Source organism: Bufo bufo, chromosome 8 (assembly GCF_905171765.1).
Source record: "Bufo bufo chromosome 8, aBufBuf1.1, whole genome shotgun sequence".
Taxonomy (NCBI): domain Eukaryota; kingdom Metazoa; phylum Chordata; class Amphibia; order Anura; family Bufonidae; genus Bufo; species Bufo bufo.
This window is the reverse complement of record NC_053396.1, coordinates 219,938,219-220,082,397: the sequence shown is the minus strand read 5'-3', so window position 1 is coordinate 220,082,397 and position 144,179 is coordinate 219,938,219. Positions and strand designations below refer to the sequence as shown.

The 144,179-nt window shown below is 45.9% G+C and overlaps 1 protein-coding gene across 2 annotated transcripts; it reads right to left on the bottom strand.

The window, feature by feature from the left end:
* Positions 1-78,263: 78,263 nt before the first annotated feature.
* Positions 78,264-103,653, bottom strand: UTP14A (UTP14A small subunit processome component). 2 transcript variants are annotated; one of them, XM_040405141.1, is made up of 15 exons: positions 103,538-103,653; positions 97,764-97,845; positions 97,559-97,629; positions 95,971-96,035; positions 93,955-94,097; positions 91,455-91,610; positions 90,659-90,778; positions 90,491-90,585; positions 83,844-83,967; positions 83,680-83,757; positions 82,682-83,024; positions 81,408-81,859; positions 80,887-81,083; positions 79,709-79,808; positions 78,264-78,907 (listed from the first exon to the last, which is right to left on the bottom strand). In XM_040405141.1, the coding sequence occupies exons 1-15, from the start codon at positions 103,558-103,560 to the stop codon at positions 78,620-78,622; spliced, it is 2,337 nt and encodes a 778-aa protein (XP_040261075.1). In that variant the 5' UTR covers positions 103,561-103,653; the 3' UTR covers positions 78,264-78,619. The 2 variants fall into 2 exon arrangements, with proteins under 2 accessions (XP_040261075.1, XP_040261076.1); XM_040405142.1 differs by lacking the exons at positions 78,264-78,907; positions 79,709-79,808 and having other exon boundaries at positions 80,909-81,085; positions 81,399-81,859.
* Between the last annotated feature and the right edge of the window lie 40,526 nt (positions 103,654-144,179).

Genomic DNA, 144,179 nt, shown 5'->3' with positions numbered 1-144,179 from the left:
CGATCAAGTGGACTAAAGTGAGTTAAATTATTATATATTTTTTTTAACCCCTCCAGCGCTATTTTACTATGCATTCTGTATTCAGAATGCTATTATTTTCCCTTATAACCATGTTATAAGGGAAAATAATAATGATCGGATTTCCATCCCGATCGTCTCCTAGCAACCGTGCGTGAAAATCGGACCGCATCTGCACTTGCTTGCGGATGCTTGCGATTTTCACTCAACCCCATTCACTTCTATGGGGCCTGCGTTGCGTGAAAAACGCAGAATATAGAGCATGCTGCGATTTTCATGCAACGCACAAGTGATGCGTGAAAATCACTGCTCATGTGAACAGCCCCATAGAAATGAATGGGTCGGTATTCAGTGCGGGTGCAATGCGTTCACCTCCCGCATCGCACCTGTGCGGAAAACTCGCCCGTGTGAAAGGGGCCTTAGGCATGCTCTTACAACCAATGTCAAAAATTTCTAGCCGTGTGACATGTCACATTGTCTTGCTGGAACATCCTATCTGCCCCAGGGAGACAATATCAGCCTGTATGGGTGTATGTGATCTGCAAGGAAGGACTCCTACCCAAATCAGCAGAGATCGCCTTCCACATGGATGAGTGGCCCAGAGAATGCCAAGAAAACCTTCCCCCGACCATACCGCTGCCCCCACCAGCTTGTTTTCTTCCAGCAATGGCTGCAGGGCGTTCCCTCTCTGATGTTTCTCTCCGGACACGCCAACGTCCATCAGTTTCATGAATCAGAGAACGTGACTCATCGGAGAAGAAAACCATTTGCCAATCAGCGGAGGTCCAATTCCGATGCAGAGAAAACTGAAGCCTTTTCTGCTGATGCAACTTGGTTACCAGAGGCAAAGGGACCGTCCGTCTGCTCCGGAACCCCATACGCAGTAGGGTTCACCAAACTGGCGTATTAGACGCTCATCTGGTGCCCCCTGGTTCTTTTTGGCGGTAAGCTACTCCACTTACACCGCCCATTTACACCTTTGTAGCTGACTTCAACCTCTCATATCAATGGCATATTCTTTATAATTAGGCACTGTATCCAGTGGCATACCTACCAGACTACTGTGGGGCCCAAACTGTGCTGACCTCTTTCTTTAGTTCCAGACATTCACTACTTTTTCCTCCAGCCACCCCTAGGTGGAGCATAGAACTTCGAGAACAGGGGTGTCAAACTCAAATTCATCGGGGGCCGCATCAGCAGTTTGGTCACCCTCAAAGGGCCGGTTGTATCTGTAGGACTATGTGTCCACTCTTTATTATCATAAATTATTGTCACTGCATTCAATTATTACTGTTTTTTGTAATAATAAAAAAATATATATATTGTGGGGCACAGTGGATGCTATATGTGTATAACAAACATATTTCACATGAAAACTTACAGTTACTTGACTTGGCCCTTGGGGATCTCGGACACTTCCACACTTTGGCCGGGGGCTCGGTGGAGCTGATGTTGTGTTTTATCCTAATGAGAAAGATTTCATAATAAGGATTTGGAGAAGGGGCAGAGGGACAGCAGAGCAGGGAGAGGCTGGTGCTGCTACTAGGGGGTCATACCATGGGGGAGTAATAAAGCCCACCATAATGCCCCCCCAGTAGAAATAATTCTCCTTATAATGTGACAGTGCAAATAATACCCCCTTGTAATGCCCCCAGTTGAGCTAATGTCCTCATAGTGCCCCCATAATGTGCCAGTATAAAATACCCCTATATAGTGCCCCTAGTAAATGACCCCATAGTGCTCCACACCCTCCTTCCTCCTAGTGCCCCCCATAATGTACCAGTATAAAATGCTCCAGTAGATGCCCTCAGTGTCCCCCATATTTTGCAAGTATAAAATACCCCTTCTTAGTGTCCCCCGTAGATGACGCCATAGTACTCCTCTCCCCCCTTCCCCATAGTACCCACCATGTGTCCCAGTATAAAATTGTACTGTACAGAGAGCCCATATAAAATACCCCTTCTTTGTGGCCTCAGTAGATGCCCCTATAGTGCCCCCAATCATATGCCAGTATTAACAGCCCCCCCCCCTGTGCCAGTAATAATAGCCCCCCTGTGCCAGTAATAACAGCCCCTCTGTGCCAGTAATAACAGCCCCCAGTAATAACAGCCCCTCTGTGCCAGTAATAACAGCCCCCAGTAATAACAGCCCCCAGTAATAACAGCCCCTCTGTGCCAGTAATAACAGCCCCCAGTAATAAGAGCCCCTCTGTGCCAGTATTAACAGCCCCCAGTAATAACAGCCCCTCTGTGCCAGTAATAACAGCCCCCAGTAATAAGAGCCCCTCTGTGCCAGTATTAACAGCCCCCAGTAATAACAGCCCCCAGTAATAACAGCCCCTCTGTGCCAGTATTAACAGCCCCCAGTAATAACAGCCCCTCTGTGCCAGTAATAACAGCCCCCAGTAATAAGAGCCCCTCTGTGCCAGTATTAACAGCCCCCAGTAATAACAGCCCCCAGTAATAACAGCCCCTCTGTGCCAGTAATAACAGCCCCCAGTAATAACAGCCCCCCTGTGCCAGTAATAACAGCCCCCAGTAATAAGAGCCCCCAGTAATAAGAGCCCCTCTGTGCCAGTAATAACAGCCCCCAGTAATAAGAGCCCCTCTGTGCCAGTAATAACAGCCCCCGCCAGTAATAACAGCCCCCGCCAGTAATAACAGCCCCCCCCTTGCCAGTAATAACAGCCCCCGCCAGTAATAACAGCCCCCCCCCCCTTTGCCAGTAATAACAGCCCCCCCTTTGCCAGTAATAACAGCCCCCGCCAGTAATAACAGCCCCCGCCAGTAATAACAGCCCCCCCTTTGCCAGTAATAACAGCCCCCGCCAGTAAAAGTATTGTACATAATAAAAAATAATAAAAAAAACACATACTTACCTCCTTGGCAGCGATGCGATGCAGGCCTCTTCTGGCCTGTGTCCCACGCTGTATGGCTCAGGCAGCGCGATGACGTCATCGCGCCGCCTGCGCCGGCCTCTGATAGGCTGCAGGCACTAGGCCGGCAGCCTATCAGAGGAAGGGAAAGGGACACGCCTCTCCCTCCCCTACCGCAGCACAGGCAGGCATCTGTATCGCTGTCCTGAGGACGGCGATACAGATGACTGGAGATGAGCGCTTCCACAATGGAAGCGCTCATCTCCCTGTGCCCAGCCACCGCCGCCAGCTCGCTCACCTGCCGCATAGCACACCCCAAAGGCCGACCCTGGCTGGCGGCCGCCGGCGGCTGCGCGGGCCCCATGACGAGGTCTGGCGGGCCGGATTCGGCCCGCGGGCCTTGTGTTTGACACCCGTGTTCTAGAACATCCATTGACTTCAATGGAAACTGTATTAATTCCTATGAATTGAGCTCCCCCTAGTGTTGGCTGCAGGTAGTTATCAAGGTGGTCTGGTGTGAATGGAGAAGATGAGGAACTAGAACATCTACATCACTGGAATTTAGTGCAGAATATTTCTGCCTGTTTTATTGCATTGTATGCAATGTCTATAGAACTATGTCTTTGGCAATTTTGTTGGGATTAGGGGTTGGTTTAAGAATTTTGCCTCCGGCAGCAGAGAAGCTAGTATCGGCCCCGTCCCAGAGGTCAGACCACCGCCAACCCTAAAGTGATGGCACACCTTAGTGATCTATCATCCCTTTCAATGTAATCATCGTACAGTGAATTGTAATAGACTTTGCGTTTCTATTCATCCTTTTCAGGATCTCTGTTTGCTCTCCTTGAATAGAAGCATGCATTGTAACAAGGTGATGTCACCTAACAACAAACACCTATTTGTTACATTTGTATCCAGTCTAAACAATCCGGCGTGATATAAACAGCCCGGACTGCAGACTGATACATTGTACCTGCACCGATACACTATTGCAAACTGTCAGGACAGTAGACAGATTTAGGAGGATTGTCTAGACTGGATACAATTGTAACAACCCCTCAGTGGTGAACAGGAGAAGGTTTTAACCCTCTAGATACAACTATTAAAGGGGTTGTCTCACTTCAACAAACACAATTTATTATGTAGAGGAAGTTAATACAAGGCACTTACTAATGCATTGTTATCATCCATATTGCTTCCTTTGCTGGCTGGATTCATTTTTCCATCACATTATACGATGCTCGTTTCCAGGGCCGTCTTTAACGCGGGGCAAAAGGGGCAGCTGCCCCAGGCCCAGTTGCTCCTGGGGGGCCCAAGGCAGATGCCTCTTGAGCCCCGCTGGCCACTGGTGACGTGGGGGGGGTGGCGGCGGGGCACAGGGAGATGAGACCTTCCATTGTGGAAGTGCTCATCTCTATAGTCATCTGTATCGCCGTCCTCAGGACAGTGATACAGATAGAAGTGCTGCGGCAGGGGAGGGGCGGGAGAGGCGGCTCCCTTCCCTGTTCCTCTGATAGGCTGCAGGCACTAGGCCTGCATCCTATCAGAGGCCAGTGCAGGCGGCGCAATGACGTCATCGCGCCGCCTGAGCCGTACAGTGCGGGACACAGGCCGGAAGAGGCTGCATCACATCGCTGCCAGCCTGATGGAGGTAAGTATAAGTGTTTATTTTTTTTTATATGGTACTACTACTGGCACATGATTGGGGGGCATCTATGGGGGCACCTGTTACTGGCACATGATTGGGGGCATCTATGGGGGTACTTGTTACTGGCGCATGATTGGGGGCATCTATAGTGGTACTTGTTACTGGCACATGTTTGCGGGGCATCTATGGGGGTACTTGTTACTGGCACATGATTGGGGGCATCTATGGGGGCACCTGTTACTGGCACATGATTGGGGGCATCTATGGGGGTACTTGTTACTGGCGCATGATTGGGGGCATCTATAGTGGTACTTGTTACTGGCACATGTTTGCGGGGCATCTATGGGGGTACTTGTTACTGGCACATGATTGGGGGCATCTATGGGGGCACCTGTTAACTGTACATGATTGTGGGGCATCTATAGGGGTACTTGTTACTGGCCCATGATTGGGGGACATCTATGGGGGCACCTGTTACTTGCACACGATTGTGGGGCATCTATGGGGGCACTTGTTACTGGCACATGATTGGGGGGCATCTAAGGGGCACTTGTTACTGGCATATTATTGGGGGGCATCTATGGGGGCACTTCTTACTAGCACATTATTGGGGGACATCTATGAAGGCATCTACTGAGGCCACAAAGAAGTGGTATTTTATATGGGGGGGGTCTGTATAGGGGTATTTTATACTGGGGCACATTATGTTGGGTACTATGGGGAAGGGGAGAGAGAAGTACTATGGGCTCATCTATGGGGGGCACTAAGAAGGGGTATTTTATACTTGCAAATTATGGGGGAAACTGAGGGCATCTACTGGGGCACTATATATGGGGCACTTTATACTGGAACATTATGGGGGTCACTAGGAAGAAGGGGGAGAGAAGCACTATGGGGCATTTACTGGCGGCACTATATAGGGGTATTTTAGACTGGCACATTATGGGGGCACTATGGGGACATTAGCTCAACTGGGGGCATTAAAAGGGGGTATTTTTTGCACTGGCACATTATAAGAAGAATTATTACTACTGGGGGGCATTATGATGGGCTTTATTACAACTGGGGGTCTATGGGGAACATGATTTCTAGTATGGGCACTATGGGAGCATTATTACTTCTGGGGCACAGTGGGGACATGTTGGGGGCCCTGTAGGAGCACTATTACTACCATGTGTGCTCTAGCAGAGAATTATTCCTATTGGTGGGACTTTTGGGAGCACTATTACTGTGGGGGCACCTTGCCACAGTATCAGCTTATCACAATTATTTTTGGGGGACGTTATGTTTACACTGTTAGTGTCAGGGGCACTATTTGCTGGGCGCAGTTATTTTAGGGCACTGTGTGCCAATAATTATTGATGGGCACTATCTGCATGGTACTACTATTATCAGGGGGTTATCTGTTTCTGCAGTATAGTATTGGGGAGCACAGCGGCACAGTATTGGGGGTGGTAGGATGATTTGTCCAGAAGATGGGAGGATGATGGAAAAGTAGTAAACCAAGATTTTGTTTGTCAAACTGCAGAGACGAGAAATGGCTGAAAAATGGTGTCTGGTCTGAAGGTCAGAAAGGAGAAGATGAGGAAAGAGAACATCTACATCAAAGAGACGTCACTGGATGTAAGAGGTATGAGGCGCTGTATTACCCTGTATGTAAGAGGTATGAGGCGCTGTATTACCCTGTATGTAGGGGTGGATGGAGGGGTTAGTAGTACAGTACTATCTGCACATTGTAAAAATATATATATATATTTTGAAGTTGTGCTTTTTTAATTTTTAGAATAATGATACAGCCATTTTATTTGATACTTTTGTGCTGATTCTTTTTTTTTTTTCTCTATAGTCACCAGAACCACAACAGCTAAACGCGGTAGTTCCGGTGTCTTTAGCGCGTCTCTGCAAGCTTTGTAATGTAAACACTGCCTTTTCAGAAAAAAAAGGAACCTCTAGGGGCCACTCATCATTATTAAAGTTTACTACTCTACGAGGTGTCTGGATTATTATTATTTTTCTTGTGTGTGTGTTGTGGTGGAGGGCGTGATTGCATGCTAGGGTGTGGGAAGGCAAGTAAATTCTTGCCCAGGGTCCAATCAATATTAAAGACGGCTCTGCTCGTTTCCATGGTTACGACCACCCTGCAATCCATTAGTAACCGTGCAATCCAACCAGCAAAGGAAAGAATATGTGCAGTGTCCTGACACACACTGCTTAATATTGTGATTGTGTTTCATGTAAACTGTGCTTGTAAATGTGTTCTCATAAGGTTGAGTAGGGAGGGGGGTTCTAACAGGCCTCCGAGGGTTAACTCCGCCCTACACACAGCACAAAGCAGAAGGAGCAAGAAGGTCAGTGTGTGCAATGTCTGACCTCCGCAGCCATTTTGGAGAGTACTCCATACTTAGTTCCATGTACCAGCCCATAGAAGGGAAAAGATTACAGAAGAGCCAGGCAACTCAGAGAGGGAGTATTGACAAAGGAAGGTAACTGTCGTTTATCAGACTCCAGTCTCGTTGAATTTCAGAGGAAAGATCCGAGGATATCACTGCCACAAAGATGCTTGCCGGTAAGATGGGTTCAGGAGGAGTGTCAGGAGGTTGGATGGCATTAAAACTCTGGGACCAGTCATCTGCTTTAATATTTTTACTTCCTGGCCTGAAAGTAACAGAGAAGTAAAAAATAATTAAAAATAGAGCCCACCTAGCCTGTCTAGGATTAAGGCGTTTAGCCGCCTCAAGAAAAACTAAATTCTTATGATCAGTGAGGACCGTAATACAGTGTTTAGCCCCTTCTAAAAAATGCCTCCATTCTTCAAATGCCCATTTTATGGCCAGTAACTTGCGGTTTCCAATGTCGTAATTTCTCTCCGAAGGAGAGAACTTGCGAGAGAAGAAGACACACGGTCTTAAATTTGTGAAGTTGGAAGACCCCTGGGAAAGAATGGCCCCCACACCATCCTCCGAGGCATCCACCTCCACCACAAAAGGTTCATCAGGATTAGGCTGAACCAAGACTGGGGCCACTTGAAAACAATTTTTTTAAGTCTCAAAGGCCTGACAGGCCTCCAATGACCAGTTGACAAGATCCAGACCCTTTCTTAGTTAAATCAGTAAGGGGCTTAGCGATAACAGACAAATTCTTTATGAATTTACGATAAAAGTTGGCGAATCCTAAAAAGCGTTGAAGTGTCTTTAAGGAGGATGGTCTTAACCAGTCTTGGATAGCCTGAACCAGGGATCCATTTTAAATGAATGTGGAGTAAGAATATACCCAAGATAGGGAATCTCTTGAACTCCAAACACACATTTATCCAATTTAACGGACAGTTGATTCTCCCTGAGGATTCTAAGAACAGATCTGATGTGAGATACATGGGTATTCCAGTCAGGTGAAAAGACAAGAATATCATCAAGATAAACAATCATAACTTTGCCGATAAGTTCTCTGAAAATGTCGTTCATAAAGTTCTGAAACACAGCTGGGGCATTACATAGACCGAATGGCATAACAAGATACTCAAAGTGTCCCTCTGGGGTATTAAAGGCCGTTTTCCATTCATCACCTTCCTTAATACGAATCGAGTTTAGAAAACCAAGAAGCACCCAAAATCTGGTTAAATAAATCCGGAATCAACGGGATGGAATATTGATTTCTAATAGTAATTTTATTCAAGTTTCTATAATCAATACAGGGTCTGAGACCACCATCTTTACAAAAAAGAACCCAGCTCCCAAGAGCGAGGTGGAGGGCCTAATATGTCCCTTCTTAAGACTCTCCTGGATGTAGTCTCTCATGGCAGTGCGTTCAGGACCAGAGAGATTGTAAATGCGTCCCTTAGGAAACTTGGACTCGGGAACTAACTCAATAACACAGTCATAAGGCCGAGAGAGGGAGAGTGTCGGTCTCAGCAGTGGAAAAAACATCAAGAAAATCAGCAATAAAGTGGGGAATGGCATCAAAAGAAACTCCAGCTTGAACTACAGTTAAGCAAGAACTACAGATGGAACCCCATCTCTCTAACTCGCCTGAACTCCAGTTTATGACCGGATTATGTTGCTGAAGCCAGGGCATGCCAAGAACTACTTGTACCGGAAGATTCTCTAAAATGAGAAAATAACATTTCTCAGAGTGGCAGACCCCTACAGACAGGGTAATCTCGGGAGTACGGAGTTTTATCGCGCCCCCCAGGAGGGGAGTAGAGTCGATAGCAACCACCTGGACCGGGGTGAACAATTTTAGTATTGGGATCCCTACCCGTTCAACAAATTTGAGATCAATAAAACTAAATGCTGACCCAGAATCCACAAAAGCACTTCCTGACCCCTTTAAGACCCCCAAGGAAATTGAGACAGGCAACAATAGATTGCTTCTTACCACCTCTGGGAATACATTGTCCTTGGATCCCTCTGACGATCTTCCGGAAGGAGGAGCTTTGGGACATTAACGAACCCAGTGGTCGGAATCGCCACAATAAAAACAAGAGCCGCGACGACGGCGTAGTTATCTTCACGTCATCCCGAGCTGCATGGGCTCATCCAACCGAGCCTCCATCTTGGGTTCGGTAGGAGAAGTCTTAGGTTTGAGAAGGGGATGAGGAGAAAACAAGTGCTCCCGCTCTCTCTCTCTAATCCGTCTGTCTAATCTGATGGCTAAGTTCATGGTCTCCTCTAAAGAGTCAGGACTGGGGTAGCAGACCAGCATATCCTTCAACCTCTTTGTCAACCCTGCTCTAAATTGGCATTTGAGAGCAGGTTCGTTCCAGCCCGAGGGAACGCACCCACTTGCGGAACTGGGTGCAATAATCTTCCACGGGCCACTATCCCTGGGTAAGGGCCTTTAGATTAGATTCAGCCACAGATCCCCAGTCAGGCTCATCGTAAAGGACCCCTATTGCCTGGAAAAAGAGGTCAACAGAATTGAGACAAGGGGAGTCAGACGGCAAAGAAAAAGCCCACTCCTGGGGGTCCCCTTGAAGCAAAGAGATGATTATCCCAACCCTTTGTGGGTCAGGGCCCGAGGAGTGAGGTCGTAGTCGGAAATAAACTCTGCTGCTCTCCCTGAAAGCTAAAAAATTCTGGCGGTCACCCGAGAACCGATCAGGTAATTTAATATGCGGTTCTACCTGAATGGCGGCGGGAGCGAGAATGGGGGATGTCTGGGCGGTCTCCTGTACCTGTAACCTCTCCCCTAATTCTTGCACAATTTGGGCAAGACCCTGCACATGCTCGGTGAGACTCTGTAGAGGGTCCATGTTAATTTGAGGCCTGTGATTCTGTCACGGGTAAGGAAGGTAGAGAGGAAGTGCATCCCCTAAACTGCCACCCTCAACCCTGTCCCTGCCAACTTGCACCACCCGCCCTAGGTGATGGGGCGCAACTGGGCGACGGTCCCTGACCTACGTAAGTGTAGAGCAGAGCGAACAGAGAAAGAGAGGAACAGACAGCCAAGGCAGAAGGCGGTACACAAGACTAAGGCAAACAGATAGACAGGGAGGTAGATAAGACAACAGTACCCAGTGATGGCAATGGCGGATCAACTAGCCGAGGTCGGTCCGGGAGGTCACGTCAATACAAGGGAATAGGCAGGAGACGAAATCCGAGAATGAGCCGAGGTCAAATCCGAGAGATAGCGTAGGTACCTAGGGAGCGGGCAAAGCGAGGTCAGGAAACAAACAAGGTCAATACCAGAGGTCAAGTAGGAAGCAATAATAATAGTACACACAGCCCTAGAGACGAAAATCACAGGCAACCTGTAGCCAGCAGGCCGCCTGAATTTATAGTGGAGAGTGAGGGTCATGTGACGTGGTCAGCGTCACATGACCGGCAGACAGACAAGTCGAGCACCGAGTGATCAACTCGGCGCTCAAGGCAGACCTAGGAGCAGGGGGCCTCCCAGCTAGCAAAGCCGCCCTGGGAACGAGGCCAAACATAGATCCTCGCTCCCGAAGCTAAGCAGCAGGTCTGCGGCTGATGGGAGACCGAGTGCGCCTTCGGCGCCCCGTTACAACAGTAAAACAAAGATAGTTCATCCGTCCAACCTGGAGAAATAAAAGAGAGAATGACGGATTGTCATAGAGGACTATGCCTTATGCAACTTCTGGGAACTAATGTGAATCACTGTAAAAGCTGCCTTGATGTAAATGACTTTTGTATACATTAATAATCTGTGGATATGCTCCAGTAAATTACTGGGAGTTTGTTAAAAGCTCTAGTCTCTTTATTCTATATCATTACTACTACTCTCAACATTTGCACCTAGCGGTGTTGGCGTCACGAACCAGGGGCCCAGCCACCAAAGCACCTTAAACACCAATTACCATCAAGGGCACCTCAACCAACATCTGGCTGGTGTTCCCTGCAACAGAGAGTGCCCCGGAGGATTTCGTGCTGTCTTCCCATCCACAGCACGCCGGCCCCTAGGGACAACTTAACTGTGAGTACTACTATCCTTGGCACCTCATCACTAGTAGGCTCCCGCAGATCACCCCTATGGTGTCCAGTCGTTGCATATGGATAATAAAAATACATCAGTAAGTGCCTCTACATAATAAATGCCACTTGGTGAAGGGACACAACCCCTTTAAGGGTCCCATTCAGTAACAGCAAGCAGAGATCATGAAAGCAGTGAGTAACAGAAACAAAAAGTATATAAGGAAGGCCCAGAACAGAACTTTTCACTATAAAATGCATAAAATCGGAAAAGCCTGTTCGCCCCACCGTTACTCGCCCTCTTTCCGACCCCCCATCCCCCATGTCTATGACCAACTATCCCCCAGATAATCATAATTCTTCATCCACTGGGCACACAGAAGACTGACTCTCCTGTTGTTAACACCTTGGTGATCTCAGCTACAAGAAGTTCATTACCGACTGACATAAAATATATCAGGATGTCCGCGGCCGGCCCTCGGTTATGTAAGTAATGGCCGCAGTGACGGGGCGTCTGCAGATATCTCCTCCATGGTAAGCACTTACCATGACGGATGAAGAGACGTATCTCCTGACCCTTCCTATTCTAAGATTCAGCTGCACAGAGAATAACCTCCTCGCCTTCGCCCTCCCGTCTTCTGCGCAGTTTTCTCTGTATTTAATTAATCTATCAGATCTCTACATGAAGCCATCAATCTCCTAGAAAGTGTGAGGATGAGGCAGATGGAGATGAAGTTGGAAGGAGACGGGGGACGGGGGACATCCATCATGTCAAATATAAGTCATAATGACATTTAATGAACCAGCGACTCACCTACAGTCTCTGCCACCTCCAGACCTCGCCATACCGAGCCCACTCTGCACCCAATCAGATCCTGGGAAAGCTGGGTAACAACCAATATGGCTGCCATTACTGGTCATACACCCAAGTCTCAGACTCTGCTAAGCAGTCATATGGGACATGAATATATATTTCTGCATCATATAGTAGTGATATTGATTACTGTACTGTACTGATATTCAGTGCAGGTCTATAGGCAGAATATGGCACTATTATATGGTAGCGATTAGTGTTGAGCGAGTCGAAGTCCACGAAGTTGATTTCGATCTGAATTTCAAATCAGAGCTGAATTTCCTTGAGCTCCATGGTAACAAATCAATTTTCCCTTAAATGGGTTAAAAAAAATAAATAAATCATACTTGCCTCATCCGTTTCAGCGCGAAGAGCCGGCCATCGTCATCTTGATTGAAGATCCAGCGTGAAATCCCATGCGCAGGGATGTATGACGTCACGAGAATTCGCACTGGATCTTGAATCAAGATGGCTCTTCGCAATCAAATATAATATTTTCATTATACACTTTAATATTAAACTCAGATGCCGCGATCAGCGCTGAACGCGGCATCTGAAAGGTACAATGACGGGGGGGGGGGGGGGGGGGGCAGTGCAATCACCGTTCCCTGACATCGCACCCACTACTTACAAAGTAATGCGATTCGTGATCAAGTAATTCGTCACGAAGCAAATTTTTGGGGTAAAATTCGGCGAAGGAGCCGAGTCGAATTTTACTACACTTCGCTCATCAGTAGTAGGGATATTGGTTACTATATAGCACTATTATTTAGCACTTGTCTATATGCATAATGTGGCACTATTATACGGCAATGATATTGGTTTCTATATGGTACTATTATGTAGCATTAATCTATAGGCAGAGTATGGCACTATTAGTTACTGTACGGTACCATTTTTTTGCATCTGTCAGCCGACTTGTTCCTGACACTGCCTGACCTGTTCCGTGTGTGCTCGTCAGCTGAAGGCTTCTGTGTTGGTCCAATGTTCATATGTGTCCGTATTGCTGAGAAAAAGTATGTTTTAATATTTGCAAATGAGCCTCTAGGAGCAACGGGGGCGTTGCCATTACACCTAGAGGCTCTGCTCTCTCTGCACTGTGATTGACAGGACCAGGCAGGTGTGAGGACGGTCACATTGTCTGGTCCTGTCAATCAAAGAACAGAGGGCGCAGCAGTTGCAGAGAGAGCAGAGCCTCTGGGTGTAATGGTAACACAGACTGGTTACCCCCCTCTGTACCCTTACTGCAGACTGCTATGGGACAACATAGAGACATAAGAATAGAGGCTCCAGAATTGTTAGTACGTGGGGAACGCATAAAGCTATTAAAACAGACATGTCTGGAGCGGTGAAAGGTCCTCTTTAACCCTTTCGCTACCAGCGCCGTACATGAGCAGTATTATATGGTAGTGATAGTGGTTACTGTATGGTACTATTATTTAGTTTATAGGCAGAGTATGGGACTATTATAGGGGCCATTATATGACTGTCGTAGTAGTAAATGTACTGCAGCGTCTGATTGGGTTGTAGAGAAGGAAAACATTGGCGTTGCCATAACCTAATGACTGTCTCCATTCAGACAGATTACTGCAGTGTTCTCAGCGGCGTGCCGCCAGATTAACCTCCCAAATGTCACCAGGGCCTGCGGGTAATTGGCTGAGAATGAGGACGGTGCCTTTGTAGCATTGAAGTGGTTAAGATAAATGCGCCTTGTGATGCATTGTTCCGCACGAAGCCGCGCTCGCTTACACACAATCCAGCCGAAATAATTTCCCCCCTTTGTCCGTGGAAACTTCAGGACTCGTTTCATTTAATACAATAAAAGATTTAATTAAACCCTCAAATTAATTGTACAGGGCACGGCGCATACTAATGGCGACATCATAACAATTTGCTGTGGGAGATGATTGCAGAATTAGTTTTTTTTCCCCTGCAATTGTTTCCATTTCATATTGACAATAGAAAAGATTGCTTCCACTGTGCGGGAAATGCTGGGACTTGTGGTTCCACACAGGTAATGAGTCAAGAGGAGGTGAGCGGAGGATAAGAGTATCCGGATTCCAATGAATGCAAAGAACATGGACGGTGCATCATAAATCCGTCCCTGGAGTAGTCTACAAATCATAGCGTGTAATTAGTGGCTCACTGCTTCCACCTGCTGGCTGTGACTGGCACTGCAAGAGCTCTGAAATTTAACATAGTAACATAGTACATAAGGCTGAAAAAAGACATTTGTCCATCCAGTTCAGCCTGTCATCCTGCAAGTTGATCCAGAGGAAGGCAAAAAAAACTGTGAGGTAGAAGCCAATTTTCCCCACTTTAGGGGCATAAAAAATTCCTTCCCAACTCCAATCAGGCATCAGAATAACTCCCTGGATCAACGACCCCTCTCTAGTAGCTATAGCCTGTAATATTATTACACTCCAGAAATACATCCAGGCCCCTCTTGAACTCCTTTATTGTACTCTCCATCACCACCACCTCAGGCAGAGAGTTCCATAGTCTCACTGCTCTTACCGTAAAGAATCCTCTTCTATGTTTGTGTACAAACCTTCTTTCCTCCAGACGCAGAGGATGTCCCCTCATCACAGTCACAGTCCTGGGGATAAATAGATGATGGGAGAGATCTCAGTACTGACCTCTGATATATGTATACATAGTAATTAGATCTCCCCTCAGTCGTCTTTTTTCTAAAGTGAATAACCCTAATTTTGATAATCTTTCAGGGTCCTGTAGTTGCTCCATTCCAGTTGTTACTTTAGTTGCCCTCCTCTGGACCCTCTCCAGCTCTGCTATGTCTGCCTTGTTCACAGGAGCCCAGAACTGTACAGTAAAGGGGATATAAAATATGATAAATACTCTACTAGGGATCCAACAACAGGACCTTTCCTCAGCTTATGGGCCACAGACAGGGGGTTCATAAGGTGCAGCAGATTGGTTGGGTGCAGATGGGGCACTACCATTCTTACACCTAGCTACTGTCTCTAATGGCTAGAAGAGAATGTCGTCTGTGCATTTAATTCCAGGTCCACTGATACTGTGACCTAATGATATTGTTATCCAACTGTTATTAATGTAATGTGCCTGATTTACCAGCAGGTGGCAAGATACCTGGCAGAGAGAGATCCTTAGATAGAATGGAACTTCCATTCTCCCCCTTTTACACTACATGCACACGAACGTTGTTTGTTTCCGTGTCCATTCCGTTTTTTTTGCGGATAGGATGCAAACCCATTTATTTCAATGGGTTCGCAAAAAATGTTGTCCGCATCAGTATGTCCGTTCCGTAGCCCCGCTAAAAAAATAGAACATGTCCTATTCTTCTCCGTTTTAGGCATTGTTACAATGGATCCGCAAAAAAAAACAATGGCATACGGATGGCATTCGTTTTTCTTTGCGGATCCGCAATTTGCGTACCGCAAAACACATATGGTCGTGTGCATGTAGCCTTAGGCAGAAGTAGGCTAGTCTTGCTCCCTACCAGGGGATCGGGTTGCAGGAAGCTATAGTTAGGTTGAGAGTTGAAAGGAAAGGAGACATAGCGCAGTGAGAGGAGTGCCCCCCTTTCACCCTTCCCTCATACTGCAGCAGGAGTCTTCCGGGGGATGCAGCTCGTAGAGCACTCCAACTCCTTGAAGTTCATAGACAGAGTTTTACGAGGAGGTCCACAGTGAAAGGCACCAGAACTGCTAGAAAGTCCAGTAACCAGACTGAATCCAGAGAATAGCACAACAGAGAGAGAAAGCAAAGTATTAAAGTTCACCTGCCAGTTCACCTGCCAGTTCACCCTTATCCTGCTGGAGCCAAGAGAAAGATCAAGTTTCAAATCGATTTAAGTAAAACCATTGAACTTTACCAAGTCTGAACTCAGCTTATTCCACTAACTATAACTCCTTTGTTGCTACGGAGCCTAACCACAGGGAGCGTCAGTATCAAGGTAGGAGCAGCGCGACACAAAACTGTCAGGACACATCATCACTCAGCATTCCTAACACTGAGACCTGATCGGCCCTGGGGGGCGGCATGGTGCACCTATAGTAAATTCAACAAGGATCAGTGCAGTTTATTCATGGAAGAAGCAATCCAGCATCCATTCCATGTCCATTAAAATCAGATGAAACACACTGTCCGGTACTACAGGAAAGCCACACACGCGTTTCAAGCTCCAAGAGTTCAAGAGGGGTACAATCTGTATGAAAAGTCGCTCGACACAAAAATATGTGCGACTTGTCTTTAATTTACTGTCACATGACTGTTCTAGAAATGTGATTTGGCTGTAAACACAGGTGAGTCCCAGGTGAGTCAGGTGACACGTGACTTACATTACAGTCAATGGCATAAAAGTTGCTCACAACTTTTGACTTCTTCAGGACAGTGATACAGTTAAATACTGTGATGCAGGAGGCAGTATATTGTTCTGCACTGTGGTATTTGGTTCTGCTGGGGCGGTATATTGTGCTGCACTATGGTATTTGGTTCTGCGGGGGAAGTATATTGTGCTGCAAAGTGGTATCTGGTTCTGCTGGGGTGGTATATTGTGCTGCATGGTGGTATCTGGTTGTGGTGGGGTAGTATATTGTGCTGCACTATGGTTTTTGGTTCTGCTGGGGCAGTATATTTTGCTGCACTTTGGTATTGGGTTCTGCTGGGGCGGTATATTCTGCTGAAATATGGTATGTGATTCTGCTGCGGCGGTATATTGTGCTGCACTATGGTTTTTGGTTCTGCTGGGGCAGTATATTTTGCTGCACGGTGGTATCTGGTTCTGCTGGGGCGGTATATTGTGCTGCACTATGGTATTAGGTTCTGATGGGGCGGTATATTGTGCTGCACTGTGGTATTGAGTTCTGATGGGGCGGTATATTGTGCTGCACTGTGGTATTGGGTTCTGATGGGGCGGTATATTGTGCTGTACTTTGGTATTGGGTACTGCTGGGGCGGTATATTGTGCTGCACTGTGGTATTGGGTTCTGATGGGGCGGTATATTGTGCTGTACTTTGGTATTGGGTACTGCTGGGGCGGTATATTGTGCTGCACTGTGGTATTGGGTTCTGATGAGGCAGTATATTGTGCTGCACTGTGGTATCTGGTTCTGCTGGGGCAGTATATTGTGCTGCACTGTGGAATCTGGTTCTGATGGGGCGGTATATTGTGCTGCACTGTGGTATCTGGTTCTGATGGGGCGGTATATTGTGCTGCACTGTGGTATCTGGTTCTGCTGGGGCGGTATATTGTGCAGCACTGTGGTATTTGGTTCTGCTGGGGCGGTATAATGTGCTGCACTGTGGTGTCTGGTTCTGCTGGGGCAGTATATTGTGCTGCACTGTGGTATCTGGTTCTGCTGGGGAAGTATATTGTGCTGCACTGTGGTATCGGGTTCTGATGGGGCGGTATATTGTGCTGCACTGTGGTATCTGGTTCTGCTGGGGCAGTATATTGTGCTGCACTGTGGTATCTGGTTCTGATGGGGCGGTATATTGTGCAGCACTGTGGTATTTGGTTCTGCTGGGGCGGTATAATGTGCAGCACTGTGGTGTCTGGTTCTGCTGGGGCAGTATATTGTGCAGCACTGTGGTATCTGGTTCTGCTGGGGCAGTATATTGTGCTGCACTGTGGAATCTGGTTCTGCTGGGGCAGTATATTGTGCTGCACTGTGGTATTTGGTTCTGATGGGGCGGTATATTAAGCTGCACTGTGGAATCTGGTTCTGATGGGGCAGTATATTGTGCTGCACTGTGGTATCTGGTTCTGCTGGGGCAGTATATTGTGCTGCACTGTGGAATCTGGTTCTGATGGGGCGGTATATTGTGCTGCACTGTGGTATCTGGTTCTGCTGGGGCAGTATATTGTGCTGCACTGTGGAATCTGGTTCTGCTGGGGCGGTATATTGTGCTGCACTGTGGTATCTGGTTCTGCTGGGGCGGTATATTGTGCTGCACTGTGGAATCTGGTTCTGCTGGGGCGGTATATTGTGCTGCACTGTGGTATCTGGTTCTGATGGGGTGGTATATTGTGCTGCACTGTGGTATCTGGTTCTGATGGGGCGGTATATTGTGCTGCACTGTGGAATCTGGTTCTGCTGGGGCGGTATATTGTGCTGCACTGTGGTATCTGGTTCTGCTGGGGCGGTATATTGTGCTGCACTGTGGAATCTGGTTCTGCTGGGGCGGTATATTGTGCTGCACTGTGGAATCTGGTTCTGCTGGGGCAGTATATTGTGCTGCACTGTGGTATCTGGTTCTGCTGGGGCAGTATATTGTGCTGCACTGTGGTATCTGGTTCTGCTGGGGCAGTATATTGTGCTGCACTGTGGTATCTGGTTCTGCTGGGGCAGTATATTGTGCTGCACTGTGGTATCTGGTTCTGCTGGGGCAGTATATTGTTCTGCACTGTGGTATCTGGTTCTGCTGGGGCAGTATATTGTGCTGCACTGTGGAATCTGGTTCTGCTGGGGCAGTATTTTGTGCTGCACTGTGGTATCTGGTTCTGCTGGGGCAGTATATTGTGCTGCACTGTGGTATCTGGTTCTGCTGGGGCAGTATATTGTGCTGCACTGTGGTATCTGGTTCTGCTGGGGCGGTATATTGTGCTGCACTGTGGTATCTGGTTCTGATGGGGCGGTATATTGTGCTGCACTGTGGTATCTGGTTCTGCTGGGGCAGTATATTGTGCTGGTCCACTTAAAATCCTCATCTGACTCACGAAATACCACTTCACTCTTTGGCGCGCAGTATCAGGAACACAAATAGCGGCTCATTTACATCTGTGAACAGTTTTACACTTTCACACTTGCGTTAGAGGTTCTGTTGCCCGAACTGCCTGCCGGATCCAAAAATCCGTATGCAAACAGATGGCATTTGTTTCCGGGTCTGGATGCGGATCCGTCTGACAAATGCATTGAAATACCGGATCCGTCTCTCCGGTGTCATCCGGAAAAGCCGTATCTGTGACTTTTGGGTAATAAAAAAAAACAATCCACCTGCTCGTTCCTCTTCTCACACTGTCGCTGGAGGCGGCTACGTTTTCGCGGACAACCCTGTATAACGGAAGGACGTATCCTTCTCCTTCCTGCTGGATCCACTTCTGGCTTTGGCTAAAAAAAAAAAACTGCAGGAAAATCCTCCTCAATACCCCCTCCGAAAAAACTCTGTGTGAACCTTCCCTGAGAGCAGAATTATCGATGCAGCTCTGGATGTGACTAGAGCGCAATATAAATTGACATAACTCGATATCTGTAGAGCAAAGTATCTGCAGAGTTACTTATCACAGTAGGCAGATGCCACATAATTAAGAGTGCCATTTTCATACATAATTGTGATAAAATAACGGGAGTAAAATCTCCTTGTGAAGTCTCCGCCATTTGAAGTATCGCTCATTAGAAATAATCACGCTCTTTACCTAAATTCCTTCTCTCCCGCTGCTTTTATCCTATTATTGCCTCATCATCCCCTCACTCAGAATTTAAATAATTTGTATTCTTCTACATCAAAATGCTGTGTACCCGACGGTCCGACCATTATACGGGTGACTGGTAGATGTAAGTGCACCTCCGTCTGCAGCCAGCGAGCCCTCCATAATCAGGGACAACCAGGGCAAGCCAACATAAGAGTGCCAACATAAGAGTGCCAACATAAGAGTGCCACACAGTAGCCATGTTAGACTCCCATTCAATATCTTCCTAACAGTACTGCCATCTAATTGTCATATAATAGTATCCATAGACTATTACTATTTCTTAGCATATCGCTGTCACACAATAGTACCGTATAGTGTCAGCATCCAGTAATACTGCAACCAGTGTGCGCCTGCCTAATGGTGTCACTCCGTTTTTACTAAACCAAGGATACCATATAATACCAATATTTTCTTTAGATTAGTGCAATATAGCTGTCCCATAGAGTTCATATGTAATTCTGCCATATAGTGGTCTTATAACGGTAACATAAAGTACCCGTACAATATCGCCATTTATTTTATTTTTTTCATAATACTGCCAAATAGTAGTACCACACAATACCAATGTAATGTTGCCAATTATTTCCTACACAATATTGCCAAATAGATGTCATATGACAGTAACATAAAGTACCGTGTGATACTGCCATTTAGTTATCATATAACAGTACCATGTGGTGTGGATGTAATACTGCCCTTTATCTTCCTAAATACTTCTGCCATAAAGTGGTTATAGAAAAGTACCATACAGTACACGGGTTACACTGCCATTTCATGTTTACATAATAGCGCCATATAGTTGTCCTATAACAGCACCCATATAATACTGCCATATAGTTGCCTTATAACATTACCATACAGTAGCCATATAACACAGACATAATAGTGCCATATAGTGCAGAAATAATAGTGCCATATAGTGTAGAAATAATAGTAGTTTGCAATGCAGGAATAATACTACAGCTGATGTCACGATGCGTCAAGGGGTGTGTTTGGTAAGTGGTGGAGGTAGGTGTCCCTTCTTTCCATGCAATCATCTAGGCTAGGGGGCTTCACTATTCCGCCCTGAGCTCACGTCTCTGCGGGATGCGGGGTATCGGGTAAGGATCACCACAAGGACAAGCCCATTAAATGCAGTAAGCCAGGGATGCTCAACCTGCGGCCCTCCAGCTGTTGCAAAACTACAACTCCCAGCATGCCCAGAGAGCCTACTGCTGTCAGCCTACAGCAGGGCATGGTGGGAGTTGTAGTTTTACAACAGCTGGAGGGTCGCAGGTCACAGTCCAATGGACTAAACACCTGGGAGCACTAGAGCGTGACGGGATGAAAGTCTCTCGTCTTCCTTTTATTTTCGAGGCAATTACGAAGCATCTTCCTCCTTCGCAGAGAAGTTATCCATCTCCGGCCGTCACTAATTAATCCTAAACATTTAAATATTAAGACAATTACATCCACAGATCAATAGAATTCTGTGCCAGTCCTCATAGATCATAGAACATTCCGCCAACGGATGCCGGTCACGGAGTCTGAAAACCGCAGGATGCAGAGAGATGAGGCTGCAAGATCTCTGATTACCAGAAGCGGACTCTGCCTCCTGTCCTTGGGCTGCTGGTGATTTCTGTGTCATAATAAAGACATATTGGACTCCAAGAAATTCTACCTAAAAGACGAGGTTCATCCGTAAGGCAAGAAGAATAAGACCCAAAAGCCTAAAAGGATGTAACCCAGGATCAGTACAGGATAAGTAATGTATGTACACAGTGACTGCACCAGCAGAATAGTGAGTGCAGCTCTGGAGTATAATACAGGATGTACTCAGGATCAGTACAGGATAAGTAATGTACTGTATGTACACAGTGACTGCACCAGCAGAATAGTGAGTGCAGCTCTGGAGTATAATACAGGATGTAACCCAGGATCAGTACAGGATAAGTAATGTATGTACACAGTGACTGCACCAGCAGAATAGTGAGTGCAGCTCTGGAGTATAGTACAGGAGGTAACTGAGGATCAGTACAGGATAAGTAATGTAATGTACACAGTGACTGCACCAGCAGAATAGTGAGTGCAGCTCTGGAGTATAATACAGGATGTAACTCAGGATCAGTACAGGATAAGTAATGTATGTACACAGTGACTGCACCAGCAGAATAGTGAGTACAGCTCTGGAGTATAATACAGGATGTAACTCAGGATCAGTACAGGGTAAGTAATGTATGTACACAGTGACTGCACCAGCAGAATAGTGAGTGCAGCTCTGGAGTATAATACAGGATGTAACTCAGGATCAGTACAGGATATGTAATGTATGTACACAGTGACTGCACCAGCAGAATAGTGAGTGCAGCTCTGGAGTATAATACAGGATGTAACTCAGGATCAGTACAGGATAAGTAATGTATGTACACAGTGACTGCACCAGCAGAATAGTGAGTGCAGCTCTGGAGTATAATACAGGATGTAACTCAGGATCAGTACATGATAAGTAATGTATGTACACAGTGACTGCACCAGCAGAATAGTGAGTGCAGCTCTGGAGTATAATACAGGATGTAACTCAGGATCAGTACAGGATAAGTAATGTATGTACACAGTGACTGCACCAGCAGAATAGTGAGTGCAGCTCTGGAGTATAATACAGGATGTAACTCAGGATCAGTACAGGATAAGTAATGTATGTACACAGTGACTGCACCAGCAGAATAGTGAGTGCAGCTCTGGAGTATAATATAGGATGTAACTCAGGATCAGTACAGGATAAGTAATGTAATTACTCAGTGACTGCACCAGTAGAATAGTGAGTGCAGCTCTGGAGTATAATACAGGATGTAACTCAGGATCAGTACAGGATAAGTAATGTATGTACACAGTGACTGCACCAGCAGAATAGGGAGTGCAGCTCTGGAGTATAATACAGGATGTAACTCAGGATCAGTAGAGGATAAGTAATGTATGTACACAGTGACTGCACCAGCAGAATAGTGAGTGCAGCTCTGGAGTATAATACAGGATGTAACTCAGGATCAGTACAGGATAAGTAATGTGTGTACACAGTGACTATACCAGCAGAATAGTAAGTGCAGCTCTGGAGTATAATACAGGATGTCACTCAGGATCAGTACAGGATAAGTAATGTATGTACACAGTGACTGCACCAGCAGAATAGTGAGTGCAGCTCTGGAGTATAATACAGGGTATAACTCAGGATCAGTACACAATAAGTAATGTAATGTATGTACACAGTGACTGCACCAGCAGAATAGTGAGTGCAGCTCTGGAGTATAATACAGGATGTAACTCAGGATCAGTACAGGGTAAGTAATGTATGTACACAGTGACTGCACCAGCAGAATAGTGAGTGCAGCTCTGGAGTATAGTACAGGAGGTAACTCAGGATCAGTACAGGATAAGTAATGTATGTACACAGTGACTGCACCAGCAGAATAGTGAGTGCAGCTCTGGAGTATAATACAGGATGTAACTCAGGATCAGTACAGGATAAGTAATGTATGTACACAGTGACTGCACCAGCAGAATAGTGAGTGCAGCTCTGAAGTATAACACAGGATGTCACTCAGGATCAGTACAGGATGATCTTGCTAATGAAGGTTTGTCAAAAACATTGTAGAAATTAAACATAAGTAGTAGTGAATAATAAAGAAATTATTAGTGACTTGTGGTTTGCAGTAAATCCATTGTTCTGGAGGTGAAGCCCAATGTAACCGATCCCCTGCATGAGCGGCTCCATAGCGGGATCCTGAGTGTAATATAATCATTTACCATGACCTAGCATCCATGGCTCCATGTAATTACTCCGAAGGTTACGATTTGCTGCGCTGCCCTGTTCCACCCAACAAGACACCTAACAGCATTGCTTAACGTGTAGACGTGACTCCTCCGCTCCGACGATTCCCCAACAAGGAGGAGAGAAATAATGAAATGCTCAAAATGCAGAAAACAACAACTTTTATTGAAACCTCATACGTAGGAGTTTTCTGATAAACCTTTTTTCTGTTGCTCGTGTTTCAGTTGCTTCCTGCTAAGCATAATGCCAAAGTGAGCAAGCAGTGCTGCAGTGTATAGCACAGAGGGGGAGCAATATCCTAAACTTTTCATTAGTGTGCCCTAAATTCCAAATGGGGTGGAATTGGGGGAAAAAAACACAATTGCTCCATAGTTTTATGGAATTCATTTTAGGCGTTACCATTGCGGTAAAACTTACCTGTGCCATTCAGTCTCTGGGTCAGTATGATAACAGCAATACCGTATTTATACAATTTTTCGTGTTTTTTAACAGTTAAAACTCAAAATTTTGGAAAAATGTATTTTTCTTATCGCCATATTCAGACCCACAGTTTTTATACTTACATCGACAGAGCTGTGTGAGGGCTCATTTTTTGCGGGGTGATACAATTTTTGGGTGTGTATGACCTTTTTATCCGTTTTTATTAAATACTTTTGGGGAGGGAAAGCAACAAAAAAGGTGAATCAGTCACTTTGATATTTTTTTTTCTGTTTCAACCTTTATCATGGGCATTGCCGCATCTCAAAATGCCCGAACTATTAAAATATAAATAACAGTGTTTAATTTTTTTTATTATTTATATTTGCTATGTTGAAAGGGGGTGATTAGAAATTTTATATATTTTGTTTTAAGGTGAAAGTGCAATCACTAGATTGCTTTACCCATACACTAATGCGATTTGATACATTAGTGTATGGGAAATTGAGTATATTCCAATGCATACTGCCACCTGGAATGTACCTGTGATAGGCCTGATAGCCTTGTATGGGCTCCTGTTTTGGTCTCTAATGTGACAGGTGTCAGAAGATCTAAGAGACTGGCTGCACGTGATGTGATCTGACAGCCTCTTTGGTATCACTTGTTTTCAGTGTTGTTGCTGGTATGACCACACCTCTTGTCTCAGGTGTAGCTTAGTGGTCATTACAACTCTAATTAGTCTGGCTTCACCCATCATGCTATGCGGTGGATAGCTTCAGTTTGGTATTGGGAGTGCTGGTGTGTGGCCCTCTTCTGAGTTACTGCTCGTCCATTTACTTCAGAAGGCAAGTGTTACTTCCCTTTCATATTTTGTTGTTTCCCCTCTGTCTCTCTCAGGGAGACACTGGTTCTTTCATATTGGAAAGAACAGGCCGTCTCAAGCCCAGACACTACTCCAGGGATATTCAGGGTTTCCAGGGTCCTAGGTTCCAGTGTATGAACATTCCTACCCTCAAGGTCTGTTCATATGGATAGGAGTCAGGGCTAGGATTAGAGTTTCCATAGGTGGTGTCCGTTTCCCTTTCCCTAGCTTTGAGGCCTAGTTCCTTTTCCCTTCCCTCCTGTTGTCGGTGTGGTGCTCCCTCCCACATCACTACGTGACATCTCCGGCCTATCACCACTAATGAACTATTTCCCTTATCTCTGTGCGGGGAAGCCGCTCAGGCCCCAGGGGCACATTGCTCCCAGGGAAAGCTGCCTCAGATGCCGTGGTCACAATTGACCATGATATCTGAGGAATTAAACGTCTGTGCTTGGCGTTATCGCCAATTGCAGACATTTTCTGCAGCCTCATAGAAATGAATGTACCCGGTCTCTAGGAGGGTCTCTAGGACTGGTGGAGGGGGGACTTCCCGGTATTAAATAATGGTGGAAATTTTTATCCATTTATAATATCGAGCGATACATGGGTAGGGGACCGTGGCTCAGAACCCGGGGGTGCCCGGGTATCGGGCGCAGCTCGGGGTACGGCTCTTCCCGTCAGACATGAGGTTCGATTGCGGGCAGGGAGGTGACACACGCGGTGGGCGCGCTACTATGTGCTCCTTTAAAGAGACAGAGCAGGTCTCTGGCTCTGTTTTTTGTTTATATCCTCTTTAACTGCCGAGTGACACTCGTCTCGAGTTCTCTGCCGCACAAAATATCAATGTGAATAAACGCGAAGTACGGCGAACCATGTTACGGATAGTTGACTTAATCATATGGGGATGAGGCAGTAAAATATACGAGTGGGTTTCCACCACTGTGGTAAAAGACTGCTGGACCCCCCTCTCCGGTTTTTGATTTATCAAATGCTTGCGATTAAAGATAGCTGCAAGCTCGCCTTTAGGCAGTATGTGAGCATCAAGCGATCGGCCACATGAGTGCCAATCCTTCTGTTCGTACTTACCCGTGTCTGGGGGAGGGCGTGCGCGAGTGGCGCTCGCTGCTGGGCGGCTGTCTGGATTTCAGGCCTCTTATCCCTGCAGCTTATGGAGAACTTGGGCTAAATGGGTTGCTTTGTCCATCTGCTTTATTAAGCTTTGGATGTCGGGTGAGTCCTGTTACCCTCCCCAGTAGGAGACCTCCTTTTGATTTTTAAATATTGACATTACTATGGATATTTGCATGAAATTATTGTCAATTATGTCCACAGATTAGAATTGGCGGATTTATGGAATTTATAATATCAATATGTAATATGGATTTAAATTTTTGTATTATAACAACAAAATATTTAAATATAAAAAAAAAGAAATGAATGTACCCGGATGATCTGCGAAAAAATGCATCTGAACACAGTCGTGTGAATGCAACCAGAGGGCGTATGACGGTAACATCAGACTACACTGGGGTTTGTAGTCTGTTACCATAAAGAAGCCTAGCTGGACACCGTTTCTGCAAACAAAAGAGTAGGACATTTTTCCATGAAGACTACATGCATTAATGGATTATCCAACCCCTAAAATGCCTTCCCATACGCCCAGGCCCCTCACACGGGTCGTACTTACCTGGCTCCCGGGCAGCCACGTTGCTTGTGACACCTGCACGGCCATCGCTACATCTCCCCGCTGATGAAAACATCTTGTGTCGGGGGGGGGGGGGGGTTAGCCAATAGCAGGCCACAACAGGAACGAGCCTCCTTAGCATCGCAGGTGATGCTAGTGTTGTGGTTTTGCCACTGGTCCCGATTTAGCCAAAGTGCCCTCTGCTAGAGCGCTCCCTGGCCAAATCAGACACAGGGAGACAGATGACAAACTATAAAAACACACACACATCCTAAAGTAAAATGTCCGCATAATAAAATTTCCACAACACTAGTGAGGCTTGTTCCCTCGCAGCCTGCGATTGGCTCAAACGCCAGATATTTTCATATGAGCGAAGGGGAGATGCAGTGGCGGCATCAGAAGCCACGCTGGTGCCGGGGAGACAGGTAAGTACAACCTGTGTGAGGAGCCCAGACGTATGGGGAGGCATTTTAGGGGTTGGATAATCCCTTTAAGCAATAAAAATGGTTGTAAAGGTGGACATGTCAAGATTTAATAGACTTGGTGGTCAGGTCCTGTAATCGATACCGTACACAGGTCAAATTCTGGTTAATCTTTACCTGGGTCACCTAAACACGGCCTCACCCCAGACCAAAGCCCGTTCTCCCTCATGTTGGGTATTCCTGGTGGTCTGGATAGGATATAATAGCATCCACTGAACTCTCCACATGAGACTATTATACCATGTAACATCATTAGCACAATACCTGACATCCGCGGCAATTCCACAATCTGATTCTCGTCTGTTCTCCTTCTGCATTAACTTAATTAAATCATTAATGTTAATAGCGTATTTAACATAATGTATTTAATTCAGGTGAGGTGACTGAGAATGAGTTGGAAGGAGCCACGGAGGATAACATCTCAGTATAAAACAACTAAAAACACCAACAAAACTAAATCACAGAGCACAGATAGATAAAGAGAGAAAGAGATAGATAGATAGATAGATAGATAGATAGATAGATAGATAGATAGATAGATAGATATTAGATAAAGTTATATATATACAGTACAGACCAAAAGTTTGGACACATCTTCTCATTCAAAGAGTTTTCTTTATTTTCATGACTATGAAAATTGTAGATTCACACTGAAGGCATCAAAACTATGAATTAACACATGTGGAATTATATACCTAACAAACAAGTGTGAAACAACTGAAAATATGTCATATTCTAGGTTCTTCAAAGTAGCCACCTTTTGCTTTGATTACTGCTGTGCACACTCTTGGCATTCTCTTGATGAGCTTCAAGAGGTAGTCCCCTGAAATGGTTTTCACTTCACAGGTGTGCCCTGTCAGGTTTAATAAGTGGGATTTCTTGCCTTATAAATGGGGTTGGGACCATCAGTGGCGTTGAGGAGAAGTCAGGTGGATACACAGCTGATAGTCCTACTGAATAGACTGTTAGAATTTGTATTATGGCAAGAAAAAAGCAGCTAAGTAAAGAAAAACGAGTGGCCATCATTACTTTAAGAAATGAAGGTCAGTCAGTCAGCCGAAAAATTGGGAAAACTTTGAAAGTAAGGGCTATTTGACCATGAAGGAGAGTGATGGGGTGCTGCGCCAGATGACCTGGCCTCCACAGTCACCGGACCTGAACCCAATCGAGATGGTTTGGGGTGAGCTGGACCGCAGAGTGAAGGAAAAAGGGCCAACAAGTGCTAAGCATCTCTGGGAACTCCTTCAAGACTGTTGGAAGACCATTTCAGGGGACTACCTCTAGAAGCTCATCAAGAGAATGCCAAGAGTGTGCAAAGCAGTAATCAAAGCAAAAGGTGGCTACTTTGAAGAACCTAGAATATTTCATATTTTCAGTTGTTTCACACTTGTTTGTTATGTATATAATTCCACATGTGTTAATTCATAGTTTTGATGCCTTCATAGTCATGAAAATAAAGAAAACTCTTTGAATGAGAAGGTGTGTCCAAACTTTTGGTCTGTACTGTATATATTTGTGGTCACGGGCCGGCTACCTGTGTGACGAAGGCAACTAGAGACCTGCCTAACTAACTAGATCTAAGCGGCTAAAATTGTGCCATAACCGCTGCCTAGGAGGGACGCCTAAAAGAGGGCAAAACACCACAACTCAATGATTAGCAATACTTTATTACAAACCAACATTACATGACCAAATCCTGAAATGCAAGCAACATCTCTTGATTGGGCTGAGGTATATACCTAATAAAACACGAAGAGCGCCAACGACCTAGTTTGCGGATAATATGGGCCGGCACTCTGTTTCTGGAGGCAGCGGATGCTGCACCTATCCTGAAAGTGTGACTCGACCCGGTTGCCGGGTTCAACCCTAAATTGGACACCAGCATACGGACATGACATACAAACTGAGAGGTGGTGAGGGGTGCTTTGGGAAACGGCAGAAGAGGACTGTCTGGGTCTCGGTCTGCTAAGGTTGTCAGTAACTGCTGAAAGACCATAATTGAGACGTCGGAAAGAAAATGACCTGAGTGGGGGGGGGTCCTGTCTGAGATGTCTTGGTGATGGGCAAGGACAGCGTGTAACCGTCGGGGCTCAGGCTCAACTGGTTGAGGCTGACAAACCTGCTATTGGTGGAAGTGCACGTGAACTCGCATGGCCTCATGAACCCGTAGAATGCTAAGTAGATGGTGGTTTTAAGCACTAAACTAGGGAGTACACCGAAAGGGGCTCTATCCAACATGTCAGACAGGTCCCGAAAGATCTTACCAGTGATGGACTGTCTGCGAGGCTGGCCTCCCGTACTACATTTACCAAAACCTCTCAAGGCAGCCTTGATAACATCGGCAGAAAACAGGGACCCCCGCTCCGGATAACTTATGGCGGAGAAATGTTGTACCCCAGCCAGGTAGGACTGAACAGTGTTGTGGGACAACTTCAATTCCGAGTGGTAGTATCCTATGAACGCCAAAATATAATCTATAAAGTTAGTATTTCCCTGGGAGTATCTCTCCTGAAACCTGCCGAACAGACCCCAACCTGTGTTGTAACTCCTAGCCGTGTCAGATGACAGTGACCTGCCTACCAGGCTGTGGGCAGTAACCAGATGGTTTGCTAGTCCAGAACTAACGCTGAGTAAGGAGGAATCGAGGCCCCCATGACGTCCGCGTCTGGCATGACCTGTGAAAAGAGGGAGAAGTTAGCCCGTGACAGCGCGTCGGCCGCCCCGTTCTGTGCACCTCGGACATGGGAACAACAGTAGTGAAAGTTGTATTGTAACGAGAGCTGCACTAAACGTCTCATGAAAGGCATAACGTGTGGGGATTTAGATCTACCTTTTGTTAAAATGTCCACTGTAGCCGAATTATCTGAAATGAACACAACCGCAGCCGCTATGGGGTACAGTTCAAACAAGGCTGAAGTCTGTAGAAAACCCGGGATCTGTCTAACCTCTCCGGGCCATGTACCAGTGCCAGCGGAAGCATCAGAAAAGACCATGGGATACGAACTAGAAGCAGCAGGGATGAAAAAAGATATCCCGTTCCACTAACTCAGGAACTGGTCCCACGTGAGTAGATCTGCCACTGCCTGGCCATCTAGCTGTACTGGGCTATCCTGTTGTGGTGCCGCGGGAAGAAGAGCCAACAGACGGGAAATGAATGACCTACTAGTGGAATAATATGCATAGCAAAGTTTAACATCCCCAATAACGACTGTAAGTCCGCCTTCGTCGCCATCCTCACTACTGTGAACTTGTGGATGACTTCCTTAGTCCTCACCAGTTTGTCTTCAGGCTAACATGTTCCCTGAATCTAGCACGATGCCCAGGAACGTGATAACAGTGGATAGGCCCTCAACCCTCCTGGGTGACACTGGCACACCTAGCTGGGAGAAAACTGCTCGTAAGTTTTCAAGCCCCTGAGGTGTACGTCACGGACGTTCAATCAGATGGTGGATGACATGTTCGCAGTGGAACTTGGTTTCCAAAATCCAATGCAGGGCCTGAGCAAACTGATCAAACCACCAACGGCTAATCTTGGAGCCAAACGTTAGCTTTGTGGCGAAATAGTACAGACTCCATTTTATACCATGCCATTGCCAAAGCGCAGGCATGATGGGAAGGAGTTTGAAAGCATCGGATATGTCTGCCTTAGACGAGTAGGTCCCAGGCCCTAACTGCATGATGGTTGCTATGGCCTGATCTATCGTAGAATACTTCATGCTGACTTCCTCTGACGGAATGAGGGAATTGAGGCTGGCAATGTGAGAAACATGCGGGGCTGAGAGGTCGTAGATCAGCCTCTCCTTTCTGCTAAATTTACCTGTGACTACCCCTACAGGGCTAACCCTCCAGCGGTCGAAAAAGGCCCTATGAGAAAACCTTTCTCTAACAACTTGTCCACTGAAGTTGGGGCCCTCTCAGCAGACTGTAAATTTTTGCACTCGTACGTAACCTCTGGCAGGGCGACCAGTCCTGTATGGAACCCTACCACGAACCCGGTGATCAAAAAATTTACGAACTTAGGGTCATGGTGATCTTGCAGACATAACTGTAAATAATCAGTGTTTATGACACTCATGTAAGCTTTATCTGACTTTAATGTGCACGCTATCTTAGGGTGAGCTCTGAAACAAATGGTGCAAACATGAAGCAGATGACATTGGCTGTAATTACAAGCTGAGAAATTGAAGTTGTTGAAAATCTGGTATCTCCCTAAATGTTTGATAGGGCGACCTATCTTATCCACCATGCTGGTACCCCTGTGGATCAGGTGCAGGGACTTTGAAACTCGACTCCGAGCCGGCGGTTGCACTATGACACCATTCGGCCTTATGAAATATAGACTGACACAGAGAACACGATGGGGCTTTAAGCCCTGCAAAGTGTCTGCAGAAGATCTCAGTGTCTATGTTGGCCCAATTAGTGGTAAACTGAAACTGACTAAGTGCTGACGCTGCTTTCGCAGAAAAGAAAAACGCACCACTGCCATACTTATGCCCCAAATCAGTGACTCTATAAAGGTAGAGATCCTACTCCTCTCTCCTGTCTGGACGGACAGAGCAGATGACATCCCTGTACAAGCTGAACGCCAGAACGAATTCCGGAATCGATAGCTTCCGATTGAGCCTCTGAGACCACCGAAACGTCGCCACAGGCAATAACTTTGTTATCGGAGAGATCTCCAGTGGCAAACAGTAAAGAAGCTAGATTCACGTCTCTACCTTCAAGTATGTCCTTCTTGATATTCGCGGGAATGAAATGAGCGGGTGTGACGTTGGGCACAGGGGACATTGTACCTGAGCAACCTGCGGTGGATGTGGAGGCGACAGGTACATCTGGTGGAGGATGAGCGACAACTGCACCCCGAGACTCCACTGTCTCCAACCTCGCCTGAATATTGGTCATTGAGGACGTCAAGTTATTGACCATGACATGCAACTGTGAAAGAGAAGTCTGTACTGTGGCCATAGACACCTCCTCTTGGCTAGGACCAGCTGTACCCGCCACAAGCAAGCGGTACAGCTCCGCCTTCCTAGCAGTGGCCGAAAAAGGGATACCCCTTTTCAACAACTCCGACGTGAGCTTGAGAACGGTCCAGCTTCGGAGCGACGGAACACTGCCGCCCTCTGACATTCTGGCGATGTTCTCATCCACGGAAGCTTCCACTATGTCAGACGCATGCGACATGTTGCAACTGTCGATGATAAACAGACATTTTGGACAACTCGAGTATGCGTGACTAACGAAAACCAACAAGTGCCACCAAGAAAGCTGACCGACGGAAGCGGAGGAAAGCCCTGAAATAACACGACCCCGACTACAGCGACTGTTACTCACTGGCTCGGTTTAAACCGTGGAAGTGAGACATGCATAGGCACAGAATATGGTGGGGGTGTAGTGACGAACCAGAGTGACCCCTTGTCTACCACTGAGCATATGCTTGTATATAAAAAAAAGATATATATAAATATTTTTTTTATAATTTTTTTCCTTTTTTTGTAAAATTTTTATATTTTATTTTTATTTTTGTCAAATATTTTTTTTTTGTCTAAGTTTGCCCGGGCATAAGCATGGACCATACCGCCATAACCTAAAACGGCTGGTGCTGCTACGTGACGCAGAAAAGGAACCACTACAACACGGGCTGAAAACCTTCCCCGTCTCAGACCCCCCCCCTTCCCCTCCCTGCCTCTCTGAAAGCACGGCAGCCCGTGCAAGATATTAAGCAGGAGGAACCGAAACGGAGTCGCACTGACTCCTGCGCCCTAATTGTACTGCCGCGTGGGAGCCAATCGCGGGCTGCCAGGCAGACCGTTCCAGTGCGGTGCTGCTCCTCCTCACCTAAGTAGCCGACACACAGCCAACCGGACTGGAAGAAGACAGTGCTGCGCGAACTTGCGCTGAACTCACCCGACCGGAAAGAATTCAGCTGGTTCCTGGACGCCGACTGGACACCGAAGCAACTGGTTCAACACACGAGCCGCACCGGGGCTCTGGCTGCACACGAGTGCACAGCACCGACGCTGAGCCTGGAGGGGAACACCTGTGAGGTTAATGAAGGCTGCTGCTGCCCTCCCACAAATACAGGCCAATAAATCAGCCTTCATACATGTAAATATATATAGAGAGAGAGAAAGATAGATAGATAGATAGATAGATAGATAGATAGATAGATAGATAGATAGATAGATAGATAATAGATAGATAGATATAGAGAGAACGATCATATGAGACTGATGAAAGATATCTAAAAGAAAAAATAAGCCAAATTCCATCTCAGATGAAAGTGCGGTGGATCTGCTTTATTTCCCCAACTGCAACATTTCAGCCGAGCACAATGAGGCCTTCCTCCGGCAATGTGGCATCTGCTAATTTGAGATATGTGTGAACAAACGAATGAAATAATAAAATACGTGATTCTAGAATGTATCAATCAATATACACAATGTGATAAAAAACAGGATCTGTGATCGTCATATTAGAAACAATTACATATAAGGAGTATAGTATGTCTTGTTGTCACATCTTACAAGACTCCCCCGCGGTTCCACAAAGAGTAATTGAATAAGTTCAGTGTCTCCGAGGATGAACAGCGCCGGTGCCGATGTGCCAGCCGCCGCACAGCAGGTATATATGGCTAATTTCAGGTAATTAAGAATTTTATAGACTTTACCCCTTTATATTTCATTGTTTTTAATATGTTGTGTATCACTTTTCGCATTGTTACTTCTGTATATTGAATGATACATACTGTCTAGAATTGTGTATTTTATTATTTTTGATTCTTAATTATTTGATTAGTTGGTTCACATATGTACACATCTCACATTAGCAGATGCCACATTGCCGTAGAAAGGCTTCATTGTGCTTGGCTGAAATGCTGCTGTTGGCAGGGGTGCTCCTAGCCTTTCTGCTGCCTGAGGCAAAAATGTAAACGGTGCCCCAAACCCTCTGCCCCCCACCCCCATTCCAAATTCTCAACCTAACCCCTTTCCTCCAATCCTACTGTTAAAGACATGCATTAAAACATTACATGCAGCATTACAACGTATACAGGGTAATACAGATACCTCTTACATCCAGTAACCTCTCCTCTGATGTTCTCTTTCCTTATCTTCTCCATTCAGACCAGACCACCATGATGATTTCTTTCAGCCATCTCTTGTCTCTGCTGAGTTTGACACACAGACATCTTAGTTTCCTACTCTTCCATCCTCCTCCCCACCTTCTCAACACCCCATCCTGCCACCTCTAATACTGTGTGCACTATGCTCTCCAATACTATAGGGCAGATACAGAAAATCCCCCTAAAAATCTGAGCACCACACAGATAGTTCCCTCTTTTATAATTATCGACACACAGTGTTCTAAAAAAAAATGACTGCGCCCAGCAAATTGTGTCTCTGATAGTAACAATCCCGAAAACATAATGTACTCCAAAAATAATTGTGCTAAGCTTATTCTCCTGGGTGGCCCCACAGTAAAAGTGCTCACAAAAGTCCCACCAATAGTAATAATTATCTGCCATAGTAGACTTAGTGGTACCAGTGTCCCAAATAGTAATGTCCCCATGGTGCCCAAGAAATAATAATGCCCCTAATAGTAATAATGTCCCCCATAGTGCCTCAATAGGAATAAAGCACCTTATAATGTGTCCCAGTAAAAAAATTCCCCTTACAATATGTGCCAGTGCAAACAATACCTCCTTATAATGTGTGCCAGTAGAAAAATGCCCCTTTTATGTTAATGTCTGCCAGTACAAAAATGTCACCTTAAAATGTTTGCCAGGACAAAAAAAAACGGAATGAGTGCCAGTAAAATCAATGTATGTGCCAGTACAAAATGCCCCTTTTATTGCCCCCAGTACAACCAAAGTACCTATAATGCTCCCCAAATGTCATTGCCTACGGCAATCACTTCTCCTCACCTCGTTCCTGTCGGCTGGAGAAATTAAGTGTATCCACCACCTTTTCACCTGAGTTAGAGTGCTGCCTCGTTTTTTTCTTTTAGATATCCATGGACCAATAACCAATGGTCTTGGAGGGATTGAACCTATACCTTCTATCCTTTGTGACACTGCTGTTACTATTTTCTTATTTTAGATAAATAGATGTTTCTGAATAAAATCACTTTACAATTGCATTCGAAAAGGTCAAAGTCGTGATCTAAACCCGGTTAGGAAATAAGAAGCCAGAACAGTACAATTGGAGCCACCATTTGTGGTTTTCTAGAGCTCGGCTTTCAAATGAGTGGAGAACAGAATAACATTGTATCTTTTAGCAGTGATGTCTCACAAACACAGAGAAAAGGCACACACTGGTGTCCTTGAGCCGCTTAATGGAAAAAGAAGGATACTTGAGAGGTCTCAGAAGCTTAAGTCTCAAAGTCATTTTGAGAAAACTGAAACTAGTTTATACAAATCGACCGTCCATCCAATGCCAATCACGAGGAGAAAAAAAGGAGAAAAGCAGAAGCACTCACAGTATTAACCCATCACATACTGCACTTAACCTTTACTTATATATATCTAGTAAACTACTGCCTCCTATGTACAATAATATCTATCACTACTATAATACTGTCTCCTATGTACTAGAATATAACTACTATAATACTGCACCTATGTAGAAGAATATAACTACTATAATACTGCTCCTATGTACAAGAATATAACTACTATAATACTGCCTCCTATGTACAAGAATATAACTACTATAATACTGCTCCTATGTACAAGAATATAACTACTATAATACTGCCTCCTATGTACAAGAATATAACTACTATAATACTGCTCCTATGTACAAGAATATAACTACTATAATACTGCTCCTATGTACAAGAATATAACTACTATAATACTGCTCCTATGTACAAGAATATAACTGCTATAATACTGCTCCTCTGTACAAGAATATATCTACTATAATACTGCCTCCTATGTACAAGAATATAACTACTATAATACTGCTCCTATGTACAAGAATATAACTACTATAATACTGCCTCCTATGTACAAGAATATAACTACTATAATACTGCTCCTATGTACAAGAATATAACTACTATAATACTGCCTCCTATGTACAAGAATATAACTACTATAATACTGCTCCTATGTACAAGAATATAACTACTATAATACTGCTCCTATGTACAAGAATATAACTACTATAATACTGCTCCTATGTACAAGAATATAACTGCTATAATACTGCTCCTATGTACAAGAATATAACTACTATAATACTAATCATATGTACAAGAATATAACTACTATAATACTACTGCTATGTACAAGATTATAACTACTATAACTCTGCCTCCTATGTACAAGAATATAACTACTATAATACTAATCATATGTACAAGGATATAACTACTATAATACTGCTCCTATGTACAAGATTATAACTACTATAACTCTGCCTCCTATGTACAAGAATATAACTACTATAATACTGCCTCCTATGTACAAGAATATAACTACTATAATACTGCTCCTATGTACAGGAATATAAGTACTATAATACTGCTCCTATGTACAAGAATATAACTACTATAATACTGCTCCTATATACAAGAATATAACTACTATAATACTGCTCCTATGTACAAGAATATAACTACTATAATACTGCCTCCTATGTACAAGAATATAACTACGATAATACTGCTCCTATGTACAAGAATATAACTACTATAATACTGCCTCCGATGTACAAGAATATAACTACTATAATACTGCCTCCTATGTACAAGAATATAACTACGATATTACTGCTCCTATGTACAAGAATATAACTACTATAATACTACTCCTATGTACAAGAATATAACTACTATAATACTACTCCTATGTACAAGAATATAACTACTATAATACTGTCTCCTATATACAAGGATATAACTACTATAATACTGCTCTTATGTGCAAGAATATAACTACTATAATACCGCTCCTATGTTCAAGAATATAACTACTATAATACTGCTCCTATGTACAAGAATATAACTACTATAATACTGCTTCTATGTACAAGAATATAACTACTATAATATTGCTGTCACGGCTGTATGTGAGCAACAATAGTATACACTGTAAAAGAGCTACTGACCGGACCCAAACTAGGGAGGATAAAGGGTGACCCCTGTCCGAACCTCAAAGCTCTCCCTATGCTGCTAAAGCACATGCCCGGATCCAAATGGCGGAACGAGGCATGCCCACGTGCCTAAGACTGATGACCACTGTAACCCCTACAATAGTGGAAGGGGCACGGCCACCGGTTCCCTACTCAGTATATGGAGGGAACCGTGGCCACCTCAGATCCAGTCAGAAAATAATCAGGTACACAACAATGTCTGTACACTTAGCTGAAGGTGTTGCAGCCGCAGAGAAGACGGATCCAAGGACAGCTGGCAATATCCGGAGTGCTTGCTGCAGCAGAACACAGGTCCAGTGAACTGATAGCTACAAGTGAAGATACTAAAGCAAGAGCTACAACTGAAATGAGAACTATAATCCACGCCCTACAATAGGAGGAGGGGTGATATAAAGAGAGGGAAATCAAACGCATGAGGAACAGCTGGGAGGAAGGAAACCAAAAGTAAACAGAGCAGTGAGAACTCCTCCCAGCTCTAGTAGTGACATCATCACAGGGGTGGAGAAACAGAACTGTGAGAACGTCCCAAAGCTCTGGTAGTGACAGTACCCCCCCCTCTACGGGTGGACTCCGGACACCCAGGACCCACCTTCTCAGGATGAGCCCTATGAAATGCCCTGATGAGGCGAGTGGCTTTAATGTCCGACACCGGAACCCACATCCTCTCCTCAGGACCATAACCCTTCCAATGAACGAGGTACTGAAGAGAACCGCGGACAATGCGAGAGTCCACAATTCTGGAAACCTCAAACTCCAGATTGCCATCAACCAAAATCGGAGGAGGAGGCAAAGAGGAGGGTACCGTGGGCTGGACATATGGTTTTAAGAGAGATCTGTGAAATACATTATGTATCTTCCAAACCCGTGGAAGATCAAGACGGAAGGCAACAGGATTGATGACTGACAAGATTTTATAAGGCCCAATAAACTTGGGACCCAATTTCCAGGAGGGAACCTTCAGTTTAATGTTTCTTGTAGACAACCACACCAGATCACCCACATTCAGGTCCGGACCAGGCACACGTCTCTTATCAGCCACACGCCTATACCTCTCACTCATCTTTTTAAGATTACTCTGAATCTTTTGCCAAATGGTAGACAAAGATGAGGAAAATCTCTCCTCCTCAGGTAAACCAGAAAGAGCCCCTCCCGAGAATGTCCCAAACTGCGGATTGAATTCATATGCACCAAAGAATGGTGACTTATCAGAAGATTCCTGACGACGGTTGTTCAGAGCAAACTCAGCAAGAGGGAGAAATGAACACCAATCCTCCTGGTTCTCTGCCACAAAACAGCGCAAATATGTCTCTAGATTCTGATTAAGGCGCTCAGTCTGACCATTCGACTGCGGGTGAAAAGCAGAAGAGAAGGACAGCCGAACCCCCAGGCGAGAACAGAAAGCCTTCCAGAACCTGGACACAAACTGCGTGCCTCTATCGGAAACAATATCAGAGGGAATGCCGTGCAATTTAACAATATGGTCGACAAAAGCTTGCGCCAACGTTTTAGCATTGGGTAAACCAGGGAAAGGTACGAAATGAGCCATCTTGCTAAAACGGTCCACCACCACCAGGATCACCGACTTCCCTGAGGAACGAGGAAGATCCGTGATAAAGTCCATGGACAGGTGTGTCCAAGGACGGGAAGGTATGGGTAACGGGAGAAGGGAACCTGAAGGCCGTGAACGAGGGACCTTAGCGCGAGCGCACGTCTCACAAGCAGCCACAAAACCCTCCACCGACTTACGAAGAGCCGGCCACCAAAATCTCCGAGCAATGAGATCTACCGTGGCTCTACTCCCGGGGTGACCAGCAAGAACCGTATCATGATGCTCCTTAAAGAGTTTGTGACGTAGCTTAGGAGGCACGAACAACTTCCCAGAAGGACAACGGGCAGGTGCCTCAGTCTGGGCAGCCTGGACCTCGGCCTCCAAATCGGAATATAGAGCAGAAACAACTACCCCCTCCGCCAAAATGGGACCCGGGTCCTCGGAGTTTCCTCCTCCCGGAAAACAGCGAGAGAGAGCATCAGCCTTCACATTTTTTATCCCAGGTCGGAATGTAACAACAAAATTGAATCTGGAGAAGAACAGAGACCATCTGGCCTGTCTCGGATTCATACGCCTGGCCGACTCCAAGTATGCCAGATTCTTATGGTCGGTAAAAACGGTGATAGGGTGCCTGGCCCCCTCCAACCAATGGCGCCATTCCTCGAAAGCCAACTTGATGGCCAACAACTCCCTATCTCCCACATCATAGTTTCTCTCTGCCGGGGAGAGTTTTTTAGAGAAAAAGGCACAGGGTCGCCATTTGGCAGGAGAAGGGCCCTGGGACAAAACCGCACCCACACCCACCTCGGAAGCATCCACCTCAACAATAAAAGGTAAGGAAACATCGGGATGCACCAAGACGGGAGCAGACGCAAAACTCTCTTTAATCTTAGAAAAGGCTGCAAGCGCCTCCTCCGACCAAGAGGAAAAATCCGCCCCCTTTTTTGTCATGTCAGTGAGGGGTTTGACAACAGAGGAATAATTCAAAATGAACTTTCTGTAATAGTTCGCAAAACCCAGAAAGCGCATCAATGCCTTCTGATTCTCAGGAAGCTCCCACTCAAGTACAGCACGGACCTTCTCCGGATCCATGCGAAAACCAGAAGCAGAGAGGAGAAAACCCAGAAATTGAATCTCCGATACCATAAAAAGACATTTCTCCAGCTTGGCGTACAATTTTTTTCCCCGCAGAATCTGCAGAACCTGAAAAAGATGATCCTGATGGGTCTGAACATCAGGGGAAAAAATCAAAATATCATCAAGATACACCAATACAAATTTCCCCATTAAATGGTAGAAAATACTATTAACAAAATGCTGAAAGACGGCCGGAGCATTCATCAGGCCGAAAGGCATAACGAGATTCTCGAAATGCCCGTTAGGGGTATTAAAGGCCGTTTTCCATTCATCCCCCTCTCTGACCCTGACCAGGTTGTACGCGCCTCTCAAATCCAATTTGGAAAACACCTTGGCCCCAACAATTTGGTTGAAGAGGTCCGGGATCAGAGGAAGGGGATAGGGATCGCGAATCGTGATACGGTTCAGCTCCCTAAAATCTAGGCAAGGTCTCAGAGAGCCATCTTTTTTTTAACAAAAAAAAAACCCGCGGCCACAGGTGACTTTGAGGGACGAATATGCCCCTTCTCGAGACTCTCGGAGATATAAGTTCGCATTGCGATTCTTTCCGGTTGTGAGAGATTGTAGAGGCGTGCTTTTGGCAGCTTGGCGCCGGGAATGAGGTTAATGGGACAGTCAAACTCCCGGTGAGGAGGTAGCTCCTGAACACCGCTCTCGGAAAACACGTCCGAGAAATCAGAGAGAAATGATGGCACAGTTTTAGTAGACACCTCTGCAAAAGTCGCTGTGAGACAATTCTCTCTACAAAAGTCACTCCACTCCACTATTTGCCTTCCTTGCCAATCAATAGTGGGGTTATGTCTAGTGAGCCAGGGTAACCCCAAAACTAGAGGAGAAGGCAATCCGTTAAGGACAAAACAAGATATATCCTCCACATGAGTGTCACCTACAGCTAGCCGGATATTGTGAACAATGCCCTTCAGAGATCTCTGTGAGAGTGGAGCAGAGTCAATAGCAAAAACAGGTATATCCTTTTCTAATGTGCAAACCTGAAAACCATGCATGGCTACAAATTGAGTGTCAATAAGATTGACGGCCGCTCCACTATCGACAAAAATCTCACAAGAAATGACTTTGCTCTCTAGCGCCACCCTGGCAGACAGGAGAAAACGGGAACTGCAGGTCAGAGGAAAAGCATCAATTCCTACATCAACTTTGCCCAAAGTACAGATGAAGCAGAGTTTGATGATTTACCTTTTGAGGTTTTTCTCTTATTATCACTCTTAGTACAGTTCAAGAATCTCCTAGACCAGACCTGGGCAAACTACGGCCCGCGGGCCGTATACGGCCCGGCGGACCTTTTAATCCGGCCCCCGGCATTTTTGTTGCCGCCGCCGCCGCCGGCCCTGTAACAGCACGGAGTCACTGTCCGGAGTGAGGAGGGGGCGGGGCCCGCGGCCGCTCTGCGCTCCGCTCTGCTGCCTGGCCTGCCTGTCTCTTTAACAGAGCAGACCAGTGGCTGCTGGAGCGTGATGCAGCTGCCGCACAGGCAGAAAGAGGAAGGAGGCGGAGCCCCAGCCAGCAGCCACAGCCAAAGCCAAGCAACTAACAGAACTTACAGGTATTTGGTGGGGGTGGGGGTGGGGGGGGGGGCTCATATAGGACAGGGGGACAGTGTGTGCTTTCCTGCCTGCTACTACATCACCCCCCCCCCCCCCGGGATTGTGGGGGTCATTAAGGGTTGGACTTGCTGCTGATGTTGAGTGTGCCAGTGTGTGTGTGTCCGTCCCTGTGTGTGTGTGTCTGTCCCTTTGTGTGTGTGTGTGTGTGTCCGTCCCTGTGTGTGTGTCTGTCCCTTTGTGTGTGTGTGTCTATCCCTGTGTGTGTGTGTTTGTCCCTTTGTGTGTGTGTGTGTGTGTGTCCATCCCTGTGTGTGTGTGTTTGTCCCTTTGTGTGTGTGTCCCTGTGTGTGTCCGTCCGTGTGTGTCTGTCCCTTTGTGTGTGTCCGTCCCTTTGTGTGTGTGTGAGTGTGTCTGTCCCTTTGTGTGTGTCCCCGTCCCTGTGTGTATGTCTCTCCCTGTGTGTATCACCTTGCCCACAGTGTTCCTATGTCTTGACGCAGCTGCTTCAGAACGTTCTGTGCGGGGAAGAAGATGGAAGAGGAGGCAGCGCCAGCATGGAGTCTGTGCGATAGACACAGGGAGGCACACTAAGGACGAAGGTAACACTTCCACATGATCTACACTAGTGTTATCTGTGGTTTTACATAGGACTGCAGGTAACACTACTACATTATTTAGCACTAGTGTTATCTGTGGTTTTACATAGGACTGCAGGTAACACTACCACAAGGTTAGCTCACACAGGGCGCCTGAACACCTAAGGCCGGCCCTGGCTGCGCACCCCAGCGCCAAGGGATGACGTCACTGATGTAATATGCCTCTTATATGTGGAGAGCGGTGATGTCACAGATGTAATATATTACTTATAAGTGATATATTACATCAGTGACATCACCACTCTCCACACATAAGTAATATATTACATCAGTGACATCACTGCTGTCCACATATACCGGTAAGTAATACATTACATCAGTGACATCACCGCTCATCACATATATGTGGAGAGCGGTGATGTCACTGATGTAATATATCGCCTATATGTGGACAGCGGTGATGTCACTGATGTAATATAACATTATATGTGGAGAGCGGTGATGTCACTGATGTAAAATATCACTTATATGTGGAGAGCGGTGATGTCACTGATGTAATATAACATTCTATGTGGAGAGTGTTCATGTCACTGATGCAATACAGCGCTCCAGATGGCGACCAAAATGGTCGCCAATGCGCCTTAAAATTTGCAGATGGCGACAAGACTTGTCATAGGCTACAGGCCTGAGGTCTATTTGGTAGTGAAATCCCAGCGCAGGCAGGCATGATGATGTCATCACGCCCGCCTGTGCCAGGACGCGGTGATTTTATGCAGTATTGAGTTTAGCCTTTTGGCCCGGCCCTCCAAAATATTTTCAGTTTCTCATGTGGCCCCATCGAAAAAATAATTGCCCACCCCTGTCCTAGACGGACAAACATTTGCCAAATGACCTATGCCCCCACAACAAAAACACACCATACTCTGAGGACTAAATCCTCTTTTATCAGGGGCAAGTCGACCTAGCTGCATGGGCTCCTCCTCAGAGGGGAGCGAGACAGGATGAGGCCCCTGCACACTGAATGAGTCCGCACCACTGCCCCTAGACTGACAATGGCTGGACAGAGAGGTCTCGTTTCTTTCTCTTAGACGCCTGTCAAGGCGTACTGCCAATGACATGGCAGACTCTAAGGACGTTGGTCTCTCATGGAAAGCAAACGCATCTTTCAATCTCTCTGAGAGACCATGACAGAACTGACTCCGGAGTGCAGCATCATTCCAACCTGAATCAGCTGCCCATCTCCGAAATTCAGAACAATAAAGCTCCGCAGACAGTTTGTTCTGGCATAAAACACGTAAGTTAGATTCGGCCAGAGCAACACGATCCGGGTCATCATAAATCTGCCCCAGGGCCACAAAAAATCTTTCCACGGATCGAAGGGAGGGATCCCCTGATGGCAGCGAAAAAGCCCAAGTCTGAGCATTACCCCTGAGCAGGGAGATGACAATCCTCACCCTCTGCTCTTCCTTACCAGAGGAGTGGGGACACAAGCAAAAATGGAGTTTGCATGCCTCTCTGAAGCGAATAAAATTCTCACTGCCCCCGGAGAACGTTTCCGGAAGTGAGACCTTTGGCTCGCAACAGACTCCATGAGCCGGAGCAGAGCCCAATGCTTGAAGCTGAGTCATAGATTGACGGAGATCCGCTACTTCCAAAGAAAGACCCTGCATGCGGTCAACCAGGCCAGAAAGCGGATCCATGTCAAAAAAGGATGGTTTGGGGTGGATTATAATGTCACGGCTGTATGTGAGCAACAATAGTATACACAGTAAAAGAGCTACTGACCGGACCCAAACTAGGGAGGATAAAGGGTGACCCCTGTCCGACCCTCAAAGCTCTCCCTATGCTGCTAAAGCACATGCCCGGATCCAAATGGCGGAACGAGGCATGCCCACGTGCCTAAGACTGATGACCACTGTAACCCCTACAATAGTGGAAGGGGCACGGCCACCGGTGCCCTACTCAGTATATGGAGGGAACCGTGGCCACCCCAGATCCAGTCAGAAAATAATCAGGTACACAACAATGTCTGTACACTTAGCTGAAGGTGTTGCAGCCACAGAGAAGACGGATCCAAGGACAGCTGGCAATATCCGGAGTGCTTGCTGCAGCAGAACACAGGTCCAGTGAACTGATAGCTACAAGTGAAGATACTAAAGCAAGAGCTACAACTGAAATGAGAACTATAATCCACGCCCTACAATAGGAGGAGGGGTGATATAAAGAGAGGGAAATCAAACGCATGAGGAACAGCTGGGAGGAAGGAAACCAAAAGTAAACAGAGCAGTGAGAACTCCTCCCAGCTCTAGTAGTGACATCATCACAGGGGTGGAGAAACAGAACTGTGAGAACGTCCCAAAGCTCTGGTAGTGACAATTGCTTCCTATGTACAAGAATATAACTACTATAATACTGCCTCCTATGTACAAGAATATAACTACGATAATACTGCTCCTATGTACAAGAATATAACTACTATAATACTGCCTCCGATGTACAAGAATATAACTACGATAATACTGCTCCTATGTACAAGAATATAACTACTATAACTCTGCCTCCTATGTACAAGAATATAACTACTATAATACTAATCATATGTACAAGGATATAACTACTATAATACTGCTCCTATGTACAGGAATATAAGTACTATAATACTGCTCCTATGTACAAGAATATAACTACTATTATACTGCTCCTATATACAAGAATATAACTACTATAATACTGCTCCTATGTACAAGAATATAACTACTATAATACTGTCTCCTATATACAAGAATATAACTACTATAATACTGCTTTTATGTACAAGAATATAACTACTATAATACCGCTCCTATGTACAAGAATATAACTACTATAATACTGCTCCTATGTACAAGAATATAACTACTATAATACTGCTTCTATATACAAGAATATAACTACTATAATACTGCTCCTATGTACAATAATATAACTACTATAATACTGCTCATATATACAAGAATTTAACTACTATAGTACTGCTCCTATGTACAAGAATATATCTACTATAATACTGCTCCTATGTACAAGAATATAACTACTATAATACTGCCTCCTATGTACAAGAATATAACTACTATAATACTGCTCTTATGTACAAGAATATAACTATTATAATACTGCCTCCTATGTACAAGGATATAACTGCTATAATACTGCCTCCTATGTACAGGAATATAACTACTATGATACTGCTCACTATGTACAAGAATATAACTACTATAATACTGCTCCTATGTACAAGAATATAACTACTATAATACTGCTCCTATGTACAAGAATATAACTGCTATAATACTGCTCCTATGTACAAGAATATAACTACTATAATACTGCCTCCTATGTACAAGAATATAACTACTATAATACTGCTCCTATGTACAGGAATATAACTACTACAGGGTGGGCCATTTATATGGATACACCTAATAAAATGGGAATGGTTGGTGATATTAACTTCCTGTTTGTGGCAAATTAGTATATGTGAGGGGGGAAACTTTTCAAGATGGGTGGTGACCATGGCGGCCATTTTGAAGTCGGCCATTTTGAATCCAACTTTTGTTTTTTCAATAGGAAGAGGGTCATTTGACACATCAAACTTATTGGGAATTTCACAAGAAAAACAATGGTGTGCTTGGTTTTAACGTAACTTTATTCTTTCATGAGTTATTTACAAGTTTCTGACCACTTATAAAATGTGTTTAATGTGCTGCCCATTGTGTTGGATTGTCAATGCAAGCCTCTTCTCCCACTCTTCACACACTGATAGCAACACCGCAGGAGAAATGCTAGCACAGGCTTCCAGTATCCGTAGTTTCAGGTGCTGCACATCTCGTATCTCCACAGCATAGACGATTGCCTTCAGATGATACGAGATGTGCAGCACCTGAAACTACGGATACTGGATGCCTGTGCTAGCATTTCTTCTGTGGTGTTGCTATCAGTGTGTGAAGAGTGGGAGAAAAGGGTTGCATTGACAATCCAACACAATGGGCAGTACATTGAACACATTTTGTAAGTGGTCAGAAACTTGTAAATAACTCATGAAAGAATAAGGTTACGTTAAAACCAAGCACACCATTGTTTTTCTTGTGAAATTCCCAATAGGTTTGATGTGTCAAATGACCCTCTTCCTATTGAAAAAACAAAAGTTGGATTCAAAATGGCCGACTTCAAAATGGCCGGCATGGTCACCACCCATCTTGAAAAGTTTCCCCCCTCACATATACTAATGTGCCACAAACAGAAATTTAATATTAACAACCATTCCCATTTTATTAAGGTGTATCCATATAAATGGCCCACCCTGTATAATACTGCTCCTATGTACAAGAATATAACTACTATAATACTGCTCCTATGTACAAGAATATAACTACTATAATACTGATCCTATGTATAAGAATATAACTACTATAATACTGCCTCCTATGTACAAGAATATAACTACTATAATACTGCTCCTATGCACAAGAATATAACTACTATAATACTGCATTCTATGTACAAGAATATAACTACTATAATACTGCTTCCTATGTACAAGAATATAACTACTATAATACTGCATTCTATGTACAAGAATATAACTACTATAATACTGCCTCCTATGTACAAGAATATAACTACTATAATTCTGCTCCTATGTACAAGAATATAACTACTATAAAACTGCTCCTATGTACAAGAATATAACTACTATAAAACTGCTCCTATGTACAAGAATATAACTACTATAATACTGCTCCTATGTACAAGAATATAACTACTATAATACTGCTCCTATGTACAAGAATATAACTACTATAATAGTGCTCCTATGTACAAGAGTATAACTACTATAATACTGCCTCCTATGTACAAGAATATAACTACTATAATACTGCTCCTATGTACAAGAATATAACTACTATAATACCGCTCCTATGTACAAGAATATAACTACTATAATACTGCTCCTATGTACAAGAATATAACTACTATAATACTGCTCCTATGTACAAGAATATAACTACTATAATACTGCTCCTATGTACAAGAATATAACTACTATAATACTGCTCCTATGTACAAGAATATAACTACTATAATACTGCCTCCTATGTACAAGAATATAACTACTATAATACTGCCTCCTATGTACAAGAATATAACTACTATAATACTGCTCCTATGTACAAGAATATAACTACTATAATACTGCTCCTATGTACAAGAATATAACTACTATAATACTGCTCCTATGTACAAGAATATAACTACTATAATACTGCTCCTATGTACAAGAATATAACTACTATAATACTGCCTCCTATGTACAAGAATATAACTACTATAATACTGCTCCTATGTACAAGAATATAACTACTAGAGATGAGCGGCAGGGGCAATATTCAAATTCGCAATATTTTGCGAATATTTTGTAGAATATTCGTCATATATTCGCGAATTCGAGAATTTGCAATTATATTCTTGATTGTGAAAATCGGCAATGTAATATTCACGTAATGTGTGTGAAATACAGGTGTGGGTCACTTATGCTACATTTTTCAAGCTGATATAAACTTCCTGAGACTGGAGAAAATGGTTGGCACGGCAGAACATTGGAATAGCTGTGTATGCAGATAGAGTGCTCCAATATATTTGCGCTTGCGAATTTTCGTCAATTAATGATGCGCATATTTTTTCGCAATACGTGCAAACCGATTTGATACATATGCAAATTAACCAGAGATGAGTCCTGTACGTGAGATGAGTCAGGGACAGGACTCATCTCAGGTTAATTTGCATATGTATAGAATAATTTTTTTTACACAATAAAAGCACACAGAGCTATGGGGACTGGATATTGCGGATGTGCTAGCGGACATCTAGCAACCCATGTCCTCAGCTCTAAAATCCCGGTGACAGGTTCCCTTAAAGGAAGCAGATGGACATGAATTGCCAATAGTAGAGAATATATCATCCCATATATTAGCTGCTGCAGAACCTCTTTCATTCAGATTAGGGATCACTGGCTAGACCAGAATTTGGGGACACGGTGAGGAATTCTCAATAGGATGAAAGATGACAGATTTTATTTTTTCCCAGGAAAGATGAATTTCTCTCCTACTCCCCAATCCCTTAAAACATCACTTTTATTAATTTAAATTAAATCTAAACTAAAAATATTCCCACATCAAAAAACATGAATTAAATACAGTGATCCCTAAAGATACAATGGCCCCAGGATAGAATATTTCCAGCATACAGTGGTCTTTTCTGACCCATCGTAAGTTGAAACTAGACTCAACATACAACGTCTCAGACTCGGATCCAACCAATCAAGGCCCCTTCTCTGGTAAGATATCTGGATTAGTTACTAGTTAGCAGCTCTTCCTGACTGTTATATGTATGGACGTGTTTTATCTGTCTTAGTTATCTGCTTATTTTTCTTAAATCTTCATTTTCTCTTATCTTGGATGACATTTTAGGGCTTTGGAACCGATTACTCAAGTTACAATGGTCTCAAAATACAATGGTCGTCCTGGAACCAATTAATATTGTAACTTGAGGGACCGCTGTATATAGAAAGATATTGTAAAGGAGGCAAATTACACACTACGGGGGTATATTATAATAGGCATCAATTGTTACCACAAATCTGTTAACTCACGATACTTTGGACCTCAGTAGTGGTGGGATTGTATTCGCCAGGTCACTCTATGGATGTACTTGAATATAAAGTATAAGAGTGATCCGGATTTTTAAAAACGTGAAACTAGTTTGCAAACATCAGTGGAGAATTCCACGCCTCCATTAAGGATCGAAAACATAAACAATTCAGGAGGGATCTGTTGAAGTTCTGGGAAAAGAGAGCAGATTTAAATCTGACAGAGAAAAATAAGGAATGTCCTCCTCTGACGTAGACACCTCTGATACAGAACAATTATCCACAAGTAAATTTGCATCTAGAGGAGGTAGTGGTGGTCGTGCCAGAGGTAGATCTGGACGATGGGGTCACAAAGCAGAGTTGTGCCAAGAAACCTGGACTCCTCACAGCCCTCAAAATACTCTGGGTCATCGGGAGTTTTTTTGGAGTCTGGGGATGGGGGGGGGGGGGGAACCCCGTATCATCTCAGGGACATCACGCTACAAAATGGTACTATACGATCTCAGACTTATAGAAAACCCACTGCTACGAATAGCCTTCTAAGATGGGAAAGCCATCATCCCCTTAGCTTACGATGTGGTATACCAAAAGGACAGTATCTGCGTATACACAGAAACTGCTCTAATAAGGAGGATTTCCACCGTCAGGCCAGGGATTTACAGACCTGATTTATCAGAAGGGGATACCCACAAAAGGTGCTAAATAGTGCCTTTAAATATTCCCTCAATAAGGACAGAACTGAATTATTAGATTCAGAGTCTAAGATGAGTAAGAATATGGCTATAGACAGAAAGCATGTTATGCGCATCATAGAGACCTATGATGATCGGAGAAGAAAGGTGCGGAAGATCTTATCAAAATATTGGGATCTCCTTAAAATGGACCTAGACACAAGGGATGTAATACCAGATTATCTGGCTATCACTTTTAGGAGAGGGAGATCATTGAGAGATCGGTTTGTCCAGACACATGCGTAGTGGATCGGAACACACGCCAATCGTGGCATTAGATAGGTGAAAGATATTTAAACCGGCAGCGGGAATTTGTCTGTTGCTGTAGGTCAATACATCCACTCGCTACTCCATTGTAGTTCCATTGTGCACTTTACAGAATGGTCCCCGGATGAACCGACTTATTATATATAGGGGAAACGCGTTGGAATGTATTGTAATTTAGAAACATCATGCTATATGGGGAAGCTTACCCTAATACATAGGCAGCATCGTATATGGGATTTCTAGGAGAGGGAACAGCCACCGATAAGTGGGGTGTCCCTTTGGGGGCGATTACTCTGCTTTTAGGCAGGGACAGTACAGATCAGTAGGGACTAGTGTTGATCGAGCACCATAGTGCTCAGGTGCTCAGGGGGCTCGGGCCAAACACCTTGGGATGCTCGGGTGCTCTACCGAGCACTCGAGCACAATAGAAGTCAATGGGAGAACCCGAGCATTAAACCAGGCACCCCTGCTCTGAAGAGGGGAGGGCGTCTGCCGGTTCATACGAAAAGTTCCTACATTGATGGAAACACCACTGAAATGGTTCAGGAACAGCATGGGGAGGATGTCTGGATGCATCTTGGACTCCCAGGTCGCTGCTGGGAACGATGTTGTCCGAGTAGTACGCCACTTTTACAGACCGATAATAATACGCACCAAACCGAAAATAAAATCGATTTTAGATGGAGTAAAAATTGTTAGGAAACATTCTTTCCTGTATATTTACTTGTATATAAAGTGAAGTGCTGCCAAAAATTACAAGGAAGAGGCACTCCGATACAACCTGTATATCACATAAAGGGGGGGCCTCATACACATTGTGGTACAATTGTTCAGGTAGTGAGACTCCTACACTCATAAAGCCTATGCACTAAGGGAAAGGGCTGCCAAAAATTAGAAGGAACTGTCACTCCAATACACCCTTTATTAAACATAATGGAGGGCATCATACACCCTTAAAAATTAGGATTGATGGCCTGCTGGTGAGCTGACCCTGTAAAACATTATATGCGAGGGCCTGCAGGTGAGCTGACCCTGTAAAATATTTTAGGCTTGGGCCCGCAGGTGAGCTGACCCTGTAAAATATTTTAGGTGAGGGCCTGCTGGTGAGCTGACCCTGTAAAATATTTTAGGTGCGGGCCTGCAGGTGAGCTGACCCTGTAAAAGATTGTAGGTGCGGGCCTGCTGGTGAGCTGAACCTCTAACAAAATTGTATGCGAGGGCCTGCAGCTGAGCTGACCCTCAAAAATTATATGCGAGGGCCTGAAAGTGAGCTGACCCTGTAAAAGATTTTAGGTGCGGGCCTGCTGGGTCACGGTCCCACCTGTGAGAGAGGTGAGAAGATCGGATAGACTTGCTGCACGTGAGGCTATCTGACAGGTCTCTCTGTTTTCCTCTATGTAAGTTGTTGTTTGGCAGGATCTCACCTTTACTCAGGTGACGCTCGTTATCAGTGATGAGGCTCTATTTTGATCTGCCTCACACTGCTGATCATGCGGTTGATAATTTATGCTTGGAGTTGCTGGTGCTGGTTTGTCTTAAATCTTCTGCTTCTCCATTCATCTCTAAGCTAAGTACTTGTTGCCTTTGCTGTTTCTTATTATCTGGTGTGTGTTGTTTCTAGGCTTTAGGGAGATGCAGGTTCCTTCATTCTGGAAGGAACCAGCTGTCTCATCCCCTGCTACCTATCCTAGGGCTCGTCAGTTTTAGCAGGGCTTTGGGTATCCGGTGTATGAGTATTTCCACCATCAGGATCTGCTCATACTGGCAGGAGTTAGGGAAAGGTCTAGGGATTACTAGGAGGTCACCATCCCTCTTCCTTAGCTTTTGAGGCCTAGATTGTTGTGTATTTGTTGTGGTGTGTATTTGGTGTTTTCCCCTTCCCCTTAACCTGTGACAGCTGGTGAGCTGACCCTGTAAAACATTATATGCAAGGGCCTGCAGGTGAGCTGAAGCTGTAAAAGATTTTAGGTGCGGGCCTGCTGGTGAGCTGACCCTGTAAAACATTATATGCGAGGGCCTGCAGGTGAGCTGACCCTATAAAACATTATATGCAATGAATAAGCATGTTGATATGATGGAAGAGGAGGAGGAGGATGAGAAAAGGAAGATTCAACCATATACCCTTGTTTGTGGTGGAAGGGGTACATGGGAATACAGTGTATTCAGTACATTATAAACAACACATTTAAATTGCCTTCATGTTCAGCCGCTTTCCTCTGGTGGAGTAGAGAAGTCATGGTCAATCCAGGCCTTGTTCATTTTTATAAGAGTCAACCTGTCAGCATTTTCAGTTGACAGGCGGATACGCTTATCTGTTATAATGCCTCCAGCAGCACTAAATTCCCGCTCAGACAAAACGCTGGCAGCAGGGCAGGCCAGCACCTCCAAGGCATAGAGCGCCAGTTCGTGCCACGTGTCCAGCTTGGACACCCAGTAGTTGTAAGGCACTGAGGGATCATTGAGGACGCAGACACGGTGTGCTATGTACTCCTTCACCATCTTTCAAAATTTTTCCCTCCTTGTCACAGTAGGCCGCACATCAGGGTGAGGGTGCTGGCGGGGTGTCATGAAACTGTCCCAGGCCTTGGAGAGTGGTGCCCTGCCTCTGTTAGAACTGCTGGGTGTTCCCCTTGTCTCCCCTCCTCGGTTGGCCAAGGAAGTACGGACTCTGCCGCCAGCATTGTCAGATGAAAATTTTTGGAGCAATTTTTCAACAAGGACCTTCTGGTATTGCACCGTTTTGCTCGTCCTCTCCACCGGAGGAATGAGAGATGAGAAGTTCTCTTTGTAGCGGGGGTCGAGAAGGGTGAAAAACCAGTAATCCGTGTTGTCTAAAATGCATCAGCCATGTGTGCCAGAGTACCAACAGGCAAGACTTCGCTGTCGTCATCAGGAGCATGACTCTCAATCGCCTCATCCTCTTCCTCCTCTTCTGCCCACCCACGCAGAACAGATGGAATTAAACTTCCGTGGGTACTACCCTCTGTAGTGGAGGCAACCCATCGTCCAATTCACGCTGAGAAAACAAACTGAGGGTGGTCTGGCTATCACCCTGAGTAATGTCTTCCCCCATTTCCACCTCTTTCACATGTAAAGCGTCGTCCTTAATTGTGAGCAGCGAGCGTTTGAGTAGACACAGAAGTGGGATGGTGACGCTGATAATAGCGGCATTGCCGCTCACCATCTGTGTTGATTCCTCAAAGTTTCTTAAAACCTCACAGAGGTCAGACATCAATGCCCACTCCTCGCTTGTGAATAGCGGAAGCTGACTGGAAAGGAGACGACCATGTTGCAGCTGGTATTCCACTACTGCCCTCTGCTGCTGACAAAGCCTGGCCAACATGTGGAACAGCGAGTTCCAGCGTGCTCATGTCGCTCAACAGCCGGTGAGCTGGCAATTTCAAGCGCTGCTGCAGCGTTGACAGACCGGCTGAAGCTGCCGATGACTTGCAGAAATGGGCACACACGCGGCACACCTTCACCAGTAGCTCAGGCAAATTAGGGTAGGTTTTGAAAAACCGATGAACCACTAAGTTTAAGACGTGGGCTAGGCATGGGATGTGTTCTAGGTTGAGTGGCGAGAGCCACAGCTCAGTCTGGTCTCTTATCCCCTGCAGCAGCTCTGTGGCGGTGTGCTGTTTGTCCCCTAAGCAGATCAGCTTCAGGCGGGCCTGTTGCCGCTTCCCCACTGCAGTGCTACCCTGCTTCCAGCTACCAACTCATGGCTGACTGGTGCTGCACGTTGACAATTCGGAGGTGGAAGTGGAGGAGGAGTCGGAGGAGGAGAAGTGGGGGTTGGAGCCACTAACGTAGGTGCTGGCGGAAACCCTGATTGACGTAGGGCCCACAGTCCCTGGGCGTGGGTAGCACTTGTGCCATCCCAGGGTATGACTCGCTCCCGGCCTCCACAACGTTCACCCAGTGTGCCATCAGGGAAATGTAGCGTCCCTGGCCGAATGCACTTGTCCATGTGTCCGTGGTTAAATGAACCTTACCAGTAACTGCATTGGTCAGGGCACGTGTGATGTTCCAGGACACATGTTGGTGTAAGGCGGGCACGGCACACCTTGAAAAATAGTTGCGGCTGGGGACTGTGTAATGTGGGACTGCCGCCGAAATCAGGCTGCGGAAGGCCTCAGTGTCCACAAGCCTAAATGGCAACATTTTCAGGGCCAGTAATTTGGAAAGTTGCGTATTTAGTGCTATGGCCTGTTGGTGGGTGGCTGGGTATTTGCGCTTGCGTTCAAAGGCCTGGGGTATGGACATCTGTACGCTGCGCTGGGACACAGAAGTGGATGTGGTCGCTGATGGTGCTTGCGAAGGTCCAGGTGCGGGGCAGGAGGCATCCGGGGGATTGGCCAGCATGCAACACAGGGGAAGAGGAGGCAGTGTTGTGACCCGCACACACAGACTGTGGATCCAGGCGTTTGGCCCACTTATTACGGTGCTTGGATGCCATGTGGCAGATCATGCTGGTGGTGGTGAGGTTTGCTAGTGTTCACGCCCCTGCTCATTTTAGTACAGCTCAGGTTGCAAACTACTATTCATTTGTCATCCACACTTTCCTAAAAAAAAGCTCCATACTGCGGAACACCTACCCCTCGGCAAGGGAGATTTCTGCAAGGGGGTGCTCCGTGGGCCTGTTTGGTGTGGGGCCTGCCATCTCCTTTTGCCACCCCCACTGCCTGTTGCGTTGCAGCAGATCCCTCCCCCTCTGTACTGCTGTCCTCGCTCGGCTTTCCACCTTCCCAGGTTGGGTCAGTGACTTCATCGTCCACCACCTCTTCTTCCACTTCCTCACTCTGATCATCCTCCTGACTTGATGACCTAACCACTACCTCAGTGATTGACAACTGTGTCTCATCCTCTTCATCAACCTCTTGAGACAGTAATTGTCGTTCACGTTCTGTGTCTCATCATCATCATCCACCTCGTGAAAACACTAATTGCCGTTCCCCACCGTCATCTACTTGTGACTGGGGATGCTCAAGAGTTTGGGAATCGGAGCACAAGATCTGTCCCTCTTCAAGCGGGCTTAGCGAGAGGGCCAAATCAAGGAATGGCGCAGAAAAGAGCTCTTCGGATCACTTATTTGCCCAGACTCTTCATGGTGGGAGGAAGGAGGATCAGGGTGAAGATTGGGTTGAGCAGACTCTTGGCTACTGAGACTGGACTTGGTGGAAGACAGGGTGGTGCCTAAGCGACTGGAAGCATTATCTGCTGCAATCCAACCGACCACCTGGTCGCACTGGTCTGACTTCAAGAGTGGTGTCTTGCACCGCCCTGCAAACTGGGACATGAAGCTAGGCATCATGGATGATTGTTTTTATTGTGCTCTGGCAGCACGCACAGTTTCACCGCGCCCAGGACTACGGCCTCTGCATGCACCATCAGCATCACGGCCACTGCCCCGTCCCTTACTGCTCGCCTTCTTCATAATAAATGTTATATATGATTGAAAATCTGTCACACATACAGTACTGTAGGATTTGGAAGTGTATGCGCAAAAATTTTTTAAAAGGTATTTGGGATGTGGAAATGTCACACAGGAGATATCCCGCAGATAATGTCAATGCTGTCACCAGCGGCTAATGAAAAATTACAGGGAATGTCACAGGTATTTGGGATGAGGAAACGTTATACAGAAGAGGTACCACCGGTGATGTCACTGTCTACAGCGTCTACGCAAAAAAGTACACTGGATGTCACAGATATTTGGGATGAGGAAACGTTATACAGGAGAGGTACCACCGGTAATGTCACTGTCCGGCAGCGTCTACACATAAAAGTACACTGTATGTCACAGATATTTTTGGGATGCGCACACTTTACACAGGAGATGTGGCGCAGCTAATGTCAATGTCCGCAGGGGACACCGTCTACGGAAAAAGTACACTGGATGTCACAGATTTTTTTGGGATGTGCACACTTTACACTGGAGATGTGGCGCAGCTAATGTCGCTGTCTGCAACGGCCTAACTATTGTATGCTATTTAGCGCAGGATGCACTAAAAATAGATATTGCTGCCACACACAATAGTCCTTAAAAGGACTTTTGGGTCTCCGAAAAGTTTTGGTGGTAAAAATATTCTTAAATCACTCCCTACACTGTCTGTCCCTTCCTATCCTCAGCTCTCCCTGACTAAGAATGAGCCGAGCATGCGTCATCGGGTGCTATATAGACGCGTTCCGGCGTTGTCCGCATTACGGACAAGGATAGTACTGTTCTATTAGGCCTCTTTCACACGACCGTATGGCTTTTTCAGTATTTTGTGGTCCGTTTTTCACGGATCTGTTGTTTTGTTTCCGTTGTGTTTCTGTTCTGTTTTTCCGTATGGCATATACAGTATACAGTATATAAGGGAACACAAAAATAACACATACTAGATCTGAATTAATTAAATATTCTTCTGAAATACTTTGTTCTTTACATAGTTGAATGTGCTGACAACAAAATCACACAAAAATAAAAAAATGGAAATCAAATTTTTCAACCCATGGAGGTCTGGATTTGGAGTCACACTCAAAATTAAAGTGGAAAAACACACTACAGGCTGATCCAACTTTGATGTAATGTCCTTAAAACAAGTCAAAATGAGGCTCAGTAGTGTGTGTGGCCTCCACGTGCCTGTATGACCTCCCTACAACGCCTGTGCATGCTCCTGATGAGGTGGCGGACGGTCTCCTGAGGGATCTCCTCCCAGACCTGGACTAAAGCTTCTGCCAACTCCTGGACAGTCTGTGGTGCAACATGACGTTGGTAGATAGAGCGAGACATGATGTCCCAGATGTGCTCAATTGGATTCAGGTCTGGGGAACGGGCTGGCCAGTCCATAGCATCAATGCCTTCGTCTTGCAGGAACTGCTGACACACTCCAGCCACATGAGGTCTAGCATTGTCTTGCATTAGGAGGAACCCAGGGCCAACCGCACCAGCATATGGTCTCACAAGGGGTCTGAGGATCTCATCTCGGTACCTAATGGCAGTCAGGCTACCTCTGGCGAGCACATGGAGGGCTGTGCGGCCTCCCAAAGAAATGCCACCCCACACCATTAATGACCCAATGCCAAACCGGTCATGCTGGAGGATGTTGCAGGCAGCAGAACGTTCATCTGTGAAGAGCACAGGGCGCCAGTGGCGAATTTGCCAATCTTGGTGTTCTCTGGCAAATGCCAAATGTCCTGCACGGTGTTGGGCTGTAAGCACAACCCCCACCTGTGGACGTCGGGCCCTCATGGAGTCTGTTTCTGACCGTTTGAGCAGACACATGCACATTTGTGGCCTGCTGGAGGTCATTTTGCAGGGCTCTGGCAGTGCTCCTCCTGTTCCTCCTTGCACAAAGGCGGAGGTAGCGGTCCTGCTGCTGGGTTGTTGCCCTCCTACGGCCTCCTCCACGTCTGCTGATGTACTGGCCTGTCTCCTGGTAGCGCCTCCATGCTCTGGACACTACGCTGACAGACACAGCAAACCTTCTTGACACAGCTCGCATTGATGTGCCATCCTGGATAAGCTGCACTACCTGAGTCACTTGTGTGGGTTGTAGACTCCGTCTCATGCTACCACTAGAGTGAAAGCACCGCCAGCATTCAAAAGTGACCAAAACATCAGCCAGGGAAGCATAAGAACTGAGAAGTGGTCTGTGGTCACCACCTGCAGAACCACTCCTTTATTGGGGGTGTCTTGCTAATTGCCTATAATTTCCACCTGTTGTCTATCCCATTTGCACAACAGCATGTGAAATCGATTGTCACTCAGTGTTGCTTCCTAAGTAGACAGTTTGATTTCACAGAAGTGTGATTGACTTGGAGTTACATTGTGTTGTTTAAGTGTTCCCTTTATTTTTTTGAGCAGTGTATATGGATATATAGACATACGGAGTACATTCTGTATGTGTTCCGTTTTTTTTTGCGGACCCATTGACTTGAATGGAGCCACGGAACGTGATTTGGGCGGCAATAATAGGACATGTTCTATCTTTCAACGGAACAGAAAAACGTAAATACGGAAACGTAATGCATACGAGTACATTCCGTTTTTTTTTTTGCGGAACCATTGAAAAGAATGGTTCCATATACGGAACACAAAAAACAGCCCGCAAACGGGCTGAAAGAGGCCTTAGGGGCTGGCTGTTCCGTTCCGCCAAATACGGAATGCACACGGACGTCATTTTGCATATCCGTTTTTTGCGGACCACAAAATAAATACGGTCGTGTGCATGAGGCCTTACATTGCGGGGACTAGTCTGTGAAAATGACCCCGAGGTCAGAACGTGACCTGACGTCCGGCGGTCCACCTGACCTTCCTCGTTCACCCCTCCCTCTCCGTCCGGAATTCCTGTTTGTTCCGTAACACATTCTGCTTATGAAGACTGCCAATACACTGCAGGCTTTTAAGAGAGTGGGTGTTTTGGATTGACAGCCAGGGGCCCCTTGGAAACCTGGGGACCGGGGCTGCCAACCCAAAAGCCCCTTTTCTAATAATCTGCCATTGGTGAGCTGGCCCGCAGAGGTCCTGAGCGGAGGCATAAGGGAAGCTGCGCGGTTTACAGGGAACGCTGAATGTGACGCTCCCATGATGCAATGTTTCTCCAGTAACACCAGTAGCCTAGCCATAGTGGTCACTGTATTAACCATTTCACTCCTTCTACAGGACAGAATGTATTCTGGGATAGCGCATTAACCACAGTAGCCCATCTGCAGCCGCTGACACTGCCCTATAGCGCTACATTGTGTCGGTTTCCTATGATTAGGTTATTATCAGTCGGTAATATATTGTACAGACTAGAGTGTCATATATTTGGCCAGGAAGGCGAAGGGTCGTACTATTGGCATCGCGGTGCCACTTGTAGCCTGGAATTAACAATGTATTCTTCTGTTTGGAGAAATTAAGAAGGTGTACTCAGCCAGGAAGCAGAATTCTAGGCCCTTGTATAACCACACATTCCTGTCTGTATTCCAATCACTTATATTTGCAGGATTCTCACTTTCACCTCTTGCAGAGATTCACTGCAGAAGAGCAACACTGCCACCTACAGGCAGTCACCTGCCACTGCAGCCAAATAGGAAATCAGCAATATTTGCAGCAATGTGCAACATCTCCAAGGAGCTTGAAGTCACCTTTGCACCTTAACCTTCCCTCCGAGGTCGCAACCTTCACCTTAGATTAACCCTGTACCTCTGTGGCAGCATACGGATTACAGATTTCTGCGTGTTCATGTGTGTGTGAACTCATCATGATGCAGAACCAAGGATAAAACAGAGAAACCCAACTGTGAGCTAAAGACATGAAAGGAAAACAAAAAAAGAAAGGGAAAAAAAAAATCAAAATGTAAGCGTTAATTGAGTCTGCGGTGAATCTTCTCTCTAATGAAAGGACCTTTCGCCTCTCGCTGCGCTGCATGGGATGATGAAGTCTAAACTGACAGTGATCAATATCACACAAGGAAGAATACATCTTCTCAGGGCCATGTGCGAGCCTTGTAATTACAGCCAGACATGCATTGCTAGGGCTTACAGTGCCTCATACCTCCCCAGACTTCATCTGACCAGATGGAGACATTTCTGGGATTCAACACGACAGCCATGTGACCACAGCCTGAAATATATCCAGATCATAGACATGAAGGAGACGGCAGGATCCATCAACAGAAGTCTAATGTCCATAGAAAGTGAGGGAGATGACAGGATCCAACAACAGACGTCAAAGGTTCACACAGCATGAGGTAGAAGACAGGCTCTATCAACAGAAGTCTAATGTCCATAGGGCACGAGGGAGATGATAGGATCCATCAACAGAAGTCTACTGTCCATAGAGCATGAGGGAGATGACAGGATCCATCAACAGAAGTCCAATGTTCACATAGCATGAGGGAGAAGGCAGGCTCTATCAACAGAATTCTAATGTCCATAGAATGTAAGGGAGATGACAGGATCCATCAACAGAAGTCTACTGTCCATAGAGCATGAGGGAGATGGCAGGATCCATCAACAGAAGTGAAATGTCCACACAGAAAGAGGGAGATGGCAGGATCCATCAACAGACGTCAATTGTTCACAGAGCATGAGGTAGAAGACAGGCTCTATCAACAGAAGTCTAATGTCTATAGGGCGCGAGGGAGATGATAGGATCCATCAACAGAAGTCTAATGTCCATAGAAAGTGAGGGAGATGACAGGATCAAATCAACAGAAGTCGAATGTTCACATAGCATGAGGGAGAAGGCAGGCTCTATCAACAGAATTCTAAAGTCCATAGAATGTGAGGGAGATGAAAGGATCCATCAACAGAAGTCTAATGTTTATGGAGCATGAAAAAAAAGACGGGATCCATCAATAAAAGTCTATTGTCAGTACAGTGTGAGAAAGACAACAGCCATCAACAAAAGTCTAATTTCCATAGAGTATGTGTAACGGTCACGTACACACACACACAGGGGGGAGGATAGTGACCACTGCGCTCCACCCTCACCCCTGGCCCTGCCTACTTGCCTCACGAGTCCTGATGACAGGGGACAACTGGACGGCAGTCCCTAACTTAGGATACGTGCGGGAAGGACAGACAAGACAAATAACGGATAGTGAACGGACCGGGTCAAAACCAAGAGGACAACGCAGTACAGAGGATAAGCAAAGAATGGTCAGGAGAAGCCGGGGGTCATAAATACCAGGAGAGTCGAGAAGTACCAAAGGATGTCCGCAAAGAATAGTCAGGTGGAAGCCGAGGTCAATATACCAGGAAGGATGCGCAGTACAGGAGGAGCAGGCAAAGGATCGTCAGGGAACAGGATCAGGTAAGTATACAGGTATCCAACAATGGCCAGGAACCTAAATTAACAGGCAACCTGTGTCCAGCAGGCCGCCTGTATTTATAGTGGGGAGTGAGGGTCATGTGACGTGGCCAGCGTCACATGACCGACAGACCGACCAGTCAAGCACGAGTGATCAGCTCGGCGCTCAAGGCAGACCTAGGAGCAGGGAGCGTCCCAGCTAGCCAAACGCCGCCCTGGGAACGAGGCCAAAACAGATCCTCGCTCCCGAAGATAAGCAGCAGGTCTGCAGCTGATGGAGACGAGTGTCGCCTTCGGCACCCCGTTACAGTATGAGGGAGATGACAGGATACACAACAGAAGTCTACTGTCCATAGAGCATGAGGGAGACAATAGGATCCATCAACAGAAGTGTAATGTCCGCACAGAAAGAGGAAGATGACAGGATCATCAACAGAAGTCTATCGACCTCAATGTAGCAGTGCGGGGTGTACAGAGAATGTACAGTCGTGGCCAAAAGTTTTGAGAATGACACAAATATTAGTTTTCACAAAGTTTGTTGCTAAACTGCTTTTAGATCTTTGTTTCAGTTGTTTCTGTGATGTAGTGAAATATAATTACACGCACTTCATACGTTTCAAAGGCTTTCATCGACAATTACATGACATTTATGCAAAGAGTCAGTATTTGCAGTGTTGGCCCTTCTTTTTCAGGACCTCTGCAATTCGACTGGGCATGCTCTCAATCAACTTCTGGGCCAATTCCTGACTGATAGCAACCCATTCTTTCATCATCACTTCTTGGAGTTTGTCAGAATTAGTGGGTTTTTGTTTGTCCACCCGCCTCTCGAGGATTGACCACAAGTTCTCAATGTGATTAAGATCTGGGGAGTTTCCAGGCCATGGACCCAAAATGTCAAAGTTTTGGTCCCCGAGCCACTTAGTTGTCACTTTTGCCTTATGGCGCGGTGCTCCATCGTGCTGGAAAATGCATTGTTCTTCACCAAAACTGTTGTTGGATTGTTGGAAGAAGTTGCTGTTGGAGGGTGTTTTGGTACCATTCTTTATTCATGGCTGTGTTTTTGGGCAAAATTGTGAGTGAGCCCACTCCCTTGGATGAGAAGCAACCCAACACATGAATGTCTCAGGATGCTTTACTGTTGGCATGACACAGGACTGATGGTAGCGCTCACCTTTTCTTCTCCGGACGAGCCTTTTTCCAGATGCCCCAAACAATCGGAAAGAGGCTTCATCGGAGAATATGACTTTGCCCCAGTCATCAGCAGTCCATTTCACCATACCTTTCTGCAGAAGATCAAATCTGTCCCTGATGTTTTTATTTTTAGAGAAGTGGCTTCTTGCTGCCCTTCTTGACACCAGGCCATCTTCCAAAAGTCTTGGCCTCACTGTGCGTTGCAGATGCGCTCACACCTGCCTGCTGCCATTCCTGAGCAAGCTCTGCACTGGTGGCACTCGATCCCGCAGCTGAATCCTCTTTAGGAGATGATCCTGGCGACTTGCTGGACTTTCTTGGATGCCCTGAAGCCTTCTAACAAGAATTGAACCTCTTTCCTTGAAGTTCTTGATGATCCCTATAAATTGTTGATTGAGGTGCAATCTTAGTAGCCACATATCCTTGCCTGTGAAGCCATTTTTTTATGCAGCGCAATGATGGCTGCACGCGTTTCTTTGCAGGTCACCATGGTTAACAATGGAAGAACAATGATTTCAAGCATCACCCTCCTTTTAACATGTCAAGTCTTCCATTTTAACCCAATTAGCCTGACATAATGATTTCCAGCCATGTGCTTGTCAACATTCTCACCTGAGTTAACAAGACGATTACTGAAATGATCTCAGCAGGTCCTTTAATGACAGCAATGAAATGCAGTGGAAAGTTTTTTTTGGGATTAAGTTAATTTTCATGCAAAGAAGGACTATGCAATTCATCTGATCACTCTTCATAACATTCTGGAGTATATGCAAATTGCTATTATAAAAATTTAAGCAGCAACTTTCCAATTTCCAATATTTATGTAATTCTCCAAAACTTTTGGCCACGACTGTACTACTGCAGACAGAGGGTGCTGTGTCAACAAGGGTACACCGCCCCAAACTACTAGCCCCATGAGGAGCAGTCACATTGCTGTCCTTCCATGGTCACTTACAGTACTGGGGCTGCCTGGGGCACACTCCCCGGTTAGAGCATTGGGACTCTAGGCAGAGCCTCTGCAGGATGCATTGGATGGGGGGGAAGGGGGGGGTGGCAGTGCTGGATGCTGCAGAGTTGCAGAGGGAGATATTGAAATTGATGCACCCAGGTTCCCCACTCCCTGGGGCTGGTTCTGTCATGTAGGTCCAGGCTGCTGTCCAGATGCGGGGACTACCTCTCACCTGTATGCTGCAGCCTCATTTGCCCTGATGTGGTGCACCTTATAGGAATCTGCAGAACCTCCCAGCTCACACAAGTGCTGCCTCTCTCTATGGTGGCACTCCTACGTCTGACCATGAGGCCTGTCTACATTCTATATATCTCTTCTGGGGGACACGCCAGCGACATGAGGGACCACACTGCTTTACTGAGGGATTTGATCCCCACAGTGTTGGAGCAATCACCACAGGCATCTCCAATACGTCTCCCGCCATTCCTTGCTACTCATGAGATGGTTCACATCAAGTTTTATGCCTCCGATTGACGTATATGTTAGAAAAAAAAAAACGCATGACACCGTTCTTGTATCCTGCAGGGTATGGTAAAAAAAAAACTTATAATGGTGAACGGCAGCGACTGGCATCAGTCTGAGGCATCCGTTTAAAGTATATGTTTTTTCTATATGTTAAACGGATATGAACCCGATCTAAAGGCACAAGACAAGGCGAAACGGGCAGAATCTCGCACGTGGCGAACCACACATGGCTGGCGTTACAGGCTGGCGTGGTCACAGCAAGTCACTTAACAGTCTGACCACTGCTACAAGAACAATGGTAACCCATAGCAACAGAACACATTAAAGGATACAGTTTCTTCATAGCAGCCGCACTGAGTCCTGACGCATTCATTTCAATGGGTCTGTGTACATGAGCAATTTTTTCACGCATCAGTTCTGTGTTGCGTGAAAAACGCAGCATGTTCTATATTCCAGAAGCATCCGGAAGCAAGTGCGGGTGTGATGTGTTTTTCACTGATCGTTGCTAAGAGATGTTGTTTGTAAACCTTCAGTTTGTTAACACGCGCGGTGAAAACGCATAAAAACACATTGCACTCGTGAGGAAAAAAACACTGACGCAATCGCAAACAAAACTGACGAACTTTGATTGCAAAATGGTTTCACTTAAACGCATCCGGACCTAACTTGTCACTCTCGTTTGATAGAGGCCTTATGCTAAAGCACTCCTTCTCTGATGAGGCGCCTCTATATATGTAAATCCAATTTATTGTGAAAATTCTACCAAAAATTGCACATTTTCAATGCAAATAAATTTGGGGAAGATTTATCAAAATTGGTTATAAAGCAAAACTGGGTTAGTTGCCCATAGTAACCAATCAGATTCCATTTCTCATTTTTCAAAAAGGCAGAATGTGATTGTTTGCCATGTGCAACAAAACCAGTTTTCCTTTACACCAGTTGTGATACATTTTCAGATGATTGTACAGAGCCTGAACACTAGAATAAACTCTGAGCAGACACTGAACAAGCAGGGAATGCTGGGAAATTTCAGCTACAAAGTTCATAGAATAGTGAGTGCAGCTCTGGAGTATAATACAGGATGTAACTCAGGATCAGTACAGGATAAGTAATGTATGTACACAGTGACTGCACCAGCAGAATAGTGAGTGCAGCTCTGGGTATAATACGAATGTAAACTCAGGATCAGTACAGGATAAGTAATGTATGTACACAGTGGACTGCACCAGCAGAATAGTGAGTGCAGCTCTGGAGTATATACAGGATGTAACTCAGGATCAGTACAGGATAAGTAATGTATGTACACAGTGACTGTACCAGCAGAATAGTGAGTGCAGCTCTGGAGTATAATACAGGATGTAACTCAGGATCAGTACAGGATAAGTAATATAATGTATGTACACAGTGACTGCACCAGCAGTATAGTGAGTGCAGCTCTGGAGTAGAATACAGGATGTAACTTAGGATCAGTACAGGATAAGTAATGTAATATATGTACACAGTGACTGCACCAGCAGAATAGTGAGTGCAGCTCTGGAGTATAATACAGGATGTAACTCAGGATCAGTACAGGATAAGTAATGTATGTAACAGTGACTGCACCAGCAGAATAGTGAGTGCAGCTCTGGAAGTATAATACAGGATGTCACTCAGGATCAGTACAGGATAAGTAATGTATGTACACAGTGACTGCACCAGCAGAATAGTGAGTGCAGCTCTGGAGTATAATACAGGATGTACTCAGGATCAGTACAAGGATAAGTAATGTATGTGCCAGTGACTGCACCAGCAGAATAGTGAGTACAGCTCTGGAGTATAATACGGATGTAAACTCAGGATCAGTACAGGATAAGTAATGTATGTACACAGTGACTGCACCAGCAGAATAGTGAGTGCAGCTCTGGAGTATAATACAGGATGTAACTCAGGATCAGTAACAGGATAAGTAATGTATGTACACAGTGACTGCACCAGCAGAATAGTGAGTGCAGCTCTGGAGTATAATACAGGATGTAACTCAGGATCAGTACAAGATAAGTAATGTATGTACACAGTGACTGCACCAGCAGATAGTGAGTGCAGCTCTGGAGTATAATACAGGATGTACTCAGGATCAGTACAGGATAAGTAATGTATGTACACAGTTGACTGCACCAGCGGAATAGTGAGTGCAGCTCTGGAGTATAATACAGGATGTAACCCAGGATCAGTACAAGATAAGTAATGTATGTATGTACACACAGGACCTGCACCAGCAGAATAGTGAGTGGAGCTCTGGAGTATAATACTAGATATAACTAGATATAACTGACACCCTGCAATGGGAAATACTGTTGATCAATTGTTAGGTGTCGTCTTGGTTCATGTTGTCAAAATGTGAACAGCATGATGAGGAGGGAGGACTGTTTAAATACCAATTCTAATTGAACCAGGAAATGTATTGGGTGATTCATGGATCCAACACCTGTTGTGAATTTTGCTGTTAAGCTCTTTGTTAGAGAACAGCAAGTTGTGCAAAAAGTAGTGAAACACTGACCAGTTGGACATGTGCAATCAGAAGGTTAGAGAAGGTCTCATTAAGTTCCCCTGTAAAGGTTAGAGGGCATTTTAATTTAATCCTGAAATTATACACACACAGACTATAACATTACAGGAGAATTCCTCTGACCTGTTGCTTTGTGTTTTATAGTCTGGACTTTTTGTTACCTTTGGCTACGGCTTAGTTAATGTGACAATATATTAGGGGTCGTTTCCTGGGTATGAAGGGCAGTTTAATTTCCTAAACCCATTTGAGTAGCAGCATGGCTGCAGACATTAGTGCGTGTTGGGTTAGAAGGATGCTGCGCTGATCTCCATCTGCTGTGCTGCCAGCTGTGGCTTTACAGAGTGCAGCTCTATCTGTGACACACCACTGTTTTATTGCAGCATTAGATGTGACCCGTGAATTCTGCTCTTCTCACTAAAGCTTTCAACTCAGAGATTATTCTGTGCTGCAAAATTACAGAAATAGCCATAAAGCTGCAGCAATGCTGTGCGAGCCCAGGCCTGTGGCTATTACCGTAATCTTGTGTCATGCTGCACACTGCATATGCTTCTTTTTTAAGTAATATTTTAATGTAGCAAAAGCTCCACAGGATGAAATTATACAACTATGGCAGGAGATACAGAAATACACTGTCCATCAAAACAGAAGGATGGAGGAGAGAACACTTTCCGCCCGGTAACACCAGAATATCATTTATGTCATATTTATATATACTCTTTAAAAATGGCAACAAACTACGTGGAGTCTGGTACCAAAGCCGTGCAGAATAAAAACCTAATGATGACAGGTTCTGTCCCTGCCTCTCCCTGTAAATGATGTAGGTACAGATAGTACTGCCTCCCTGTCTCTCCTGTAAATGATGCAGGTACAGATAGTACTGCCTCCCTGTCTCTTCCTGTAAATGATGTAGGTACAAATAGTACTGCCTCCCTGTCTCTCCTGTAAATTATGTAGGTACAAATAGTACTGCCTCCCTGTCTCTTCCTGTAAATGATGTAGGTATAGATAGTACTGCCTCCCTGTAAATGATGTAGGTACAGATAGAACTGCCTCCCTGTCTCTCCTGTAAATGATGTAGGCACAAATAGTACTGCCTCCCTGTCTCCCCTGTAAATGATGTAGATACAGATAGCACTGCCTCCCTGTCTCTCCAGTAAATTATGTAGGTACAGATAGTACTGCCTCCCTGTTTATTGCTGTATATTATGTAGGTACAGATAGTACTGCCTCCCTGTGTCTCCAGTAAATGATGTAGGTACAGATAGTACTGCCTCCCTGTCTCTCCCTGTAAATGATGTAGGTACAGATAGTACTGCCTCCCTGTCTCTCCCTGTAAATGATGTAGGTACAGATAGTACTGCCTCCCTGTCTCTCCTGTAAATGATGTAGGTACAGATAGTACTGCTTCCTTGTCATTCCCTGTAAATGATGTAGATACAGATAGCACTGCCTCCCTGTCTCTGCCTGTAAATGATTTAGGTACAGATATTACTGCCTCCCTGTCTCTCCTGTAAATGATGTAGGTACAGATAGCACTGCCTCCCTGTCTCTCCTGTAAATAATGTAGGTACAGATAGTACTGCCTCCCTGTCTCTCCTGTAAATTATGTAGGTACAAATAGTACTGCCTCCCTGTCTCTTCCTGTAAATGATGTAGGTATAGATAGTACTGCCTCCCTGTAAATGATGTAGGTACAGATAGAACTGCCTCCCTGTCTCTCCTGTAAATGATGTAGGCACAAATAGTACTGCCTCCCTGTCTCTCCTGTAAATGATGTAGATACAGATAGCACTGCCTCCCTGTCTCTCCAGTAAATTATGTAGGTACAGATAGTACTGCCTCCCTGTTTCTTGCTGTATATTATGTAGGTACAGATAGTACTGCCTCCCTGTGTCTCCAGTAAATGATGTAGGTACAGATAGTACTGCCTCCCTGTCTCTCCTGTAAATGATGTAGGTACAGATAGCACTGCCTCCCTGTCTCTCCTGTAAATAATGTAGGTACAGATAGTACTGCCTCCCTGTCTCTCCCTGTAAATGATGTAGGTACATATAGTACTGCCTCCCCGTCTCTCCTGTAAATGATGTAGGTACAGATAGTACTGCCTCCCTGTCTCTCCTGTAAATGATGTAGGTACAGATAGTACTGCTTCCTTGTCATTCCCTGTAAATGATGTAGATACAGATAGCACTGCCTCCCTGTCTCTGCCTGTAAATGATTTAGGTACAGATATTACTGCCTCCCTGTCTCTCCTGTAAATGATGTAGGTACAGATAGCACTGCCTCCCTGTCTCTCCTGTAAATAATGTAGGTACAGATAGTACTGCCTCCCTGTCTCTCCTGTAAATAATGTAGGTACAGATAGTACTGCCTCCCTGTCTCTCCCTGTAAATGATGTAGGTACATATAGTACTGCCTCCCCGTCTCTCCTGTATATGATGTAGGTACAGATAGTACTGCCTCCCTGTCTCTCCTGTAAATGATGTAGGTACAGATAGTACTGCTTCCTTGTCATTCCCTGTAAATGATGTAGATACAGATAGCACTGCCTCCCTGTCTCTGCCTGTAAATGATTTAGGTACAGATAGTACTGCCTACCTGTAACTACATCATTTACAGGAATACTGCCTCCCTGTCTCTACCTGTAAATAATGTAGGTACATATAGTACTGCCTCCCTGTCTCTTCCTGTAAAATATGTAGGTACAGATAGTACTGCCTCCCTGTAAATATTGTAGGTACTTATAGTACTGCCTCCGTCTCTTCCTGTAAAAGATGTAGGTACAGATATTACTGCCTCCCTGTCTCTGCCTGTAAATGATGTAGGTACAGATAGTACTGCCTTCCTGTCTCTTCCTGTAAATGATGTAGATATATAGTACTGCCTCCCTGTAATTTATGTAGCTATATAGTACTGCCTCCATGTCTCTGCCTGTAAATGATATAGGTACAGATCGTGCTGCCTCCATGTCTCTCGCTGTAAGTGATGTAGGTACAGATAGTACTGCCTCCCTATCTCTCCTGTAAATGATGTAGGTACAGATACAGTCCTGATCATAAGTTTAAGACCACTTGTAAAATGGCAAAAAATCATATTTTATATTGTTGGATCTTAACAAGGTTCCAAGTAGAGCTTCAACATGCAACAAGAAGAAATGAGAGGGAGACAAAACATTTTTTGAGCATTCAATTAATTGAAAATAACGATTAAACTGAAACAGGCTGTTTTTCAGCTGATCCAAATTTTAGGACTACATACTTTTAAAAGGCCAAATCTGCGCAAATATGTGGATTCATTGTAATTCTCTGTCAGGTAGTCACATGTTGTGATGATAAAGGCAAAAAACCTCTCCCTTTTTGAACGTGGTCGGGTTGTTGAACTGCATAAGCAGGGTCTCTCACAGCGCGCCATCGCTGCTGAGGTGGGACGCAGTAAGACAGTCATTTGGAATTTCTTAAATGATCCTGAGGGTTATGGAACAAAAAAGTCAAGTGGAAGACCCCAAAAAATTTCATCAGCACTGAGCCGGAGGATCCAATTGGCTGTCCGTCAAGACACTGGACGATCCTCGACCCACATTAAGGCCCTTACTGGTGCTGACTGCAGCCCCATAACCATCAGACGGCATCTGAGACTCAAGGGCTTCAAAAACAAAAAACGTCTTCAAAAACCTTGTCTCCTTGAACGCCACAGAACTGCTCGCTTGGACTTTGCAAGAGAGCACCAAACATGGGACATTCAAAAGGTGGAAGAAAGTTTTATTCTCTGATGAGAAGAAATGTAACCTTGATGGTCCTGATGGTTTCCAACGTTACTGGCATGACAAGCAGATCCCACCTGAGATGTTTTCTACGCGCCACAGTGGAGGGGGCGCCATAATGGTCTGGGGTGATTTTTCCTTCAGTGGAACATTGGAGCTTCAGGAAGTGCAGGGGCGTCAAACGGCCGCTGGCTATGTCCAGATGTAGCAGAGAGCATTCCTCATGACTGAGGGCCCTCGTCTGTGTGGTAACGACTGGGTTTTTCAACAGGACAACGCTACAGTACACAATGCCCGCAGGACAAGGGACTTCTTCCAGGAGAATAACATCACTCTTTTGGCCCATCCTGCGTGTTCCCCTGATCTAAATCCAATTGAGAACCTTTGGGGATGGATGGCAAGGGAAGGTTACAAAAATGGACAACAGTTCCAGACAGTAGATGGCCTTCGTGCGGCCGTCTTCACCACTTGGAGAAATGTTCCCACTCACCTCATGGAAACGCTTGCATCAAGCATGCCGAAATTTTTTTTGAAGTGATAAACAATAACGGCGGAGCCGCTCATTACTGAGTTCATGTTTGGAAGTTGGATTTCTGTTTTGGGGGGTTTTAGTTTTCTTTGGGAGGTGTGGTCCTAAACTTTTGATCAGCTGAAAACAGCCTGTTTCAGTTTATTTGTTGTTTTCATTAAATTGAATGCTCAAAAAAATGTTTTGTCTCACTATCATTTCTTCTTGTTGCATGTTGAAGCTCTACTTGGAACCTTGTTAAGATCCAGCCACGCTAAAAAGGATTTTTTTTGCCATTTTTCAAGTGGTCTCAAACTTTTGATCAGGACTGTAGTACTGCCTCCATGTCTCTTCATGTACATGATGTAGGTACAGATAGTACTGCCTCCATGTCTCTTCCTGTATATGATGTAGGTACAGATAGTACTGCCTCCATGTCTCTTCCTGTATATGATGTAGGTACAGATAGTACTGCCTCCATGTCTCTTCCTGTATATAATGTAGGTACAGATAGTACTGCCTCCATGTCTCTTCCTGTATATGATGTAGGTACAGATAGTACTGCCTCCATGTCTCTTCCTGTATATAATGTAGGTACAGATAGTACTGCCTCCATGTCTCTTCCTGTATATGATGTAGGTATAGATAGTACTGCCTCCATGTCTCTTCCTGTATATGATGTAGGTACAGATAGTACTGCCTCCATGTCTCTTCCTGTATATGATGTAGGTACAGATAGTACTGCCTCTCAGTCTCTCCCTGTATATGATGTAGGTACAGATAGTACTGCCTCTCAGTCTGTCTGTAAATCATGTACTGTGCGTCTGCATACGAGACAGAGCTATATCTAATATACACTGCTCAAAAAAATAAAGGGAACACAAAAATAACACATCCTAGATCTGAGTTAATTAAATATTCTTCTGAAATACTCTGCTCTTTACATAGTTGAATGTGCTGACAACAAAATCACACAAAAATTAAAAACAAATTTTTCAACCCATGGAGGTCTGGATTTGGAGTCATACTCAAAATGAAAGTGGAAAAACACACTACAGGCTGATCCAACTTTGATGTAATGTCCTTAAAACAAGTCAAAATGAGGCTCAGTAGTGTGTGTGGCCTCCACGTGCCTGTATGACCTCCCTACAACGCCTGTGCATTCTCCTGATGAGGTGGCGGACGGTCTCCTGAGGGATCTCCTCCCAGACCTGGACTAAAGCATCTGCCAACTCCTGGACAGTCTGTGGTGCAACATGACGTTGGTGGATAGAGCGAGACATGATGTCCCAGATGTGCTCAATTGGATTCAGGTCTGGGGAACGGGCGGGCCAGTTCATAGCATCAATGCCTTCGTCTTGCAGGAACTGCTGACACACTCCAGCCACATGAGGTCTAGCATTGTCTTGCATTAGGAGGAACCCAGGGCCAACCGCACCAACATATGGTCTCACAAGGGGTCTGAGGATCTCATCTCGGTACCTAATAACAGTCAGGCTACCTCTGGCGAGCACATGGAGGGCTGTGCGGCCCTCCAAAGAAATGCCACCCCACACCATTACTGACCCAATGCCAAACCGGTCATGCTGGAGGATGTTGCAAGCAGCAGAACGTTTTCCACGGCGTCTCAAGACTCTGTCACATGTGCTCAGTGTGAACCTGCTTTCATCTGTGAAGAGCACAGGGCGCCAGTGGCGAATTTGGCAATCTTGGTGTTCTCTGGCACATGCCAAACGTCCTGCACGGTGTTGGCAGTGGCGGATTTCAATAGGGACGTTCAGGTCGGCAGCCCGGGGCCCAGCGCCGACCTGAACGCCCACATACTGCGGCGGGGCATGGGAGCGCATAGCTCCCTGTCCCGTCGCCTATCACCGCCATAGGCCTGAGGCCTATGCGGTAGTGAAATCCCGGCACAGGCGTGCGTGATGACGATGACGTCATCACGCGCCTGTGCCAGGACACAGCACATTGACGTGTGCACGCCTGCCTCATCCCGCCTTCGTCTGCGATCAAGTGCCTGGCCCTGGACGGTGAGTATTTAGCTTATCATTTTTTTCCCCATTTTTTATTTTTTTATTTCATGTGCCTACTTTGGGGACATGTGGGGGACGACACACAGAGGAGGACATATTAGGGAAGAGACCTCGAGTACATGGGAGGGGGAATGTGGGGGCTGTGTGGGGCTAAATTATTATGGGAGGGACTACTATGTGGGGGCAAATTACTATATGGGGCAGTGTGGGGGCAAATTACTATGTGGGGGCAGTGTGGGGGCAAATTACTATGTGGGGGCAGTGTGGGGGCAAATTACTATATGGGGCAGTGTGGGGGCAAATTACTATGTGGGGGCAGTGTGGGGGCAAATTACTATGTGGGGGCAGTGTGGGGGCAAATTACTATATGGGGCTGTGTGGGGCCAAATTATTATGGGAGGGACTACTATGTGGGGGCAAATTACTATATGGGGGCAGTGTGGTGGAAACTATTGTGTGGGGGCAGTGTGGGGTAATTGCTATGCGGGGGCAGTGTGGGGTAATTGCTATGCGAGGGCAGTGTGGGGTAATTTCCATGTGGGGGCAGTGTGGGGTAATTTCCATGTGGGGCAGTGTGGGGAAATTGCTATGTGGGGACAAATTATTATGTGGGGGAAACTATTGTGTGGGGGCAGTGTGGGGTAATTGCTATATGGGGGCAGTGTGGGGTAATTTCTATGTGGGGGCAGTGTGGTGGAAATTACTATGTGGGGGCAAATTACTATGTGGGGGCAGTGTGGGGGAAACTATTGTGTGGGGGAAATTGCTATGTGGGGGCAGTGTGGGGGCAAATTACTATGTGGGGGAAATTACTATGTAGGGGCAGTGTGGGGGCAAATTACTATGTGGGGCAAATTACCATGTAGGGGAAATTACTGTGTGGGGGCAAACTACTATATGGGGGCAGTTTGGGGGAAATTACTGTGTGGGGCAAATTACTATGGGGGAATTACTATGTTGGGGCTGTGTGGTGGAAATTACTATATGGGGGTGTTGCTATTGGGGAGGCACTGTAGGGGCAATTCTATATTTTTTTGGGGACACTATTGTCATGCCCCACTCTGACGATGTTCGGAGGTCGGCCAGGATTGCAGCACGAGTTTAGTGTTTGTTTTGGAGTCGTGCTGGATCCGCCCCTCATCAGGTGCACTGGGTGGAGTCATTAGTTTAAATAGCTCATCAGCCCAGTGCCCTGAGCGGATTATACTCATCATTGTGGTCTTGGAAGGAAGGTTGGCTGTCTGTTCCAGCTCAGGAAGATAAGTGTTATTTCAAGTTTGGTTGTTTTGTGTCATCTATCCCATCCAGGTTCTGTGCGAGCAGGCTGCTCCTATTTCTCACTTCACCATCTCAGGGAATTCAGGGTTTTGTCAGCCCAGGCACGGGGACACCTCATACCTACCTTAAAGGTCTGTAGGTGGGCTGAGCAGTGCAGGGAAAGAGGTCCGGGATTAGCTAGGAGGTGACCCTTCCCCTGACTCTCGCCCAGAGCCTGGTTGGTGCGTTATCGGTTAACTGAGTGCACGCCCGCCGTGACAACTATACAGGGATTATTGCCTGGAGCACAATAGAGGGTATTATTATTACTGGGGCACTCTAGGGGACATTATAGCTGCTGTGGACACTATAGGGACATTTGGGGTAATTTATCAAACTGGTGTAAAGTAGAACTGGCTTAGTTGCCCATAGCAGCCAATCAGATTCCACCTTTCATATTTGACAACTCTTTTGGAAATCCAGTTCTACTTTACACCAGTTTGATAAATGACTCCAATTATGTCTATTAGGGTCACTATTTTTTAAGCAGTATAGTACCTTGGACATTGGGGGGCACAGTATTGGGAGTGGCAGCAGGATGACACTGTGGGGACACCAGGATGAGGAGGTTGATGGAAAAATTGAGAAATCTAACGTGTCTGTGTTACAAACTGTAGAGACGAGATGCGGCTGAAAGAATTTGCCATGGTGGTCTGGGTCAAATGGAGGAGAAGAGGAAAGAGAAGGTCTACATGACAGGAGATGTCACTGGATGTAAGAGGTATGTGGTGCTGTATTCTCCTCCATGTCTTTTTTATTATAATTATATGTATTTTAAATTTGGCGACCAAATTTTTCAATATAGGACCCAATTTTTTAGTCTGAAGATGTCATATGGCCTAAGAAGAGACTGTGGCGCCCATGAAGCACCGCAGCCTCTTCATACAAAAAAAAACGAAATTAAAATTGGGGGGGGGGGGGCCAAGTTGGTTAGACAGCCCCGGGCCTATCATGCACTTAATCCGCCCCTGGGTGTTGGGCTGTAAGCACAACCCCCACCTGTGGACGTTGAGCCCTCATATCACCCTCATGGAGTCTGTTTCTGACCGTTTGAGCAAACACATGCACATTTGTGCCCTGCTGGAGGTCATTTTGCAGGGCTCTGGCAGTGCTCCTCCTGTTCCTCCTTGCACAAAGGCAGAGGTAGCGGTCCTGCTGCTGGGTTGTTGCCCTCCTACGGCCTCCTCCACATCTCCTGATGTACTGGCCTGTCTCCTGGTAGCGCCTCCATGCTATGGACACTACGCTGACAGACACAGCAAACCTTCTTGCCACAGCTCGCATTGATGTGCCATCCTGGATAAGCTGCACTACCTGAGCCACTTGTGTGGGTTGTAGACTCCGTCTCATGCTACCACTAGAGTGAAAGCACCGCCAGCATTCAAAAGTGACCAAAACATCAGCCAGGAAGCATAGGAACTTAGAAGTGGTCTGTGGTCACCACCTGCAGAACCACTCCTTTATTGGAGGTGTCTTGCTAATTGCCTATAATTTCCACCTGTTGTCTATCCCATTTGCACAACAGCATGTGAAATTGATTGTCACTCAGTGTTGCTTCCTTAGTGGACAGTTTGATTTCACAGAAGTCTGATTGACTTGGAGTTACATTGTGTTGTTTAAGTGTTCCCTTTATTTTTTTGAGCAGTGTATAAAGCTGAGTGTGTGTGTGTATATGTCCGCTAAAGGAATCCGCACCGTCACATTTTCAACCACTAAATTTTGCACGGGGAACGTCATAGACTATGTTTTGAGTGAAAATTTTTACCCGGCGCTTTACAATTATTTGCCAAAAAATAGGCTTAGTAACCGAACCGCCAAACTCCAGGAGCCATTGTCTGTTGTGGCAGTTAGCCTGGATATAGCAACCAATCACAGCTCAGCTTCTATTTAGCTACAGGTCATTAATATGAGCTCTGATTGGTTGCTATAGGCTTAGTATAAGACAGCTGGTGTGCGAGTCAATAGGATTTTGATTGCGACGCTTAGCCAACGTTGTTGTAGAGGCTGACCTCACATGACCTTAAGTGTCTACTAATTCTGTGGGGTTTTATATACTGTCAACTAAGGACAAGAATGCCCAGCAAGAAAAGGAAGTCGATTGGACGATTGTCAGGCTGCTGTGGAGGTCACTGTTAAGGGGGCGGGCAGTGTGGAGGCCACTATTAAAGAGGCAGCTCCTGTTGAGGTCACTGTTAAGACAGCAGGTTATTGTAAGGTCACTGTTAAAGGGGCAGACGCTGTGGAGGTCTCTGTTAAGGGGGCAGGGAATGGTGGAGGTCACTGTTAAGGGGGCGGGGAATGGTGGAGGTCACTGTTAAGGGGGCGGGGAATGGTGGAGGTCACTGCCAAAGGGGTGGTATGCTGTGGAACTCACTGTTGAAGGGATAGGCTGCTGTGAAGGTCAAAGTTAAGGGGATGGGCTGCTGTGGAGGTCCCATTTTAAGGAGGTGGGGCACTGTATGGGGGGAGTCAGTGTTAAGGCGTGGGGGGCTGTGGAGGTCACATTATGGGGGGGATATCCGCATACAAAGCCGGGTCCTTCTGCTAGTACAGAATATAATGGAATATAAATTTTTAGAATTATTTGCAAAGTTAAAAGTATATCCGTCTTATATTAGGGAGATGGATGGAGGTTCATAATATTAGAAAACATAAGAGCTAATGGGACAGAGGTCTGCGGCCCGGTCTGCCCATCAGCCGCTTTAGGATGGATTCACAGTCACATTTAGTTGGATAGTAAACGGAGAGATAGTAGCCTGCAGGTTTAGGGTTTCTTTAAGGCAGAGTCACCAATACCAGACCACAGGGACGGCGTCAGTGGTTTCTTCTCATCAACACTAGTCAGGCTCTTGGATGAACTTTAAGGCGTACTGTCCCTTTAAATCCCATCTTCTTATAAACGTACAAAGTATCTTACATTTGTATTCTGCTGCGGATGCGATAGGACCCACATTGTGCTGAATGAGCTGCACCAGCAAATCTCATCCGCCACAAGGGATGATGTAGAAGGTGAATTTATCACTCCGCACCAACTACAGCACCCAGCGTCCGTCCTCGGAATCCTTTTCCTCTCTTACCCATTTACATCCCACACAAGTTACTCGGATCCATGATAAGCGGTGATAGAATCTGCGGAGACGAGAGACGCAGCGTCCTCCGCATTGTGATACACGTTCTGTGCGCAGAAAATAAATGTCGGTAATAAATGTAAAATTTCCATTTATGTCCCTTTATTAAATCTGCATAAAGAGCGACGCCACTTACTACGCAGAGGAAAAGTGGGTGGAAATGTATGGATTCCAGGAGACCGGTCCATGACCGCGCATTCGCCCTGCGCCGCCCAATATCTGCCACACTTTCTTAAAGGGGCGGTGCAGTCCTGTATAGATAATAGATCTGAAACTTGCAGATAAAAGATAAAAAGAAAAATCAATGGAAGCCCCTAAAACGCTGCGCAGTTCTTTATCTACGGTGACAGCGAAGAGGCCGAGGGGTCGCCAGCCGGGGTTACCGGCCAAGTCCCCTGGAGGAAACATGGAAATGTTCTTATTCAGCGACAGTAAGCAGAGTGTTTGAAAATAGAAAAGTTGCATTATAGAATGATTAGGATTTAATTACAGAAAAACCCTTCAACTAAGGGCTCACGCCTGTATGTATTTTGCAGTTCACAAAAAATACGGATGACGTCCGTGTGCATTCCGTAACAGCCGGCCCCTAATAGAAACAGTCCTATCCTTGCCCGTTATGCGGACAATAATAGGACGGGTTCTATTCCCTTGCGGAGCGGACATACGGAAACAGAATGCACACGGAGCAGCTTCTGTTTTTTTTGCAGACCCATTGAAATGAATGGTTCCCCATACGGTCCGCAGAAGAAAAAAAAAACGGAACGGAAAAATCTACACCAGCCAGACAGAAATGTCAGAAGCTGCAGATATGTAGAGGATTACAGGCCTGCTCTGATTACACACTGGGTATTGCCACAAGAGGGCGTGAAAGTGCTTTCCCTGCTGCCCGATAAAGAGGCTCTCAGAGCCTACTTCAGAGCAGTTTACCTCTTGGAGAGAGATGGTTGACAGCTAGACATGCCTCTACAATTCCCTCAAAGACATTTTACCCAGTTGACATTGCACTGAGAGAAGCAGGATGGTTGCGCTGATGAATTGCCGCTCTGACCGATCTTTTAGGAGGTGTTGGGAGCATGCACACATGAAGAACAGGCTCCAGCTGTCCCAGACAGATGATGGTGTGATCCACCATCCAGACACTGGTGGCCTCTTAATGGACTCCTTTTGCTAAGGTGTAACGATGTGTCCTGTCATTGACGGGCAGCATTGCCTTCGTTTGCAGTGATGTCAAGTATGAGAAACCTAGACTGCTGCGATGAATCCAGGTTCTGGTTAGGATCCAGTCAGGTTGGACTATGGAGGTCTTTTTTTAGCAGGATAATACAGCACAAGGCACCAGGAATGTCTCCTCCAGATTACAACCCTTTCTGGGCGGTCACCAGATTTATCGTCAGTCCAGTATTTATGGGACCAGCTGTGACACCATCGAACAAGTGTGCAGGATCTCGCAGGCAAATGTGTCGCAGGATACCATACAGAATCTGTAAGCCTCAATGTCCAGCCGTATCTCATCTTGTATCCAGGCTAGAGGCCGTATCTGATCTCGTATCTAGACTAGAGGGTGTATCTCATCTTGTATCCAGGCTAGAAGCTGTATCCCTTTTAGTATACATTGCATTGCTAAGTCCTAATTAAAAACTGGTATTATACTCCAGAGCTGCACTCACTATTCTGCTGGTGCAGTCACTGTGTACATACATTACTTATCCTGTACTGATCCTGAGTTAAATCCTGTATTATACTCCAGAGCTGCACTCACTATTCTGCTGGTGCAGTCACTGTGTACATACATTACTTATCCTGTACTGATCCTGAGTTACATCCTGTATTATACTCCAGAGCTGCACTCACTATTCTGCTGGTGGAGTCACTGTGTACATACATTACTTATCCTGTACCGATCCTGAGTTACATCCTGTATTTTACTCCAGAGCTGCACTCACTATTCTGCTGGTGCAGTCACTGTGTACATACATTACTTATCCTGTACTGATCCTGAGTTACATCCTGTATTATACTCCAGAGCTGCACTCACTATTCTGCTGGTGTAGTCACTGTGTACATACATTACTTATCCTGTACTGATCCTGAGTCACATCCTGTATTATACTCCAGAGCTGCACTCACTATTCTTCTGGTGCAGTCACAGTATACATACATTACTTATCCTGTACTGATCCTGAGTTACATTCTGTATTTTACTCCAGAGCTGCACTCACTATTCTGCTGATGGAGTCCCTCTGCATATACATTACAGGAAATTATTACAATTGAGGTTTTCATTTTATGTTTTATAGAAGAAACTCTTTACACTCTGTACAATCTATTATCTTTGTGGGCCTTGAAGTGTTCAGGTTAACAGAGGGCGCTATAGAGTGCCGTCAGGTGTCCACAGGCTGCTTTATGGCCGTTTCCAGGCTGGGGTCACCGCAGGACACTTGGTGGGGTCGCACTTCTTCTAGGCTGCGCTCTTGTACACAGGAATGGTTTCGTTAATAATTTATCAGGATTAATTCCTATTCAAGCAATTTCCCACATAGAAAGCTGGAGGCACCACAGTCTGTCGGCAGCACAATGGGTTAAACATCAGGTCCCCGGGGTCCTCAGTCAGGGACCCTTCCAGCTGCTGACCCGACCGTCCGGGGTGAAGGTCACTGTCCCTATTCTATTTTTTCTTTTTTTTTGTAATTTTTTTGCTTTTAGGTCTTTTCGGGGGTGGCTGGTTGGGTTGCGGCTTTGGTTCCTCCACTTCTATGGCCGCTTTCTTGGTGGCACTGTGCTTCTGAAAGACGTCTTCGGTGATGGGTTCAATGATGTGCCCCTGCATGGTAATCACCCGTGGGGTCGTCAGCTTCTGAACGGCCCGCTCAGTATTCCATGTGCTGCCCACCGGGGCCCGGATGCTGCTCTCAAAGTGCTTCCGGCTGTTAAAGGGGAACGGCAGCTCATTAACCTGGAGGACAGAAGAAATTCATGAAATGTTAAGAATTTAATTGCATATTCTCCATTCACACCCAGAGCTGCATTCGAAAGTCTGCTGCTTTCCTTTTAGGAAGCGGGAACCCCGTCATTGCTGCCCCTTTTGGACCCGTCTTTCTATGGAATGTTCTATACCGTTTTGCAGCTCGAGCTTCCACCAGATGCTTTACAATAGTCTTATGGAAAAAAACCGCTACATCTCCCAGAATGTACTGGAAACGCTGGAAATCCTGCGACACCGATCTATAAATAATCCCACCTCATCTGGTCATGACCGTGTTAATTTCTACTCCAGTCACAACCAGAGCTGCGTTCACAATTCTTCTGCTGCTCATTTGCAGTCAGACAGCACTTGGGTAATTTAAAATAACTTAAAGGGATGCTCCTTTAATTTCAGCACAGTATCCCCGAGGGGGTTACAATACTGCCATAGAAGCAATACCCGGGCTAGCTTCACTGTCTGAAGGGGCTGTTACAAGAACTGAAACCTTGAGGCTAGTGTGAACAGAACCTAATCATTATACATAACGTGAAGAAGAACTGTGAATGCAGCTTTGGAGGTGACTGCAGTAAAAGATATCAAGTTCCTTATAGATCAGTACTATACAGTTCTTTACCATAAAATACAGAGTTAATGTGTAAAATGGCTTGAGGGATCGGGGTACAGTATTGGGGGCACCCCCAAAAATTCACAATTTCACATAGACATTGAATATCATCAATCATCCTTTATCATAGTCATCCCCAGGAGACCCCCGTCCTCCTCCGCACCCACCTGATGGGCCGCAGCCAATATATTCCTCTTCTCGTTTATGATGACATTAGAAAGGCGCTCGTCTTTCCGTGGAGGCGCAGGGGGCGCTTTAATAATAAACCTAAAAAAATAAAAAATAAAAAAATAAAAAATTCATTCATTAACCAACTTTAACTAGTGGATAGAATTTCACCCTCCTGCAATTTTAACTAAACCTGGCGAACCCTAAAGCAGCCTGATCCGACAGTGCGCAGAAGCAGAACCATTTAGCACGGGGGGTTTCCAGCTGTAAAAGGCGCAATGCGGTAAGATCAGAGCAACTTCTCTCCAGTAAGCGAAGGGTTAACACGAGATACATTTCCTTCCGTTCTGTCGCTCGTTACCCTGAACTCACCTCTATTTCATTAATTACAAAAAAAATATATAGAATAAAGTGTAATAACGTTGCAGTCAGTGTGCTCGCTTCCCCTGAGCGGTGGCGGCGGCGTGCTAACTGGAGCGCGGCGCAGACCATCCCGGCACCGGCACAGGGGACTCTCTCCAATTTACACTCCTCAAGTCATTTTCAAAGCAAAAACCCAAGCGTCAGCAGCTTCCGCGCTCCCCGAAGGGCTTCCAAGAACAAGCAATATTCATATCACTGTGCGCCCCGAGGGGGGAGGAAATCACTTGCTTTAAATATTTTAAATTTTTGAAAAAACAACAAAAATAAATAATTTCCTTTTAGATTCCGTCTCCAACACTAACAAAACAGCAGCAAATCAGGCAGAGAACGGTCGCGGACAACTCCTCCGGGGGGCGGGATAGGTTTTACTGACGATGGTCTACAAGGGGTTAATCTATGACTACTAATGATTACATGAGGCGGCATCCTCGGGGCGAGAGCACGGAAGAGAGGACCATCGCAAAAAATACAATAACTAACTGGGAACTGGAGGGAAAAATAACTAAAAAAAACATATGGCGGACTCCCCTCCTGCACCGCGGCCGTCCACCCGACGTACCGCCACATCCTGCGGTAAGGAGGCCAGTTAGGATGCAACGGGTTCAAATGTTTAACATTCTCCTATTTCTTACAAGCTTGCACAATGTTGGGGAGAGGTCCGTGTCGGAGCGCCTCTTTAATCTACTGCAATACTTCAATGTAGAGACTGCCATAAAGCGCAATCTTTTCGGCGCACTTTTTACGGGACACTTACTTGCGCCGCTTTTTCCTGCTGACTTTAAGGTCGGTCCCGCCCCACTCTCCCCAGCCCGGCAGCACCAGGCTGAGGTCTTTGGGCTTCGCGGCTTTGGCTGCGTCGCGCTTCTCTTTCAGGAAGTCGCCGATGACATCATCACCGGCGAACGCTTCTTGGATTATCAATTTCTGACTCGTTTCGGCATCATCGTCCATCTAAACGTGCAACGGGAACACAACGGCACAAGGGGTGAGGTAGGTCCGTCCGTCGGTACACTTACAGTTTGGGTGCTGCAGAATTTTCTGCCAGGAGCCCAGTGCAACCTTCCCCCCTCCCCCCGTACCGGCAGGGGGCAGCAGCGAGGGGCGTGACCCTGCGGCTTAAAAAGGGAATCTAGGAATGTTCTGAACGCAGCTCTGGATGTGAATGGAGGAGATAAGTATTATATCTTCAGAAATGGTCTTTAGGACCAGGAACCCTCCTCCTCTGTTATGTGCCACTGCCCAAGGTGACCTACCCCTTTAAAAATTCCTACTCACCTCCTCCTCTGCCTCCACTGTAGTGGGCAGCAATGGCGCCTGCACCGGTCGCGCCTTAGTCGGCAGAATGTCCTTAGAGTCGATGAGTTTTGATTTCTTGGATCGCTTTTTCCCGGTTGGTTGTGAGGTCTTCTCCGCCAGCTTCTTGGGGGTCCTGTCCCGAGGAGTGATCCCCTCATCCAGCAGCTCCTGTTCCCCGAGAGCCGCGAGATCTTCCAAGGTGCGGTTCCTCTCCAGGCTCTCTAATAGTACGGGACCCTCTTCTTCCTCCTCGGTTCTGTCCTGCTCCACCTGCTCCTCAGCCGTCACCGGCTCCTCCTCCTCCTCCTCGGCCGCCATGTTTTCCTGCGCTTGCTCTTCTTTCTTGTTCTGGTCTAGTAACCTCTGGAATAGCGTATTGAACTGCGACACTTCCCGGGCGCCGTCCTCTGCCGCGCTGTCCGCTACCGTCCCTGCTTAAGATGGAGAAGTTTAGAAAGGTGGCGACAAATCTACAGAGCGTCTGCTGCGTGTGCGAATGAGGCCTTCAAGGAAAGCACGGATTTAAAATCGATAAAACGTTCTGCAACTTTCCAATAGGCTTTCAACACCTCTGCTAGATGGCTTTGAATGAACACATGCCAGGGACTGACAACTTGCACCAATGTAATGCTTCTCACAGCTGAGGGTCTGTTACAGGTGCATAGAGACCTTCAGTTATAGCTTTTTTCAGAATTATCTATTCTTACTCTATGTTGCAATGTTCCTCTGTTATTCCTCCTGGAAATATTGAAACAAATAATTGACAATGACAAAAATGTTTTTTTTCCAGCTCTTGTCTAAAGTGATCATCACTGGAAGAACATCGCCTCCGAGGGCGAGAGGTAAAAGGTCCCTCAATGGTGCAAGCCGTGAAAGGAAGGAGCGCTCCGGCACAGGCAGCACCGATTGGGCAATGATGAGCAGCGCAGAGACACCCTGCCCCCCAACCGCTAACACCCAGGTGTCAATATATTCATACATTTCCAAGAAGAGTAACAGAGGAACTCAAAGAAAAGATGTTCCCGCATTGGGGGGGGACGACACAAGAGATGTGTAAGGAGAGATCTGTGGACCTCACCCATCAGCAACCTCTGGCAGGCAAGACATGGTGAAGCTACAACTCCCACAGGATTGGAGAATGGAGTGTGCTGGGAGTTGTAGTTTCACAACAGCTGGTTGCTCACCCCTATGGTGGTCCATATCCGAGACGGCCCTGTACTGGTCACCTCGCCACCGGCAGGACCTGTACCCACCTGGCTCTGGGCCCAGTTCTTTGCGCAGGCGTCTTCTGCCCTCGAACTCGTGCAGTAATGCCTCTTCCTCCGATTCCTCCTCCTCCTCCTCCTCCTCTTGCTCGTCGGTCTTGGCATTCACCTCTTCTTCCACCTGCGTCTCCTCCTGGGTCTCAGGATCCTTTGCATCGTTCCTCAGCTTTCCCGTCATCCAGGGGTTCGCTCCTTCCAGACTCATTTGTGCCTCATTGACAAAGTCCGGGATGATCTCCTCCACCTTCTCCTCCTCATCCTCGGACACGACCACAACTTTCCTGGTTAACTCCTTGTTCTTCTGCAGCTGCTCCTGCATGGCTCTGCGCGCCTAAATGATAAAGATGGAGGCACATGACTGACCAGATAACAAAAGGTATGGGAAGCAATGCCTCTCCTGAAATACTTTGTGCTGCTGGGAGACGGTCACCTACCACTATGTAACCTCACACAAAGAAAACTCCTGTTTGAAAATCCTCTGTGCTGCTGGGACCCTGCTCCTTCCACTATGTAAACCTCATCCAGTGACCTTCACAAGATCAGCACACTCCTGTGCTGAAAACCACTGTGCTGCTGTGGACCCTGCACCTTCCACTAGGTAACTCTCATCCTGTAACCTCCACAAGATTAGCACACTCCTCTCCTGAAATCCTCTGTGCTGCTGAAACCCTGCTACTTGCACTATGTAACTCTTAGCCTGTGACCTCCACACGATCAGCACACTCCTTTCCTGAAATCCTCTGTGCTGCTGGGAGGACCCTGCTATTTACACTATGTAACTGTCTTCTTGTGACCTCCACAAGAGCAGAACACCCTTCTCCTGAAATCCTATGTGCTGCTGTTGCCATTCCCATTACTGATCCCAATACTGCACAGTCACTTTCATGGTTTCCTATAGTCGCTTGCATTTTCTGATGCATCAAGACTCAGCAGTCGGCCCCCGGTTGTACAGAACACTGCTCCCCGGACCTAGAGGACACACTCACCCCTTCATCATATTTGGCAATAATGGCCTTGGATTTCGCCCACTTCCCTTTGTTCTGGTGCTTGAGAGACATCCGCTCCTGGAAGAGAAGACAAGAGTCAGGACATATCCCTGGACGACCCCCAGAACAACCACCGGCCCCCCAAACACCCAACCCCCAGTCACCCGCATCCTGGCTTTCTCCAGCTTCTCCAATTCTTCCAGGGCCGCATCTGGATTAAACTTCCGCAGCTCCTCAAACTTCTTCAACACTTCCTTCTGTCTGACTTTCTTTAGCAGCCTGTGATACCTGGAAAGAGCAGCAGAATAGTGAGTGCAGCTCTGTAGTATAATACAGGATGTAACTCAGGATCAGTACAGGATGAGTAATGTATGTACACAGTGACTGCACCAGCAGAACAGTGAGTGCAGCTCTGGAGTATAATACAGGATGTAACTGAGGATCAGTACAGGATAAGTAATGTATGTACACAGTGACTGCACCAGCAGAATAGTGAGTGCAGCTCTGGAGTATAATACAGGATGTAACTCAGGATAAGTAATGAATGTACACAGTGACTGTACCAATACTGTACCAATACCAATACTCGCCTCTGTGTCTTTAATAAAACTATGACTTTACGTCATGAAATAGGAAAATCATTTAGTTTTACAGCAAGACACGGAGGCTTCGTATTGCAAGTTCAAAGCCCGTCAATGATTGAAGCAAACAAATTAGGTGGAGGACGGAAATAGAACTCCCTGAACGTGGTAACATTGGACCAATCAGCCAGACGCATAACATCCTCTAATCTGGCTCCCGACACCGCCAAGGCGGTGGCAGAGGCCCCACGCGCAGAATGGGCCGTGAAGACCGACGTGTCAACACCCGCTAATGACATGACCCATTTAAGCCAGGGTGCTAACGTGGGGCTAGAAACCGGTCCAAAAGGATGACGAATAGAAATGAACAGCTGAAAACTGGCCGGAGACCGATGCGCCAGCGTCCTGGACTCGTACTCTTTAAGGCACGCCACTGGACATAAGATCGGAGAGGCAGGAAAACTGGGGTAGGACACGAAACGTATGCTGGTCTTCGTTCGACGCGAGATGTTGAAAGTAACCCCCTCTGGGGTAAAGGAACGCGCGTCGTGATCAAGAGCCCTCACATCCGAGACCCTCTTGCACGAAATAAGGCAAAATAACGCCAACAATTTAGCTGACAATTGCCTAATTGTGAGGTCAGAGTTCCCGGGCCAGGAGGTCAAGAAGGTAAGGACCAGGGACATGTCCTATGTAGTGGAAAAACGAGGACGCGGGGGGCGAGAAAAACGAGCCCCCCTTAAAAGGCGAGAAACCGACGGATGTTGGCCAGCCGCGACGCCCTCCAAGCCCGCATGGGTAGAAGAAATAGTGGACCTAAAAAGGTTAATGGTCCGATATGCCTTCCCCGCCTCAAAGAGAGAGGTGAGAAACTCTAGCAGGTGGGTAACAGGTGCCGAAACGGGATCCAAGTCCCGTTCCACGCACCAGTTAGCCCAAGTTCTCCAGGCTGCCCGGTACGACTTCCTAGTGCCGGGAGCCCATGCACTGTCCAATAACTGTCGAGTTGCTGCCGAAACTCCCTCGAACGATCCAGGTGTCCGGAGATCCGGCATGCCAGCAGCCGCAGGGATCCGTCGAGTAGAAGGGGATGTTGCAGACCCAGAGGGCTGTGGAGGAGATCCGATCGGGACGGGAGAAGTACAGGAATCTCCACTAGAATCCTCAGCAACGAGGGGAACCAGACCTGAGACCCCCAGAACGGTACCACCAGAACTAGGTCCGCCTGCTGACTAATCACCTGCAAGAGTGTCCTCGGAATCATCGAGAATGGGGGAAACGCGTACAGGCGGGATACCGACCAATCCTGGAGGACCGCATCCACTGCTACTGCTTCCGGGTCCGGACGCCAGCTGTAGAACCGGGTGAGCTGTCTGTTCAGCCGTGAAGCGAACAGGTCGATAGACATCGGACCCCACAATTGCGAAATTGCTGAGAAGACCAGAGGATCCAACTGCCAATCACTGCCATCCGATAGGTAGCGCGAGTTCCAATCCGCCTGAACGTTGTTCAGCCCCGGTAGGTACTCCGCCTGGACCATGTTGTCTCTGGATAGGCAAAATGTCCAAAAGTCTTTGGCCAAACGAGCCAACGTTGCTGAGTGAGTACCCCCCAAACGGTTGACATACTGGACTGCTGATATATTGTCCATACGTAACTTGATGCATGCGTTGGCGATCCCGTTGGAAAAACTCTTCACCGCGAAAGATCCCGCCAGGAGCTCCAACGCATTGATGTGCAGGAGGGACTCCTCCGCTGACCAGGGGCCCCCCGTGGACACACCATTGCAATGGGCGCCCCAACCCTGGAGGCTCGCATCCGATTCTATGGTCAACTCTGGCAGGGAGCCGAAAATCGCCCTGCCGTTCCACGCCTCCAGATTGGCGATCCACCAACTCAACTCCTCTCGGGCCTCCGAGTCCAGGACCACCGCGTCCGCAAATGATGCACCGGTCCGAAGATGGGCGATCTTCAGTCGCTGGAGCGCCCGGTAATGTAACGGGGCTGGAAACACCGCCTGGATGGACGAGGCTAACAGACCGATGATACGGGCCAGATGACGCAATGAGAGATGGGGTATGAGGAGTGCATGTCTCAATTCTTTGCGGATCGCCCGCAACTTTGCCGTCGGCAGACTGAGGGACTCAGAGAGAATCCACCGTGAATCCTAAGAATTCCATCCTCTGAGCCGGGATGAGGCAGGACTTCTCTACGTTGAGGAGGAATCCGAGATCTGACAGCAAATCCGACGTCCACTGGAGATGTTCCAGCAATCCCACCCTGGATTCGTGCATCAGAAGGATGTCGTCCAGGTAAATGATTAGGCGGACGCCCCGAGTCCTCAACCATGACACGACTGGACGCAGCAACTTGGTGAAGCACCAAGGAGCTGAAGACAGTCCGAATGGCAGACAGGTGAACCTCCAGACCTCGCCGTTCCACCTGAACTGGAGCAGGTCCCTGGAGTGAGTGGCCACTGGGACCGTCAGGTAGGCATCCTTCAGGTCCAGCTTTACCATCCAGTCCCCAGGAACTAACAAATCCCGAAGAAGATGGATCCCCTCCATTTTGAAATGCCGGTAGCGAACTACCGCATTCAGCGCGCGCAGATTGATAACTGGCCTCATCTGTCCACCCTTCTTCTGGACAAGGAAGATATTGCTGATCACAGCCCCGCGTGATGGGGACGCTCGTTCGATCGCCGGCTTCTGTCTGAGGGAGCTCAACTCCGCGTCGACCAGAGCGCAATCTGGGTGTGACAGGGGGACAAGTGGCGGGGAGGGAACAAGGTAGGGAGACCCCGTGAGCTCTATGTGAAATCCCTTGACCGTGGTGAGGACCCACGGGTCTGAGGTAATGAGACTCCAAGCGTGGGAAAAGAGCTGGAGTCTGCCCCCTACACAAGGCACCATAGAATCCCCGGTCTGGGGAACCCTTACCCAAGGGTCTGCGATGGTTGGGGTTGCCCCGGAAGGAACGAGAACGCCACTGATTTCCTCTGGAGGCGAAGAAAGGAGACGGGTTACGTTGCTCCTGGAAGGATGGACGATGTCCACCAAAGCCTCTATTTGCTCCACGGGCCTGGAAACTAGAACGGCCAGACAGGCGGCCCCTACCACTGCCGGCCCGATGAGAGACCCGACCCTGAAATACTCTGCGCATCGAGCTCTGGGCCTTGTCAAGCGCAGTAAAGGTGCCCACAAAACGACTCATGTCCTTAATGAAAGACTCGCCGAAAAGGAGGCCCTGGGCTTCCTTTCCCGCTTCAGTGAGCGCTAGATTAGCTAGTTTCGGGTCTATCTTGAACAAGATTGACTTGCGCCTCTCAATCGCCACTGCCGTATTGGCGTTACCAGTAAGGCAAATGGCCCGCTGGGTCCAGCCCCGTAATTCCTCGGGGTCTATTTGGGATCCCTCATTCCTAGCCGTCTCGGCCATCTCCAAGATCTTGGTCAGTGGACCAAGGATATCTAGAATTTTGTCCTGGCAGCTGCGGAGAGCTGAATCCAGGCCCTTCTTTGAGTTCCAGACAGTCTTGGCCAGAAATTGCGCCATCTTGGGGTCAACTGTTGGGGTGTCACACACCTTATTGGGTACTACTGGTCTGGGACACTCTGCCCTGAGCTTATTGCGTGACTCGCGGGTAAGCGAGTGACGGACCCAATGCTCTAAGTAAGCCCCCGCATGGGGAGAGGGGAGCCATTCCGCCGAACGCGGGTGATGTAAGGACTCAGGGTCGAACATGGGTTCTCCTGAGTCATCTAATACGACCTCAGAACGGTCAGCATAGCTGGAGGACGCCACATCCTTGGCAGAGGAGGCCGCCGTAGCGGAAGTAGAGGGGCCCTGAATCGGGGGGGTGATATCCTCCTCTGCCCCGTAATCCATGTCTGCAAATGCCTCCTCGTCTGAAGCTCTGTCAGAGTCAGACAGTTCCGGTAATTGCGCTCTGGCGCATTTCCATGTCCGCGCCCGTTCTGCCTGGCGGGAAGAGGCCCTTTTCCGTGAGCTAAGCACGGTCTCTGGGGTGGCAAGATGCGCACCAGTCACAAGCTCCTGTGTCGCAGGAGGGTCATTAGAGGTAGGCTGCGGTGTGGCAATGGGGTCCTGCAAAGGTACAGTGGGAGGTGGGACGGACAGAGCCTGGGTAATGGTTTGTGAGAGAATGGATGACATGGAGCCCATGGCTGCCATGATTGCATCCGATACAGAGCGCTGCAGTGCCAGCGCCTGTGCATCCACCTCAGTGGAGAGACGTCCCTCAGAGGGGGAGGGGGGCCTACTGGCCGTCTGAGGGGGAGTAGTAGATGACATCCCTAAACTGGTCAGATTGAACAGCACACCGCACTAATATTAGACCCAGAGGGTGGGAAGAGGTCACCTGAGAGAAGCGCTGCAGTGTCAGAGCAGGGGAGCAGGAGCCGCCGACCGAGCCGTGTGTAGTGGCCGAATGTCTGGAGGAAGCAGGAAGTGTTGTAGCTCCGCCCCCAAAAGGCCCGCGAATCGCGGCAGCCAATCGCAAGATGGCCGCCGAGATCTCGCGGCCCCACCGCTCCGGGAGCGTCAGGGATGGTATGGCGGTACAAGGGGACAGAGGGCCCGCCCACCGAGCACCGGGAGCCGCGCTACCATACCAGATGGTCCAAAAGGGTAAGAATTAACCGAGTAGGGTAGTGAACTCTCCCTGGGAAGGAACAAGCAAGGGGGGGCTAAGGGAAAGCGTCCCTGGGAGCAACTAGCGCGGTGATAAGCGCAGGGGACTAGTGTAGTCGCCCCAACAGGGGCAGGTGTACAAAAACAACAAATAGGAGCGCTGCAGGCAAGCAGGGTTAGTCACCCTGGGATACACAGCGCACAATATACACCAAACATCAATGACATAAGCAAGGAAGAAGATGTACTTAACTTGGTGGCAGCAGCAAAGAAAGAGGAAGTCACAGAGGAAGAGCGGCCTATTATAGGGGCCAGTGGGGAGGGACCTTGGTTGCTATGGTTCCTTGTATGTAAATTGTTTTCTCTTTGCTGCTATTGGTGGTCAGTAAAGAAGGAGAAAGCAATACGAAGCCTCCGTGTCTTGCTGTAAAACTCAGGATCAGTACAGGATAAGTAATGTATGTACACAGTGACTGCACCAGCAGAATAGTGAGTGCAGCTCTGGAGTATAATACAGGATGTAACTCAGGATCAGTACAGGATAAGTAATGTATGTACACAGTGACTGCACCAGCAGAATAGTGAGTGCAGCTCTGGAGTATAATACAGGATGTAACTCAGGATCAGTACAGGATAATTAATGTATGTACACAGTGACTGCACCAGCAGAATAGTGAGTGCAGCTCTGGAGTATAAAACAGGATGTAACTCAGGATTAGTACAGGATAAGTAATGTATGTACACAGTGACTCCACCAGCATAATAGTGAGTGCAGCTCTGGAGTATAATACAGGATGTAACTCAGGATCGGTACAGGGTAAGTAATGTATGTACACAGTGACTGCACCAGCAGAATAGTGAGTGCAGGTCTGGAGTATAATACAGGATGTTACTCAGGATTAGTACAGGATAAGTAATGTATGTACACAGTGACTGCACCAGCAGAATAGTGAGTGCAGGTCTGGAGTATAATACCGGATGTAACTCAGGATCAGTACAGGATAAGTAATGTACGTACACAGTGACTCCACCAGCAGAATAGTGAGTGCAGCTCTGGAGTATAATACAGGATGTAACTCAGGATCAGTACAGGATAAGTGATGTATGTACACAGTGACAGCACCAGCAGAATAGTGAGTGCAGCTCTGGAGTATAATACAGGATGTAACTCAGGATCAGTACAGGATAAGTAATGTATGTACACAGTGACTGCACTAGCAGAATAGTGAGTGCAGCTCTGGAGTATAATACAGGATGTAACTCAGGATCAGTACAGGATAAGTAATGTATGTACACAGTGACTGCACCAGCAGAATAGTGAGTGCAGCTCTGGAGTATAATACAGGATGTAACCGAGGATCAGTACAGGATAAGTAATGTATGTACACAGTGACTGCACCAGCAGAATAGTGAGTGCAGCTCTGCAGTATAATACAGGATGTAACTCAGGATCAGTACAGGATAAGTAATGTATGTACACAGTGACTGCACCAGCAGAATAGTGAGTGCAGCTCTGGAGTATAATACAGGATGTAACAACGAGGAATAAAAATGTACTTTATATAATGAATTATTACTTTTTGCTTTTGATCTTCTTTTCTCTTCGTGCTTTGGCCTCATAGTAGGACTGGAGGGCTCTTGCTTTTTGGAGCTCTGCTCGGCGCCGTTTGGCCTAAAACAAGACACAGGTAAATCCTCCTCATCCTCTCCTCTCTCAGCCTGCTGCACCCTGCATCTGCTCTCACCTCCCCTAGGCTCATGGCTTTCAGTGATGCTTCCTCCATGGGGGTGAGCAGAGGATCAGTGATGGGCTGTTTGTTTTTATGCAGGATGCTGAATATCTCCATCTCCAGCGGAGTGCTCGCCTAAAGGGAGGACACACAGGATTTAAGGGTCAGTCCCCGGATCTTCACAATAGACACTGATGACCGGGAACAAGAGCGAAGTTACACAATAAATAATAAAAACAAAACGGTGTGAATATTTTTGAAACAAACCATAATGTTAAGTGTTGGAATTAGTATTCTTATTACACTTTGCTTTTTCTTGCATCTGTAACAGCAGGGGGAGGGGGGGGGGGGCAGGGGGGAGAGCCATAAGAAAAAAAATTTGAACAGCATGGGGCCTTGTAACAGGTATGAAACAGGGAGCGCCATAGCAAGTTGGCAACCGCAGGGGGCACCATAAAAAAATAAAATAATATGGAACAGCAGGGGGCGCCATAGCCAGTATGGAACAGCAGGGGGCGCCATAGCCAGTATGGAACAGCAGGGGGCGCCATAGCCAGTATGGAACAGCAGGGGGCGCCATAGCCAGTATGGAACAGCAGGGGGCACCATAGCCAGTATGGAACAGCAGGGGGCGCCATAACAAAATACGGAACAGCAGGGGGCGTCATAACTAGTATGTAAAAGCAATCTCTAGACCTAGGGGAAATTGTTCTAAGAAAAAAATGTCATCATTGGACTAGCCCTTTAAATAACACTGTCACTCAGACCCCCCCAGCAGACAGATCTATGAGGTCTACGCAGTGTCACCCACTTTCCACCCCGACATGGTGTCCTCTATGGGCGCAGGTTTTAGCGGCTGGTCGTTGAGGGGGAAGACCAGCCTCTCCGCACCTCGATTCTCCTTCACTACGTTGTCCCACTTGGAGATCTCTTCTGACGTCCTTTTATAGGAGACGACTCTCTGGATCTGTAAGAAATGAAATACATTCAGAGGGAATTGTCTACAGAGCAACTGCCCGACTTCTACTACAGGTGAGGCAATCGCTGAACAGACAACTGCGGCGCAGAGGGAACGGCCGGACAAGCCGGAGGCGAAGATATTCGGCATTTGTTATCAATGCCATTCCCTAGACTACCTCTATGGGAATTGTTTTTTTTAACCCTTTTGCAGGGGCTCCATACATGGGGGGGGGGGGGGGGGGGGACCTGCTCGCGGCAGTCGGGACCAGACCTAGTGACTGCGGCATCTGAACAGTTAGATGGGGGAGGGGGTCTCTGCGCCCCCCGATCACCCCTCTGACAGGGTGTAATAGGATACTGCAGTATATAGTCCCCTTGGGGGACAGAAAAAAAAAGGCTACATTAAAATACATAAAAACACAAATATATAAAAAAAAAATATAAATTAACCCTTTTTTACTTTTCCATCTTTGTAGCCGTGAAAAAGCTTGTTTTTGTGGGACAAGTTGCAATTTTTAATCACACTATTTTGGGGTACATAACACTTTTTGTTTGCTTTTTATTTCGGTGGAGACCAAGCAAAAAGCGATTTTTTTTATGGCGGATAAATTACATGATAAATGTAAAGTGTGAGTCGTTACAGACGCGGCTATACCAAATATGTGGAGATTTAATTTTTGCAATTTTTTCAATAAAAAAAAAGCCCCCCCCCCTTGTAATTTATTATAATTATGTTTTTTTTTTTACCATTTAATAGTCCCATAATAAGAAATATTTCAACTGCTTCTCAAATACAATGCACTATTCCTATGGTGTAATGCATTCTAATGTCAGTGCTATGCTGACATTGACCAGCAGGCTGCGCCAGAGAGCCACAGCCTGCTGGGAACCGCTGGAGGCAGGCATGGGGCCTTCATTAGACCCTGGCCCGCCTGCAATCTCATTTGTGGGGTGCTGATGGGACAAACAGGGAGTCCGCTTCCTCTGTAACCACTTACATGTGGCGGGCGCCATTGCCTGCAGCTTGTAAAGGGTTAAACAGTTCAGCTTGGCTGTTATGTTACAGCCATGCTCTCGCTCTTAGCGACCACCGTAAAAGGTGTATGGGTGGTCACTAAGGGATTAAAACAGGATTTTATTTTTATTTTTAAAAAGTATTAAACCATGCCGATGAAGGGAAAGCGGGGAATTTTAATGCAATTAAGACCCGACGGGGTTAATTAAGACCTGCTGCCGCGGGACTTTACATTTTAGTTGCATTGCGACCGTAAAAAAAACAAAAAAACAGCCCTTTGAAGAGGAGTTTACGGTTTCATGAAATTGCTGACCTGTTCTCAGGATAGGGGGGGGGTCAGTATCAGACTGGGGAAGGTCCGGTTCCATCAGCCGTGTGAAGGGCTCCGCACTAGAGCGAGCGCCGTGTTCTCCGTTTACCTGCGCGCTGTCTGTAGCGGCTGCGCAGTGCAATTACCACTGCTCATACCATTGAAGTGAACAGGACGGAGGAGCTGGAATTACACTGCACCACGGGTACAAGGCAGACAGCGCGCAGGGAAACAGAGGACAGGGCATCAATGTCATGTAGCCGGAACACCCCTTTAATGCATACATTCCCCAACACTTTCAAGATCTCTGCTTGCTGTCTCATCCTGACCTAATACTTCTCACAGAAGAGGCTCTGCTACAATTGTATCCACAGGAACAGATCTGTACAGCTCATCAGTCTGTGTGTGTGTAAACAAGCACAGTCCAGTCACTGACAGCAAGCAGAGACCTGAAAAATGGTAAGGAATGGACACAAAAAGATGCAAAATTTTACATTAAACGTTGAGTAAAGGGGTGCTCCGGTAATAGTGCCGGCAGCCAGAGCCCCGACAGCTCTGCTCCTCCGCGCTGTTTGCACCCGGCGGCGATGTGCTGCTTGTCACCAGCGATTGGCTGGAGCGCTGCATGTGACCAGCGCGGAGAAGCAGAGCAGGTAAGTGCGAACCTTCTCCTTCAGGGCGCTGGATGCGGGAACAAGCTTAAAAAAGTACATTTTAGGAGAAAAAAACCCTTAAAGGGGTTCTGCAGTTCGCTTGAACCTCTGGATAGATCATCAGCATCTGACCGGCGGGGGTCCAGAGGATAGATCATCAGCATCTGACCGGCGGGGGTCCAGAGGATAGATCATCAGTTAAAACAAACTGTAGAACCCCTTTAACCCCTTCAGGACAGACCACAATTTCTAGATTTTTCTAAATCTATGTGCTATTCTTTTTTATGGCTCCCCCTAGTGTTGGAAGGAGGTGGGACAGGCGGTATATTATAGACAGTCTGCAGCCCCCATGGCGCACACACGCCGGACGCACCTTCTGCGTCTCCTCCTTGCTGAGCGGCAGCTCCACGCTCCTCGTCTCCTTCAGCTTCGTTAGCTGCTTCTTCACGCTGGACAGAGGGGTCACCTTCTTAACGGAGTCGATGAGATCCGTCAGGTTTATCTTCTCGCCAGCGCCTAAAAACAAAACAAAAATAATTAAAAAAAATAAAATTTGAATTACAGAATGGCAGAGTACGGCGGCAGCGGCCCAGGAAAGCAGGGTCCGGATATATAGTGACACAGCTTTCCTAGGATCCTGACAGGCTAATCAGCCTCAGTAAACAGGAAGGAGGTTAAGCATGCATGGGATAGGCATAAGGCCATCCTTCATATAAGATAGGACCAGGGGCTATCCATAGTATTCAGTATATTGGGCAGACTGGATGGGACACATTCTATACGGGAGTGGGGGAGGGGATCCGACACTGAACTGACACTTCAAGATCCGACATAGCGGTTGTATTACAGCCGAGAAATATCCCAGGAGTAGAGAATAAATCCGGAGCTCTGGGACTCGTCGTCACCCAGCTTTCCTGGAGGCCAGAATAGCACAGCGGCTTCATTATTATTGGGGTTGTCACCCAGCTTTCCTGGAGGCCTGACTAGCACAGCGGCTTCATTATTATTGGGGTTGTCACCCAGCTTTCCTGGAGGCCTGACTAGCACAGCGGCTACTTATTATTGGGGTCGTCACACAGCTTTCCTGGAGGCCTGACTAGCACAGCGGCTACTTATTATTGGGGTCGTCACACAGCTTTCCTAGATGCCTGAATAGCACAGCGGCTTATATATTATTGGGGTCGTCACCCAGCTTTCCTAGATGCCTGAATAGCACAGCGGCTTCATTATTATTGGGGTTGTCACCCAGCTTTCCTGGAGGCCTGAATAGCACAGCGGCTTCATTATTATTGGGGTTGTCACCCAGCTTTCCTAGATGCCTGACTAGCACAGCGGCTTCATTATTATTGGGGTTGTCACCCAGCTTTCCTGGAGGCCTGACTAGCACAGCGGCTTCATTATTATTGGGGTTGTCACCCAGCTTTCCTGGAGGCCTGACTAGCACAGCGGCTACTTATTATTGGGGTCGTCACACAGCTTTCCTAGATGCCTGAATAGCACAGCGGCTTCATTATTATTGGGGTTGTCACCCAGCTTTCCTGGAGGCCAGAATAGCACAGCGGCTTCATTATTATTGGGGTTGTCACCCAGCTTTCCTGGAGGCCTGACCAGCACAGCGGCTTCATTATTATTGGGGTTGTCACCCAGCTTTCCTGGAGGCCTGACTAGCACAGCGGCTACTTATTATTGGGGTCGTCACACAGCTTTCCTAGATGCCTGAATAGCACAGCGGCTTATATATTATTGGGGTCGTCACCCAGCTTTCCTAGATGCCTGAATAGCACAGCGGCTTCATTATTATTGGGGTTGTCACCCAGCTTTCCTAGATGCCTGAATAGCACAGCGGCTTCATTATTATTGGGGTTGTCACCCAGCTTTCCTAGATGCCTGACTAGCACAGCGGCTTCATTATTATTGGGGTTGTCACCCAGCTTTCCTGGAGGCCTGACTAGCACAGCGGCTTCATTATTATTGGGGTTGTCACCCAGCTTTCCTGGAGGCCTGACTAGCACAGCGGCTACTTATTATTGGGGTCGTCACACAGCTTTCCTAGATGCCTGAATAGCACAGCGGCTTATATATTATTGGGGTCGTCACCCAGCTTTCCTAGATGCCTGAATAGCACAGCGGCTTCATTATTATTGGGGTTGTCACCCAGCTTTCCTGGAGGCCTGAATAGCACAGCGGCTTCATTATTATTGGGGTCGTCACACAGCTTTCCTGGAGGCCTGAACTGCCATTCTGTCTGGTTGTGCACCTCTCAGGCTGGATCAATCCACAGTTTGAACTGCAACGACTGACCTACTGGTGGTCACCCAGCTTTCCAATGAACAGATATAACTAAGAATAGAACAGAAAAGGAGACAAACACAGAGAACTCCGGCTCTACCTTCAGCGCTGATGCCGAACTCCGACACCTGGAGGCCGGCCTCCGTCCGCTCCGACAACTTCTTCCTGCAACAGACACAATGTGGACGCTGAGGACATGGGGGCAGCTTTCGCGCCGTTTATCTGCTGCGCAAACTCAATGGCACCGGGGACTGTGCTGCGGGTGCGCCGACGACAATGTGATCGATCTGCCGTCCGCTGGATCGTTTGTGAGAACGATCGCAAGAGCGACATGAGACACGAACCAGCCAATCGGGGGGTCAGAGTCGCTCTCTGCGGAGAGCACCATCAAAATATAAAGGTAAAGCAAGGGTGCCATCTGCACCTATGTGAAGAACAGAACCCCACATGTAAGTACATGCTAAAAATGACCAACACCAATGGTTAAAAAGTACCTACAGCTTCACTGGAGCAAAGTGAAAAACAAAAAGGCCTCGAGACAATATATAGGAGTATTCCCCCCCCCCCAGCACATATATAATACGACCAAGAAAGGGGTACAGAACGGGTCAAGCACCTGAATCAAGAATGACCTGCTGACCAGAGATAGAAAGTCAAAGAAATAAAATGCAACATAATAATAATGAAGAGAACACAAGACCCGAGATAATCAAGAAAACGTGACATCAAATGTGCAAATATATAAAGTGCTAGAAAACAATGGACGGAGAACTAGGAGGAGACCTCTTTCTGGGTGCTGTGAGGCTGAACCCCATGCGTATCGCCGCCATAGGTTGTGTGCGGCTTCATCAGGGGTAATATGCAAATAAACACGATCCTTTGTTTAGCCCATAATCAGACAAACGTATAAAACACGGGATTAATCAAACCGCGTAGCGTCCACTGCACGCGCTCGAGGCGGAGCGTGGGAGAGACAGGAAGTGTGCGATGGCCAAAATCGAAACAAATATGCACACAGCGCATGCGCCAGTGAATGACGGCGCGTGTGTAAGGAGTGCATTACAGAGATGCATCAAGGGAAGAACGACAAATATCTCGCCGATTTCTTATTTGCATTTTATTTAATTATTTTTTTAGCATGTGTCCTATATAGACAGATAATTTACCATATTGATGTTGCCCGCCCACTGAATATATTTGCAGATGACCCCTGATGAAGCCGCACACAACCTATGGCGGTTCAGCTTCACTGCACCCAGAAAGAGATCTCATTGTTCCAGGTCCTATGTTTTCCAGCACTTTTTATATTTGCACATTTGATGTCACATCACGTTTTCTTGATTATTTTATTTCTCGTGTTTTCTTTATTATTATTATTATTATAATATTGTATAGAATTATTTCTTGGACTTTCTATCTATGGTCCGCTCATTCAGCCGTTCTGTACCCTTCCTTAGTTGTATTATGTATGTGCTGAGGGGGGGGGGCACTCGAGGCCTGTAGTCCTTTTTGGGTTTTTAATTGTTTTTAGATTTGATCCAGTAAAGCTGTACATACTTTTAACCATTAGTGTGCCTCCATTTTTGGCACGTACTCACATCTGTTTTTTCTTTCATGTTCCTGACGGGGCGGCCGGGCGCGCATTCTCTATGACAGGCAGCCGCTGCACTCCCTATGGCGGCACAGACCTTTTCTTGCCGTCCAGAGCAGAGATGGCGTCCAGAAGCTTCCGATGCCGGCGCTCCGCATCGCTGTCCTCCTGGAGGAAGAGGAGAACATTGTCAGATAAGTCTATGAACCCCCTGTAAGTTATGAGCCTCCTCTCTGTAGTTCAGGCTGCGGCTCCACATTTCACAGAAGGAGGAGGAGGAAGCATAAAATCTTGGTCCGTACCTCGTCCTCGCTGGCGCTCACTGGAGGCTCCGTCACAAAGAGGCCCTCCTCCTCCATGGTGATCGGGGTCTGGAGGCTGCGGCTGAAAACAAGGGTCACATCTCCGGTCACTGACAGGTCAACACCATCTCAGATTACCCCCCCCTTACATTCCTGCCCCCCATGTTCAACAGTCTGTTAGACCCCCTCGTGCCTGACCGTCGGCCCACGAGACCCCCCCCCTCGTGCCTGACCGTCGGCCCACGAGACCCCCCCCCCCTCGTGCCTGACCGTCGGCCCACGAGACACCCCCCCCTCGTGCCTGACCGTCGGCCCACGAGACACCCCCCCCTCGTGCCTGACCGTCGGCCCACGAGACACCCCCCCCTCGTGCCTGACCGTCGGCCCACGAGACACCCCCCCCTCGTGCCTGACCGTCGGCCCACGAGACCCCCCCCCCTCGTGCCTGACCGTCGGCCCACGAGACCCCCCCCCTCGTGCCTGACCGTCGGCCCACGAGACCCCCCCCTCGTGCCTGACCGTCGGCCCACGAGACCCCCCCCCCTCGTGCCTGACCGTCGGCCCACGAGTCCCCCCCCCCTCGTGCCTGACCGTCGGCCCACGAGACCCCCCCCTCGTGCCTGACCGTCGGCCCACGAGACCCCCCCCTCGTGCCTGACCGTCGGCCCACGATACCCCCCCCTCGTGCCTGACCGTCGGCCCACGATACCCCCCCCTCGTGCCTGACCGTCGGCCCACGATACCCCCCCCCTCGTGCCTGACCGTCGGCCCACGAGACCCCCCCCTCGTGCCTGACCGTCGGCCCACGAGACCCCCCCCCCTCGTGCCTGACTGTCGGCCCACGAGACCCCTTGGGCACAGTTATTTTTTAGAGCACTATCGGGGTCAAATTGGTGCAAAGTAGACCTGGCTTAGTTGCCTATAGCAACCAGATTACACCTTTTATTTTGGACAGCTCCTTTGCTATGGGCAAATAATGCCAGTTCTACTTTACCCCAGTTTGCTAAATGGCTCCAATAATTATTGATGGGGAACTATATCTGTGGTGTCTCCCTGAAAATACTGTTTTTGCAGTATAGTATTGGTGCTGACAGCGGGCAAAGTATGGGGGGGGGGGGGCAGGGTGGGCCGTTCAGGAGGTCGGGAAGATGATGGAAAAGTAGAAACTGCAGAGATGAGAGATGGCTGAAAGAAATCATCATGGCGGCCTGGACTGAATGGAGAAGATGAGCAAAGAGAACATCTACATCAGAGGAGACGTCACTGGACGTAAGAGGTGGGGGGGAGGGGAGCAAGGGGGGCACTCCACCGCAAGGGGAGGAGGGAGTAAGGGGGAACTCTACTGTAAGGGGAGGGGGGAGTAAGGGGGCACACAAGGGGGAAGTAAGGGGGCACTCTACTGTAAGGGGAGGGGGGAGTAAGGGGGCACACAATGGGGGAGTAAGGGGGCACTCTACTGTAAGGGGAGGGGGGAGTAAGGGGGCACACAAGGGGGAAGTAAGGGGGCACTCTACTGTAAGGGGAGGGGGGAGTAAGGGGGCACTCTACTGTAAGGGGAGGGGGGAGTAAGGGGGCACACAAGGGGGAAGTAAGGGGGCACTCTACTGTAAGGGGAGGGGGGAGTAAGGGGGCACTCTACTGTAAGGGGAGGGGGGAGTAAGGGGGCACACAAGGGGGGAGTAAGGGGGCACTCTACTGTAAGGGGAGGGGGGAGTAAGGGGGCACACAAGGGGGGAGTAAGGGGGCACTACTGTAAGGGGAGGGGGGAGTAAGGGGGCACACAAGGGGGAAGTAAGGGGGCACTCTACTGTAAGGGGAGGGGGGAGTAAGGGGGCACTCTACTGTAAGGGGAGGGGGGAGTAAGGGGGCACACAAGGGGGGAGTAAGGGGGCACTCTACTGTAAGGGGAGGGGGGGAGTAAGGGGGCACACAAGGGGGGAGTAAGGGGGCACTCTACTGTAAGGGGAGGGGGGAGTAAGGGGGCACACAAGGGGGGGGTAAGGGGGCACTCTACTGGAAGGGGAGGGGGGAGTAAGGGGGCACACAAGGGGGGAGTAAGGGGGCACTCTACTGTAAGGGGAGGGGGGAGTAAGGGGGCACACAAGGGGGGAGTAAGGGGGCACTCTACTGTAAGGGGAGGGGGGAGTAAGGGGGCACACAAGGGGGGAGTAAGGGGGCACTCTACTGTAAGGGGAGGGGGGAGTAAGGGGGCACTCTACTGTAAGGGGAGGGGGGAGTAAGGGGGCACACAAGGGGGGAGTAAGGGGGCATTCTTGCTCGGGTGTAAACACAGTAATGGGGCGGAGTTAGGGTACTTTCACACTAGCGTTATTCTTTTCCGGCACTGAGTTCCGTCCTAGGGGCTCAATACCGGAAAAGAACTGATCAGTTTTATCCTAATGCGTTCTGAATGGAGAGCGATCCGTTCAGGATGCATCAGGACGTCTTCAGTTCAGTCCTTTTGACTTTTCAGGACGGAGATAATACCGCAGCATGCTACGGTTTTATTTCCGGAACGCTTGCCCTTTTTCTTGGCATTTTTTCCCGTTGACATGCATTAATGCCGGATCCGGCACCGAGTGTTCGGGCAAAGCGGATCCGGCATTGCAGTCTGCGCAAGCTCAGACCGCAAAAAATGTTTAAAAAAAAGTGCCGGATCCGTTTTTCCTGATCACACCGGAGAGACGGATCCGGCATTTCAATGCATTTGTCAGACGGCGTTTTGGTGTCAGTCTAATGAAACTGAGCCAAACGGATCCGTCCTGACTTACAATGTAAGTCAATGGGAACGGATCCGTTTTCACTGACACAATATGGTGCAATTGAAAACGGATCCGCCCCCCATTGACTTTCAGTGAAAGTCAAAACGGATCCGTTTGCATCATCATGTACAAAAAAAATTAATTTTTCTTCTTCATGGTAATGCAAATGGATCCGTTCTGAACGGATACAAGTGTTTGCGTTAGGCCTCATGCACACGACAGTATATTTTCACGGTCCGCAAAACGGGGTTCCGTTGGTCCGTGATCCGTGACCGTTTTTTCGTCCGTGGGTCTCCCTTGATTTTTGGAGGATCCACGGACATGAAAAAGTGAAAAAGAAAACTAAGTCAAGTTTGCATTGAAAATGATAGGAAAAACGGACACGGATCACGGACGCGGATGACAATCTTGTGTGCATCTGTGATTTTTCACGGACCCATTGACTTGAATGGGTCCGCGAACCGTTGACCGTGAAAAAAATAGGACAGGTCATATTTTTTTCACGGCCAGGAAACACGGATCACGGATGCGGCTGCCAAACAGTGCATTTTCCGATTTTTCCACGGACCCATTGAAAGTCAATGGGTCCGCGAAAAAAAAACGGAAAGCGGCACAACGGCCACGGATGCACACAACGGTCGTGTGCATGAGGCCTTATAAGTGCGGATCTGTCTGTGCAGATACCAGACGGATCCGCACCTAACGCAGGTGTGAAAGTAGCCTTAGGCCTCTTTCACACTTGCGTTGTCCGGATCCGGCGTGTACTCCATTTGCCAAAGGTGCCCGCCGGATCCGGAAAAACGCAAGTGAACTGAAAGCATTTGAAGACGGAGCCGTCTTCCAAATGCTTTCAGTGTTACTATGACAGCCAGGACGCTATTCAAGTCCTGGCTGCCATATTAGTAGTGGGGAGCGGGGGAGCAGTATACTTACAGTCCGTGCGGCTCCCCGGGCGCTCCAGAATGACGTCAGAGCGCCCCATACGCATGGATGACGTGATCCATGTGATCACGTCACCCATGCCCGTGGGGCACCCTGACGTCACTCTGGAGCGCCCGGGGAGCCGCACGGACGGTAAGTATACTGCTCCCCCGCTCCCCACTACACTTTACCATGGCTGCCAGAACTTTAGCGTCCCGGCAGCCATGGTAACCATTCAGAAAAAGCTAAACGTCGGATCCGGTAATGCGCCGAAACAACGTTTAGCTTAAGGCCAGATCCGGATCAATGCCTTTCAATGGGCATTAATTCCGGATCCGGCCTTGCGTCAAGTGTTCAGGATTTTTGGCCGGAGCAAAAAGCGCAGCATGCTGCGGTATTTTCTCCGGCCAAAAAACGTTCCGGTCCGGAACTGAAGACATCCTGAACGGATTTCTCTCCATTCAGAATGCATTAGGATAATCCTGATCAGGATTCTTCCGGCATAGAGCCCCGACGACGGAACTCTATGCCGGAAGACAATAACGCAGGTGTGAGTGTAAAATATAGTTTCCCCTCCATCTACAGGTTGTGAGGTGCGGTCTGTGCCCCCCATAATTTTCCCCAATCTGGGATACCCCACAATCCATACACCACAGTCCCTGGATGTGAGACCCCCACACACACCGCAGTCCCTGGATGTGAGACCCCCACACACACCGCAGTCCCTGGATGTGAGACCCCCACACACACCGCAGTCCCTGGATGTGAGACCCCCACACACACCGCAGTCCCTGGATGTGAGACCCCCACACACACCGCAGTCCCTGGATGTGAGACCCCCACACACACCGCAGTCCCTGGATGTGAGACCCCCACACACACCGCAGTCCCTGGATGTGAGACCCCCACACACACCGCAGTCCCTGGATGTGAGACCCCCACACACACCGCAGTCCCTGGATGTGAGACCCCCACACACACCGCAGTCCCTGGATGTGAGACCCCCACACACACCGCAGTCCCTGGATGTGAGACCCCCACACACACCGCAGTCCCTGGATGTGAGACCCCCACACACACCGCAGTCCCTGGATGTGAGACCCCCACACACACCGCAGTCCCTGGATGTGAGACCCCCACACACACCGCAGTCCCTGGATGTGAGACCCCCACACACACCGCAGTCCCTGGATGTGAGACCCCCACACACACCGCAGTCCCTGGATGTGAGACCCCCACACACACCGCAGTCCCTGGATGTGAGACCCCCACACACACCGCAGTCCCTGGATGTGAGACCCCCACACACACCGCAGTCCCTGGATGTGAGACCCCCACACACACCGCAGTCCCTGGATGTGAGACCCCCACACACACCGCAGTCCCTGGATGTGAGACCCCCACACACACCGCAGTCCCTGGATGTGAGACCCCCACACACACCGCAGTCCCTGGATGTGAGACCCCCACACACACCGCAGTCCCTGGATGTGAGACCCCCACACACACCGCAGTCCCTGGATGTGAGACCCCCACACACACCGCAGTCCCTGGATGTGAGACCCCCACACACACCGCAGTCCCTGGATGTGAGACCCCCACACACACAGCGCAGTCCCTGGATGTGAGACCCCCACACACACAGCGCAGTCCCTGGATGTGAGACCCCCACACACACCGCAGTCCCTGGATGTGAGACCCCCACACACACCGCAGTCCCTGGATGTGAGACCCCCACACACACCGCAGTCCCTGGATGTGAGACCCCCACACACACCGCAGTCCCTGGATGTGAGACCCCCACACACACCGCAGTCCCTGGATGTGAGACCCCCACACACACACCGCAGTCCCTGGATGTGAGACCCCCACACACACCGCAGTCCCTGGATGTGAGACCCCCACACACACCGCAGTCCCTGGATGTGAGACCCCCAGTCACCTGTCTGGAAGATACCATCTCTCCCATATCCACCTCCCCCTCTCCAAGTTGGTGTGGCACTACAGGTCCCAGTACTCTCGGGCAATGACACGCTCCCGGCATGCTGGGACTTGCAGTCCGCTGCCTGCGCTCTTGCAGCCGCCACTCACCCTCTTTTCCTGGCAGGACTCATCTCTTCACCACCATACAACACGTGGGCCTCCCGCCGTAAAACGAATCCACTTCCTGCGCTGCCAAAACTGTCGCGCTATCCCCGGCATCGCTGCCCTCACAGTGACGCGCACCACGTGACCCTCCCGCTGCAGAGACCGCAGTGTGCAATGGTGGAAAGTGACCGCACGATGGCGCCAAGACACCGCACTGAGAACATGAGCTCGATCTCTTGTATTACCAGTATGAGATGACAGAGGGCGCTGCAGTCACACACCGGACACCGAGGGATCTCCAGCCATAGAGTAGTGTTCACACAGACTGCGGCTCTGCTCCCAGGGAGACATCATCATCATCATCATACATCTATTCTTTCCCATCACCTTTTTACAGGATCCTGTTTTTTTTCTTCTTCTTTGATGGATCAGGAGAGATGTGAACTCCCCCCAGGCCTGGTTCGCACTGGTGTTAATGGTTCCAGTAACTACCGCGTGCTGCGCGTGAAGTCCGTCCGGCCCCATTTACTATAACGGAAACTGACGGAGATCCGGCCGCAGCATTAAAACCAGTGTGAACCAGGCCGAAGCCTCAGTCACACGTCAGTGTTCGGTCAGTGTTCGGTCAGTGTTCGGTCAGTGTTCGGTCAGTGATTGGAGCCTCCACAGATGTAAGGTATAAGGCCTCTTGCACACAAACGTATTTTCATTCCGTTTCCGTTCAGTTTTATTTTTTTTGCAGACCGTATACGGAACCATTCATTTCAATGGGTCCGTAAAAAAAACGGAACGTGTCCTATTATTGTCCGCATTACGGACAAGGATAGGACTGTTTTATTAGAGGCCGGCTGCTCCGTTCCGCAAAATACAGAATGCACACAGACTTCATCCGTATTTTTTGCGGATCCGCTTTTTGCGGACCGCAAAATACATACAGTTGTGTGCAACAGGCCTAAGGGAGAGACCTGCTCCTGTTCTGTGTTCGGGGACGCTCCTGGTTTTGGCTAAAATCACTGACCGAACACTGACGTGTGACTGAGGCCTTACATGTACATCCCTACAGACTTAGGGGCAAATCCACTATAGGGGGTATGTGGGCAGTGCGTGCCAGTGTATGAGGTCAGTACGGCACTATATGAAGTCAGTATGGCACTATATGAGATCAGTACAGCACTATGTTGACACTGTATGGCACTATATGAGATCAGTACAGCACTATGTGGACACTGTATGGCACTATGTGGACACTGTATGGCACTATGTGGACACTGTATGGCACTATGTGGTCACTGTATGGTACTATGTGGACACAGTATGGCACTATATAAGATCAGAATGGCACTATGTGGACACTGTATGGCACTATGTGGTCACTGTATGGCACTATATGGTCACTGTATGGTACTATGTGGACACTGTATGGCACTATGTGGTCACTGTATGGCACTATGTGGACACAGTATGGCACTATATAAGATCAGAATGGCCCTATGTGGACACTGTATGGCACTATGTGGTCACTGTATGGCACTATATGGTCACTGTATGGCACTATGTGGACACTGTATGGCACTATATAAGATCAGAATGGCACTATGTGATCACTGTATGGCACTATGTGGTCACTGTATGGCACTATGTGGACACTGTATGGCACTATGTGGACACTGTATGGCACTATGTGGTCACTGTATGGCACTATGTGGTCACCGTATGGCACTATGTGGACACTGTATGGCACTATGTGGACACTGTATGGTACTATGTGGTCACTGTATGGCACTATATAAGATCAGAATGGCACTATGTGGACACTGTATGGCACTATGTGGTCACTGTATGGCACTATGTGGTCACTGTATGGTACTATGTGGACACTGTATGGTACTATGTGAGGTCAGTACAGCACTATGTGGACACTGTATGGCACTATGTGGACACTGTATGGCACTATGTGGTCACTGTATGGCACTATGTGGTCACTGTATGGCACTATGTGGACACAGTATGGCACTATATAAGATCAGAATGGCACTATGTGGTCACTGTATGGCACTATATGGTCACTGTATGGCACTATGTGGACACTGTATGGCACTATGTGGTCACTGTATGGCACTATGTGGACACTGTATGGCACTATGTGGACACTGTATGGCACTATGTGGACACTGTATGGCACTATGTGGACACTGTATGGCACTATGTGGACACTGTATGGCACTATGTGGACACTGTATGGCACTATGTGGTCACTGTATGGCACTATGTGGTCACCGTATGGCACTATGTGGACACTGTATGGCACTATGTGGACACTGTATGGTACTATGTGGACACTGTATGGCACTATGTGGTCACTGTATGGCACTATGTGGTCACTGTATGGCACTATGTGGACACAGTATGGCACTATATAAGATCAGAATGGCACTATGTGGTCACTGTATGGCACTATGTGGACACTGTATGGTCCTATGTTGACACTGTATGGCACTATGTGGACACTGTATGGCACTATATGAGGTCAGTACAGCACTATGTGGACACTGTATGGCACTATGTGGTCACTGTATGGCACTATGTGGTCACTGTATGGCACTATGTGGACACTGTATGGCACTATATAAGATCAGAATGGCACTATGTGGTCACTGTATGGCACTATATGGTCACTGTATGGCACTATGTGGACACTGTATGGCACTATGTGGTCACTGTATGGCACTATGTGGACACTGTATGGCACTATGTGGACACTGTATGGCACTATATAAGATCAGAATGGCACTATGTGGTCACTGTATGGCACTATATGGTCACTGTAGGGCACTATGTGGACACTGTATGGCACTATGTGGTCACTGTATGGCACTATGTGGACACTGTATGGCACTATGTGGACACTGTATGGCACTATGTGGTCACTGTATGGCACTATGTGGTCACCGTATGGCACTATGTGGACACTGTATGGCACTATATAAGATCAGAATGGCACTATGTGATCACTGTATGGCACTATGTGGTCACTGTATGGCACTATGTGGACACTGTATGGCACTATGTGGACACTGTATGGCACTATGTGGTCACTGTATGGCAAAATACAGAATGCACACAGACTTCATCCGTATTTTTTGCGGATCCGCTTTTTGCGGACCGCAAAATACATACAGTTGTGTGCAACAGGCCTAAGGGAGAGACCTGCTCCTGTTCTGTGTTCGGGGACGCTCCTGGTTTTGGCTAAAATCACTGACCGAACACTGACGTGTGACTGAGGCCTTACATGTACATCCCTACAGACTTAGGGGCAAATCCACTATAGGGGGTATGTGGGCAGTGCGTGCCAGTGTATGAGGTCAGTACGGCACTATATGAAGTCAGTATGGCACTATATGAGATCAGTACAGCACTATGTGGACACTGTATGGCACTATATGAGATCAGTACAGCACTATGTGGTCACTGTATGGCACTATGTGGACACTGTATGGCACTATGTGGTCACTGTATGGTACTATGTGGACACAGTATGGCACTATATAAGATCAGAATGGCACTATGTGGACACTGTATGGCACTATGTGGTCACTGTATGGCACTATATGGTCACTGTATGGTACTATGTGGACACTGTATGGCACTATGTGGTCACTGTATGGCACTATATGGTCACTGTATGGTACTATGTGGACACTGTATGGCACTATGTGAGGTCAGTACAGCACTATGTGGACACTGTATGGCACTATGTGGACACTGTATGGCACTATGTGGTCACTGTATGGCACTATGTGGTCACTGTATGGCACTATGTGGACACAGTATGGCACTATATAAGATCAGAATGGCACTATGTGGTCACTGTATGGCACTATATGGTCACTGTATGGCACTATGTGGACACTGTATGGCACTATGTGGTCACTGTATGGCACTATGTGGACACTGTATGGCACTATGTGGACACTGTATGGCACTATGTGGACACTGTATGGCACTATGTGGACACTGTATGGCACTATGTGGACACTGTATGGCACTATGTGGACACTGTATGGCACTATGTGGTCACTGTATGGCACTATGTGGTCACCGTATGGCACTATGTGGACACTGTATGGCACTATGTGGACACTGTATGGTACTATGTGGACACTGTATGGCACTATGTGGTCACTGTATGGCACTATGTGGTCACTGTATGGCACTATGTGGACACAGTATGGCACTATATAAGATCAGAATGGCACTATGTGGTCACTGTATGGCACTATGTGGACACTGTATGGTCCTATGTTGACACTGTATGGCACTATGTGGACACTGTATGGCACTATATGAGGTCAGTACAGCACTATGTGGACACTGTATGGCACTATGTGGTCACTGTATGGCACTATGTGGACACTGTATGGCACTATGTGGACACTGTATGGCACTATATAAGATCAGAATGGCACTATGTGGTCACTGTATGGCACTATATGGTCACTGTAGGGCACTATGTGGACACTGTATGGCACTATGTGGTCACTGTATGGCACTATGTGGACACTGTATGGCACTATGTGGACACTGTATGGCACTATGTGGTCACTGTATGGCACTATGTGGTCACCGTATGGCACTATGTGGTCACTGTATGGCACTATGTGGACACTGTATGGCACTATATAAGATCAGAATGGCACTATGTGGTCACTGTATGGCACTATATGGTCACTGTATGGCACTATGTGGACACTGTATGGCACTATATAAGATCAGTATGGCACTATGTGGACACTGTATGGCACTATGTGGTCACCGTATGGCACTATGTGGACACTGTATGGCACTATGTGGTCACTGTATGGCACTATGTGGTCACTGTATGGCACTATGTGGACACTGTATGGCACTATATAAGATCAGAATGGCACTATGTGGTCACTGTATGGCACTATATGGTCACTGTAGGGCACTATGTGGACACTGTATGGCACTATGTGGTCACTGTATGGCACTATGTGGACACTGTATGGCACTATGTGGACACTGTATGGCACTATATAAGATCAGAATGGCACTATGTGGTCACTGTATGGCACTATATGGTCACTGTAGGGCACTATGTGGACACTGTATGGCACTATGTGGTCACTGTATGGCACTATGTGGACACTGTATGGCACTATGTGGACACTGTATGGCACTATGTGGTCACTGTATGGCACTATGTGGTCACCGTATGGCACTATGTGGACACTGTATGGCACTATATAAGATCAGAATGGCACTATGTGATCACTGTATGGCACTATGTGGTCACTGTATGGCACTATGTGGACACTGTATGGCACTATGTGGACACTGTATGGCACTATGTGGTCACTGTATGGCAAAATACAGAATGCACACAGACTTCATCCGTATTTTTTGCGGATCCGCTTTTTGCGGACCGCAAAATACATACAGTTGTGTGCAACAGGCCTAAGGGAGAGACCTGCTCCTGTTCTGTGTTCGGGGACGCTCCTGGTTTTGGCTAAAATCACTGACCGAACACTGACGTGTGACTGAGGCCTTACATGTACATCCCTACAGACTTAGGGGCAAATCCACTATAGGGGGTATGTGGGCAGTGCGTGCCAGTGTATGAGGTCAGTACGGCACTATATGAAGTCAGTATGGCACTATATGAGATCAGTACAGCACTATGTGGACACTGTATGGCACTATATGAGATCAGTACAGCACTATGTGGTCACTGTATGGCACTATGTGGACACTGTATGGCACTATGTGGTCACTGTATGGTACTATGTGGACACAGTATGGCACTATATAAGATCAGAATGGCACTATGTGGACACTGTATGGCACTATGTGGTCACTGTATGGCACTATATGGTCACTGTATGGTACTATGTGGACACTGTATGGCACTATGTGGTCACTGTATGGCACTATATGGTCACTGTATGGTACTATGTGGACACTGTATGGCACTATGTGAGGTCAGTACAGCACTATGTGGACACTGTATGGCACTATGTGGACACTGTATGGCACTATGTGGTCACTGTATGGCACTATGTGGTCACTGTATGGCACTATGTGGACACAGTATGGCACTATATAAGATCAGAATGGCACTATGTGGTCACTGTATGGCACTATATGGTCACTGTATGGCACTATGTGGACACTGTATGGCACTATGTGGTCACTGTATGGCACTATGTGGACACTGTATGGCACTATGTGGACACTGTATGGCACTATGTGGACACTGTATGGCACTATGTGGACACTGTATGGCACTATGTGGACACTGTATGGCACTATGTGGACACTGTATGGCACTATGTGGTCACTGTATGGCACTATGTGGTCACCGTATGGCACTATGTGGACACTGTATGGCACTATGTGGACACTGTATGGTACTATGTGGACACTGTATGGCACTATGTGGTCACTGTATGGCACTATGTGGTCACTGTATGGCACTATGTGGACACAGTATGGCACTATATAAGATCAGAATGGCACTATGTGGTCACTGTATGGCACTATGTGGACACTGTATGGTCCTATGTTGACACTGTATGGCACTATGTGGACACTGTATGGCACTATATGAGGTCAGTACAGCACTATGTGGACACTGTATGGCACTATGTGGTCACTGTATGGCACTATGTGGACACTGTATGGCACTATGTGGACACTGTATGGCACTATATAAGATCAGAATGGCACTATGTGGTCACTGTATGGCACTATATGGTCACTGTATGGCACTATGTGGACACTGTATGGCACTATGTGGTCACTGTATGGCACTATGTGGACACTGTATGGCACTATGTGGACACTGTATGGCACTATGTGGTCACTGTATGGCACTATGTGGTCACCGTATGGCACTATGTGGTCACTGTATGGCACTATGTGGACACTGTATGGCACTATATAAGATCAGAATGGCACTATGTGGTCACTGTATGGCACTATATGGTCACTGTATGGCACTATGTGGACACTGTATGGCACTATATAAGATCAGTATGGCACTATGTGGACACTGTATGGCACTATGTGGTCACCGTATGGCACTATGTGGACACTGTATGGCACTATGTGGTCACTGTATGGCACTATATAAGATCAGAATGGCACTATGTGGACACTGTATGGCACTATATGAGATCAGTATGGCACTATGTGGTCACTGTATGGCACTATGTGGTCACTGTATGGCACTATGTGGTCACTGTATGGCACTATGTGGACACTGTATGGTACTATGTGGACACTGTATGGCACTATGTGGTCACTGTATGGCACTATGTGGTCACTGTATGGCACTATGTGGACACAGTATGGCACTATATAAGATCAGAATGGCACTATGTGGTCACTGTATGGCACTATGTGGACACTGTATGGCACTATGTGGACACTGTATGGCACTATGTGGACACTGTATGGCACTATGTGGTCACTGTATGGCACTATGTGGTCACCGTATGGCACTATGTGGACACTGTATGGCACTATATGGACACTGTATGGCACTATGTGGACACTGTATGGTACTATGTGGACACTGTATGGTCCTATGTTGACACTGTATGGCACTATGTGGACACTGTATGGTCCTATGTTGACACTGTATGGCACTATGTGGACACTGTATGGCACTATATGAGGTCAGTACAGCACTATGTGGACACTGTATGGCACTATGTGGTCACTGTATGGCACTATGTGGTCACTGTATGGCACTATGTGGACACTGTATGGCACTATATAAGATCAGAATGGCACTATGTGGTCACTGTATGGCACTATATGGTCACTGTAGGGCACTATGTGGACACTGTATGGCACTATGTGGTCACTGTATGGCACTATGTGGACACTGTATGGCACTATGTGGACACTGTATGGCACTATGTGGTCACTGTATGGCACTATGTGGTCACCGTATGGCACTATGTGGTCACTGTATGGCACTATGTGGACACTGTATGGCACTATATAAGATCAGAATGGCACTATGTGGTCACTGTATGGCACTATATGGTCACTGTATGGCACTATGTGGACACTGTATGGCACTATATAAGATCAGTATGGCACTATGTGGACACTGTATGGCACTATGTGGTCACCGTATGGCACTATGTGGACACTGTATGGCACTATGTGGTCACTGTATGGCACTATATAAGATCAGAATGGCACTATGTGGACACTGTATGGCACTATATGAGATCAGTATGGCACTATGTGGTCACTGTATGGCACTATGTGGTCACTGTATGGCACTATGTGGTCACTGTATGGCACTATGTGGACACTGTATGGCACTATGTGGTCACCGTATGGCACTATGTGGACACTGTATGGCACTATATGGACACTGTATGGCACTATATGAGGTCAGTACAGCACTATGTGGACACTGTATGGCACTATGTGGACACTGTATGGCACTATGTGGTCACTGTATGGCACTATGTGGACACTGTATGGCACTATGTGGACACTGTATGGCACTATGTGGTCACTGTATGGCACTATGTGGTCACCGTATGGCACTATGTGGTCACTGTATGGCACTATGTGGACACTGTATGGCACTATATAAGATCAGAATGGCACTATGTGGACACTGTATGGCACTATATGAGATCAGTATGGCACTATGTGGTCACTGTATGGCACTATGTGGTCACTGTATGGCACTATGTGGTCACTGTATGGCACTATGTGGACACTGTATGGCACTATGTGGTCACCGTATGGCACTATGTGGACACTGTATGGCACTATATGGACACTGTATGGCACTATGTGGTCACTGTATGGCACTCTATGAGATCAGTATGGCCCTATGTGGACACTGTATGGCCCTATGTGGACACTGTATGGCACTATATAAGATCAGAATGGCACTATGTGGTCACTGTATGGCACTATGTGGTCACTGTATGGCCCTATGTGGACACTGTATGGCACTATGTGGACACTGTATGGCACTATGTGATCACTGTATGGCACTATGTGATCACTGTATGGCACTATGTGTGGACACTGTATGGCACTATGTGGACACTGTATGGCACTATATGGTCACTGTATGGCACTATGTGGACACTGTATGGCACTATATAAGATCAGTATGGCACTATGTGGACACTGTATGGCACTATGTGGTCACCGTATGGCACTATGTGGACACTGTATGGCACTATGTGGTCACTGTATGGCACTATATAAGATCAGAATGGCACTATGTGGACACTGTATGGCACTATATGAGATCAGTATGGCACTATGTGGTCACTGTATGGCACTATGTGGTCACTGTATGGCACTATGTGGTCACTGTATGGCACTATGTGGACACTGTATGGCACTATGTGGTCACCGTATGGCACTATGTGGACACTGTATGGCACTATATGGACACTGTATGGCACTATGTGGTCACTGTATGGCACTCTATGAGATCAGTATGGCCCTATGTGGACACTGTATGGCCCTATGTGGACACTGTATGGCACTATATAAGATCAGAATGGCACTATGTGGTCACTGTATGGCACTATGTGGTCACTGTATGGCACTATGTGGACACTGTATGGCACTATGTGGTCACTGTATGGCACTATATGAGGTCAGTATGGCACTATGTGGACACTGTATGGCACTATGTGATCACTGTATGGCACTATGTGATCACTGTATGGCACTATGTGTGGACACTGTATGGCACTATGTGGACACTGTATGGCACTATATGGACACTGTATGGCACTATGTGGTCACTGTATGGCACTCTATGAGATCAGTATGGCCCTATGTGGACACTGTATGGCCCTATGTGGACACTGTATGGCCCTATGTGGACACTGTATGGCACTATATAAGATCAGAATGGCACTATGTGGACACTGTATGGCACTATGTGGTCACTGTATGGCACTCTATGAGATCAGTATGGCCCTATGTGGACACTGTATGGCACTATGTGGTCACTGTATGGCACTATGTGGTCACTGTATGGCACTATGTGGACACTGTATGGCACTATGTGAGGTCAGTATGGCACTATGTGGACACTGTATGGCACTATATGAGATCAGTATGGCACTATGTGGACACTGTATGGCACTATATGAGATCAGTATGGCCCTATATGGACACTGTATGGCACTATGTGGACACTGTATGGCACTATGTGGTCACTGTATGGCACTATATAAGATCAGAATGGCACTATGTGGTCACTGTATGGCACTATGTGGTCACTGTATGGCACTATGTGGACACAGTATGGCACTATATGAGATCAGTATGGCACTATGTGGTCACTGTATGGCACTATGTGGTCACTGTATGGCACTATGTGGTCACTGTATGGCACTATGTGGTCACTGTATGGCACTATATGAGGTCAGTATGGCACTATGTGGTCACTGTATGGCACTATGTGGACACTGTATGGCACTATGTGATCACTGTATGGCACTATGTGTGGACACTGTATGGCACTATGTGTGGACACTGTATGGCACTATGTGTAGACACTGTATGGCACTATGTGGACACTGTATGGCACTATGTGGACACTGTATGGCACTATGTGGACACTGTATGGCCCTATGTGATCACTGTATGGCACTATGTGTGGACACTGTATGGCACTATGTGGACACTGTATGGCACTATGTGGACACTGTATGGCCCTATGTGGTCACTGTATGGCCCTATGTGGACACTGTATGGCACTATGTGGACACTGTATGGCACTATGTGGACACTGTATGGCACTATGTGGACACTGTATGGCACTATCTGGACACTGTATGGCACTATGTGGACACTGTGTGGCACTATGTGGACACTGTATGGCACTATAAGGTCACTGTATGGCACTATGTGGACACTGTATGGCACTATGTGGACACTGTATGGCACTATGTGGTCACTGTATGGCACTATGTGGACACTGTATGGCACTATGTGGACACTGTGTGGCACTATGTGGACACTGTATGGCACTATAAGGTCACTGTATGGCACTATGTGGACACTGTATGGCACTATGTGGACACTGTATGGCACTATGTGGACACTGTATGGCACTATGTGGACACTGTATGGCCCTATGTGGACACTGTATGGCACTATGTGGACACTGTATGGCACTATGTGGACACTGTATGGCACTATGTGGACACTGTATGGCACTATGTGGTCACTGTATGGCACTATGTGGACACTGTATGGCACTATGTGGACACTGTATGGCACTATGTGGACACTGTATGGCACTATGTGGTCACTGTATGGCACTCTATGAGATCAGTATGGTCCGACGCTGGGTGACGGGACACAGAGGAGTGACAGCAGATGAGGAGCATGGCAGCTCCAATATGGTTGTCTATGAGATGTAGACATTGTACCTGTGTCTGGAGATAGTGCTGCCCTGTCGCTTCCACTGTGACCCAGTGACGTCCGGCAATGTCGGGACCTTTACAAAAACTTTCCCGGAGCCGCCGATTTCCCCATGTGTCAAAGTTAGAGTCAAATAGTTCAGGCTCAAAGAAAGAAACATACTTACATCTTCATTATCAGGGGACCAATCAGATTTAATACCGCACCTTCATCACAGTGCCCAGTGACACCCCGCAGGCTCCGTCCATGGCACTGGGCACGATGGGAGTCATCAGAGAGGGTGCAGGTGACAACTCCAGAGGACACAGCCGCCATCTGCACACCTGGAACACGCCCTAAAGAGAACTTTTTGTAATTTTTTTTAATACGTTTTATTTACAAAATAATAAATTTTCAATGAAAACCATCTACCCTCTTCAGTGGAGTCGTCAGCCGCGGAGCGGGAACCGCGTAAAACCGTAAGTATTTTACTGCGACCTCCAGCTGTATTTCGATGTTTCTTGGCCGTATAACAATTACAAGGGAAATACATTCTGTAGAACGTTTCACCTATAAAGACCAAACCGGCACAACAGCAATGGAAAACCGCCACAATTCACATGGTTCTATGATGCGGTTAAATCACAGCAACCTCCCGCCACGTAGAACCCCAGCACATATCGCTGCACTAAAAACAAAAGACTTGATGAGAAATAACCATCTACACTACTCACAAAAAGTTAGGAATATTTGGCTTTCGGGTGAAATTTATGGAAAAGTTCAGTCTCCAGTGTGGCGGTATACCCAGTGCTGGGTATACCGCCACAAGAATGTCAGTGTCTCAAGAACTTGTCATTGGGCCTTGAGCATCAATTACAGCTTGACAGCGACGTCTTCTGCTGTTCACAAGTCGACTTATTGTCTGCTGAGGCATGGCATCCCACTCTTCTTGAAAGGCGGCCCTCAGGTCATTGAGGTTCTGAGGTACAGAGTTAGGAGCCTCTTTAGGCGACTCAGCTGATCCTGTAGGTTTTAGATGGAACTTAGGTCTGGAGAAAGTGCAGGCCACTCCATTTGAGGTCCCCCAGTCTCCAGCAGCCGTTCCCTAATGATACGACTTCGATGAGCTGGAGCATTGTTGTCCACGAAGATGACATTAGGCCTGGGTTGTTCATGCAGAGGTGCAATGACTGGATTGATGATGTTCTACAAGTCGTCTGGGCTGTCACTTGACCATTCACACAGTGTAGAGCAGTTCTGTATTGACTAGACACACCTGCCCACACTGTGACACCACCACCACCAAAGACTCATCTGGTGACAACAGTGGCTGATGCATAGCGCTCTCCTTGATGTCTCCAACATCGTTGGCGGACATCATTTCTGCTCAGCATGAATCAACTTTCATCAGTGAACAGCACTGAGGCCCACTGGTCCCTCATCTAGTGTAGATGCTCCCTGGTCCATGCAAGACAATGGCACCTGTGCCTGGTGGAGTGGTCAGGTACCCTTGCAAGTCGTCTAGCATGCAGACCACGCTGATGTAAACAGTTTTGAATGGTCTGACTTGACACTTAGGTGCCTCTCACCTCCCTTAAATTTACCTGGAGTTGTGTGGCATTCATCATCTGGTTCCGCAGGGCATTGTTCACAATGAAGCGGTCATCAATGTGAGATGTGGCCAAAGGACGTCCACTTCTCTGCCTTCCTGTGACTCTTCCGGTCTCTCTGTATCTCTGATACAACCTGCTGATTACACTGTGACACTCTAAGCTCAGGGGCCACTTCCGTCTGAGAACATCCTGCTTGAAGCCTCGCAATGGCCAGGTACTGTTTATTAATTGTTAGGCGTCGTCTTGGTCTCATGAAGTCAAAATGTGAACAGCATGATGAGGAGGAGGACTGTTTAACTACCAATTGTAATTGAACCAGGAAATTTATTGGGCGATTCATGGATCAAACACCTGTTGTCAATTTTCCTGTTAAGCTCTCTGTTAGAGAACAGCAAGTTGTGCAAAAAGTAGTGAAACACTGAACAGTTGGACATATGCATTCAGAAGGTTAGAGAAGGTCTCATTAAGTTCACCTGTAAAGGGTAGAGGGCATTTTAGGTTCATCCTGAAATTTCACCCACAAGCCAAATATTCTGAACTTTTTGTGAGTAATGTATAAACCAAAACCCAAAATGCACATTCATCATCACAGTGACCTAGATTAATAAACACCACTAAAGAACGTACACACTCATCCGCACGAGGGCAGAAATAGGACTAAGCCCCAGCACCATATAAAGAGAGGAGCGAAAAGTATGACACGTTAATATATAGAAGAGAGAAGAAGCATAAAACAGAACATTCTGCATAAGAAAAATCAGGAAGCAGCAGCACAAACATACAAGAAAAGAAGATTCACCAGGAACAAAGAATAAGAACTAAATGAACAGAAATAAAATACATAAGCACGCTATATAACAAAAATATACTGTATTTTTCACACTATAAGACGCACCTAGGTTTTTGAGGAGGAAAATAAGAAGAAATTTTTTTTTAACCAAAAGGTGTGCTTTTGGTGGTGTGCTAATTGTGGTCTGTGGATGGCGCACTGTTATGGGGGATCTGTGGGTGATGCACTGTTATGGGGGATCTGTGGGTGACGCACTGTTATGGGGGATCTGTGGGTGACACTTATGGGGGATCTGTGGGTGACACTTATGAAACATAGAAACATAGAATGTGTCGGCAGATAAGAACCATTTGGCCCATCTAGTCTGCCCAATATACTGAATACTATGGATAGCCCCCGGCCCTATCTTATATGAAGGATGGCCTTGTGCCTATCCCATGCATGCTTAAACCCCTTCACTGTATTTGCAGCTACCACTTCTGCAGGAAGGCTATTCCATGCATCCACTACTCTCTCAGTAAAGTAATACTTCCTTATATTACTTTGGGGGATCTGTGGGTGACACTTATGGGGGATCTGTGGGTGGCACTTATGGGGGTCTCTGGATGGCACTGTTATGGGGATCTGTGTATGACAGTTATGGGGGGGATCTGTGGATGACACATATATAGCATCTTATGCTATGTGTCATCCACAGATCCCCTCCATAAGTGTCCCTGTAGTGAATGACCCTCAATACAGGGGCTGGGGGCCGGCATCTGCTTTTATAATGACAGTGGGGCCCGTGCAGTGACTGTATTCTACTACACGGGCCCCGCTCACTGTATGTTATCGTATCTGTAATAGTTAATTGTTACCGAGCACTTGTAGTTGTAAGTATACAGGCGCTGATTACCCGATTATATACATAACAATTAACTATTACAGATACGATAATATACAGTGAGCGGGGCCCGTGTAGTAGATTACAGTCACTGCACGGGCCCCGCTGTCATTATAAAAGCAGATACCGGCCCCCAGCCCCTCCACCCTCACAGCTGATACACCCGCCACGCGGCATCGCGGCGGGTGTATCATTGAAAATTCGGCAAAATCAGCAGCATTCGCCCCATAAGACGCACTGCTATTTTTCCCCCACTTTTGAGGGGGGGGGAAAGTGCGTCTTATAGGGCGAAAAATACGGTAATATAACCAATGAAACCAAGTCACATAGGCTTAAAAGCCAAAAAAGACCTGATCTATTCTCATCAATAGCAGTATTATATTAGTAATATTTCTGTACATAGGAGGCAGTATTATAGTAGTTCTATTCTTGTACATAGGAGCAGTATTATAGTAGTTATATTCTTGTACATAGGAGCAGTATTATAGTAGTTATATTCTTGTACATAGGAGCAGTATTATAGTAGTTATATTCTTGTACATAGGGGTAGTATTATAGTAGTTATATTCTTGTACATAGGAGCAGTATTATAGTAGTTATATTCTTGTACATAGGAGCAGTATTATAGTAGTTATATTCTTGTACATAGGGGCAGTATTATAGTAGTTATATTCTTGTACATAGGAGCAGTATTATAGTAGTTATATTCTTGTACATAGGAGCAGTATTATAGTAGTTATATTCTTGTACATAGGGGCAGTATTATAGTAGTTATATTCTTGTACATAGGAGCAGTATTATAGTAGTTATATTCTTGTACATAGGAGCAGTATTATAGTAGTTATATTCTTGTACATAGAAGCAGTATTATAGTAGTTATATTCTTGTACATAGGAGGCAGTATTATAGTAGTTATATTCTTGTACATAGGAGCAGTATTATAGTAGTTATATTCCTGTACATAGGAGGCAGTATTATAGTAGTTATATTCTTGTACATAGGAGCAGTATTATAGTAGTTATATTCTTGTACATAGGAGCAGTATTATAGTAGTTATATTCTAGTACATAGGAGCAGTATTATAGTAGTTATATTCTTGTACATAGGAGGCAGTATTATAGTAGTTATATTCTTGTACATAGGAGCAGTATTATAGTAATATTCTTGTATATAGGAGCAGTATTATAGTAGTTATATTCTTGCACATAGGAGGCAGTATTAAAGTAGTTATATTCTTATATAGAAGGCAGTATTATAGTAGTTATACTTTTGTACATAGGAGGCAGTTGTCACGCCCTGCCCTGTGAGAGGCCTGAAAAGATCTGACAGACTTGCTACATGTGAGTCTATCTGACAGATTGTTCTGTTTCTCTTTGTTGTGGTTTTGGGCAAGATCCCACCTCCCCACAGGTTCTGCTCATTAGCTATTTAGTGGTGCTATTTATACCCACCTCTCACTATAGCCCTTGCGGTTTATATTTGCTACTGGAGTTCTCAGCTGGTGTTTGATAGATCTCCTGCTCCCCATCCGTCTTAGGCCTCTTTCACACGACCATTTTTTTTTTTCAGTTTACGGCCCGTCTTTTGCATTCCGTATTCGGTCCGAATACGAAACCATTAATTTCAATGGTTTCGCAAAAAAAAACGGAATGTACTCCGTATGCATTCCGTTTCCATTTTTCCGTTCCGTTGAAAGATAGAACATGTCCTATTATTGCCCGCAAATCACGTTCCGTGGCTCCATTTAAGTCAATGGGTCCGCAAAAAAATTGGAACACATACGGAAATGCATTCGTATGTCTTCTATATCCGTTCCGTTTTTGCGCAACCATCTATTGAAAATTTTATGTCCAGCCAAATTTTTTTTATGTACTGTAATTACTGTATACTGTATATGAAATGGAAACACAACGGAAACAAAAAACGGAACAACGGATCCGTAAAAAATGGACCGCAAAACACTGAAAAAGCCATACAGACGTGTGAAAGAGGCCCTAAGCTAAGTCTTACTCCTTCCCTTTTTTGTTGTGTGTTTTGGCTAGGCCTCAGGAAGACGCTGGTTCCTGCACCTTGCACTAGGAACCAGTTGTCTTATCTCCAGCTCCCTAGCAGAGGGTTTGTTCCAGTTTCAGCAGGCCTTAGGTTCCTGCGCATAAGCACTTCCACCCTAAGGATTTGCTCATGTTGTCAGCAGTCAGGGAAAGGCTCAGGGATTTTCAGGTGGTGACCTTTCCCTGTTCCCTAGCTTTGGGCCTAGCCTGGTGTTTTGTTGCTTTTGTTGTATTTGGTTTGCTTCCCTTCCCTCACCTACCGCGACATTATAAACCGCCCATACCGTCATTTTTTCCCCCTTGCTCTGTGCAAAATGGAAGCTGTTGATGCACTGGTGTATCGCATGCAGGAATTATCTTGGGAGGTAGCTGACCTCCACAATTCTGTTGCACTGTGTCAGAAATTCCTGGCGTCTGGCTCCGCTGGTGGAGGCCAGCCTTGAACCTAAGGTCGCTCTCCCAGATAGGTTTTCTGGGGGAAGTGATAACTTTGTTCAGTTCAGGGAATCTTGTAGATAGTTTTTTCGTCTACTTCCGATCTCATCTGGAGACGAAATTCAAAGAGTGGGGATTATCATTCCTCTGCTAAAAGGTGATGCTCAGTCCTGGGCTTTTTCTCTGACGATCGGTTCTCAGTCCCTCGGATCGGTGGATGAATTTTTCAGAGCCCTGGACCTAACTTATGATGATCCAGACCGGGTCTCTGGCTGAATCTAAGCTGCGTAGCTTGAGTCAGGGAGATCGTTCTGCTGAGTCATATTGTGCTGAATTTAGAAGATGGGTGACTAACCCAGCTCTCCGTAGTCAGTTCTGCCAGGGGCTGTCTGAGAGACTAAAAGACGCCCCTTGCATTTCATGAAAACCCTGATTCTTTGTAGGCGGCCATTTCCCTAGCCGTACGATTGATAGACGCCTGAGGGAGAGGTGCAAGGTTCCCCTCAACCAGGATGCACTATCATGTGGAGAAATTGTTCCTCTTGTCCCTCAGGGCACAGTGACATTCTAACCAGTGCCCGGGGATTAACCTATGCAGTTAAGTCAGGTCTCTTCTTGCCCTGGTAATAGGAACTCTAGAGGTCAGAGAAGATTTTGATTCTTCTGTGGTAAAGAAGGACATTTCATTGATGTGTGTCCTTTTAGGAAGCCTCAAAGTGGAAATGAAAAAAAAGAGGTTCTTTCCAATAAAACGAGTTCCATTACCCTTGGTAGCGTTAATGGGGAGTCAGAAAAGGTATATTAGTATTCTAGTGCAGTACCCGATTTATCCTGCCTGCCATGGTGGCGCTATACTCTGAAAATATTGAGTTAGAAGTATTTGTGGACAGAGGTGCAGGGGTTAACCTTGTTGATCATCAATTTGTTCAGAGTCATGGTTTTATAACAAGCGCAATAAGCAAAGAGATATCAGTATTTGCTATTGATTCCGCTCCTCTCTCGCAAAAGTATCTAACTCATATTGTGCAGGATATTCATTTGAGGGTAAGTGATTCTCATGTTGAGTCCATTTCTTGTTTTTTTCTGAAAGGTTTGCCTGCTCCTCTGGTACTGGGTTTACCATGGTTGATCAAACATAACCCTACCATTGATTGGCAAACTAGACAAATCAGTAATTGGAGTGATTTTTGTATGGACAACTGTCTCGGCTAATCTATTTCTGTGGTTTCCACTAAGGCGTTACCTTCGTTTCTTTCTGATTTTGCTGACGTTTTCTCTAAAGGGTGGAGATCAGGAGTTGCGCCCTCACAGAGAGTATGATTGTCCGATCAATCTTATTCCCGGAGCTAAATTGCCAAAATCTCAGCAATATAATCTTTCCCAACCCAAAAGAGTAGCTATGCGGGAGTATATTGCCGAGAGTTTGACAAAAGGTCATATTAGGCCATCTAAGTCACCTATGGCAGCTGGCTTCTTTTCTGTTAAAAAAAAAGACAGGACCCTTAGACCATGTCTAGATTTCCGGGAACTGAATCTCATTACTGTCCGTGATCCTTATCCTCTTCCCTTGATCCCTGATTTATTTGATCAGATTGTCGGAGCCAAGGTGTTTTCTAAATTGGATTTAAGAGAGGCTTATAATCTGATAAAATTCAGGGAAGTGGATGAATGGAAGATGGCCTTCAATACCCCTGAGGGCCACTTTGAGAACCTGGTCATGCCCTTTGGTTTAATTCCCCGGCAGTCTTCATCATTTGGTGTGGAGGTTTGTTGTTATTTACCTCGATGAAATACTAATTTACTAACCCGATATGGAAACTCTGCAGGATCATTTAATAAAAGTATTATCTATCCTTCGGGAGAATGAATTGTTTGCTAAGTTGGAGAAATGTGTGTTTGCTGTCCAGTAGCTGCAGTTTCTAGGTTACTTAGTTTCTGCCTCAGGTTTTCGCATGGACCCTGAAAAAGTCTGTGCGGTACTGGAATGGGATCGGCCGGAGATTCAGAAAGCTCTGATGCGGTTTTTGGGTTTTACTAATAATTACAACAGAAAATTTATCCTGAATTATTCCACTATTGTCAAGCCTTTGACTGATATGATTAGGAAGGGTGTGGACTTCTGTGTCTGGTCGGAAGAAGCATTACAGGCTTTTTCTGCTGTTTTGCTTCCACTCCCATTCTGATGCAACCCGATGTGTGAAACTTTCTGCTGCCAAAAGAAATTATGATGTTGGGAATAGAGAGTTGCTTGCCATTAAATTGGTCTTTGAGGAATGGCGTCATTGGCTAGAAGGAGCAATTCATCCGATTACGGTAATTACTAACCATAAGAATCTGGCTTACCTGCAATAAGCAAAGCGTCTGAACCCTAGGCAGGCCAGATGGTCATTGTTTTTTACCAGATTTAAATTCGTGATCATCTATCGCCCTGGGGTCAAAAACCTCAAAGCGGATGCATTGTCACGTAGCTTTCCTAAAGGGGGGATTCGGAGGATCCCGCTCCGATTTTGGCTGATGGGGTGGTTGTATCCGCTCTTTATCCCAAACTGGAGGCAGAAGTGTTGGGGGCTCAAGGTGAGGCACCTGATTCCTGTCCTTCAGTGAAGTTGTTTGTTCCTTCTGAACTTCGACACAAGGTGTTTAAGGAACATCATGATACTGTGCTTGCGGGACACCCTGGGAGTAGATCCACTGTGGATCTTATTACCCAGAGATTCTGGTGGTCAGGTTTGCATAAATGTGTTGAGGGCTATGTAGCAGCTTGTGATACCTGTGCACGTGCTAAGGTGGCTCACACTCGGCCTTCAGGATCTCTTCTTTATTTGTCTATCCCGTCTCGTCCTTGGAAGCATTTGTCCATGGACTTCACTGATTTGAAGAGTTCCTCTGGGAAAACTGTGATTTTGGTAGTTGTGGCCCGCTTCAGTAAGATGGCTCACTTTGTACCATTGTCGGGTCTGCCCAATCCTAAAACTCTCGCTCAGGTGTTTGTTGATAACATTGTGAAATTACACGCCATCCTCTCTGATGTGGTGTCTGATAGGGGGACGCAGTTTGTTTCCAGGTTTTGGAAGGCGTTTTGTACTCGTCTGGGAGTTCAGTTGTCTTTCTCTTCGGCTTTCCATCCTCAGTCGAAAGGACAAACTGAGCGCACTAACCAGAACCTTGAGACTTATTTGAGGTGTTTTGTCGCAGAGAATCAGGAAGAGTGGTCTTCGTTTTTCTCCTTGGCTGAGTTTGCCTTGAATAACTGTAGACAGGAGTCCACTGAGAGTCACCATTTTTTGGCGCATATGGTTTTCGCCCTCAGTTTGGTACTTTTTCTGGTACTGAATCTTCTGGTATACCTGAAGAGGAGAGATTCTCTTCATCGTTGTCTTCTATCTGGCGGAAGATTCAAACTAATTTGAAAAAAATGGGTGAAAGATATAAACGCATGGCTGACAAGAGACGTACGACTGGTCGGGACCTGTGTGTGGGTGATTTGGTGTGGTTGTCGACTAAGAACATTAAGTTAAAAGTACCTTCTTGGAAGTTGGGCCCAAGATTTATTGGTCCTTACAAAATCTCGGCCATTGTTAATCCGGTTGCGTTTCGTCTGGAACTTCTGCAGGCTTGGAAGATCCATAATGTGTTTCACAGGTCTTTGTTGAAGATGTATGTTAAACCTGCTGAAACATCTCCTTTGCCACCTCCTCCTGTTTTGGTAGATGGTAATCTGGAGTTTCAGATTTCCAGAATACTTAATTTGCGTGTTCTTCGTGGCTCCCTTCAGTACCTTGTGCATTAGAGGGAATACGGCCTTGAGGAAAGAATGTTGGTTCCAGCTACCGATGTCAATGCTAGTCACCTTGTGAAGGCCTTTCACAGGGCACACCCGAATAAGGTTGGTCCTGGGTGCCCGGAGCTCATCGGTAGAAGGGAGGGTTACTGTCTCGCCCTGCCCCGTGAGAGGTCTGAGAAGATCTGACAGATTGTTCTGTTTCTCTTTGTTGTGGTTTTGGGCAGGATCCCACCTCCCACAGGTTCTGCTCGGTAGCTATTTAGTGGTGCTAATTATACCCACCTCTCACTATAGCTCTTGCGGTTTATATTTGCTTCTGGAGTTCTCAGCTGGTGTTTGGTAGATCTCCTGCTCCCCGTCCGTCTTAAGCTAAGTCTTACTCCTTCCCTTTTTTTGTTGTGTGTTTTGGCTAGGCCTCAGGAAGACGCTGGTTCTTGCACCTTGCGCTAGGAACCAGTTGTCTTATCTCCAGCTCCTTAGCTGAGGGTTTGTTTCAGTTTCAGTTAGACTTAGGTTCCTGCGCATGAGCACTTCACCATAAGGATTTGCTCATGTTGTCAGTAGTCAGGGAAAGGCTCAGGGATTGTCAGGTGGTGACCTTTCCCTGTTCCCTAGCTTTGGGGCCTAGCCTGGTGTTTTGTTTCATTTGTTGTATTTGGTTTGCTTCCCTTCCCTCACCTACAGTGACAGCAGTATTATAGTAGTTATATTCTTGTACATAGGAGCAGTATTATAGTAGTTATATTCTTGTACATAGGAGCAGTATTATAGTAGTTATATTCTTGTACATAGGAGCAGTGTTATAGTAGTTATATTATTGTACATAGGAGCAGTATTATAGTAGTTATATTCTTGTACATAGGAGCAGTATTATAGTAGTTATATTCTTGTACATAGGAGCAGTATTATAGTAGTTATATTCTTGTACATAGGAGCAGTATTATAGTAGTTATATTCTTGTACATAGGAGGAGTATTATAGTAGTTATATTCTTGTACATAGGAGGAGTATTATAGTAGTTATATTCTTGTACATAGGAGGCAGTATTATAGTAGTTATATTCTTGTACATAGTAGCAGTATTATAGTAGTTATATTCTTGTATATAGGAGGCAGTATTATAGTAGTTATATTCTTGTACATAGGAGCAGTATTATAGTAGTTATATTCTTGTACATAGGAGCAGTATTATAGTAGTTATATTCTTGTACACAGGAGGCAGTATTATAGTAGTTATATTATTGTACATAGGAGGCCGTATTATAGTAGTTATATTATTGTACATAGGACCAGTATTATAGTAGTTATATTATTGTACATAGGACCAGTATTATAGTAGTTATATTCTTGTACATATGATGCAGTATTATAGTAGTTATATAGATTTAACTGCGTAGCAGCACACTCCCCGTCTGGCATTGTAAAATGTCACTATTTAAATTTAAACCATAATGGTAGTTATATAATTGCAAATAAACAATAGTTCAATTTGCTTGATGTCCGAGGACCTGAAAAACATAAAGAGAACAGGCATATAATGAAAGAACTAAAATGTAAGACTTCACGTGTATCAAGTAAAGTTCAAACCATTTTTGCTTGAAGCTTCAGGCAGGATTCAGCAGCCTAAGCAATAAGTTCATTCTTCAAAAGGCAAGAGCAGAATAAGTTCCGTGATGGGCCTGATGAAAGTCTTTACAGTCCCTTGTCTTGCAACTTTCACCTCCAACTTGCGTACCTTACCATCATCACTAGGAACGCTCTTCACAATAAGTCCCATAGGCCACTCGATTCTTTCCTTGAGCAGGACGAGATCTCCAACTTTTATGTTGCCATTTCCTGCGTCCTTGCAGAGTGGAAACACACTCCATCTTCCAATGATTCCAGAAGCGGTTGACAAGCTTTTGTACTCGCTTCCATTGATCAAAGCACAGATTTCTGTCTTTAAAGTTTCCAGGTGGAACAGGAACGGACCCAAGCTTCTGGGTAAGCAGGGTAGCTGGGGTAAGGATAGTTGGGTTCTCTGGATCTGTAGACACTGGAACAGGTGGTCTTGAGTTAATTATGGCAGATGCTTCTGCCAAGAAAGTGGTTAGAATCTCATGGGTAAGTCTTGAGGAGTTTAAGTCCATAAACATAGAGTCCAGTATTTTTCGTGTGATGCCTACCATTCTCTCCCATGAGCCGCCAATGTGGGAAGAATGAGGAGGATTGAAAATCCATGTACAGCCCTTTTCAGCTAAAAGTTCTTGGATTGGCTTGGAGTTGAGTTGTAACTCTCTACAGGCTCCAATGAAATTAGTTCCACAGTCAGACCTCCGTGTTTTGACTGGTCCTCTTATGGCAAGAAATCTTCTTAGAGCGTTGATGAAGCTTGAGGAATCCATAGATTCTATCACTTCAATGTGTACTGCACGCACAGTCATGCAAGTGAACAGCACTGCCCATCGTTTACTGTCTACCTTGGTTCTTAACCCTTTCCTGGTAGTGCCGTATGAGCAGAGTGGTGATATGGTGGCGAGCAGGTATTATGAGAGGATTCTGTTCTTGTTCTCCCAATTCAGCCTTGTTTAAACATCCACCAACTCTTAATATGTCATTATTGTCAATGAATGGTTTCAGGTTAGCGATTGAACAGTTTTTTGGAATGTCCCTCTTGTCACGGATACATTTAATTTCAGAGCAAAAGACATCCTGTTGTACACTGCATATTATGATCATTACACCTTTAGCAATGTCCTTTGCAGAAAGAGGCTTTTGACACGTGTGCCAACCTTGACATCGAACATCCGTGGGCTGTGTGTGAAGGCAGTGTACGATGGTGCATACAAGCCTTATCCACTTGCAAAAACGTTCAAAACGTTGTCAGCCCAAGACAAGTCTTTGTTCAGTTCTGGTAGCGAGGGTTGTGACTTCAGGACGAATCTCTGGATCCTTATCAGGTTCTAGAAGACCGAAGACGTCAGCCGTGGTCTCTTCGGTGTGATCCAGCAGGAATTCAAGACCTGTTAACCAGGAAGAATTTGCAAATACACTTGCAGACATTGGCCTAGTAGCATGATCTGCAGGATTAATTTCAGATGGGACATAATGCCATTGTTCAGGTTTAGATGGTTTCCTGATTCTTTCTACATATTGGCTGACGTAGACATACAAACGTTTAGTCTGGTTGTATATGTAGCCCAGAACAACCTTACTGTCTGTGTAGAATTTGGTGTCATCTATCTGAATGTCTAGCTCGGGTAATATAAAAATCTGCGATTTCTACAGCTAGCACAGTCCCACAAAGTTCAAGCCTAGGAATTGTGTGCTCAGGCCTAGGTGCTAACTTAGCTTTCCCAAACAGTAACCTTATGTGGGTTTGATTAGAAGAGTCTCTCACCTTGAGGTAGACAACAGCCGCTATGGCCTCAGTAGATGCATCTGAGAAGATGTGAAGCTCTTTTCTCCGGCTCGTAGCAAGGTAAGCTGAGGTGTAGCAGCGTGGTATATGGATTACATCTAAGGCGTGTAGAGATTGCTTTCAGGACTCCCACTTTGAAAGCTTGTCAGATGGCAGTGGAGCATCCCAATCTTTAATAGACTCTGAGAGCTGTCTAAGTAAGGCTTAGGGAGCCACAAATCCCATTGGATCGTATAGGCTGTTTACCACTGACAGAACACCACGCTTGGTAAATGGCTTGTCTGTAGAGCTGACTTGAAAGCTGAAAGTGTCCTTTAATAAGTCCCACCGTAGGCCCAGACTTCTCTATATAGGTGGCATGTCCATTCCCAGATTTAAGTCCTTAAGCCCTGTGGCATGATCGCCAGGTTGAAATGCTTTCATAACAGCAACACTGTTTTGTGTAGTCTGAGGTTAGCCTCAGAAAGCATATCTTGTGTCCTTTGGAGCAGGTCTATGGCTTCTTCGTCTGTAGGTAAAGACTTAAGTCTATCATCAACATAAAAGTCTCTCTCAACGAAGTGTCGAGCATCCGAGCCATACTCCTTTTCTTCATCAATGGCAGTCCTTCGTAAACCGTATGTTGCAACAGTGGGTGAGGGACTATTTCTGAAAACATGTACTTTCATGCGGTATTCAATAATCTCATTGTCCATGTTGTTGTCACGGTGCCACAGAAACCTTAGGAAGTTCCTATGGTCTTCGCGTACAATGAAGCAATGAAACATCTGTTCAATATCAGCAGTTATGGCAACTGATTCTCTTCTAAATCTCATAGGTACGCCTACAAGGTTGTTGGTTAGAATCGGGCCAGTGAGAAGAACATTGTTTAGGGATACACCTTGATGCTTGGCACTGGAGTCAAATACTGTCCTGATTTGTTTTGGCTTACGTGGATGATACACTCCGAAGAAAGGCAGATACCAGCACTCGTCGTGTCTTTGAAGTGTGATTATTGTCAAAGATCCTTTTCATAAAGGCGATGAAGTAGTCCTTAATTTCAGGCCTGTTCTTTAGTGTTCGTTGAAGTGAGTTGAATCTGGATAAAGCCTGTTCACGATTGGTTGGGAGTTTGGCCCTTGTAGCACGAAGAGGTAATGGTGTAACCCAGCTGTTAGACTCTTTCTGAAAGAATTCCTTATCCATTATTTTGATGAATTCTCTGTCTTCAACTGACAAGGCTATTTTGTTGCCCTCACTTGTAGTACAAAACACTGTGGTACCTAAGTTGTCATCACAAAGGACAGGAGTAACATCAGGTACTTGGATGATGTCAAGAAGCTTCTCCTTTTCTTCATAATGGTGAGGGCACTGTTTGAAGTGGGATGCACGTCCGTTTCCCAACACGTAAGTCTTGAAGTAGTGGATCTCAGATGGCGTACACCTCCTGTCCAAGCATACATCGCCCACTATTACCCAGCCTAGGTCAAGTCTTTGTGCATAAGGGGCGTTGTCAGGCACATCGCACTGATCGCGTACTTTATGCACTCTGAGAATGTCCCTTCCTAGCAGGACTAAGATTTCAGCACTCTTGTCCATTGCAGGAATCTCATCAACAAGGTGCCTTAAATGAGGATGTTGATACGCAGCTTCTGGAGTGGGAATCTCTTCCCTTTCGTCTGGTATCTGGTCGCACTCGACTAACGTTGGTAGGGGTATGAATCCATCAACCCTTCTGACGAAGGTCTCTACACGACCAGAACAGGTTCTGAGAGTATATGGTGTTGCGTGACCCTCTATGCCAAAGATCTGAAAGAATTTAGGCTTAACCAGGGATCTGTTGCTCTGTTCATCTATTATGGCATACAGCAGCTTTCTCAGGATGATCCCTTGGGTATATATTGACTAAGCATATCTTGGCACTGCATTTGTGGTCCTTGCCTTTTCCACAGACTTCTGTACATGAAGAAGAGACATTATCTTTGGTTGGAGCATGACCTTATTGCTCCTCGCCATGATTTGAGATGGGAGTGGAGGTAGGAAGCTGTTGTGGGTTGTCTGGAAGTGGAGTAAGATGCATGGCTGTAACATGTCTGTCGCTACCGCATTCTGTGCACTTGATGACAACTTTACAGTCTTTAGCAAAATGGCTATAAGAAGCACAGCACTTGTAGCATATGCCAAGTTTCCGGAGAATCTCCCTGCGCTCTTGTAAAGTCTTTGCCCTAAGCCCACAACATTTCTTAAGAGGGTGAGGCTTCTTGTGAATAGGACACTGACGATTAGGGTCTTTATCTCTGTCATCCACAATGCCCTGATCAATAGTTGAGGTTGCGAAGGGTGAGATGTCTGTCCTTTTAACAGATATAGCTTTATTTAAGTCTCTACGTTTAGCTGCTGTATTATCATACCTTGATGATGGTGAGGAGGAAGCAGGCAGGTTGGGTTCACTGAGCTGAAGATGGGGTCGTTTCTCATCCAGGCTTGATCACTAATGAACCTGCAGAAGTATGAGAATGGAGGAAAGGATACATTATAGTCTCTTTTGTATCTTGAGCCCTGTTGTGCCCATTTCTCTTGTAGGCTGTATGGCAGTTTAGACACCACTGGGTTGACACCATGAGCAGTGTCCAGGAAGCTTAGTCCATGTAGACGTGGGTCAGTCTTTACCAACTCTAGCTCCATGAGGAGGTCACTTAGATCTTGGAGCTTGCGATAGTCTTTGTTCCCTTTTTTTGGGAAGTTTTGCAGTCTCTTGAATAGAGCGCTTTCTATGGCTTCAGAGCTACCGTAGGCTTGCTCAAGTCTTGCCCATGTAGCAACAAGACCTGCATCTGTGTGGTCAACATGTACTGTTCTGAGTCTTTTAACACGACCTTCAGATTCTGGTCCCAGCCACTTTATGAGCAAATCAAGATCTTCCTTAGCAGTAAGGTTGAGATCGGCAATAGTAGCCTTGAAGGTTGATCTCCAGGCCCTGTAGCTCTCTGGACAGTCATCAAACCTTGAGAGGCTGGTGTTACTGAGCTCACGGTGTACCATGTATCTGGCAAATTCATTCATGTCTTGTCTCTCACTCCTTGGTGTCAAAGTAACTTGTGGAACCCCTTGGGTGTGAAAGTTCTCTGGTGATGTAGGGTGAGGTTTACCAGGGTAAAATGATGTTGCATGAGCGTTTAACTGTGGTGTAGTCTCTAAGGCTTGTGCTGGCTTTAGTTTGAGCTGCGGCTTATTACCAGAAGTCATCTTGTTGTTGACATGAGTTGATCCGGTTTGCTGCATAGATGTACTTGCGTTGTAAACTTGAAGAGGCTCAGGCATATAGAGCTGAGTCAGAACAGTGTTGTTAGTAGGAGGTACAGGAGATGACTCTGTGTCTTTGCAGATGTTATGCTTTAGAACGTATTCACTGGTGCGTTCAGCTGGATCTTCCAGTTCTGCTAGGATAAGGTAGTCTGAATTAGTACTTAGTCCCATTGCTTGTTCAAGGACTTTCAGCCTTGCTAGGGAAGCTGCTTCCTCCTCTTCCATTTGCAGAATCTTTATTTGTGAATCTGCCTCAGCCTGTTGAGCTTTTATCTCTGCTTGTTGAGCTGCCATCTCTGCTTGTTGAGCTGCCATCTCTGCTTGGTGAGCTGCCATCTCTGCTTGTTGAGCTGCCCTTTGAGCTTCCATCTCTGCTTGCTTTCTGGTAGAGGAGCTTTTCGCCTTTCTTGATTCAGCATCAGCGCGGGCCTCTATTAGTTTGTCGCTTAATGTTGATCTTCTGGAATGAGAGGATCTGGAAGAAAGTGCAGTGCGCTTGGTTGTGGTGGATCTGTGAGATCTGGTCTCCTGCAGTTGAGTAATGCGGAGTTCTGCTTTAAACTTTGCATTTTGCACTGCGATATCCCTTTGTTGGTTCAGTGGATCAGTCCTGGTCAGTTCTGCTGAAGAATCCTCTATATTAAAGTCCTGCAAGAAAGCTGAGTATTTTGCAGACAGCTGCTGGTAGCATACATACACAGAAAATAGGTGATGTATAGAGTCTCTTATTTCATCTGGTTGATCATTTAGAGTGTGACAAAACTAACATGCAGTGTGAGGTCCTGTCCCAGATGTCTGACAGATTACTAGAGAACTCATCTCAAATGGCTTCATAGATTCATATCTGTGTTGGTTTTATTGTACGTTTAGGTCTTACACTCTGTTCGGTAATATCTGCAGAATCTACTCCCTGTACATCTGCCGGTTCAGAGGCATGATGTATCTGCATTGGTTCAGCCATAAAAGAGTGTTCCGAGCCTTGTCTAGACATTTTTTACGGTTTTGTGAAAAATGGTACTGTCTCTTTAAGAAGAAGAACAGCAGCTTAGACAGGTGAGGTAACACAGTGCAATGTAGAGAAACAGTTTTCAACATTCGCTTGAAGTGCAGTAAGCTTGTGCGACCATGTCCTATTACAAGATGGCGGATGGCACTGAGCTTGATTGCAGATTAGGCACACACATATACACAGCAGGTGTCACGGTCTGGAGTCAGGCTCGGAGGTCAGTAGCTATAGCAGCGGAGCAGATATTCACACTGGTCACCCTGGCTGATGACACGGGTTCACCTGAGGTGCGGGGTCTAAGTACTTACCGGTATTCACCAGAGCTCCTGATGGTGGAGATGGACTTTGCTGCGTGTTAGTACCAGGTCGCGGTCCTCAGGATAGCCCAAGCAGTAGGTGAGCAAGCCAAGGTCCAGTAGCAGATATAGCAGGCAGGGATCAAGCAGAAGCGTGGTTGAGAAACTAGCCAAAGTCGGTAACGAATAGTGCAGGTTAGGATTAAGCAGGAGCGTAGTCGAGGAACAAGCCAAATGTCAGTAACGGATGATAGCAGAGATACGGTCGGCAGCAGGATAGATAGGAGCAAGATATTGGCTGGTAAAGGCACAATATTCTGGCAACCAGGAAGTGCAGAGACATGGCTTAAATCAGGAAGTTCATGGGAGGAGCAAAGAGTTCAAGGTTCAAGGCAAACAAGATTCAAGACAAGATCATTCAATTGTCTAAGGAACTGTCCAGCATTTCAGGTGGCTCAGCAAGTAGAGGCACCGCCAGACGCAGCAGAGGTCCCGGGTTCAAGTCCAGATCCTAACAGTACCATTCCCCTGGATGTCTTAGGGCCAGGTTTGTGACGAAACCTCTGGTGGAATTCCTTTGTTAATCTAGGGGCATGAACATTCTCATCAGGCTCCCAAGAGTTTTCTTCTGGCCCATATCCTTCCCATTGAACCAGATATTGCAATTTGTTCCGAAAGATCCTGGAGTCAAGAATTTTTTCCACCACAAATTCTTCTTCACCCTGTACTTCAACAGGTGGAGGAGGAGGATGAATTCTTCCAGAAAAAGTATTTTCATGAAACGTTTTGAGTAGCGATACATGAAAAACAGGGTGAATCCTCATATTGTCGGGAAGTTTTAGGCGAAAAGTGACCGGGTTGATTTGAGCAGAAATCTCAAAAGGTCCCACAAACTTTTGACCCAACTTAGCACATGGAACCTGAACCTTCAAATTTTTGGTAGATAACCAAACTTTGTCACCTACGTGAAAGGTGGGGATTGATCTCCGATGTCTGTCAGCAGCCTTCTTGTAATATTCCTGAGCATCCTTCAATGTATCTGTCAATTTCTCCTGGATCTCCTGTAATGAAGTTAATCTGTTGGTAACAGCAGAAATTGGAGTTGAAATAGGTAGATCTGGAATAAAAACTGGATGATACCCAGTGTTTAGAAAAAAGGGGCTTTGGGAACTGGAGCTATGTTTAGAGTTATTATAAGCAAACTCTGCCGTAGGAAGGTAGTCCACCCAATCATCCTGAAGATAACTCACAAAACATCGAAGGTATTGCTCCAAAGTTTGATTGGTCCTCTCGGTCTGACCATTAGACTGTGGATGAAAAGCTGAGGACAGATTAATTGTTACACCCAACGCTGAGCAAAAACTTTGCCAAAATTTAGAGGTAAACTGTACTCCTCTGTCAGACACCACATCATCAGGAATTCCATGTAGTTTAAAAACTTCCCGGACCATTACTTCTGCAGTATGTTCGGCAGAGGGTACCCCCTTAACTGGAATAAAATTAGCCATTTTAGTGAGACGGTCCACAACTATCAGGATGGTGGTCATCCCTTTAGAAAGGGGAAGGTCGACCACAAAGTCCTTAGAAATTGACCCCCATGGTCTTGATGGAACAGGCAGTGGTTGAAGTAACCCCAGAGGAGAAGATCGGGGTGTCTTATTGCGAGCACAGGTTCGACACGAAGCCACATAACTCTTGACATCTTTCTTGTACCCAAGCCACCAAAAAGAACGTGAGAAGAGTTCCTCTGTTTTAGAAACCCCAAAATGACCAGCAAGTTTAGAGTCGTGAACCAACCTGAGGGCTTCTACTCGAACTGATTCAGGTACATAGAGGCAATGCGCTTGACTCCAAAAACCGTTGCTGTACTTGAGGTTAAAGTCTTTAGGAGGATGATTAAGAAGTGGGTCATTCTCATACCCCTCCTTGAGAAGATTAAGAAAGGTCTTAGAACTCATGGCCCCTAGAAAGTTCTTTTGAGGCAGGATCGTACATTCAGAGTTTCATTCCTGGAGAGGCCCAGACAACATCCGTGACAGGGCATCAGCCTTACCATTCCTTGACCCAGGGCGGTACGAGATAACAAAATTGAACCTCAAGAAGAATAGGGTCCAACGTGCTTGTCTAGATGACAACCTCTTGGCAGAACAAATAAATTCTAAATTTTTGTGATCCGTGAGAACGGTTACAGGGTGCTTAGCCCCTTCCAGCCAGATGCCTCCACTCAGAAAATGCTTGCTTAATTGCCAGCAGCTCCTTATTTCCAATGTCATAATTCTTCTCGGCTGGAGACATCAGTCGAGAGAAATAAGCACAAGGATGAAGCTGCATTTTTTCTCCAATTCGCTGAGAAAGGATAGCTCCCACAGCAGAATCTGAAGCATCAACTTCTACGATGAAAGGTAGTTCAGGATCTGTATGTACCAGTATTGGTGCAGTAGTGAAGAGAGTCTTTAGTTTACTAAAGGCAGCCTGTGACTCAGGTGACCACAAAAAGGGTATTCCTTTCTTTGTCATCTGTGTAATTGGAGCTATTACCTTGGAGAAATTCCTTATAAATCTCCTGTAAAAGTTGGCAAATCCAACAAATCGTTGTATCTCCTTAACATTCCTAGGGACAGGCCAATCCACTACTGCTTTGATCTTATCGGGATCCATGCTTACTCCTTCAGAAGAAATTATGTAACCCAAGAACTGGATCTGTCTTTGTTCAAACTCGCATTTTTCTAGTTTGATGTAAAGTTGATTCTGCCTTAGTCTCTCGAAGACAATACAGACATGCTTGTGGTGTTCTTCCAAATTATCAGAAAAAATTAGAATATCATCCAAATAGGCTATTACAAACTGATCCAGCAAATCTCGGAAAACATCATTAATAAAATGCTGAAAGGTTGCGGGAGCATTGCACAGTCCAAATGGCATGACCAAAGACTCAAAATGTCCATATCTGGTTCTGAAAGCAGTTTTCCATTCATCTCCAGGACGAATGCGGACAAGGTTGTATGCCCCCCGTAAATCTAATTTGGTAAAGAGCTTGGCGGAGTGGAGTCTCTCGAGCATTTCTGGAATCAGTGGGAGTGGATAGCGATTTTTAAGTGTGATCCTGTTTAAATCTCTGTAGTCGATACACGGACGCAGGGTTGAGTCCTTTTTCTCCACGAAGAACAAGGCTGCCCCAGCAGGAGAGGTTGAGTGTCTGATAAAACCCTTCTCCAGATTCTCATTAAGCCACTCCCAGAGCACCTTCAGTTCAGGTTCTGATAAAGAAAAAAGGCGACCAAAGGGTATTTCTGCCCCTGGAAGCAATTCAATAGGGCAATCATAAGAGCGATGAGGAGGCAGCTGATCGGCGTTCTTTTTATCACAAACGTCCCGAAACTCAAGATATTGTGGAGGTAGCTTGTCGTATGACTGGGTAGTTACCATAACTGCTTGTGAATCCATGGTTGGTGGAGGGCTTATTTGATAAGTTTCCGTGCAATGTGTTTTGCAATGGTCAGATGTAAAACTTAAAGAACGTTTTTCCCAGTTGATGGAGGGATTATGGATAGAGAACCAAGGAATGCCCAGGATGATAGGGAACTTGGGTGATGTGATCAGCTGAAAGCTGATAGTCTCCTGATGGTCAGTCTCAATTCGGAGTTTAAGTGAAACAGTCTCATGGGTAACAGGTCCTGAAGATAAGGGTGAGCCATCCACAGTTTCCATATCAATAGGGTTGAGTTTATTTCTTATTTGAATGTTATGATTTTGGGCAAATTCAATGTCCATGAAGTTTCCCCCGGCCCCTGAGTCCAGCATAGCAGAACAAGGTATTTCACCATCTTCAACGATAAGCTTTATAGGGATGATAAAAATGAGTTGATAAAGAATTAACTTTATTTGCTCCCTGGATCAAAGGAGAGACAGACTGAGAGATTGAGTTTATTTGTTCAGATACGTCGTCAGTTGCCGCAATTGTTCTTCTAAATTTATTGGGACAATTAATTGCGTAGTGTCCAGAGTTTCCACAATAAAGACATACGTTTTCTGAACGTCGTCTTTCTTTCTCCTGAGTAGTAATAGATCTTTTAATAGCATCCACCTGCATAGGTTCAGGACTGTCAGAATCCGGAAGAACTCTTGGACCCTTAGGAGTAAACTGACTAGTAGAAAACTGCATGTCACCATTACTGCCTAGGATTCCCAGTCTCTCTTTTTTCCTTTCAGTAAGCCTCTGATCAATTCGAATACATAATTTAATAAAAGCCTCAAAGTCTTCAGGACTTTCTACTCTGGCTAGCTCATCTTTTACTTCTTCAGAGAGTCCTTGACGGAACTGACTCTTTTGTGCTGCTGGATTCCAATTGTTATCTGAGATCCAACGTCGGAATTCCGTGGTGTACTCTGCAACTGAGCGTCTACGCTGCCGTAATTTGTGTAATTTTGCCTCGGCAGTAGCACAGTGGTTAGAATCATCGAAAACTTGATTCATAGCAGCCACAAAATTATTGAAATTATCCAGGATAACATCATCTTTCTCCACATAAGGGGAGGCCCAGGCTAAGGCTTCCTCAGTCAGGAGATTGATAATAAACAGCACCCTTTTCCTGTCAGAAGTAAATGCAGCTGGTTGCATCTGAAAGTATATACGACACTGATTAAGGAAACCTCTGTAATGGTGACGGTCTCCATTAAACTTGAGTGGTAGGGACATTCGTGCGTTAGTATCTACGGCAGCAGTATCGCGGGAACGAAAGTCCCGCAATTGTCTATGCAGATCAAGGATGTCCTCTTATAGCCCTTTCACTTCAATTTGTAAATCAGCAAACTTTTCCTGGTAGTTAACACCAAATGCCTGCAACTCAGAGATTTGTACCCTGAAAGGAGCTACAGCAGCTGCTACAGCGGCCTCCATGTTTTGGGCCAGAATATTCTGTCACGGTCTGGAGTCAGGTTCGGAGGTCAGTAGCTATAGCAGCGGAGCAGATATTCATACTGGTCACCCTGGCTGATGACACGGGTTCACCTGAGGTGCGGGGTCTAAGTACTAACCGGTATTCACCAGAGCTCCTGATGGTGGAGATGGACTTTGCTGCGTGTTAGTACCAGGTCGCGGTCCTCAGGATAGCCCAAGCAGGAGGTGAGCAAGCCAAGGTCCAGTAGCAGATATAGCAGGCAGGGATCAAGCAGAAGCGTGGTTGAGAAATTAGCCAAAGTCGGTAACGAATAGTGCAGGTTGGGATTAAGCAGGAGCGTAGTCGAGGAACAAGCCAAATGTCAGTAACGGATGATAGCAGAGATACGGTCGGCAGCAGGATAGACATTATATTATAGTAGTTATATTCTTGTACATAGGAGCAGTAGTATAGTAGTTATATTCTTGTACATAGGAGCAGTATTATAGTAGTTATATTCTTGTACATAGGAGCAGTATTATAGTAGTTATATTCTTGTACATAGGAGCAGTATTATAGTAGTTATATTCTTGTACATAGGAGGCAGCATTATAGTAGTATTATTCTTGTACATAGGAGCAGTATTATAGTAGTTATATTCTTGTACATAGGAGCAGTATTATGGTAGTTATATTCTTGTACATAGGAGGCAGTATTATAGTAGTTATATTCTTGTACATAGGGAGCAGTATTATAGTAGTTATATTCTTGTACATAGGAGGCAGTATTATAGTAGTTATATTCTTGTACATAGGAGGCAGCATTATAGTAGTTATATTCTTGTACATAGGAGCAGTATTATAGTAGTTATATTCTTGTACATAGGAGCAGTATTATAGTAGTTATATTCTTGTACATAGGAGCAGTATTATAGTAGTTATATTCTTGTACATAGGAGGTAGTATTATAGTAGTTATATTCTTGTACATAGGAGGTAGTATTATAGTAGTTATATTATTGTACATAGGAGCAGTATTGTAGTAGTTATATTCTTGTACATAGGAGCAGTATTATAGTAGTTATATTCTTGTACATACGAGCAGTATTATAGTAGTTATATTCTTGTACATAGGAGGCAATATTATAGTAGTTATATTCTTGTACATAGGAGCAATATTATAGTAGTTATATTCTTGTACATAGGAGCAGTATTATAGTAGTTATATTCTTGTACATAGGAGCAGTATTATAGTAGTCATATTCTTGTACATTGGAGCAGTATTATATTAGTTATATTCTTGTACATAGGAGCAGTATTATAGTAGTTATATTCTTGTACATATGAGCAGTATTATAGTAGTTATATTCTTGTACATAGGAGCAGTATTATAGTAGTTATATTCTTGTACATAGGAGGCAGTATTATGGTAGTTATATTCTTGTACATAGGAGGCAGTATTATAGTAGTTATATTCTTGTACATTGGAGCAGTATTATAGTAGTTATATTCTTGTACATAGGGGCAGTAATATAGTAGTTATATTCTTGTACATAGGAAGCAGTATTATAGTAGTTATATTCTTGTACATAGGAGCAGTATTATAGTAGTTATTTTCTTGTACATAAGAGCAGTATTATAGTAATTATATTATTGTATATAGAAGGCAGTATTATAGTAGTTAGATTCTTGTACATAGTAGCAGTATTATAGTAGTTATATTCTTGTACATAGGAGGTAGTATTATAGTAGTTATATTCTTGTACATAGGAGGCAGTATTATAGTAGTTATATTCTTGTACATAGGAGCAGTATTATAGTAGTTATATTATTGTACATAGGAGCAGTATTGTAGTAGTTATATTCTTGTACATAGGAGCAGTATTATAGTAGTTATATTCTTGTACATAGGAGCAGTATTATAGTAGTTATATTCTTGTACATAGGAGCAGTATTATAGTAGTTATATTCTTGTACATAGGAGCAGTATTATAGTAGTTATATTCTTGTACATAGGAGCAGTATTATAGTGATTATATTCTTGTACATAGGAGCAGTATTATAGTAGTTATATTCTTGTACATTGGAGCAGTATTATAGTAGTTATATTCTTGTACATAGGGGCAGTATTATAGTAGTTATATTCTTGTACATAGGAGGCAGTATTATAGTAGTTATATTCTTGTACATAGGAGCAGTATTATAGTAGTTATTTTCTTGTACATAAGAGCAGTATTATAGTAATTATATTATTGTATATAGAAGGCAGTATTATAGTAGTTATATTCTTGTACATAGTAGCAGTATTATAGTAGTTATATTCTTGTACATAGGAGGTAGTATTATAGTAGTTATATTCTTGTACATAGGAGGCAGTATTATAGTAGTTATATTATTGTACATAGGAGGCAGTATTATAGTAGTTATATTCTTGTACATAGGAGCAGTATTATAGTAGTTATATTCTTGTACATAGGAGCAGTATTATAGTGACTATATTCTTGTACATAGGAGCAGTAGTATAGTAGTTATATTCTTGTACATAGGAGGCCGTATTATAGTAGTTATATTCTTGTACATAGGAGCAGTATTATAGTAGTTATATTCTTGTACATAGGAGCAGTATTATAGTAGTTATATTCTTGTACATAGGAGCAGTATTATAGTAGTTATATTCTTGTATATAGGAGCAGTATTATAGTAGTTATATTCTTGTACATAGGAAGCAGAATTATAGCAGTTATATTCCTGTACATAGGAGCAGTATTATAGTAGTTATATTCTTGTACATAGGAGCAGTATTATAGTAGATATATTCTTGTACATAGGAGCAGTATTATAGTAGTTATATTCTTGTACATAGGAGGCAGTATTATAGTAGTTATATTCTTGTACATAGGAGGCAGTATTATAGTAGTTATATTCTTGTACATAGGAGCAGTATTATAGTAGTTATATTCTTGTACATAGGAGCAGTATTATAGTAGTTATATTCTTGTACATAAGAGCAGTATTATAGTAGTTATATTCTTGTACATAGGAGCAGTATTATAGTAGTTATATTCTTGTACATAGGAGCAGTATTATAGTGATTATATTCTTGTACATAGGAGCAGTATTATAGTAGTTATATTCTTGTACATAGGAGGTAGTATTATAGTAGTTATATTCTTGTACATAGGAGGCAGTATTATAGTAGTTATATTATTGTACATAGGAGGCAGTATTATAGTAGTTATATTCTTGTACATAGGAGCAGTATTATAGTAGTTATATTCTTGTACATAGGAGCAGTATTATAGTGACTATATTCTTGTACATAGGAGCAGTATTATAGTAGTTATATTCTTGTACATAGGAGCAGTATTATAGTAGTTATATTCTTGTACATAGGAGGCAGTATTATAGTAGTTATATTCTTGTACATAGGAGGCAGTATTATAGTAGTTATATTCTTGTACATAGGAGCAGTATTATAGTAGTTATATTCTTGTACATAGGAGCAGTATTATAGTAGTTATATTCTTGTACATAAGAGCAGTATTATAGTAGTTATATTCTTGCACATAGGAGCAGTATTATAGTAGTTATATTCTTGTACATAGGAGCAGTATTATAGTGATTATATTCTTGTACATAGGAGCAGTATTATAGTAGTTATATTCTTGTACATAGGAGCAGTATTATAGTGATTATATTCTTGTACATAGGAGCAGTATTATAGTAGTTATATTCTTGTACATAGGAGGTAGTATTATAGTAGTTATATTCTTGTACATAGGAGGCAGTATTATAGTAGTTATATTATTGTACATAGGAGGCAGTATTATAGTAGTTATATTCTTGTACATAGGAGCAGTATTATAGTAGTTATATTCTTGTACATAGGAGCAGTATTATAGTGACTATATTCTTGTACATAGGAGCAGTATTATAGTAGTTATATTCTTGTACATAGGAGCAGTATTATAGTAGTTATATTCTTGTACATAGGAGGCAGTATTATAGTAGTTATATTCTTGTACATAGGAGGCAGTATTATAGTAGTTATATTCTTGTACATAGGAGCAGTATTATAGTAGTTATATTCTTGTACATAGGAGCAGTATTATAGTAGTTATATTCTTGTACATAAGAGCAGTATTATAGTAGTTATATTCTTGCACATAGGAGCAGTATTATAGTAGTTATATTCTTGTACATAGGAGCAGTATTATAGTGATTATATTCTTGTACATAGGAGCAGTATTATAGTAGTTATAATATTTTACATTGTAGGAAGTATTATACTGTACTTTCTATATTGTTGTATATTTATACTATGTAATTTTATCTATAGTAGATAATATACTATACTATACTATACATACAATACTATATTCTGTTTGTATAGCAAGGATGAATATTCTTCTATGTTGTGTTATTTAGTTTTCACCTCCTATTCTTTTTCATCCTTTTTGTGTTCTGTCAGCTTGCAGCAGATTTTTCTTAGTCTCTTCCCGATTGTAAGGTTGAATTATTGTGCTTTCGGCAGATCAGTGACCCCTGTTGAGCTGTTTCCAGAATTCTCTGTAAGAAGAAAGATTGAGTCACATCCAGTCACATCTTAGGTCATCCAGTCATCATCCAGTATATGGAAATCCTCATCATCCTGTGATTCTGGTATTCTTGTAGCACATTGAAGTCTTTGTGCTGCGGTGCAGTTTATAGAAAGAAGCTTTGTAAATGGCATCTCCTCAATATATTATATTATTGTTATCATTTCTCCAATTAGTTATGGCAGGAGCTCATATTTGCAGTGGAGAACAGACATGAGACCACAGATCTGGAAAGTAAATGGAATCTGTGTTTGCTGTCAGCCCCTGGATCTCTATAGCTTGTAGAAATTGATACATTATTGTTTTTAATTGAGAATCACATTTTATACATTGTATTAATCTCATCATTTAGGGCTCATGCTCACAAACATTTTTTCCGTGTCCCTTCTGTTTGTTTTGCTGCCCGTATTCGGAACCATTCATTTCAATGGGGAGGCAAAAAAATATATGGAAATGACTCTGTGTGCATTTCGTATCCATATGTCCACAAGTCCTTTCCGCAAAAAAATAGAACATGTCTGTTTTGCAGACAAGGACAGGCATTCTTACAATGGATCTGCAACAAAACAAAAAAAGCTGATGTAACACGGATGTCATCCATTTTTTTGGCGGATCCGTGTTTTCAGGACCGCAAAATACATACGGTCATGGCATGAGCTCTTACATGCATTATTTCATTTTCCTTTTACGCTCCCTCACACTGCAGCAGTCATTTATCTTGGAAGAGCTGATAGCATTGTTTATGCTGAACCTACTATTTTCCAAATAGAATGAAAGAACTACAGTAAACACTGACACTTAACACAACAATGAACAAGCAAAATGAGACTGTGATTTAGGGTCTGTGGAAAGCTCGGTGACTACCTTGGAGGCGCTGCAATTGCTACCATTAGCAGTTGTCACTCAGCATTGGTTATCAAGGTAATGGCTATTGAGGGCACAGAGAGATATAGTGAATTTTGGCGCAGAAAATCTGCCACATTGCGGATCATGATGCAGATTTGGTGTGGATTTTACCCTCTGCAATGAGTGAATTCTGTGGCAGAATTTTGAAATATAACTTAAAATCCACACCGCAGGTGAAGTCACACCGGATCTGGTTGCAGAATTTAGTACCTTATCCACCACGTGTCCGTATCATAGGAGTGCGATCGCGATTAAACAAATTCCGTAATCGCATAAGTGATTTCTCCAGGAACGTGCAATGACTGGCGGTATACGATAACCTTATGTCTTCCTGAACCTCCTGACAATGTAACCACTTAATGTCCGTGCATCCATATAATAATCGCTACAGTTAGGCCCTCATGCACACGACCGATTTTTTTTGCGGTCCGCAAAAACGGGTTCCGTAGTTCCGTGATCCATGTCCGTTTTTTCTTCCGTGGATCTTCCTTGATTTTTGGAGGATCCACGGACATGAAGGAAAAAGTCGTTTTGGTGTCCGCCTGGCCATGCAGAGCCAAACAGATCCGTCCTGACTTACAATGCAAGTCAATGGGGACGGATCCGTTTGACGTTGACACAATATGGTGCAATTGCAAACGGATCCGTCCCCCATTGACTTTCAATGTAAAGTCAGGAGTCCCTATTATACTATCGGTATATTTTAACTTGAAGCGTCACCATCACCATGGGAACGCCTCTATGTTAAAATATACCATCGGATTTGAGTTATATCGTGAAAACTCAGATCCGACAGTATATTCTAACACAGAGGCGTTCCCATAGTGATGGGGAAGCTTCAAGTTAGAATATACTAAGAACTGTGTATGTGACTGCCCCCTGCTGCCTGGCAGCACCCGATCTCTTACAGGGGGCTGTGATCTGCACAATTAACCCCTCAGGTGCCGCACCTGAGGGGTTAATTGTGCGTATCATAGCCCCCTGTAAGAGATCAGGTGCTGCCAGGCAGGAGGGGGCAGACCCCCCTCCCTCCCCAGTTTTAAATTCATTGGTGGCCAGTGCGGCCTACCCCTCCCTCCCTCCCCTGTATTAAATTCATTGGTGGCCAGTGCGGCCCTCCCTCCCTCCCCTGTATTACATTCATTGGTGGCCAGTACGGCCCCCCCTCCCTCCCTCCCCTGTATTACATTCATTGGTGGCCAGTGCGGCGCATTGCTTATAGTACAGACCTGTCACTTACCAGTAGGAGGAGCGCCCGGCTGGTCACAAACAGCGAAGGTAA

Coding starts and splice junctions, on each gene's coding strand:
- UTP14A (XM_040405141.1), bottom strand. CDS start 103,560: ATGAGTCCTGCCAGGAAAAGAGG. Junction 97,630..97,763: donor TGAGCGCCAGCGAGGACGAG/GTACGGACCAAG, acceptor CTCTTCCTCCAG/GAGGACAGCGATGCGGAGCG. Junction 83,968..90,490: donor AAGAAGATCAAAAGCAAAAA/GTAATAATTCAT, acceptor TGCTCTTTCCAG/GTATCACAGGCTGCTAAAGA.